Here is a 118005-nt window from a genome sequence, read left to right as displayed (position 1 = left end):
CAGGAAACATCACAACCTGTAGCAGAGTTGTCCAGCATGGAAACCATGCTCTTTTATCAATAGTGTGTGGTACTTTGGCATTTAAATTGTCAGCAGCCACTTTGACAGCTTTGGGAATAAAGTGCCAGGTGGGTGAGAGGGGATAGTGTGTCAGGTAAGTGAATGAATGCTTAGGATAGGCTAACATGCTGGGTCAGGGGTCAGGGTATCATCAGGTCCAATGGTGCTGGTGTTTTCCATCTAGCAGGGGCAGCTTTGGGGTGTGGTTCTGTGTGACTGTGCAGAATGGAGTTTATTGTTTCAACAATTTTGACTTGATCCAGCAAGTGAGGAATTACATTCAGTCTTCAAAGTGGAGGACACCATAAACGTCTCAAAGATATCAAATAAGCAATTTGCTAATGGGAGAGAAGATCTTGTTTCATTCTTTATCTTGGGGGTAACAAAGTATTTGACAACCTATAGGACTGAAGGCAAATCAGTCATCATAACCTGATAACCTACATCCAAGGAGTTTTTAAAAGGTTGCTTCAGAGATAGTGAAGACAAAGAAGAGAACAAAGAACAGTATAGCACAGTGACAGGTGCCTCGGCCCATCAAAACTGCACCAACACATAATGCCTTCCTAAACTAAAAACTTCTTATCTCTACTCTGTCCATATCCCTCTATTCTCTGCCTTTTCATATATCTATCAAGTTGCTTCTTAACATTGCTATTGTATCTGTCTCCACCACCTCATCTGGCAGCACATTATAGGCACTTACCAGCTTCTGTGTGAAAAACCTGCCTCTCACATCTCTTTTAAAAACCTATCCCCTTTTAAAGTCTGTGAGAAGATTTGTAGCTTGGATGCTCGTTGTAGTGGTTCTGTTCGCCTTTTACTTTAATCTCAAATAATTGGTGTTTCTGCCTTGGGAAGAAGACTCTGATTATCCATTCTATCCATGCCTCTCATAATTTTGTAAGTTTTTACCAGGTCACCCCTAATCCTTCAAAGTTCATGTGAAACAATCCAAGCTTGTCCAATCTCTCCTCATATCTAAGACCCTCCAAACCAAGCAACATCTTGATAAATTGTTTCTGTACTTTCTTCAAAGCCTTCACATCTTCTGATAGTATGGTGACCAGTACTGTCTACAATATTTCAAAGATCTATATGGCTGCAAAGTTTGCTAATTTTTATACTCTATATCATGACCAATGAAGGCAAGCATGCCATAAACCTTCTGGAGCACATTATCCACTTGCATGGAATTGTGGACCTGTATACCTAGATGCCTCTGTATGTTGAGGTTATTAACGTTCTGCCATTTACTGTGTATTTCCTTCCTGCATTAGATCTCCCAAAACACATCACCCTGCATCAGTCCAGATTAAACTCCATCTGCTATTTCTCCATACAAATCATTACCTGTTGTGTCTTCTGGCAATACCTCTTGAATCTTTGTGTCATCTGCAAACTTACTAATCAGACCACCTACATTCTCTTCCAAGTCTGGGATCCCAAAACTGATTGCTGCAGAACACCACTGGTCCAAATTTCCAAACTGAAAAACACCCTTCCTTGCCTACTCTATGTCCTCTATGACTAAGCTAGTGCTGTACCCATCTTACCAGCTTCCCACAGACCCCATATTACTTCATCTTTTTTATCAGCTTGCCATGAGGGACCTGTAATTTCCTGTCCTGCCTCCTTCAGCATTCTGGAATAGATCTCACCAGGTCATAGAGTCATACAGCATGGACTAAGTTTCCCAAAATAAACTTGCCTCAGTTATCTGGGTTTGGACCATATCCCCCTAAACCTCTCCTATTCTCCTAATTGTCCAAATGTCTTTTAAATGTTGTAACCATACCTGTATTAACCACTTCCCCTAGAAGTTCATTCTACATATGAACCACCCTCTGTGTGAAAAAGTTGCCCCCAGGTCTCTTTTAAATTGTTCTCCTCTCACCTTAAAAATATGCTCTCTAGTTCTGAACTCCTCTATTCTCAGGAAAGATCCATGCTATTCACCTTATCTATTTCTGTCCAGATTTTACAAACTACTATGAGATCACCCCTCAACCTCATATGCTCCAGTGAAAAAAAGTCCCAGCCAATCCAGCCTCTCCTTATAACTCAAACACTCCATTCCCAGCAGCATCCTTGTAAATCTTTTCTATACCCTGTCAAATTTAATAATATCCTTCCTATAGTAGGGTGACCAGAATTATAAACAGTGCTCCAATAGTGGCCTCACCAGCATCCTGTACAATCACAACATGATCATCTCATCTCCTACACTCAAGGTCTGAGCAATGAAGACAAGTGTGCTAAATGCTTCCTGTTCCACAGGGTCCAATTTTGTTTGTCATTTATACAAACAATTTCAATGAGAATTTATGAGACATCGTTAGTAAATTTGTGGATGACATCAGAATTGGTGGTATAGTGAATAGTGAAGAAGATTATTTAAGATTACAAAGAGATCTTGATCAAATGAGTCCTTCGGCTGAGGAGGGGCAGATGGGGTTCAATTTAGATAAATGCAAGGCATTAAATTTTAGTAAAACAAACAAAGGCAAGATTTATACAATTAATGGTTGGGGCCTGGGTAATATTGTAGAACAGAGGGACCTTGGGGTTCAGGTACATAATTCTTTGAGGCTTGCATCACATGTAGACAGGGAGGTTAAGGAGGTGTTCATCTTACCAAAATGTCAAAAGTCACATGACACCAGGTTATAGTCCAACAAGTTTATTTGAAATTATAAGCTTTTGAAGTGCTGCCCTTTCATCAGGTAAAGTGAAGAGAGCACTCAGGCACAGCCTTTACAATCAGAGTGATCGAAATATCATACAAATGGTGTGATTTCAAATAAACCTGTTTGGCTATAACCTGGTGTCGTGTGATTTTTGTTTGCCAAAGACATTTCATGGCCCCTTTCAGCCCTCCTAATTCCTTGTTTAAGTTCTTTCCTGCTATCTTTGTAGTCTTTGAGGGCTTCATCTGTCTTCAGTTTCCTAAACCTTATGTATGTTTCCTTTTTCTTTTTGACTAAGCTCTCAATTTCTCAGATCATCCAAGGTTCCCCAATCTTGCCATCCTTATTCATCACTTTCACAGGAACATGCTGGTCCTGAGCTCTAATCAACTAGCCTTTAAAAGATTCCCACATGACAGCTGGCCCCAATCTACATTCCCCAGTTCCTGTCTAATATTATGGTAGTTAGCCTTTCCCCAATTTAATGATGTCACCTGGGGATTATGCTTGCCCTTATGCTTAAGTAACTTAAAACTTCAACAATTTTAGTCACTGTTCCCGAAATGCTCCCTCACTGACATTGATAGAAATATTCCAAGAGGATTTCAGCAAATTGAAAAATTGCTTATGTTATGGTCTTGTTCAGGAAGGGGGGAGACAGAAACCAGGAACCTAAATGCTAGTTAGCCTAAAACTCTGTCATTGGGAAAATGCTAAGGCCTATTATGAAGGAAGAACTAGAAGGTAATATAGAAAAGCTAAATGCAATCACAGTCATCATGGTTCAGTGAAAGTGAAGTCATTTCAGCTAATTTGCTAGAATTCTTTGAGGATATAACAAACAGAATTGATAAAGGGGAATGGGTAGCTGTTATGTATTTGCATTTCCAGAAGATATTTGACAATTAACAAGATAGCGGCGTGCTGTATTTAGCATGAAGTATTAGCATGGATTGAGGATTGGTTAACACACAGATGATAGACTGCTGGAATTAATTAGATTTTCCAGGTTGGAAAGATGTAATTAATGGAGTGCCACAAGCATTAGTCCTCAGGCTTCAATTATTGACTATATATAATCATGACTTGAAGGGGCAGGGCACAATGTATTCAAATTTGCTGACGATACAAAAATAGGTAGGAAGCCATAATGTGATGAGAACGTGAGGAAACTGCAGGGGCATAGGGGTTGAGTGCATGTGCAAACTCTGGCAGATGGAGATTAAGGTGAGAAAAGTGTGTGATCATGTACTTTGCTAGGGAGAAAGTTTGGGAGAATGACAGGGGAAAATCAATGGTGAGTTGTTAGTTCAGTTTAATATTTACCCTGGAATTAGAGCAGGCTTTTAATCTTCTAACATTGCCTGAGTAAACATTCAGCTTAAATGAGTCAGTATCATTTGAAATCGCCATATTTAATGTGAATTTTCTTTTAAAGAGAGTTGCAGATGCAGTATAATTGCCCCAAGAAAATGTCAATTTCCTACTTAATTCCCATGGAGTCAACTGCATCAGTATTTCTGCATGGTGTCAGAATGCCACTTCATTCTGTCCTACAGAATGACTATCTGGCCTGCAGAATTTTTAGGCCTATATTTCTGTAGCTAAAACTGCTCTGATTGCCGTCGAGTCCCCCACTCTGTTTCGCACGTACAAAGGAACCTCGATTATCCGAATATCAATTATCCGAAAATCGGATTATCTGAAGAACTCTCGGTCCTGACAGAAGCAGTACATCAAAGACGTGTTTCCAACACTGATCGTGTCTTTTGTTCACAGTGATTAAACAGTCACCATCTCCAAATGACTAACCTCCTGCCTTCTCTCTTTCACCACACTTTCCCTGGAGATCTACAAGGGGTGAACCCTAAATCCCCCCATTCCCCAGAAAATCTCTCTAACATTGTTCTGTACAAGGCAAAGGTGGAACCTGTCAAAACGTTGAAGTAAAATGTTGTGTGTGTGTGTGTTGTATGTGCTATTTAGAGACTCACCCAAAAGGCAGTAGCAGCAGCAGCAGTCTCATTGTTGGTGTCCAGTCCGGCTACCCCGGAGAGGGGGCGGTGCTGGGGGAGGGCGGGCGCAGTGTTGGATGGGTTTGGGGGTGCGGGGGAGCGGAGTTGGACAGGGTTTGGGGAGGGAGGGGGCGGAGTTGGACGCGGTGTTGAGGGTTGGGGTCTCACGGGCTGTGTGCTACTGAAGTGTCCTGAACCGGTAGCAGACTTTAAAAACTCCGAGCCCCAGAGGAAATCCCCAGATAGCAAGAGACGTCTTCTAAATTATTGTTCATGATCGATCTATGGTTAACCATGCAAATGGTCCTTTCAGTTCACAAAATAATGCATTAAAATCTAAAACAAGATTGAGTCAGGGAAGATAACTCCACACTGTTCAATTGAATCTATCATTTCTCAGCATTCTGCAACGTTAGTTAGTATCATGGAAAGTTATTCATTTTCTGTGTGGATCTGTGAATTTCTGCTGTGAAATACCTTTTATTAGAAAACTGCAATATTGAATTTAATTATTAATAAATAATAATGCTTAGTTATTTATTTTGATTCAACGTTTTATTATTAAACACTATAGAAAGACAGTTGTGGTATACGTTAGATACACACAATGAACATTGGTAACATCTAAGCCTATGGAAACAAATCTATTTATTACTACTAATAAATCATCCCTGGTTGTCAGCTTTATCTTTACTAGTCAAACGGCAATAAAGAAAAGAATATGAAAATCAACAGCCTGAAAATTTCTTGCTACAATTTACACCAGTGTAGCTTCGTTAAAAAGGTTTTAGATCTGTCAGTGACCCTCAGTGGAAGATATACTAGTGATATTCATTTGCAAATTCATTCATGCAGACTTTAGTTTAACAATCTTGCAAAGAGTTGAACTAGCAAGTATTCTCTGATCAAACTTTAACTGTACTGTCTGGAGCAGACCAAGAGACAAGGTAAGGAGAAAGCACCACTTGGCTTTTTTATTCCTACAACAAATTACTACAATGCATATCCTTCCAATATCACTATTGTATTTGGACAAAAACATAAATATTCAAATCCCATCTGTGTCTTGAGTACAATAGGGCAAGACACAAAAGCTTTAAGTGAAGAATGCTTAACCTCACTGATTGAGACTACCAAAAACACACTAAAAGCGGTTCATAAGTGAACTCCTGGTTATGTGTGCCATCAATTATCATTTGTGCCATCTAGATTGGAATGTAATTGACTGCCAACTCATTCATCCTAGTTAAGACACCTCAGCAGAGCAACACTCTTTCTCAACCAATACTTCACAATGTTCTTTGATTAAAGGTGCTTCTAAATGCCTATTCTGGATTATGGCTACATAGTCCCCTTACATATCATATAATTGTGTTGCACAACATTAATCCTCAGCTTCCACTTTATACCTCTCAAGTTCCCATATTGAATATTTCACCTATTTCCCACTACTTTCCAGACTAATCACCATTCTTTCATCACTTTGCAGGACAAACTGGCACATGATTTTCACCAAAGCCAAAAATGTTGAGGACACTTCCTTCCCTCCAAACGTTGAACTCTCATCAACAATAAAGCAACAAAGCATGTAATGAGACACTCGACTTCTATAGTGAGAGAAGATCATATCAATGACATCTTACCATCACCTGCATTGTCATCCAGTCATCTAACCTCAGACATCTAAACCCTTCTTAGTTCAGTCACTTTTGTTGTCAGTTTGTCTTCTGATCCACCATAGCAGTGGATACTTCAGTAAATAGAAGATGATGGTGATGAGGAAAAAAAAAATTCTAGAGCATTTTTATGATGTTGCCATTCCTCAAAGCAGAAAATGGCATTAATTGGGGGACTGGTAGAGGAAATATGGATTGGAATCCCATCCGTTACACGATACACTTTATGTTACAACACATTTCTTGGTTGTTGTTGACCGGTGCCATGTGAAATGCTTCTCTCCAAAACGACTTTTGTGGCATGCCCATTCTGCATACCATTCCCAACATATTGGCTTTCAAAATGGCATTTCTAAAGTATTGAAAGGACATTCATGGTAGCATAAAGGCTGTGGCATCAGCTTATTTAAATGTCAAGGATAATGGTATTAAATGTGCTATATTTCAGCAATATGTGATCAATTTTGCTAAAATGTTTTCTTCTCGCTGAAATACACACTTTGTATCCATGGAACGCGTGAAGTAGGTGCTACGATGCTACATTAATTATCTAGAGTTTTGATTTTGTAGCTTCACATTTGAGTTTCATTTTGCTTCATTGCTCTCTGAAACTTCTTTCCCTTCTTCATTTAGGCACAGCAAATTATGCCAACAGATGCAGAACATTTGCTATTTTTCAAATGTAGCAAAACAAAATCTTCTATCCAATTACTTGTAAATGATAGCAGTTCTTTAAATTTCAGCTCTCACTCAATTTTGTGCCCTCCTCATGCAGACAGCTCAAAGCAAAACTATAGTAGAAGATTGTTACAGTATGACATCTCTTGAAGAGTTGTGCCAAGTATTGCTGAAGCTGTAGCCAACTCACCTTTCTGGGATCAGAGAATGAGCTTATCAATATTCTCTCTCTTAAAAACAAAGTGAAGTTTAATATGATATGCATTAAAAAAAAGTAACAGCCATGTATGAATGTAGCTTTTTATTATGCATAAAAATCTGTCATAAAAGCCTGGTTATAATTTACTAATGAAGAGCTAAAATAAGTATATAGAAGCAAAAAAAATGCAACATTTAATTGAACTGTTTTTGCAAGTGTATAATCATGAAACAGCAGAATGAATTGTAGCTTCTTTACATTGTGTAATTTAAATCTGCATATAGCTACTAAGAGAAATTTTGATTTCAATGAAATTAACATAAAGTTGTAACAATTATGAGCAACAGCTCGATCAACAAAATGACCAAAGTTATCATCTGCACTCCAGGTGCTTTACTCAAATTTAAACTGATCTGTACAGTAAGAGAGATAAATTCATCAAACAACCTTAAAATCAACAGCATGATAGAAAACAAAATTTAGCATATGGCCTGTCTGTTCAAATTGTACTGAAAATGTAATGATGCATCACTCCATGAATCTGTATACTGAAACTGCATGATGAAATATTATGATTGTGTCTACATTTGAAAATATCAAAGACTTAACGTGAGAAATAACCAAAATCAAAATTAATGCATCAGACATGAATATACCATCAAAAACTTAAACCAGTGTTACTTAAACCTTATTTTTTTCTTATTCATCTTCATCATAGCATCTATTTCTCTTGATTTGTTCTTCAACTGTAAGTAGAAGAGACCTGTTTTCTGAATGGCTGGTATTGGATAACGGTTCCATCACTTGTCCTGAGCTAAAAATACCATCAGGCATTGTACTGCTCATCACTGCATTTGGCTCAACCTCAGTATCCAAAAAGTCACAAAATAAAGTATAATCCTTTTGGCTACTAGCACACATAATCTCTGAAGCCTCTGTTTGACTGAGGCCAAGAAAGCTATCTTCTCCAGAACTTTGATCCACAGGTGAGAAATGATAATCATCATCATTTTGCTCACTGTTTGTTCCATTAAGAATTTCATCCAGAGATTTTCCCTCTTTCTTTTCAAGTTGCTTTAATGGGTTCAAATAGCTCTCTGCAAGTGCTTCATTGGTTAAATCAACAGTATCAGCATCTTGCTTAGACCCAGTTACCAATCGTTTACCAACAGAAAAGTGTGACAATGTTGTATCAATTTGACCGACTTGATCTGTGGAGATGTTCGCATTGAATTCTTCTGTTGAAATTTTGTCACACGGATATGTGAATTGATTAACCACGACCTGATCTGGAAGAAAATTGATTGTTGAAGATTCTTCAACTGGGCCATCAAATTGCAGAAAATCTATTTGTTGCACTCCCCTATTATTGTTGTTATTGGAATTTATGTCTTCAAGATAATTTTCACTTTCTTTACCAACGAAGGCCAAGGATTTTACTGTCTCTTCAGGCTCAACCAGATTTCCTTCAAAGTTTTCTGAATCCTTTGCTGTAACTTCATTATGTGCATCACTCATTCCATTTACACATACATCATTTGTATTGTTTCCATCATTCAGTTCCACCTCCACATTCTCTTTACTCTCTATTTCAAACTGTGCTTCAATATCTGCCTTCTCAACATTTTCAGTCTCAGTATGTTCATTATATAACGTGCTTTCTGTTTTTTCCACAGTTTTGATGTGTGGTTGCAATGTGTTGACTAATGATTCTTTAGGTTCCTCACACTCATTTACTTCAGAGTTCAATGCTTGCTGACTGGAACCTTCTGGAGGCCATTTTGGCTTTGTCACTTTCACCTCCTCTTCTACACTGAAAGTTTTCTTATTTTCTTCAATAGAAGGTGGCCAGTTGATATTTAACTTATTTCTGTCTGTTGTCTTCTTGATCTGACCAGGCAAAGTTTTCAATTGTTCCCCTGTATTCTTGCTCTGTCTCTCCACATCACTTGAATCATCCAGCTGATAAGCCTCGCTGCTAATGGTTTTTCTTTCCCTCATTTTAGTGCAATCTGCCATTGCCTTATTTGCTGGAGAATTCGTATTAACACAGAAGTTCATTTGGCTGTTATTTAGCTGGCCTCCTTTGCATGGTGTGTGTCCAAAACCTTCATCGTAGTTGCCTTTGGATTTGAAAAGCTGCTTAAAATGAGGTTTGCAGTACATTTGTCCATGGAGCGATGCATAATTTCCAAGACTTGTGAAAGTAAAAAGAACACAATTTAAGATTATCATTCTGAAGATATTTATTTCACTGCCACAGAGACCATCAATAAATAATCTTGGGCCTGATCTTCCTGTCCTAACCCCTCTCAGGCAGGCTTTAGAGAGGGCAATGGAACATATTTCTAAAATGTCCACACCACTCTGGTCAATATCAATTTTAAATCATGCAGGATAAGGGTGGAACGGTTTGGGGCATTGAAGGTCTAGATCACAAATGCAGCAGCAAATATTGTTGCTGGCTCTGTCATGGAGATGGACATATTCTCACCCCTGAAATTTTCATGGATCCAGGCTGTCTTTTGAAGTCAGAATTTTAAACCTGCGAGTTACTGTGGACCACAGCAGAAAAGTTTGATGTGTCATTTCAAAAGATGTTGCTAAATTAGCATACCATATATTATTATAACACGTGAAGTGACATATTTTAATACAATGATTGATGATAGGGCTTTTTAAAAACATGTCAGTGCCCATGAAATTGAACAGGATTCTAAAAGTGTAGAAATCTTCAGATACATGAGAATGCATTATTTCCCAGTTAAATGCAGTTTACCTGCATTGAACAATAGTGAAATTTGGATTTCAGCCATGGTAATTGCTTTGAGAAAGTGAGGACTGCAGATACTGGAAAGCCAGAGTCAAAAAGGTTATTGCTAGTCAGGCAGCATTCAAGGAGCAGGAGAGCCGACGTTTCAAGCATAAGCCAAAAATCAGCAGGCACTGTCAGCCATGAGATGGGATTGTGACATTGGAAGTTGGTCCAATTCCTGATTACTACCTCCAAGCTAAAAATTCAGCTTTTTATATCAAATAGTTGGCCTCGTCTGCTTGTCTGTAATTTTGCTATTACAACATGATACACATTACATATTCAAAAATGATAGAATTGTTCAATTACCACAGATTTCATTTAAGCAGATAAACTAGATTAAGTGTATTAAGCATGGCATTTATGTATGAAGCAGAAGTGAAAGCACTTCAATTAATATGGCTTTTCTTGTCTTCTTGTCCATTTAAAGAGAATGGTCAAATATTAATGTTCAATTTATAAACAAATACCATAAGAATATTTGTAGAATCATGAAAATTACATTTAACATATTACAAACCAAATAATATAACTGCATAAAATAATTTTTTTAAGAACTTGGCTAGAGATGAGAATTATCACCTACCTTAATTTATTGTTGCAGTGGTGGCAGCGGAAACAGGACTTATGAAAGATTTGCTTGTCGGCTGCCAGACTTTCCATGGGATATACTATCTTTCGACAAACTGTGCAGGTCTCCCTGGTAAGACCTTGTATTTTCTAAAACAACAAGTACATGTTACAGCAGCTCTCACTTCTTTTCTTTCTAATTCTGCATTTTTTCCGCTCAGGTAGATTACATCATATGTCCAATAATAAAATGTTGTTCTATTCATACAAAAGTATATTTATCCGTTCTAGTAAGCATCCACCAAATGAACTGTAAAATTTAGGTTGTATTCCTTTAACTAATTTACCTTAAATACAAAGTGTTATTTTACAAATTGAATGTTCCGATTTTATTAAAAGGATTCCAAATTTTATTATCAAACATATGATGATTCAAAATGGATTTTCTACTATATTTTACAAGCAAGAATTATTTGTTAACAATGTCTATGAAATAATCCTTCCTGTTAACATGGAGTATTCAAATTATAATAAGAATTCATAATTATAATGTTAGTTAAATAGAATTGTACTCAGGTTGATGACATAGTGATATCGAATTGCAAATAACGTGTTTCTGTTCTTATAAAAGTCACTTTATTATTCTGTGTCCCTATGAGTTACTAAGTAGAGTGAAAATGTGTGTAGTGCATTTAACACAGATTTTGATCAGCAAAGATCCCACATCCGTCAACCATTAATACTTCTGCAAATCTCTTAAACTTGAAAGGACGGCATAAAGTGGCATTTTCAAGTTGAAAGTCTGAGTCTAATGGGCATAAGGGTCAATGCTGGGTCCTCAGCTATTTTCACTCTACGTATATAAATTTGAGAGAACTGAAAAGAGTAAGAGTAATATATCTAAGGTTGCTAACAATACAAAGTTAGATGGAAAGTAAGCTCTGCAAGCTGATACAGAGAGATTGCAAAGGCATTTAGACAGGCCAAGTGAGTAGGCAACAAAATCACAGAATAGAACGTGGATGAGTGTGAGTTTACTCATTTTGGTTCTAAGAACAGGAAAGCAGAGTGCCCTTTGAAATTTGTTCATGTTAATTTTCAAAAGGAACAAGGAACATAAAAGTAGCATGCAGCTGCAGTAAATAATTATGAAGACAACTGCCATTTATTGTAAAGGTTTATTTTTGTTCATTCATAGCAATATGGTGCTAAGGCAGGATAATATGTGGCTTAGTAGAAACTTGCAATTGGTGCCCTTGTCCTTTGAGGTGATAGTGATTACATTTTGGAAGGTGCTGTCAAAGGAGTTTTGGTGAATTACTGCTGTGCATTTTGTAGATGGTCTACACTTAGGCCAGTATGTATTCATGGTGGAATGTGAAAACTGTTGGGGTGCCAGTTGCTTTGCCCTGGATGGTGTTGAACCTTTTGTCTGGTTTTGGAGTTGCACCAATCAGGCAAGGGGAGAGTATTCCATCACATTCATGAGTTGTAGCTCGCAGATGAGTATTAGGGAGGCAGGGGTGTGTTTTACTTGCCTTTGAATTCCTAGCTTTTGACCTTTTCTTGTAGTGACAGCATTTATATAAAGCTGATACAGTTCCATTTCTGATAAAGGGTAACCCCCAGGATACTGGAGAGTGAGGGATTCAGTGATAGTAATACCATTGAAGAGATGGTTAGATTCTCTCTTTTGGAGAGTGTCCTTGCCTGCCACTTATATGGGGCAAATCTTACTTGCATCTGGACACAGACTGCTTCAGCAACTGAGGAGTCCTGAGTAATGCTGAACATTGTGGAATTATCCGTGAACCTACTGACTTCTGACTGTATCATGGAGGGTAGCCCAGAAAAAAGAAACAGTAAAAAATTGTAATAATTGGAAATGAACATACAGAACTCCACCTTGAAGTATACAAGACGAAAAGACCAATAAGTGTCATTTACAAGTTTAACTTTTTTTTAAACCTTTGGGAGCTAATTGATGAAGCAAATGAAAATGGTTGGGCCTAGAACACTACTGTGAAAAACTCCTGTCATGAGATGATTTACCTCAAACCATCACATTTGTCCTAGATATTATTCCAACCACTGAAAACGATGATACACCAGTTTTGCTTTGGCTCCTCGATAGTATACTTTGTCAAGTATTGCCTTGATATTAAGGGCAGTAACTCTCACTTCAACTCTGCATTTATCTCTTTTGTTTATGTTTGGACCAAGACTGTAATGAGAGTAAGAACTGAGTGGCCCTGGCCATGGGAGGACATGAATAAAAAAAAAGTGTTGCTAGGTAGGACTTTGGTGAGATGACATTTGGAATACTATATGTAGTTTTGGTCTATAAATGTGAGTTTGAGAGAGAGTACAGCAAAGGTGTAATAGGTTCATCCCTGGGATGGAAAGGTTGACCGGTGATGAATGATTGTAAATAATAGGTGTATAAATACTGGAATTTAGAAGAATGAGGGCAATCCTTTTGAAATATATGAGATCCTGAAGCAAGTTGATTGGGTAATGGTTCAGAGATTATTCCAGCTGTTTAGGGAATCCAAAACACCACAACACAGTCTTAGGATAAGGAGCCCATAATGTAGAACCAAGGCAATGAGAATTTACCTCAGTCAAATGATGAATCTCTGAATTCTACACCCCAGGTGCTCCATTGTAGAATACATTTAAGGCTGAAATAGAATTTTGGTGTCTCAGGAACCAATAGAGATATAGAGGTGTAGAGCATGGAAACAGACCCTTCGGTCCAACTTGCACATACCAACCAGATATTCGAAGTTAATCTAGACCCTTTTGCCAGAATTTGGTCTATATCCCTCTTATGTGGGGAATCAGCAGGAGTCGAAGATCAGCCATAATCATAAAAAATGGCAGAGCAGTCTAAACAGATCGTATGATCTATTCCTTCTCCTATTTCTTGTGTTCTTGTGGGCATATATTATGTCTATTAATGCTGTGGTTCTGTTCGCCGAGCTGGAAGTTTTTGTTGCAAACATTTCGTCCCCTGTCTAGGTGACATCCTCAGTGCTTGGGAGCCTCCTATGAAGCGCTTCTGTGGTGTTTCCTCCGGCATTTATAGTGGCCTGTCCCTGCCGCTTCCGGTTGTCAGTTTCAGCTGTCCGCTGTACTGGCCGGTATACAGCGGACAGCTGAAACTGACAACCGGAAGCGGCAGGGACAGGCCACTATAAATGCCGGAGGAAACACCACAGAAGCGCTTCACAGGAGGCTCCCAAGCACTGAGGATGTCACCTAGACAGGGGACGAAATGTTTGCAACAAAAACTTCCAGCTCGGTGAACAGAACCACAGCAACGAGCACCCGAGCTACAAATCTTCTCACAAACTATGTCTATTAATATTGAAAAAGGCTGAGCTCATAAGAATTTCTGGTAGCAGTAAATTTTAATGATATTGACAGATAAAAAGCCATCTTCCTGTCAACCAGATTTCTGATACACCCGGGCATCTGAGCAAATTTGGGAAGGGCAAAACAGAAGCATAACTGTTCAAAGGATTGAACAGTCTCTTGGAAGTGGAAACAAATCAGACATTCCCCTTTCGTGTATCACATGGTCTTCTAGCACTTGACCAAGAAGCAAAGTTAGTCAGCAGTACTCATGTTAAACAGCTCACATCCTGTGATACAAACTAACACTCAATACTTTCTAGTCTTTCATCTAACAATTTATCTAATTTACAAGTCCTTGTTAATTGTAACTGTTGGATCTAGAGATTGCAACAGCTATTTAAACAATATATTTATACAGCAAAAGAATACAGCTTCTGATTGCAGACAGCACCAATCGACTACATCCAGACATTGGAATATTCTCCTCCAATGTTTATAGTTTGCTTTACCTTGACTTGGTAAGTAGGGAGAAAAACATACAGATGAAATTTCTGTGCCTTTTGTTCATTCATAAGAATGTACACTTCTTAAAAATGCTTCCTTATTCTCAAGAACCCATCATGGGGACATAAATGCTAACATGTAATTAGAATATCATTCTCTTCAATGTCCATCTATTTTTTCAAAGGATCCACAAAGTAAATTGATTAAGAAAGAATGAAAGCAAAATACTCTGGATGCTGTAAATCTGAAACAAACACAGAGAATGCCTGAGAAACTCAAAAGATCTGGCTGTATCTGTAGAGAGAGAAACAGAGCTAATGTTTCTGATATCACTCTTCTTTAAAACACAGTTATCAAGTAATGTTGCATCAGTCCAAAAGAAATATCATATAGTAACAAGAATAAGCTCCAACTGAGGGTGCTGGACTGTAAAGTCCAACACAAGGCTATCCTACCATTTACCTTGATCATGTGAAACTTGAGGAGACAATAGAGATATTAGGTGGTTTATCAACACTTGTGCCTTTGGTCAATGAATAGCCAATACCTTGGACCTAGGAGAAAGTTGACCTAGGAGCCATTCCTGATGAAGGGCTCCAGCCCAAAACATCGATTCTCCTGCTCCTCGGATGCTGGCTGATCTGCTGTGCTTTTCCAGCAACATATTCTCGACAATACCTTGGACCTGTCACTGTCTTACCCATAGGAGGAGTGGCTCAAGCTAAGAAGCCTGTCAGTGGTATGTGTCATTTTGATGACAAGCAAGGAGAACAATCTTCTTTATGAGTCCTGTATGCCTATCAAAGTCCACATCTCAGCCTCTGGACTAAAATCAGATGTTTTAGCCTCCACTGTCCCCACTCCTTCAAACCAAGCTCTGATGCCATTTCCAAAGGCTTACCAGCCGGGCCACTTCAAAATGGCCCCACTCCCATTTATTGTGTTGTTCACCAATGATCTCTGTTGGTGACTGCCTATTGACTCAGCAGTGGTAATTTGATTGGCCAGCAGATCTCTGAAGCAAAGCCTCCAGTTCCTGAGAGGGTGAATAATTCCCACCCCCAGTCTACTAAAGGTCCAGTTGAACTATAAATGACCATGTAGCAGCCAACCCCAGTTGGGCTTGCCACCAACCCGCTAGCTGGTAACATGGCACCTCATAAAAGACAGAGCCCTGTAAAACCGAGCCCTGGAAGACATAACAGATGCTGATCAGCTCAAGCCAAAATAAAAATTCTGTAAACTCCTCTCTATCTTTAACAAAATGAGCAAAATAGTTGTAATTATATTTTGTGATTTTATTCTTTCTTAATCTTTCTCAGCAACAAATTCAGCAATTCATAACCACAACATTTTGTCGAGCAATTGATCATTTTTGTCTTTATTAGTCCTCAAACCTGTTGTCATGTGGATTTTCATGGAGAATAGTTCTTAATTGATATGGAGAAATGTTAGCTGTCCAAATGAAGCTGGTGGGACAGGGATGGAGATAAAGGAGAGAGTTTGTGCCAAAGCATGCCACTGCATTATAGGAAAATAAGAATGCACGGAGAGACAGAGTTCTCCATTCATGAAGGAGGAATGTCCTCTTCTTGGACAGTGTCAGCAGGAACAGGCTACCTCATCATGCAGCAGAGGCACCTCCATCTTCAGCATAACTTTCCACTGCTTCCAATTCTTTGCCCTCACTTACCTGTTGTTCCTGTTCCTCTGTCGTTGAACTGTCGCTTCTTGGTCTTCACAGTCTTCAAGGTCTAAGAGGTTCAGGAATGGCCAGTATGAAGCCACTTGAGCCATTTATGTGTCCAATGAATGGTCAAATCCCAGACCCACACATACTTTTCTCACATTGTGAGGACATGCCAGTATGTGGGGACACCACCAAATAAATTCTAATAGTCAAAATAAAAACTTTGAGTGCGCCTCAGCACTGGTCACTACTCATCATCATTTGCTCTTAATTTGATGCCGTTAACCAAATACCACCCTAGGGACCCATCTTAAACTCCCTCCCCTCTAAATTTTGGTGAAAAGTTCAATTAATGACTTGGACGTATGAATCATGATATCCAGAAAGGCGAAAGTATGAAGTAAACCTATACTGTACTTCTACTCATAAAATACGAGAACCTCCTCAACATAGATAAGTCCTTTTACACAGAATCCATGCTGATGGATAACAAGTTTCATTTTCATTTGCTCATCTTTCCATCTGTCCTCATTCTTATCATTCCCATCTCACATAATTTCACTCTTGTTTTTCCTCCACCAATCTATTCACTGCTGAGAAGCACGAGAAATGGGAAGCTTTGAAATCTTTAGGCCGCAATGTAAAAGTCTACATCCTGTTCAGGCTCAGTCCGCTAACCAGAACCAACCTATTCTAGTCATCCATGTCTCTGTATTTTAAAAGGTCTATAGCCAATCACATCTTGTCATTAGAAATTCAGTTAAACCAAACATTGTCAGTTGAATGTACCAGTGGAAATAACACTAGTTATGATGAAAGATTATTAAACTGAAATACTGCCTGCATTTCTTTCTCAACAGATGCTGCCAGTCCTGTCGTTATTTCCAGCAGTTTCAGTAATTCAATAATTTTAGATTTCCATCACAATGAAATTGACTGTATGCTTATTGTGAGAAAAAAGGTGAAAGGAGGAAACCAGCAACAAGAGTTGGCCATTCAGACCATAGAATCTATCCTTCTGTCCCATTAGATCATGACCGATCAATATCTCAGCCTCAATTATTTGCCTTTGCTCCTCAGCCAGTGATACCATTTTATAACAAAAATCTATAAATTCAGACTAGAAAATTTCAAATGGCCCAATATCCATAGCTTTTTGGAGGATAGAGATTTCCATGCTCATTTCCGTAACGTTTTCTGACATCATTCCTAACTGAACTACCTCTAATTATATCACTCTGCCATCTTATTCTGAATTCCCTTAACATGAAAAATAATTTATCAATATTTACTGTAACAAACCTTCTTGTAAAATTTTAAAACTTTATTTGATCACTTCTTCATTTTCTAAATTTAAGACAAAACAAAGTTTTTGCAACTTGATTTCCTAATTTAACTTTTAAATCCCATTTCAGTTTTATGAATCTACCCTGTACTGTTTCCAAGGTTATACCTTTCTTGGAGTACAGTATTCAAAACTGATGACAGTACTGTCCATAGATTAAGACTTAGGTAAAAACAATGACTGCAGATGCTGAAAACCAGATTCTGGATTAGTGATGCTGGAAAAGCACAGCAGTGCAGGCAGCATCCAAGGAGCAATTTTCTATCTAAAATTCACAAAATTATACCTCAAAGAGAATTATTTGAGAAATATATTTTTTCCAATCTGATCTTGATTTAGGTATATAATATTTTCACTAAAAGCTATGTCTTGGATTTAAGAAGGAAGAAATATGAATACAGGATTTCAAATTGTACTAAAGATAGAAATTATGTGTACTCTAATGAGCAGAAAAGAATGGTCATAAATACGAAGGAAAACTATTTAACATAATAAAGTTTTATGTAATGCACTGTAGATGCAAGAGTAACACACGGATGTATAGGCTGAACAGGAAATACCAAGGGAAATTGATGAGCAAAGGGATCTGAGTGTAGATATGTAAATTGTTATTTTTCATGTTTTGAAAAATAATGATGAATAAAAGATAATGGAATGCTAGACTTAGCAAGAAGAGGCTTAAAGTACATAATGAAGAAACAATATCACAACAATATAGAACACTGGTGAGATCTCAATTGAAATTGTTTGTTCGGTTTGGGTTTGCTATTTTAGAAAGGGTAGACTGATCTTGGAGAAAAGTCAATTGATGATTCATCAGAATGGCACAAAGGAAGAAAGAACTGACTTATGATAAAATATCGGGTAAACATAGGTTATATTTTATGGAAATACGGGGATTAAGAGATGATCTGATTTAAGTGTTTCAAATAGTGATGATAATCAGTGAGTATGCAGGGAATGACTCTTTCAGAGTAAGTGAATGAGTGATTGGCTAGATCATGACCTCTCACCTTTTGGGACCTTGCTTCAAACGACAACATCTGTTGTCCACTGCTCACTCCATAGGTCCTTTGTGAAATTAGTGCAGGCAGCCTCAATCTAATTCCTTTAAGACATGAACCTACTGCATATTTAGCAAGGTTTCTTATGGACAGGCCAAGAATGATTAGATTGCAGAATGGGAAGAATATCAAACTGCATAACTCTTCTGAGTTCCGTAGAATTCAGTACACATAACTGATTTAACTGACAGCAAGTTCTGTTCCCCTACCTACCCTGAGTTGCTGGCCCTCATTGGGTTTTGGTGAAGCAACATCTTGATTTTAAAATTCTCATTCTTAATTTCAGATGTCTACCTCTAACCTCAACTCCCACTGACCAAAATGTCCTTCCCGTCCCATCTCCATACTTTCCTCCGACTCTTCAAGATATCTATATTTTTCTAATTCTATTTTCTTGTGCATCCCCATTTTTAATTGTCCCAGCGTTGGAGGCTGTAGCTTCAGTTGACTAGGACTAAAGCTCTGGATACTCGTGTTATGCCACTTTGCCTCTCAATTGCCCTGAGACCCTACTTAAAACCTTCAGTGGACATGATCCATATGGACTTCAGTAAGGCATTCAACAAGGTTCCTTGTGATAGACTGGTTAGCAAGGTTAGATCACATGGAATACAGGGAGAACTATCCATTTGGATACACAAGTGGCTCAAAAGTAGAAGACAGAGGGAGATGCTGGAGGGTTGTCTTTCAGACTGGAGGCTTGTGATCAGTGGTGTGACAGAAGGACTGGCGATGGGTCCACTGCTTTTATATAAATGACTTGGATGTGAACATAGAAGGTATAGTTAGTAAGTTTGCAGATGACACCAAAATTGGGGGTGTAGTGGTCAGCAAAAGTTACCTCACAGTACAACAGGATCTTGATCAGATGGGCCAAAGGGCTGAGGAATGGCAGATGGAGTTTAATTTAGGTAAATGTGAGGTGCTGCCTTTTGGAAAGGCAATTCAGGGCAGGTCTATACACTAATGGTAAGGTTCTGGGGAGTGCTGCTGAAAAAAAAGGGACTTTGGAGTGGAGGCTCACAGTTCCTTGAAAGTAGAGTCGCAGGTAGATAGATTACTGAAGAAGGCATTTGGTATGCTTTCATCTATTGGTCAGAGCATTGAGTATTGGAGTTGGGAGGTCATATTGAGACTGTGCAGGACATTGGTTAGGCCACTTTTGGAATATTATCTGCAGCTCTGGTGTCCCTCATATTGGAAGAATGTTGTAAAACTTGAAAGGGTTCAGAAAAGATTTACAAGAATGTTGCAAGGGTTGGAGGATTTGAGCTACAGGGAGAGGCTGAATAGGCTGGGGCTGTTTTCCCTGGAGTGTCAGAGGCTGAGGGGTGACCTTATAGAGGTTTACAAAATCATGAGGGGACAAGGTCTTTTCTCTGGGGTGGGGAAGTCCAGAACTAGAGGGCATAGGTTTAGGGTGAGAGGGGAAAATTTAGAAGGGACATAAGGGGCAACTTTTTAATACAGAGGGTGGTGCATGTATGGAATGAGCTGTCATAGGAAGTAGTGGAGGATGGTACAATTACAACATTTAAAAGGCATCTGGATGGGTATATGAAAAGGAAGGGTTTAGAGGGATTTGGACCAAGTGCTGGCAAATGGGAGTAGGTTAGGTTAGGATATCTGGTTGGCATGGATGAGTTGGACTGAAGGATCTGTTTTCATGCTGTAAATCTCTATGACTCTATTTCCTTGACCGGGCTATTTGACATCAGACCTAGTGTTGCCTTATGAGAGTTCTTGTCATACTTTATTTTATAGTGCTCCTGTGAAACACCTTCAGGTGTTTCAATACATTAAAGGTGCTATATAAATATATTATTGTTCAGTCTGAAGCACAGTTTTGTTGCAGTAGGACATATTTTACTTTGCACATCCATATTTGGTGCAGTGCAGTGGTTAGCACTGCTGTCTCACAGCGCCAGGGACTCGGCTTCGATTCCAGCCTTAGGCAATTATCTGTGTGGAGTTTGCACATTCTCCCTGTGTCTATGTGGGTTTCCTCCAGGTGCTCCTGTTTCCTCCCACAATCCAAACATGTGCAGGTTAAGTGGATTGGCCATGGTAAATTGCCCATAGTGAGTGGGGATGTGCAAGCAAGGTGCATTAGCCATGGGAAATGCAGGGCTACAGGGATAGGGTAAGGGGTGTGGGTCTGGTTGGTATGCTCTTCAGAGGGTCAGTGTGGACTTGATGGACCAAATGGCCTATTTCCACACTATATAGGGATATTATTATCTCACTTGAATATCTTAACTTTGACTCTAGTCTTTCCAGGTGAAAACTTTTCCACTCGCCGCATTGAAATCCCACACCTTGATCAGCACAAGAAAACTGTAAAGAACGTTTAGAAAATAATAAATTTCCTAGTCAGAAATCTTGATCAATGAGACATAATGAGAATTTGAACAATGCCAATTTAAAAACACCTATCCAGGAAAACGGCTTCTTTTTGTGAATACGCTTGTTGTGCAACAATGATACAAAATCCAAAGTGTAAAATCATGTTTAAAAGGGACCTTTTCATTTACTAAGGGAAAAAAAAACCAAAGGGATTGGTGAAAAAAGATAGTAACAACAGAAACATACTTGGCGCACTATCCTTGTTCCTATTTTAATTATCTACATTCTTTGTCAAGCTCCATTGCTGCTCCAGAGAGTTAAAGATCTTTTTCCTCACAGTCAAATATTTCCTTGGCTTTCTCCCTCTCTCTCCAGGACTATCTATTTGTGCATTCCTTGAATTTACGATATATATTGACTTTTCATTCATTACACCCATTGGTCTATGATGAATTCCGCTTTCAACAACTTCATTCCCATTCTCAACAACTCTGCCTTATTGCTCCATTTTGCTTTCAAAAGCCTACCAAATATTCATCTATAATCTTAGGTTCATCTCATCTAATTTGTCTCATTCCTTTCTCATTTCTGATCTGTTACTAGCTACCTGCTCTGAAAGCACACTGTAGTGTTCCCAACTGAGAGCAGTTTACTCATTTGGTCACACAGAACTTGAGTAGTGCTGAAAGAAGAACACATTTTCTTTTAAGTATTTTCATCTGGTACTCATAAGGACAATTCGTAAGAAATACCAAAGTAGTGGGAATAGAACACTTATAACGCACAAGAGAGCAATGATTATTTAGTAGGAATCTAACTGGTAAAGGCATTTTCATGAAGAATGCACTAGTTAATTATGACTGACATTTAACTGCCAAGCTTTGTTTAAATTTTAAATCAGGCATATTAATTCTATTGATTAAGGCACTGCCTGAGAAATAGACCTGAGAATGGTTAACACCAATTTTGTTGATTTGAAACAGGCAATGTATATGTACATGCTTTTTCTCTCTGCAAATAACATTATTAAGATATGTAGCTTTGGATACACACAAGTGTGCCACATAACAAGCCTGACTGATAATCCTAAAGTGGCTGTCTTTATTCTTTATACACTCAGGTTAGCCATATGTTATCAAATCATAGAATTACATCTAATTTCTTTTCGGTTTACACCTTTTCGGTTTGATGCCATTATCCTGTTAGTGACAAACACTACTTGTGTTGCTACTGAAGCAGTTTAAAATTGGGATTGTAGGACATATATTAAAAAGACTAGACATTCTCTTCTACTGTAGAAACATTAGTAATTGAGTTTGCTACTTGAAAATAATTTAGTTAGCCTTATGAGTAAAAATATTTATCCTGTAGCATTATTATCCCAATGTCAGTTCCTTAGAAATCACAATTATGTTTAGTTCAGTATTAGTGTCAATTTTCACATTCATCACAAGAAGACTGTGATGTGTGTAAAACAACAGAGCAAATCAGTGAAGAAAGATTAGTATTCATTTCATTATATTTTTGATCTGTATGATCTTGACTTAATTTAGTTGGTATTTTCATTCAATCCTCATGCTGTTCATGCAGATTACCGGTCAAAACCATATCTTCGTGAAGCACATCTTCTTGCCACCTTGACTCGTTGGTGTCTGAGATCTCATAACCAAGACTCCTGAAGACGCGTTCACTTTCCTGCCATGTTTTTTGAAAATTCTTCAGCAATTCTTCTGGTGTGTTATCAGCTGATATATCTAATATTTGTCCTGAAATTACATCTTCATAGGTTGGTGGTGCATGCCTGGAATCAATACCTGAAAATATTTCAGAGTGCTGAATTCTAGTTCTGGAGTCAATTGCTTCAGTTTCAAATCCGCCTGCATGTGCAAACAGCTTATTATCTGCATCAGGACACAGCATGGATTGTGTTGATGCTTTAACTCCTTCCTTGACTTTCTGAGAAATTTGAGATTTCTGCAAAACCTTTCCATCTCCCTGGGGATGTTCATGTTTTATAGGAATAGTAATTTGACCAGAGCTTTCAACTTGAGGCTTGACAGATTTCATATCAAATGTTAGGATTTCCTCAAATGCAGTTTTCTTCCCAAATAGATTATTTCCACTATCCGTTCCTAATCTTTCAGCTGGTTCCTTTTGAAAATAATTTATTTGTTCTGGTACTTCAAACTTATTAACAAGTTCTGAAAGATCTATTTTTGGCATCTGAACATTCTGCTTGCTAACAATGGATTCAGACTCCTCGGTGTCAGAGCCCAAACGTTCTGGAATGTCAATGGGATCCTTACGCATATACACTTTGTTTTCTTCTGACCTTCTAGCCTCCTCAAACATTTCTGTCATATCCTTAACTGTAATGGATGACACAGGAGATTCATGTTTAGCTAACATGTCTGTTACCGGTGTGTCAATCTTTAACTGTCGTCGAAGAGTTGCTGGTGATGGAATAATTTCTGACCTCTTTTCTGCCACCTGAACATGTGTAGACTGTGCAGACTGTGAAATTCCCTGTGACAGTTTTGCTGTAGTATCTTTAAGTTTGGCAAGCTGATCATAACGTTTGCCTCGTGGTGGAGAGGCTGATGATGTGGAAGATGTACGAATTCTGGATGTCTTCATTTCTGAGCTACGCATTGGGAGTGGAGATGTTGGTGTAGGTTCCTGTTGGACTGGGTATGGTGTACTGTACTGCTTCTGAGAAAGTGGTGGAGAGGCAACAGCTCTAAGAGGTGATTCCGTGCGCCTTGCAGTAGATTCAATAGTGATGTAAGAAGGGGATGGTGATGACATTCTTTTTGCTGGCGATTGGGCTCTCTGCTCTGCAAGTCCAATTTCAGACAACTGTTGTTTTCTACTTTCACATACTTGCTCTTCAGCATTGCTTTTCCCTTGCTTATCTAACTTACAGGAGCCAATGCTTATCTTGGAAATCTTCTGTGATGGTGCACTACCACTAAATGTTTCTTTTTCAGGTTTTAAAGCAGGCATTGAAATCAATGTTTTTTGCATTGATTCATCAAAATATGCAAGCCTTAGTAATGCTTTCTGTTTAATTTGTGTTAGCTCTTTCTTCAGTATTTGTAAATTACTTCCTTTGATAACCTTCATTGGAAATCCTTGGCCATCTGTCAGCCATTTAGGAACCTTTTCCAAAAAGGCTTGTATTGCATTTAAATCGATATTGTCATTCTCTTTTTCAAACTGAATAAGTTGGAACAAAATATTTTGCAATTCCTCACACTTTTTGTAACTATCACTAATTTCTACATAATGTCCAGCGTCATTTTTATCAATTTCCTTTTTATATATAGCAGTATTTCTACTTTTCCTACTTTCTTTATTTTCCTGTTTTATATCCTCCATGCGAGCAGGGACCAGCCCTTGCTTGCTATTTGCATTTTGTAGATAAGAACTTTGATGTTCTGTTGCCTGAAAAGAGCCCTGGTCAGCTTTCTGTTCAGTCAGATTTTTTGAAATTTGCATTTCTTTCCAATCATGATGTTTTTTCATATGCGCCTGTTTGTCCAAAGGCTTTTGATTAATTCCTACTAAGTCACTTTTCTGTTGGTCTTGTTCCCCTTGAAATTTTGGAAATGCCTCCTTCTGAGCCATAACATGATGCTTCTGCATCTTTTCACTCTTAATTTCTTGAGATATCTCCCTTTTGTCCTTCTTTTGCTGTGCTTGCTGAGTTTCTTTTAAATTTGCTCTATGTGATTGTTGTTTGTAATGCTGTATCACCTTATCTTTCACTTGATCTTGTGCCACATTTGTTGCAAAGGTTTGTGCAATAGTTGTCTCCTCAATTTTCTTATCCTTTTCTTCAGTTGTAGGTTGGTAATGTTCACCCATACGATTATATTGTTGAACAAAAATGTGATGCTGCTCTTGTTTAGCCATATCCACATAGTTATTTTGTTTTACATGAAACTGTTTAATGACAGTTTTCTCTTGACTTTTATTTGCTTCTGGTTTCAAAATTTGGTTTTGTTCCTTTTTGTAAGATAGTGCATTTTTTTTCTGTTCTTGAATTACTTGACTCTCTTTAGGTGGCTGAACAGTTTCAACCTTAAGTTTTGATGAAGTTGCTGAATGAGGTTTTAGGTGACTAGATTGTTCTTGTGTCTTTTTGTGTATCCCATTGTCTTGTTTAATTGTTTCCAATCCAATATCTTTCACAGAATCTTTAAATGCATTAAATATCTCTTCTTTATGACTGATTGCATTGTTAGAATATTTTAAGATATTGTGCAGTTGCTCTGAAGCTGCTACCACTGCTGACTGGGCTGGGGAATGAGAAGACAGTGTGTTTGCAGTGATCAGATCTTTTGCAGTCATGGTCTCTGATGTTTTTGGATAAATCGGGTATTTATCAACAGTAGTCATATTTTCTTTTTCCATTGCCTGGCTAGCTGGGGATGTCAGACGATCAACAACTGACATGATATTTGGTAAAACTGGAGACTTCACTGTGAGGCTATTTTCAGATTCTACTTTAGTTGGGCTTTTCAGTGCTCCTGTAGTGAGCCTACCCATGTTAATGGGCCAAGCCATTTTGGCTGCTTTACTCTTTTCCATTTCTTCCCTCTCTTTCCTATATTTTTCTTCTGCAATCATTAAAGGAGTTTTAAATTTCCTGGTATAGGGCTTGGGTTGTGGCTTTGTAGTGTCTGTTTTGATTGAAGGCTCTAGTGGCAAAAACACTTTGTTAAGAGGAGGAGCCAGTGCTTGTTTTTTCTGTGTTGGGTTTTGAGCAGGTTGTATTACTGATTGATGCAGTGGTGATTGTATAATTTGTGGACACGTTGAATGCTCATGTGGTTCGTGTTGTTTCTCTTGTGCGGGTTGATATTTCTGCTGTTGAATATCTTGTTTTGATAATAAAGCATCCTCAGTCATGGTTATATTTGGTTTTGAAACAAGATTTTTCTTAGGCTGCTCTTTTGCTTTGCTGTATTCAGTGTTTGGCATTTTCAGTGAAGGCTGCAATTTTGGTGCCTTATTAAAAGGTTTCCTTTGTTGGGAAGGTGACTGATGAAGGTATGGTGGTATTAAATTTAAATCAGACTGTGAGGGATATGGAGAAGGATGTCCTGCAGTGATCATTTCCTGGACCTTAGGTGTAATAGGACTTATAGGAGGAGGGGGTGGGGGAGGGGGTGGGGGTGGGGTAGGAAGAGGAGAAGGAGGGAGTTCAGTTTCATACATCTCTGGTTTTATCTGAACTAATGGTGGTGGTGGTGGTGGGAGAGGAGACATTTGACCATCTTCTTCGGCATGTGAAGGAGGAGGAGGAGGAGGGGGAGGAGGAGGAGGAAGTGAGAGTTCACCCTCAGACATTAGGAGAGCAGATGGAGATGGATGAGGAATTGAAAATTGAACCGCTGGCATTCTCTTTTTGTCCATTTTCACATGACTTACTTCTTTCTTCATAGTATTTTGAGCTTTAATATCCATCTTGTTTGTAGTCCCAGGTTTGACCTTAGGTAAAATTTCTTTATTTACTCTTTGACTATTGTCATCCATATTTTTAATTGACTGTTTGTTACTTTTAGTTTTCTGTTTACATTTTACATCATGTTCCATAATTGAATGAGACGTAGAAGACTGAGCTGTCTGATTGGATATTTGTGCAATGTGCTGAAGAACATTGGTGTTCTGAATGTGCTGAGAATTCACTTGCGCATGTAGTGTATTAACATCTAAACCAATCTCAGCAGTCGGTTTTTTAGTAAGCTCAGCAGTTCTTGGTGACTGCAAAGAACGTTGACCATCTGTTGTGATTGAAACCTGCTGTTTAGGCATTTGTCTGTCAACCGAAGCAAAGTTTTTTCTTACTTTGTGCACATTGTACTTATCATCTGTGGACTTAACTCTGGTTGCTTGTTCACCTTGTGCATTACTATATTTTGATGTCCTGTTGGTAATGTGCACATTGGATATTTTCTTTCTGTCTTCTTTAACAGCCTCATGGACATTATCCTGATATTGCTGATCAGGTGATAAAAGAGATTGAACTTCCTGTTGCACATTTCTTTTCACTAAATCATTAGCCTTCAGATTAACCTTTTTAATATCCTCATGATGTTCAACATTCAATTCTGTCCACATTGTTGTGTTGACATTTTTTGTAATGTCCATTTTTTTTTGTTCTTCATTTGCTAACAGAGATTTTACAGAGCCTTGTGCACCTTCTTTATGGCTAACACCCTTTGCAAAAGCTATCTGTTCTTGGCCTTCCTGATTGGTTTGAAAGTCATTTTGAATAGCTTCTGTTTCACTAGCCTGAGGTTGAACCTGCTGTACTGATGATTGCTGTAGGTTTTGGGTAGTCGCTTTTCCATCTCTTGTTTTGTACATCCAATGTGCCTCTTTCTTTTCAGAAGCTGTTTCCATAGAGGTTTGAAGATCAGTTTTCATTATGATTTTCGTTCCAGCCTGTTCCTTTTTGCTTTGTATTTTATCCAAACATTTGGAAGTACATTTGAGGTCATTATCTTGCTCAACTACTTCAATTCTGTTATTTATCGACTTTTCTAGAGAATCCAGAGTACCTTTAATGTCTCCTGGAATGATTTCAAATTTTTCAATAATTTTCTTTTGGGATTTTGCTTCTTCAAGAGACTTCAAAGTTGCAGATATATTACCACATACAACTTCTTCCTTTGCTACTTGATTGGGTTGATTTATGGCCTGATTGAGTGAATGCAAAGCTCCTCTCAAATCACCTCGTATAATTTCTTCCTTTTCTATATTGGTAAATACATTTTGTTCTTCTGCCATAAAAGTCAGCATTGTATTTTGGACGTCACCACATAAGATTTCTGATTCTGCAATTGTACGTTCAATTGGCATTTGTTGGTGCTTAAGCTTTTGTTTGGCACCTTCAACATCTCCATGTATTACTTCCTTAGATGTTTGTTCAGCCACAGCAGTTTCATCAGTCTCCTGCTGAAGTAATTTAAGATAGTCCATGGCTCCCGATTCAATACAAGTTGTATAAAACTGAACATTTCCTTTTTCAGTGTCAGTTACCTTAACTTTCTGTGAATTTTCACTGTTCTGAGAAGTAGCTATAAGTTTATGAAGTGCAGCTTGTATATCACCTTTTATGACTTCATCTTGCTGAATTTTCATGTCATCTGTTCTGTTGAGAAGAGAATAGATTGTCATCTTCACATTCCCCTTCTCACTCTCTTGAATCAGAATCCCCTTTTTTGCAGAACTGTCATAATTAAAAAGATTGGTGATAACTTGCTGAATATCACAACCAATTACATCTTCTTTCTCTATATTTGTATTTATTGGCTTCTTAAAAAGTTGTGCTCTTGTCAGATTAATGTTACCTTTCTCATTAGTATCTATAGTAATCCCCTTTTCTGTAGATTCTTTCTTGGAGAGCAGTTCCATCATTATTTTTTGAAGATCTCCTCTGACAATCTGTTCTTTTTGTATCTCTGGGGATGTTTGGTTTAGAAGTTGATATTTTGCCATTCTGATATCTCCGACCTCATCTGCTTCAATGAGGATTCCTTGGGATTGAACAAGTTTGCAGTCATAAAGTGACTTAAGTGTTTCTTTAATATTTTTTCCCACTATTTCAGGTCTTTCTACAGGATTTTCAGTGAATTGGTGTAAAGGTGTAGTTTCAAAAAGCCAGGTTGTTGTTTTAACATCCACCTGTGGAATTTCTTCAAGTATTTTCATGTTTGTATCATCATTTTCCTTTATGCTGTTTAATGGTTGTTTTTCAAAAAGCCATATGGCCTGTTTTACATCTCCTTTTTGTATATCTTCTCGTCCAACTGTCTCAATCCTTTCATATTCTGAATCTTCCCCTTTTATTTCATCAATGGTATGTGACTCAAAAAGCCAAGTAGCTGTCCTTACATTACCATGCTGTATTTCACTGACACTGACTGTTCTAACATATTTTTGATCAAGGTCTGACTCAAATAGTTGAGCATTGGATTTCACATCACCGCCTTGTACATCAGAGACTGTTTTGGCAATAACTTTCTCATGATCTGCAATTTTGTCCAGTGGCTGTGTTTCAAATCTCCAACGTGCAGAAGAAACATCACCTTTCTGAATATCTTCTTGTGTTACAGCTTTAATGACATATACTTCATCAGTTTCTTTAATTAAATCCAGTGGCTTGGTTTCAAACAACCATCTAGTGCCCCGCACATCTCCACTGATCACTTCCTCCTTCCGAACAGTCGTTACTTCATGATAACATCCTTCCTTATCTTTGATGGCATATAGAGGCTGAGTTTCAAACAGCATTGTGTAGTTTTTAACATCTCCTTTTTCTATTTGTTCCATGCTAACCTTTTTAAATTCGGTGTTCTCTGAAGAGTTGTCCTTAATCTGATCTAGTGAAAAGGTCTCAAAAATTAATCGCCCTTTATCAACATCCCCACCCTGAACATCTGTGATTGTACGAAGAATTGCTCGTTCCTCAATATTCTCTTTTATAGCATCTATTGGGTGATTTTCAAAAAGCCAAGTGCAATTAATCACATTACCTTTCTGAATATCATTTGCTGTGGTAAATCTAATGTTTTTCAACATCTCTTCTGAACTGGAATTTATCAGATCAAGAGACTTATTTTCAAAGATCCACTTCTTACGCGATACATCCCCTGATTGTATATCTATTTTAGTGACCCGCCTAAATTCTTCCTTCTCTCCGCCTATATTTCCCAGAGATTCAGTCTCAAACAGAAAACGGGCCATTTGCACATCACTTCCCTGGATGTCTTCCTGCTGAACTGTACGCATTGTTAGAACAGTTTCTGAATCATCTTTTATTGCATCTAAAGGCTGAGTTTCAAATAACCAAGTACAAGTTTTTACATCGCCTTTCTGAATCTCATCAACTTGGTTTTTAATATCTACTTTTTCATAAAGAGCATCCATTGGTTGTGTCTCAAACAGCCACCTGCAAGTCTGTACATCGCCCCTAATATCATCATGCTGCTTTGTTACAACTTCTTCATCTTCTACATTGCTAAAATATTTGATAGCATCAAGTGGTTGTGTTTCAAAGAGCCACTTAGCTGTCTTCACATCACCAGATTGTATTTCTTCTTTCGATATACCCCTAATGATTTGAAACTTTTGAAGGCTTTCATCAAATTGATCAATAGGGGTTGTCTCAAACATCCATCTACATGTTCGAACATCACCCCTCACAATTTCTTCTCTCCTCACAGTTTTAACCTCATGGTAGTGTCCAGCACTATCTTGAACTGCATATAGAGGAGTTGTTTCAAATAAAGTTCTATTTGACAATACAGCACCACTAATAACACCATCTACTTGGATCTTTTTAGATTCATCAATGTGACTTAAATTCATAGTTTCAAACAACTGTTTGTAATTGCTGACATCACCTTTGTTGATTTCTTCCAGATGAATTGTTTTTGTATATTCTTCCTTGTCCTCTCCAATCATCTCAAGTGGTTGGGTCTCAAAAATCCATGTTTGGTGCCTCACGTCCCCTTTTTCCTCTTCAGTAGCAATCACATGCTTAACCTTTCCAATATCTGGACTGCCCTTTAATGTGTCCATGGGAACAGTCTCAAATAAGTGTTTGGTTGAACGTACATCACCTCCTATTATTTCTTCCGTTTCTATAGGTCTTGCATTATCATTGTCTTTTAGAGAGTCAAATGGTTGGGTTTCAAACATCCAGCACTGTCTACTAACATCAGCACCTTGTATTTCTTCTTTAAGCTTGACTGAAGTGTCTGTTTCTAACTGTTCTTTAATGCTGTCAAGGGGATGCGTTTCAAATAACCATTTAGCTCTGTTCACACCACCATCATTAACTTCCTCCCTAGAGATACCACATACAACTTTTATACTTGAAACATCCTTATGAATCGTATCTAAAGGCTTTGTCTCAAATAGCCAGAGTGCAGTTTTTACATCTCCTCTTTCAATCTCCTCTCTTTTGACAGTTTGGATTTCTAGAACTTGACCAGACTGATCCCTAATAACATAGAGTGGCTGCGTTTCAAACAACTTTGTTGTTTTTTTCACATTTCCTTTAATTTCTTCAACTTCAGTTTTCAGATGCAGCAAGTTCATTTCATCGACTGAATCCAAGTGTCCAAGTGTATCTAGGGACTGAGTTTCAAATAAATATCTTGCAGTTTTGACATCGCCAGCAGTAATATCTTTTGCAGTAGAGATTTCTATTGCCTGTTCATCTTCTTGGTGAATCTTATTCATTGAATCAAGTGGTTGTGTTTCAAATAACCAAGTGGCAGTGCGGACATCTCCTCTTGCTAATTCAGGGATCTTACCAGTGTTTTCTGGTGATTCAGGAGAACTTACACCAAGTGTATCAATGGCTTGAGTCTCAAACATCCATGTTGTATATTTCACATCCCCTCCTGCTATCATTTCTTGTTGTGAAAGACACTTTGCATCACTTTGGTCAGGGGTTTCATCCTTGATAGAATCTAATGGTTGAGTCTCAAACATCCAGCGCATTGACTGTACCTCTCCTTTAAGGATCTCATCCCATTCTAAATACTCTCTCTCTGGGCTCATACATTTCTGGGGGCTATGACCAGTGTATTCAAAAACATACTTAGCTTGCTGTACATCCCCCATTATATCATTATCTTTTGATTTATTTGTCACTATTTCACTGATCTCTTGATTAAATTCCTTTTCCAGGTTCTTTCTCACTCCTGGATTGATATGTTTATACAAACGCTTTAGCTCATAAAGGTTTCTTTGCTTTGAATACACGTCCTTGGGAATGATTTGTTTTGTTGCAGAAAGGGGTGGTTCAGGAGACTGCAAAAAATAAGTTATCTCTGATGGTGCATTGAGTAAATCTGGTGGCGGAGGAGGGAATTCTTCCATGTTTTCACAATTACTAGAGCTGATAGAAACTGAAGCAGCTGTACTGTCTACTTTCCTTAATGATGTAACTTCAGAATTCTTGCCTGCTGTTGTGGAGATGTTGGAAGTAGAAAGAGCAGGAGGCCACTGCATCTCTTGGAAGTTATGCTCTGTCTTAATGGAAAAGTCAATAATCATATTGAACAACATATAGTTTTTATTGCTGTTTCCAAACATGCAGTTTAGAAGTCGACTTGGCACCAGCCTTCATGCAATGCAATATCAATCTGCCATCTTCGTGATATTCCACCAAGCACTCTATTTCAATCGAAATGCAATTTTAACAAAAATGAAAGACGGTTTTGTAATAATATTATCTTTCTTCAAATGCTTCTCTGCTGCAGATTTTAAAGATTGATTCCACTATTTGATGATAGGCATAATTAAGGAAGCCATGTGATGTGAAATTGGTTTCTTACCTTTGTTTTCTTCAAAACATTCTTAATTTCACCATTATGTCTCCTTTCCATCCCTAATTAGATGACTTAGTGAAACAAAAATATTTTATACAGGGGAAAAATAATGATATGGATTATAATATTGATAAAATGATAGGAAGAAATGAAAAGGGTAATGATATGCAGCAGAGAAAAGAAATATTAAAGAATTAGAAAGAAAACACAGCCGTAAAGTTAGAAAAAAAGTACTCTTTCAAATGAGACCTTGCATTTCAAATGCACATACCTTACATTTGTAAGTTTTATCAGTAAACAATGTTATTGGTCATTACTGTCAACGTGCACATATTCAATTACACAATAATAGATACCTTAATCTTTTTGGTAGTGTTAGTTGCCATTTGAGTGGGTTGGGCTGTTTTTTCAAATTGCTCTTTTAACATCTGAGTGGACATTTTTGGCTTTTCATCCTCAGTCACTCCATCCACTGTTCAAACATTAAAAGGAATATGTGAAATATATTCTTGGAAGATAAGAAGAAAGCAAAGTAATCTCCCACACTCCCAATTGACTCAGTGAATTTATTTTATGTGGTTTTTAAACAAAATCCTTCACAGACACCATTGCTGCTACTTGCAGCCTGCCAGAAGTGAAGTTTGAATAGGAAAATATTGGCAATTCAGTCCAGTTTTTCCATCAAGAAATATGAAAAATTAATATGACGTTCTCAGGTGCATGTTGCTGTAGGTATTTGCTAAGATTTCAGAATTGGAAGTTGTAATCCATTGTCTAGAGTAACATAGCCTCCACCATATACCTCTTTGCAGAGCATCAATGTTAACATTAGAGTCATTTTAAATCAGCATTCACTGTGTCATGCCAATGGAAACAATTTCTCCCTTAATTTACCTCTATCCAAACCCCTGACAATTTTGAATACTTTCAACCTTTCTCTGCTCAGAGGATAACAATCCCAGCTTCTCTAACCTCAGCCCAAAATCCAGTCCTTCAACAACTGCCATGTCAGACTACCATCCAAAGAGCGGAGGGAAGATCTAGCCTTAGGCAGTTTGTGTATATGTACTGTCATTTGACAGTGAAGAACTGTATTAATTAGCACCAAGTTTTGGCTGTCAATTTCTATTGAACTCTATATGAGTTTTAGTTGTGAATGGTTTATGATAGCTTGAAGCTCCAAGTAATTTAAGCTTAAGCATATGACATAAATAACCCATTGCTGTGGTACTCATGCATTTAATGCAATCATATGCACTTACCACTGAAATCATTGAAGTAATTTTCAAAGTTGCCCACTTTACTTGACAGATGAGTATTCTGCTCCATAACAGAAGCCTGCAGAAACATGTCAAGTTTACTGATATTGAATTGATCGGAAATAAAATGCAGTAAATCACATCAAATATGTAACAATTACACACTAGGCATTTTAAACTGTCACAAGCTAAAATCAATTCTCATTTTTAAAGTAACACTGTTATATAAAGTGAATTCACTGAATTTCTTAAGTTTTAGTTCTCAAATCTATAAAAGCCGCATTTACAAAAAGTATCACAGTTGCAGAAAACTGGATATAAAAATCAGAAAGCACTGGAAATACTCAGAAGATATGGCCGTTTCTGTAAACGGTGAAACTGAGTGAACATATGGTACACCTTAGCAGATCTGCACACATTAGGGAGAACAATAACATGTGGAAACCTGTTCAATTCAGCAGAAGACTTTATTCTGGCTCTTAAACTTAGCCACATCATTAACAACACACATCCGAGTTTTCAGCGCAGAGATAGTAAGCAGGATTGCATACCGAATCTGTTAAAGGAAATATTCCTTTTAGAAAGACCCTGGAAGTAGTCAGACTTGCTGAATTGTATATTGATTCCAGAGGTTTCAGCAACGATAGGAATGGACAGGAAATTACAGAAGGCTAACCCTCCAGAATTCTGACACTTCCTGGAGGTCTTACTGCTAGACCTGAGGGACTAAAAGAGGCGACGTTTTTCTAGGAAAAGATAAAGAGGCCAGCACACAAATCAAATGCACATGGGTTGAAATAGTCAAGGAAGTGAACAACAGGAGTTTCAACTTGAAGCAAGTGTCCCAAAAAAGTTCAAGGAGCACAGAATAGCATGAAAAGTGAGTGGTACAGCACTGTCAGGAGCCAACCACAAAGTCTGACATGCCAGGTGTGATTGGTAGGTCAGGATGGGGAGTTCTCAAGTGGCAGACACAATAGCCACTATTGCAAAATGCATTCGCCTAGAAGGATGCCTTATGCAAAGAGACAATGAGTTGTCATGAAAGTCCGAAAGCCCGTGAATGGTACAAGCCCTGCCCAATCCACAGGTCACTGTCTCTCCATTAAGTTCTATATTCTGTTCTCCTACAAGGAGAGAAAGCAGACAGCCATGAGTCTTAGAATTGACTTGTGTGGAGAAGAGAGGAAGACAGTTGCGCAAGGTGACTGTGAGGCATGTGAAAATAAGCAATAGATTCAGGTTAAGTGAGCATGTTGACTGCTCAGATGGTGATGTGAGAAGGTGCAGGTGAGACAGAGATAAAGGAAGGTGCAAGGTTGTGTGGCGCAGGAATATGTTGGGAAAACTACAATGTCAGGCTTTGCATCTGAAACTGTTATGCCACCTTTCCCATAATCCTTATGTTTTTGGACCCTTTGGGGAATTTTATCAAGGTTCAAGGGATTAAACCCTGCTGGCCACTCTTCCATTCATGCCTAAGTTTGGATTCTTTTTTCCATCAGTGGGAAATATCACTTTACTGCAGTCCCTTAGATACCAAAGTAGGACCTCTGGATAAAAACCAGAGATAAGGGCTAAGTTTCCCAGGAGTGCTCTCCATTCCTATGCTTGCTTCAACTTCAAAAATTATATCCAGTTGTGCCTTTCTGATTTATGCCAAAATCCTTTGAATTATAAATATTTGCATTGAAAGATTTGTCACACCATTCCATCAGCCCTCCCTATTTGGTGAGGAACATGAAATAGAACGCTAACATCATGCATCAGTTAAAACATTAGGCAAGCCTGCAGCACATCTCAGTGGATTTTTGACCAAATAGCCTACTTCTGCTCCTACATCCTATGGTTTAGTAACTCAGTTCTTTGGTCCATGTTTGCTGTCAGATTAACTGAGTGTGTCTCATACTCTGTTCTACCTAATTGTGTTTAAGTAATACTATATAACAAAGTGAAATTTTTGAACAACAACAATAGTTTTAGTTATAGAACTAATTCATCATATAATGTATTGAAGATAGATCCATGTGGAATAGAATTTAAATTTAAATAACATACAACTGTGATACTACATTATTACCGTTTCCATTTTGTAGGTTAAAAGCTGTTCAGTTGTTGATGGTAGATCATCTTCCTGATCAGTTTTTCGAGTGCTGCTGTTCACTTTAACTTTGCTCGTGCTTGTCACATCCTGAAATAAGTAGCGTAAGATGCAACATTGAAAAACATTGAGATATAATAGAGAAAAGAGATAAGACCTGGCATCTATGAAAACATTTGTATTCAAAATGTCAGTTGCAAAAGATCTGCTCAGCATTACAATCGCTGGCACAATCATGGCCTTTTATTACAGAAATGAAAATCAAATAATTTATTTTATACATTTTGGCCCTCATGTGCATAAAGTGTGCACATATGTGCAAACACAGTTCATGAAAGACATGATGAATGGCAGGTATTTTTTTTTCAAGACTAGGGGACATATTTTTAGGTGAAAGGAGAATGATTTTAAAAAGACATGGGGGCACTTTTTTTTACAGAGTGTGATTTGTGTGGAATGAACTTTCAGAGAATGAGTGGATAAGGGTACAGTTACAATGTTTAAAAGACATTTGGATAAGTACATGAGTAGGAAAGGTTTGGAGGGCTATGGGTCAAGCATAGACAGGTGGGACTAGTTTAGTTTGGGATTACAGTTGGCATGGACTGGTGGCCCAAAGAGTCTATTTCCACGCTGTATGACTGTGCAATATGCAAAGGGTTAATGGTTTTGAGTCAGTTTATATACAAGTAAATAATTCAACCTTTCAGATCTCCACGAACTGCACATTCACTGGACAGAAGAGGCTGATGATTCCAAGCCCAGGAGTAAAATAGAGTCCACAGTGTCCATTCGTAACAGATAGAAATAACATTTTAAACATGGCTTTTGGAATGAAATTGTCACTGTTTATGAGTGGCACAAATCTCTAATAAACCTATGAACTCCAGTTCTCAAGACAGACCTAATCGCGTGAGCCAACTGCTCTATGACTTTGCCAACGTAAGCATTTTATATTATATGGCTTTTAAAAACAGCAAATGCAACTTGGTTACAACGTCCATGCACCTCATATGGCGGATAGACTGGCTAACAGATAAGTCAGTGTTTCTGAAAATGTGGGTTGTCACCCCAATAGGCTTGCAGCAACAGTATTTGTGATCTCCCTCTCTTTAAGGTATCAATGGAAACTGTGAAAAGAAGATTCCAGTGGGACCAACCCAGACCTCTTGGATCATTGATACTGAACAACTAAGGGACAGAAGGTAAGCCCAAAGCAGCTTTTAACATTAGGAAGCCACTTCTAGAAGGAGGTGACAAATAGGCCTGGGATGTCTCTGCATCAACATTCAGTTCTGAAAAAGGTAACTGGATCTGAAACATTAACTTTGCATTCTTTCCATAGATGCTGCCAGACCTGCTGAGTTTCTCGAATAATTTTTTTTTGTTTCTGATTTCCAGCATCTGCAGTTTTTTTTGGTTTTTATGTCTCAACATCAATTTGGTGCAGGCAGAGGAAAACAACTATAACTCAGTGTCAAACCAGGACAGTGAAATCCAGGACGTCATGTAGCTGAGCTGGAAAGGCAGCATCTAGCTCTATGGTGCTTCTGATCCTGTCTGACCATAATCCATGCTCCTTAACCTGGGCTGATAACTCTACGAAGCAGACATCACAACTAGACCATAAAGCAGGGAGGATGGCAGCGGGATTGTGGCAGGGGAAGACTGGCTGTTTGCTGTGTGTGAAGAGGAAAAATTAAATAATTACTATTCATGGTGCACAAGGGACTGATTAAATGTGTGTGTGAGTGTGTGTGAAAGGAGAGGGTGGGGGAGAGGAAATTTGATTGTAGTTTGGAGGGAAGAGGGGCTTCAGTAAGTCTTCTATCACCAAGGAATATGGAGATATTGGTTGAAACCTATACAAGTATCTATTATGACATTTTTACCAAGCACTTTAAAAAACAGATTTTCATCTTTTAAATGATTTATTTATTATATGTTGATTTATAATAAGTGTATGTTAATGAATGTATATACTCATTTTACTATGTTCCTTCATCATGGTTTGATGTTTGTTGACACCTAGGGTCATACTAATATCTAAATTTTAATTTGATATATTAACTTAGGAAGCATTGATATAAGTATCATCGTCTTCTTCCAAATAATTGTTTAGAATAGTTCAACAATCTGAGAAAATATGTTATTCTCCAGCAATGCACAGTGTGCCAATTTGCATATATTTTCATTTCAGTTAACAGATTTCAGAAAATAATAGAAATCAAAATTTCACCTGTCTAGTTGAAAAGTAAACAACATGCAAAATTATTCCTGGGTTTTCACAGAACCATTCATTTTATCAATCTGGGGAACAAAAGCCACTTTAAACCCAAATCCATCATTTGCAGTTATTAATACAGGTTCCTAGGAGACACTTAAGACTCAATGTTTAACAATCACCCTCCTTTGGGGGGTTGTATAATGAGAATGAAAATCAGGAATGTCAACTAATGGAGTGCTAGAAGATCAGTAATTTTGGGCCAACACATGCATACTTAATCTGATCTGCATTTTGACATTATACATCTTGCCCTTATTTTAAATAAAAGATACCTCCATAAAGACGATATTAATTTCTGAAGGTAATAAATTGCATAGAACATTAAACGTTTCTCGCATTTCAAGAATTTGCTGCATCAACACCTAGGCCTTACACAATGAGATGATGGCAGATTTGCATATGCAGTTTGTAGATTATAATTAGAACATTTGCAGCACTGTTCACTCCACCACGTCCGTGTAGTTATCTGCAAGTTCCAATAAACTAATCCCACTTCTTTGCCTGTACTCCATGGCACTGCAATGTTTTTCTCTTCAGCAAATTATCAATCTACTTTTGAAAAGCAAAATGCACCTGCCACCTGCATATGTTCAAGCAGTACACTTTAGACCCAACCACTCACTGCGTAAGAAAAGATTTTTTTGATTTTGTCCTCAATTCTTTTGCCAGCCACCTTAAAATAGTTTTCATCACATCTCAAACCTTCAATCAAAGGGAAGGGTTCCTCTCTATCTAGACTCCTCATCATTTTGAGCATCTCTATCAAATCCTCATAACTGAAGTCTCTCATTCCTGGAACCAATATTCCTGTTTGTTTTCTAGGTCCAGGCTATTTCTTCACAAAATTCTAAGGCAATTAGTAAGGATGGAAAAATATTAAAGCTGTGGAAAAGATTCCCTGTAGAACAAACATGCTTGTTTTGGAAAAACAAGGTATCTTAGAAATGTGTCTATTTATACACAAACACAAGGAAGTTTATATGTTCTGAATTCACTTCTCCTAAATGTCTCCTACATCAGTATCATTGCTCAGATAGGCAACCAATTCCATTCTATCCCAAGTACGCCACTAGGTGGCATGGAAGGTCAGTCTGCATTTGCACTTCAGTTATTCCTCCCACTCACTGAAGCAATAACATGACCTTCACTTCATTTTCTTCCTAAAGGCACAGGATAGATTGTAAGGCTAACATGAATTAAAACTGTGAACATGCATCAGCTTCAAATTATCTAGTTTGTACTGCATTCAAACACCTATGCACATTGAAACTATTCTGGCCTAATCGCTCAAAGAAGAACAGAGTAGAAGTCTGATTTCTGGCATTCAACCAAAATGAACACAGCAATTGAATATGGATTTTCTGAACAATCCAGTGAAAATACTTTAACTTGCAGACTCAAAGTAAAACGGACCCTAAATTCTTTTCAAGTACCACTGTCAAATTTCCAATTAGAAAATTAAAAGCCATCTTGGAATAATATCGACAGTCATATGTTGTTCTATATGATTCATCTGATTCAAATAAGTATTTAGCAAAAATGCCCAACTTTTATTCATCATTTTTTGCCTTTCATTTCTCCAAGTATAATCATTTTGCCGAATAGGTCTTCTGGCTCCATGTTCAAAATGCTGCTCTCAGTTCTTGCCCTTATAAGCATCTAGTCTTCATCTTTTTTTAGTCCAGCTTAGTCAGGAGTGAAAAAAAAACTAGTAATCTTAGAGATCAGTGCCCACAAACCAGACTTGAGCTTTTTTTATTTATGGTAATTTGTCTGAGTCATGTACAAAGCGTAGCAATGGTTTCTATCTATATAACAAAGATCCTATGGTGAGATGAAGCACTGTAGAGAGAACTTTATTGTCAGCAATGCGGCTTAAAAGTAGTGTTTCAACCATCTTGCTGAATTTCCAGAGATCCCTGTGAAGCCAACTTCCCAATACACTCAGCAGCTTCCTCCTCAAAAAGAATGGCCAACAACAGGATTTAACATTTAACTTGCGTAATGGATACACATGTAAATGAAGTTAAGTTGGGGGAGGGGAGTGTAATTATAGCCCTTATAGCTCATCAGGCTGCCAGTTCAAAAGAGGGTTGTTCAGTCTATACATTATTACCACTGCACTGAGAGAACCCAAACAAAAAAAGCACAAGTGAAAATCGCTAATGATACAGTTGACAGAATTTCTTGTCAGTATGATCCTCAGATCTTGATCATATTGTCCTACTTCATCCCTTTTCTTTTCTTCCCAGTTACACAGATCTACCATTATGCAATTTTATTGTCACATTTCTCAACAGACTTTACATCTCCAGCAATTATTTCAACATTCAAAGCAGCAAACAAGATATGCATGAATATAATTAAAGGGAAACTTAACTATGAGGCCCTATGGAAAAGATCTGTTATGTTGAGAATATGTTGTCAGACAAAGGGATGCTATAAGGAAATAATAGTCAAAGCTAAGCTTATAACAACAGGGAGATAAGGCAAACTTAGTATGAAAACATATTGTAAATGAATAGAGGAATGAAGGACCAGCTCAGGAGGGACAGAAATTGGATGAACTACAGTATAAGAGAAACAGCAATATACCAAGAACACGGATATGTCAAAGATCTACAAAGAAAGATCAGATGTATGTGGAAATCAGGAAATTGATGGGGACACAATTGTGGTTAATTCAGGAGGTGAGAAGGTGAGCTTGTCTTTGAAGCAGTTGGTTCAAGTTAAGATTTTAATTTGGCTTTCTCCTTATTTCTTATTGCAATAATGTTTGATTTCACCTTTCTCAAATTCTCTAAAAACTTTTGCTATTGATTCCAGCAGGATTCTGAGTCTGCTGCTGCAGTCAGGTTTTTATTAAAAATCAAATTCTACACAAGTGCAGTAGAATGAAGTCTCTTGAGTACATTTCAGGATGGAATTCAGTTTTGTATTTGTATTAGTATTGCCTTCCACCATCTGTTAAAAAATAACTAACAGCTTCTAGCAATTTGAACACCTGGATCTGTGCAACCATCATGTATGAAACCTATTCTGAAGGAGAGACATATTTGATTTTTTGCAACAGTTGCTCCCAGACCTATCGAGCATTATCTGTACTTTCAGCATTTGATTCAGGTTCCCAACATCCATGATATTGTGTTTATTTTTATCCAAATATCTATCAATTTGACATGAATACACTTTTTTCCAAAAATTGTTTGTTGATCAATCAACTTATGTCACCAGATGTGGATATTCCAGAAGTTTTACATTGGCAGTTATATATCACAATCTGTTTATTTCCAGTAATACCAGAACAGTTTCAGAATCATAAAACTTAAAAGATCTTCAGTTGAGTTTTTTGAAGTAAAAAGAAAAAAAAACTGGAATCAATCTGCACAATAGCTATTCAGAGAAACCTGTCCAAGAACAAAGAGAGAACAGCCCTTCGGCTGAGCCGATGCAAATCTACTGTCTAAACCTGTCGCCCAATTCCTAATCATCTGTATCCCTCTGCTCTCTACCTACTCCTGCATCTGTCCAGACACATCTTAAAAGAATCTACCATGCCTGCCTCTACTACCTCTGCTGGCAACGCGTTCCGAGCGCCCACCACCCTCTGTGTGAAGTACTTGCTGCATGTGTCCCCCTTAACCTTTTCATCTCTCACCTTGAAAGCGTGACCTCTTGTTATTGAATCCCTCACCCTGGGAAAAAGCTTTTCTCTATCCACCCTGTCTATACCCTTCATGGTTTTGTAAACCTCAATCAGGTCCCCCCTCAATCTTTTTTTCTAATGAAAACAAACCTAACTGACTCAACCTCTCTTCATAGCTAGCACCTTCCATACCAGGCAACATCCTTGTAAACCTTCTCTGCACCCTCTCCAAAGCGTCCACATTCTTTTGGTAATGTGGCGACCAGAACTATACAGATATTCCAAATATGGCTGAACCAATGCCTTGTACAATTTTAACATGACTTGCCAGCTCTTATACTCAATACCCCGTCTATTGAAGGCAAGCATACCATATGCCTTCTTGACCACTCTATCCACCTAAGCAACAACCTTCAGGGTACAATGGACCTGCAGGTCTGGCCTAAGTCACAATGAAATAGCAAGTATCATCCAGCAATGATGACCATTTACTGATGGAGTAGATTAAATGATCAATGCTGAGCGGAAGAGGAGAGCTGACAATAATTTGGGCTGCCCTTAGTTTTCTTTTATGTTGCCAATTCAGATTGCCCAAATTATTGCTGGGCTCATACCTCAGTTCTTGAAATGTATGACCATATACTTTACATATACATATGCACACATGCACAATTACACACTATTCAAAACATTCCTCTCTCCTGCTCAGGAGTGAGTCAACACTTTTCAAAATATTATGCATTGATATAATGTCTATACAAGCTCAGGATATCCTAAAGAATACAAACACAAACTTATAAAGTGTTGTCACTGTTCTGTTCAGGAACTATTCTAACCAGTTTGTGCACAATAAATAAAATGGCCAGATGATCTGTTTTTGGTACAAAAGCAGAAAGTGCAGGAGCAACTCAGCTGACCTGGCAGCATCTGTCAATGGAATGACAGAGATAACATTTTGAGTAATGACCCTTTGTCAGAACTGAAATAGCTGGGAAAGGGTGGTAGTTATGCCTTTGATGGTGCGGAGGGGAGTGAATGGAGTGTATGGAGACAGTGCCCAGACTGAGAGAGAAAAAAAATGGGATAAGCAAAGAAATAGATTGCTGATGATAAGTGCAAGACTCGGTGTTGATTAAAAATGAGTTGATATATATCAGGAGAAAGGAAGAGATCACGCCACCTAATTGTTTGCAACCACTTGAAGGGACAGGCAGTGCATCAGTTTATTGGAAGATTGCATCGACCACAACGCAACACTTCCTTAGTGCTACACTAAAATATCATCTCGATTATCGTTTCTTGTCTCTGGTGTGAAGCTACAATTCACAGCCTCCTGTGACTCAAAAAATGGGTAATACAACCAGTCAAGACTGACACCTCATAAAAGAAAACACCAGATAGCTGATCTAAAGTGCAATATTTTGAGTAATTTTTAAAAACTCAAATTATTTTGATAATGTTGAAATATAACCTAACAGCACCTTTATCAGATGTTACCCGAAGTATGCAGCCCACATTGACACAACCAAGTTTTGTAAGTGTAGTAATTACCTGCACAGATTGCTGCTGGTAGTGAGCAACAGTACTATGTGATTCAAATTGTTTTTTCACACTTGATAGACCTCCAGGCAAGGCACGGGCTTCTTCTGCTGGATCCTGACAGAATGATGGGAAAGAAATATTACACTTTTGAAAATCCCTTTGGTAACAAATTTGCTTCTAAAGCCAGAGAATCTCAATATACTGTCATTGTGTGATTAGTTCATTTTACCAGTGGTCTTTATAAAATAATGTCAAGATATCAAAATATTTTGCATAAGAAGTTATTTTAGTTCACCCAAACTGTAATTTTTCATTACAGATTCAAGAGAATTTCTGCAGAGGTCCTATTCTCTAACTGTAAGGGAAAGTGGAAGAAGAGAATGAAAGACTGTTAAAGAAGAGAAATGTTAAAACATAAAAATACCAGGATTTGGTAATCTGTGCTAGATTAAATAGTTGGGCAATTTGCAAACATTCAGTTCACTTCAGCACTATTTATTTATTATCCAAAAGCATGCTGATTAAAACATTCATATTTGATGACTTCAGATTTTGATCAGCACTTTTAATATTATCCATATTACTGCATCTTTGCTGGAATTATAAAACCTGCTGGAGAAAAGTGATTACAAGAAAATTGCCCCAAAAATCTAAATCTTCTAAAATTTGATTTTGCAATAAAACATTGAAACATTACTTTAAAGAAACAACTGTCCCATCCCAGCACATCATAGTGTATGCAGAATATCAATGGCCTCCTGCTAAGCTCAGTAAATGCACCTTGTGCCAGTTAACTGTGGGTATCTTCTAAAGTTGGGTTTTTGAAGTAGAAGGGTGGGGAGGAGGAATGGGATTTGGGGGTGGGGGTAGAAGCAAAATTTGGAAGGAATGCGGCAAAATGTTTCGGGTGTGTTGAATTATCTTATCTTTTGATCTGAGAATACCTAGCACTGGCATACATTAAAAGAAATGCAGCAAAATATCTTAATCTTCTGCAGTTTCAAAACCCATCGTCTTACTATAGCAAATTTTCCATTCATAATGTCCTGTTGCAGTGCTGAATGTTCAGTCAGAACCAACAAGGTGAGGAACAGTATCTAATCTATGCCATCTTGACTGAAAGCAACAGAATTGACCTTTTCATCTTCACTGAGTAAAATTTAGACTTCTTGATGTTACCAGCCAATGTGATAGCCTGCTCCTGCTTCTGATTTTTGTTCTTAATGATTTAGAATCAACAAACTCTATCAGTACATCAGTTGAAATTGTATAAAATAACTTTACTATTCCCCATGAATTTCTTATATTTTAGTGTTTATGAAGAATTGCCAAAATTGACATTGATATTTATATCAGCATGTACAAAATTGCTAGGAAACAGATCATTTAAAATTGTGCATGTTCAGATGTCACCCTTTGCACAGATCTCTAGCAAGATCATCTAAACCTATGAAGTGAGATTGCAGGTACATAGATTTCAGGTGTTCTAATGGATATCAATGAATGACTCATGAATCACCACCAATTGTTATATAAACAAAAATTAGTTTCAAAATCTACCTTAATATTACAGAGATAGGAAAGGTTTTATTTACTTTTCTTATTTACCCTGTGCATTGCAGTCACCAGCTCCTTTGACATTTCCCAAGTTAATGAATAATAGCAAGCAGGTATTCAGACACAATTATATGTTTCTTAATATGCCACATACTTTCTTGGCAATCAAACCATCAGACTATAAATATGATATCCTTCTATTGTGTTTTTGAATTAATACTGGAAAATCAACCAATAGCCATAGTCGCTGGTAACAAGACAAGCACTAATAAAAGAATGGAATCATTATTAGGATCAAAGTCAGAATTTATTGGTCAATTACACGTTGACCACACTACAAAAGAAGTCAGCTAACGTAAGATTGGCACATCACGTAAAAGCTAACCATTTTCCACCATGCGGTTGTTTTGAAACATATCCATAACATTGATGTAAGTAAAAACATGTGGAATAGGAGGAGAAGTAGGCCATGTTGTTTTTCAAGCCCATCCATCATTCAACAAGATCATGGCTGATGTATTTGTGTTCTGAGTTCTACATTCCACCTATCCCCGATAATCTTTGTTCCCCTTGCCTAACAAGAATTTAATACCTTTGCCTTAAAGACATTTGATGGCCCCACCTCCATAGCCTTCTGATACAGTGTTCAAAAGTCATATAACCTTCAGAGAAAAAAATAAATCATTTCATTTCTATTCTAAAAGAGTGACCCATAATTTTAAAACAATGTCCCTAATTCTGGGCTTAGCCACACGAGTAAACATCTTTTCCATGTCCACTTTTTCAAGGCCATTGTTCTATACTTCAATCAAATCACTCCTCACTTTTCTAAACTTCTGTGAAAACAAGTCCAGACAGTCCAATCTTTTCTCTTAAGATAATCCAATCATTCCACCTGTCAATCTGGTAAACCTCCTTTGCATAGCCTATAATGCATTTATGCTGTTCCTTAAACAAGGAGACCAAAACCTCACATTTTATATGAGATGTAGTCTCACCAATGCCCTTTACAAATGAAGGATAACATCTTATAATTCATAGAATTCATAGAATCCCTTGCTGCAAAGCTGGTCCTTTTTTCTAAAAGTTTTTTCTTTTCTCAAGGATACTGTGTCCTTGGTTTTTCTTAGAGGGGTCATAAACCACTCAAGCTCCAAATTGACTGGTTTTGTACAGAAATGAAAGGCCTTTTTGTTTATATGTAATCGGATGAGACTTCAGGCCAAAGCTTTTATGTTTTTAGAAGTAACTGGTCTAAGTCAAGGAGGCATGACCAGCTCTCTAGCTGAGCAGTTTAGTTCAGAACTTTAGTTGGGGGTTCGGCAGTGGAGCTGTGTGGAAACAAGCTGCTAGACTCTCTCTCCTTCTGCCCTTCTAGCTTTGACCTGTAAGCTTTTGTTTCATTTTTTTACACTGCGTTTAAGGGGTTTGTTCACTGGGACTGTTGTATATATTAAGAACAGCATTATTAAGTCTAGCTTGGGATAGTCTGAATTATGTGAGTGTTCTATATTCTGTTCTTTGTGTTTCATTGTGTAAGTTTATGAATAACTTTTTGTCTGTTTTAAAACCTGGTAGTCAACCTAGCTAACTTACTCCAGGTAATTTTCACTGTATACTTACCGAAACAAATAGCAAAACTATGGTCTGGGCTGCCTGCTTAAGAATGTTTTGATGGTCTGAATTAGTCCATAACACCTTACAGTGTGAAAACAGGCCCTTCGGCCCAATAAGTCCACACTGACCCTCCAAAGAGTAACTGACTCAGACCCCTTCCCCTACCCTATATTTACCCCTGACTAATGCAGCTAACCTACACATCCCTGAACACTATGAGCAGGTTAGCATGGCCAATTCATCTAACCTGCACATCATTGGAATATGGAAGGAAAGCGGAGCACCCGGAGGAAACCCACGCAATTACATTAAATTCCTCTGACACTTCATTAGACTTGTTAATCACTTGCTGTATCCTGAATGCTAACATTTTTGTGACTCATGCACTAATACCTTTAGATTCCCACTGCACCTTAATTTCTGAGATCATTCACTATCTAAGTAATACTCTGTTTTTCACATTTTTCCTCACAAAACATCTATACACACTCTGTTTTCAGCCAGCCAATCTCTATCTATGCTAGTTTGTTATCCCTATTCCACAAGGTCCTACACCATGCAATAATGTTATATGTGGAATCTTGTCAAATGTCTCCTGGAAATCCAAATACAGTGCATCAACAGCTCCCTTTAATCCACAGTGCATGTTACTTCTTCAATAAATTGGTTAAACATGATTATTCTTTCATAAAATCACACTGACACTTCTGATTACCATGAGTTTTTCCAATTGCCCAGTCATAACTTTCTTAATGAGTAATTGTAACACCATCCTATTACAGACTGACCCATCGGTCAGATTTTCCCAGTCTCCAAACAACTTGGATGTTGATGAAACTGTTAGGAAAATAATGTGAGATTGGCAGTGACAAGCTTCCTACCAACAACAAAAATCCCATTTCTCAACCAATCATTAATGACAGTCTCAGCTTACCATTCAGTTAGCAGTGAAAGACCTATGTGCATGAATTAGGCATATTAACATTTTCATCATTATGTCATCTTGCCTCATTCATATGCAGTTTCCAATCCCCCACCTGCCACAGAAATGAAATGGTGAAATTTCCCAGCCTGAACACTAGAGGGGTAATCTGGCCATTCCAACTCACTGTTTGCTATTCCAGATCTTCACCAGTTGCCCACATCTCAGCACACAGTCCATAGGCAGTGACCATAAGCAGATCCCCTCCAGCAGAGCCTCCAGGTTCCCATCGGTAAAAAGAGGAGTCAATTACCCTCGGTCCAACATGTCCGGGGAAATAAAATGCATCATTCAGCCAACTTGACTGGGCGTATAGTTGGCCTTCAAAGATGGTACTAGCTCAAGCAATCCCAGAAGGGTCTGCAAATAGCCAATACTTACACCTGTGATGAGTGGGAGAACCCAACAAGTAGGCTTCTCCAGTGGGGTGGTGGAGGAATGGAGCATAAATAATGAGGCAAGTTCAGGAAAACAGACTGAGAAAACTTGCCAGGATTCACAGAAAGTAAAGATAAAGATCAAAATTAAACTTGATAGATTTTTGTAAGTGTCACCTCACAGTTTCCTGTTTTATGCCTCCATTCCTTCTTGAAGAGACAGGCTATATTTTATCCTTTCCATTTAAGTGGAACCTTTCCAGAATCTAACGAATGGTGGAAAATTAAGACCGATACATGTGCCACCTCATCAGCCACCTCTTTTCAGGCACTGGGATGGATTCATCAGGACCCAGAATCCCATCAACATACAACTCCATCAGTTTGCTCAGTAGTCCCTTAGTCATTATAATTTCATCAAGTTCCTTTCTTCCATCAACTTTCTGATTTACAGGAACGTGATGGTTATTGAATGTTCTACAATGAATACAGAAGTAAAACATATGTTTGTTACATCTGCTGTTTTATTATTAGCTGCAAATAACTCCCCAGTCTCACCCTCGAGAGGACCAATACTCAAGTTACTTACTCTTTTTCTTTTTAGATATCTATGGATCTTGCTAGCTGTTTCACATTTCTAGTTAGCTTCCTCTCATGCTTCAACTTATTTGCCCTGATTAACCATTTAGACATTGCCTGCTGTTGTTTATACTCTAACCAATCATCAAACCTGCCTCTCAACTTTGTGCTATTGTATAAATTTTTCTTAATTTTGATGCTTCCTTTAACTTCATTAGTAAACCTTGGACAATGGGTCTTTTGCTTGGATTATTATTTATAGCAGGAATATACTTTTCCTGAGTATTCTGAAATATCTCTCTAATTATCTGCTACTGCTTTTCTCCTGAACTATTTCCTAGTTTAATATCCCACTTCAGTTCAGCCTGCTCAGCTTTCCTACTCATATTGTCAATTTTTTAAAGTTTAAAATTGCTTGTCCTAGGCCTGTTCTTCTCCCTTTTCAAACTGAATATAAAATTTGATCATTTTATGATCACTGCTACCATAGGAGCCTTTACTCTGAGGTCATTAAACAATGCTGTCACATTACACAACATTGAGTCTAGCATACACTTCTCTCTAGTTTGTTCCAGAATATGCTAATCTAAGAAACAATGTTAAAGCATTCTATTGTGAACTCCTCCTGCTAATTTTAGGCTGTTTCGTGGCCCTAAATTGGCTTCTGGGCAGGGCACCCTTTCTATCCTAGATTTAATCAACAGAAATCAGGAAAGTGACCACATCTCCACTCCTTAATTTTCTACCTGTTATATCAGACCTTCCACTGCCACTCCCAATCCAGGAGATTTCAGTAAATTATATCTGTTGTCTTTGTGTCCAATTACAGGGAGTCCCAATTCACATGGTTTTGATAAAGACACTTACACTGCAGCTTTAATATCACTGTGGCATAAGAGCTTTCAATTAAATTTATCCTTAACTCACTTCACTGAGACGCCTTACAATGAATGAATGGCCTTCTGAAATTTCTAATTTCGATTTAAAGATTAGATTCCCTACAGTATGGAAACAGGCTATTTGGCCCAACAAGTTCACACCAACCCTCCAAAGAGTTACCCACTCAGACCCATTTCCCTCTAACTAATACACCTAACACAATGGGCAATTTTAACATGGTAAATTTACCTAGCCTACACATCTTTGGATTGGGAGGAAACCCACGCAGGCACAGGGAGAATGAGCAAACTCCAATCACCCGAGGCTGGAATTGAACCTGTGTCCCTGGCACTGTGAGGCAGCAGTACTAATCACTGAGCCACCATGCCACCTTTGGTTTTAAATGAGGACAAAATTATCTCAGAAGAAAGAGACCAATGTTCTAACTCACTATAACAAATAATAACCCCGATTTGATCAGAAAACCTTTAAGAATTGAGCAGTAAGCCTTTGTAATGTATTGGGATTCTAAATCTTTATGAATTACATTAAGACATTCAGATTGTGAATACTAGTCAGATTAATACTTAAGCATGTTTAATATAAAAAAAGAAATTGCTATCAGGATAGCCTTATGTCTTGATAGTGCAACCACCACTTTATTCAGGATCAGCATAGCCAAGTGTATATTTGCCTCAGCTCCTTTGGTCAGATTATCTGCTGAAAGCAGAACTTCAATTAACTCAACATAATTTCAGCAAAAGGTTGTAAAGATAATGAGAAGCTTGAAGATCTACATGATGGGATTGAAATTCACTCTGGAGAATCTATAAATTGGCCAATAGTGAATCGCTATCTGCTTTATACTCTGCATAATTTTCATTTCTTTTGAAGTAGATTATCTTGCATTCATCCATGTTGAATTCCTTCTACCTTAGTTTTGTCTCCTCATTTAATGGGTCTATTTCCCTTTGTGACTTCCTACCTACTTGCTTCTGTACAACTTAGTGTGGTTTTCAACTTTGCTTCATTTTCAAAATGGACATGCTATTACTTATACTATCACTCTATTTCTTAATTCAGGTCAAAATGTATGACGAAAGCTTTGCCCCTGTGCAGATTCCAGGAAAACATTTCACATTTCACCAATCAGAATTTTTTTTTTTGTTCTTTATTGTCTGGCTCCTTTCTTCCAGCCAGTCACTCAGAGTGTAAACCAGGGCTGTTAATTCACTACTATCTATTTTTCATTAATGCCTACAACTGGTTTAACCTCAATAATTTGTTTATGTAAAACATAAGTGTCACAATATTATGTGTAGCAGTGTATTGTCAAATATGTAATCTACTAGAAATAATCAGTTATAAGTATCTGCAGAAAACAGCCACTACAGGTATTCAAACTCCTCAAATATACCAAATGGTATCACCTTAAATTTTTCTACTTTTGAGTCATATTACACAACAGTATTTACAGAACTTCATTACAAGTTAAAACTCTTAGTAGAGGTTACAATGCAAACAACCCCTTTCACATAAACAATAAATAATCACCCTATATCATCAGTGAAATTCCCATAGAGGATTATGTAGAATTTAGAGTGGGTTCTATGATCATGTCCAACACACAAGGAAAGCACAAAAAGTTAGATTGTGGTATAAAAACAAGAAATGTTGAAAATACTCAGCAGGTTCAATAGCATCTGCGAGGAGCACAAAAATAGAATGGTCATTGATTTGAAACATTAACTCTGTTTCTGTCTCCACAGTTGCTGGAGGACCTCCTGAGCTCTTCCAACACATTCGGTTTTCATGTTACACTTACAACATGTACAATATCTTGCTGTTTGAGTGTGGTATACTTTTATCTTTCAGAAACTTCTGTGAAGACAATGAAAAACATATGTATTTACATGTAAAATCTGGATAGTATTTGTAAAATTGGTAAATGAAGTCTTTGATTCTATTACTTGCCCACAAATCCAAGAGGCAAAGCCAATGGAGATGCAAAAGAATTTCCATTAGTAAAGGTGTTCAAAACAACAACGCATTGCAAAATGTCTCAGTTCTAAGCCCCAAGCAAGCAAACAATGCATCTCTTCTAGGCTCTTATACAGGTCCTTCCATCACCCAGCATTTGTTCCATTTACGGTTTCTGGAATTCAAGCTGGCGATGCTTTTGCTCAAAATTATCTACTGATTGAAGAGTAAATATATCAGTCTTTGGACAATACAAGTTAAAAGTGGACATGGATATTGGCACTTACCACAGCTGATGCCCTGTTGCTTGTCTTCTTAGAAACAGCTGCTTGGTACATGGCCAATCTGTCCTTAAGTGAGACAGTCTCCTCGAAATCAAGAGGCACAATGTCAGCCTGGCTAGGCTCATCAGATGTCAAAGCAGCTGGAAATGAGAACACAACTGAATTTTAGGGCATCATATTAAAAGCTCATTAAAGGTGTTGAGCAAGGTCTATAATATGAATTATGAATTATAAAGTCATAAAGTTGTACAGCACAGAAACAGACCCTGCTGTCGAACTCATCCACATGAATTATTTTCATGACTGCACTACTTATTTCCCCAAGCTCCCTTACTTCCATGTCCTTCTCCACAGTAAATACTGATGCAAAATATTCATTTAGTACCTCACCCATCTCCTGTGGTTCCACATATAGATGCTCACAATGATTGTTAAGGGCCCCTACTCTCTGCCTAGTTACTCTTTTGCCCTTAATATACATGGAAAATCTCTTTGGATTCTCTTCAATTCTATTTGCCAAAGTTTCTCATGTTCCCTTTTTTGCCCTCCTGATTTCCTCTTAGGTACACACTAACTGCTCTTATAGTCCTCTAGCGATTCACTCAATCCCAACAGTCTATATCTGATATATGCCTCCTCCTTTTTCTTGACCAGAGCCTCAACTTTTCAAGTAATCCAGCATTTCCTACACCTACTAGCCTTGTCCTTCAGACTGTCTCTGAACATGAACATACTGTCTTTGAACTTTTGGTATCTCATCTTTAAAGGCATCCCACTTCCCAACTGTCCCGTTATCTGCAAATAGCCTCCCCCATCCATCTTTTGTAAGTTCCTGTCTAATACCATCAAAATTGGCCTTATTCCAATTTATAACTTGAACTTTTTGATCAGTTCTATCCATATCAGAATAGTAATCCTCACTTCCCCGCACTGCTCAGTTGGGGACAGAATAGAATGAGTTAAGAGAAATAAAGAGGTAAGTGACTCATTTTCATGACACAAGTTGCTTGATGATGGCCAAGTTATCCTAATGATTAACTTTCTAACTTAGCATTCTTTACACAGAGTATTATTTTGCAAGACACAATAAAAGTTCTCAAAACATAAAAGATTATGCTCTCAAAAAAGAAGGGGTTTCAGGCCTTCAATTAGAATTAGAAAATGGCTTGCAATTATTGAAATTCACTGGGAGTACGGCAACTTTAAACAGGAAAAAAAGCAGCTCAAAATTAGTTTTTTTTAAATCCATTCATGGGAGGTGAGCTTTTGTTGTCCATCTAGAGACCCTCAAGAAGTTGGTGACTGGCTACTTTCTTGAATGCAATCTTGTAACTTAACTGTGGCAATGAAATTGTTTGTTATATTCCCAAATAATTTTGTACCTGCTGCTGGTTTTAAAGCTTCTGTGCAAAGTAAATGTTCAAAACAATTTTTAAAAAATAATTTTAGCACACAAGAGCTGACCAAACTTTGTCACTCTAAATAGAGATAGTGTAAGTAGTTTTGTACCTTGTTTACCATGATAGTACCCAGATGTTTCCTTATATTCGCCAAGTAAAGTTGTTACTTCACAACAAATGCTATTTCAGTGTTAGAATTTGTCCTTTGCTACGGAATAAAATGGAAGTGATTTTCCTCTAGCAAGTTATTTGATACAAGACATGTTGCTAATCACAATATTCTATAGTGCAATTGAGGCCAGCAAGGCAGAATACTGGTGTGAAACACTTTTAAAGTATGTCCTTCGGGCTTATCTATTTGTAAAGATACATAGTTGAAACTTTCTGCCTGACAATGCCTTGACAAATCCTAACTGACTGACCAATCAACCAAACATGTGGTATAAATTGTTGCTTTCTTTGAGTTTGGTATCTTTGTCTACCCTGTTGAGTGCAAAACAAAAAGCTTCAACAACATGTCTCTGTCATCAGCCATACTCAAAATCTGTACTACAAAGCAACTATTAATAATTAAATATACGTGCATCTGCATAGGTGAGGAGGAGAAATCTTAGTGTGGCATTTCAGAGCACTCTCCAAAAAGGGCACTCAGATTCAGCACTTCACACGAACTTACAGGGCTTTACGACCAGATAGGTAAGAAGATATGAGAAGGAATTTTGTAATGATACAGTACCTATCTGTACCAAATGTTCTGTGGGTGGCTTATTGCAAAGTGATGCCATTTCACATCAAGTCTTCTCCTATGATCTTAGGCTTGTTCTTCAAATATTGAACATAGGAATGGCACACTATTGCGCCCCATCCATAAACACAGAATTGGAAACTTCAAGTCATTTTTGATGCCTTATACAAAATGTTGTGTGCAATAGTCTTGTATTTAAATACATGCGTATGAATGAATTAAAGAAGAAATATATTACAGATGGCACTTCCAGGAGGAGATTATCCTTAAGTAGCAAACATAGCTAGCCATACGAATCACTCACTACATTATTTCAAGGACAACATCCATTAATCATTTAATGGAATCCACTGCAACCAATCATTCACCTTCAATCCCCTTGGCCTGCAGGTCAACGGAAAATGCAACCCTTTAAATAGCAGTAGGAATATTTGTAAACTTCTGAAGATGTGCAAATGCTACCACAGGCAGCCAACTGTGCTTATTGGATGTTACCATGAATAGAGGGGAAAAATGTAATTGTTGAATTCCAAGCAGAACAGTTGTTCCACAAAAGCCATGGGAACATCTTCCATCTGTACCACAGTGCCCTGGCAGGTCTTTGATCCTCAAAACGGCAAACATTATTTTCATCATTGTGAGAAAGAGAGATCAGTCCACTGATAGACAAGACAAAATGGTCATGTGTCTATTACTCTGTTCCTAAATCAAGCTAACTAATATACATTTTTAATATTGGTTCTGATTCAAATGCTATATGTCAAAACAATGTTAAAATAGAACTGATCTGAAAAATGGAAATCCCATGTGCTTATTTGTTTAACAATTTCTTGTCTGATTCAAGTTAAGTTTGCTTTTGAGTATTGTGAATAAAGCACTATAGACTTATGTTTTCATCTTGGTGAAGGTGCAACTCCGGCTCAATACATGAGAGATTTTATTAACTTCAATAGCTTGAAAACAAGTGGCCTGATTGACAGAACATAGATCTAAATTAGCCACAAGAATGCACGCTATTGGATTTCTAATACATCACAGGGTTGACAGACAAGAAACCTATCTAGCAACCTCATTTTCAATCACAATTGCTACATGGTTCAAATCTTATATAAAGTAGGAAGCTGGTGTATAATTCATAAGAAGAAATAGGTATAGCCTCACATATTTTTCTATTTTCTCAGCAGTAGACGTAGACCTTGTAAAGTAGTTCCATCTTTAACTGATATCAGTTTATACAGTTATGTTGCAGTTTTTCTTTAATTGAAGAAACCGGAGTACCACTAACACGGCTTTTATTTTATTTCAACCGATCTGACTACATTAAATCAAAACAATTTTAACCCCAAAAGTGGAAATCTTAAGCACAAGTATTATGAAATATATAACTCTTAAATTATGTCTGTGAAGACTTAAGAAGAAACCATTAACAAACTGTCCGGACCAAGAAACATTTAGTAGAGGTAATTTTATGTTTCTGTAGAATACGATCTGAAAACAGAGGAATTTCTTGACTAATCCTCTGCCATGCTAGTTAGAGCAATTCCCAAATTATAGGTATTCCAAATATATACTGGAGGCTTGCAAGTTGACAAAGACTGCCATCAGATCACAGTATGCTCCATTTTAGAATTGTTGACCATCTTGTGTGTTACTATGAGTTATAACTAGCAAGCAATTACCAGCCTATCAGGTTAATGCTATTAGATCTGATACTTACACAGCAATCTCTTAAAATAAATTGTGTCATTTTTGTCACTGTTTAAAACATGGAGGTCACATATGCAAGCTATTAGTCAGACAAGTTAAAAAAGCATTAGCAAAAATACTCAATGAATTTTGAACTGATTGAGACAGTTATGGTTCTACAATAAACACATTTTATTATCAAGAATGCACATTTGTCATTATATATTAACTAAATAACTGTTATGTGGTAGACTTAATAATATTTCCTAACATGTTAGGAATGGAGCCAAGGATTCGTTTCACACGTGAAGATGGTTATAGGCCCAGAATGGCCAGAATTTTTCAGCCCATTGTATCACATGATAAACTGACTCTATGAAATTAAAGTTTAGAAAAGTGAGACTTGCCATTCTTTTCACATTAATCGTCAGCTTTCCAATTATTCACTCATTGAAAGATCTGGATAATTCATGCTTAGCAGCAACTTTACTTCATGACAGATCTTTCAATGGATAATTAATGACTGTTCCATTTAAGAAAGCAAGAATCAATCAAATCAATGTTCACTGATCACACCACTGTTATACTCAATATTTCAACAAAGAATATTTTTAAAAATATAAACTCCACTCAAAGTAAATGCACACCAAATAGTAATTAAACTCCGTATTGTCATTTTCTTAAAAGGTTGTCATTTATTTAGTAGGTGAAGAAGATTGATGTGTACTGTTTTTACTATTTTGCTGTCAGAAATGTTCGATAATAGGCATATACTAAATACTATGATACATTGTTTGATTTGAGCATTTCACAGGAGCTGAGTATTCATTAACCTTTTTATGTGAATGCAAAAATGATGAGAGCTAAAAATTATGGCATGCATAATTCGGAAGAAAACAATTTGTATACAGTTCCTCTTGGGATTTGATGTTATTTACAGCATTAAATTTCCATTAAAGGCCATGCTGACATTTGAGTTCCAAACTTGTAATTATTTCAACTGTTGTCTTTGTTAATATTTTTGCAGGAATGTTTCATGTAGCACATGAGCAAACACATTATGTAGAAACACAGAATGTTAGAAATGTGTAGCACAGATGGAGACCATTCAATCCATTGTGTTCAAACCAGCTGACAAGAAATCAGCTAAGCTAATCTCATTTTTCAAATCAGCTCACTCTTGTACGTATGGTAACTGATGTGTACATTTAATGAAAATGTTCCTCCGGTTGTGTTTCATCTGAATAAGGAATTAATGAGAAAGGAAAGTGAGGCCACCCAGGAGTGCGAGAAGTGTGTTGAGTTCATTAACTTACAAACTGCAGAGCAGCAAGATGCTGATTTGAGACATTGTCAGATATTCAACAGGCTGTCTAATAAAGCAACAATTTTTGTCTGATTACACATCTGAGAAGTAGTTTGTAGCATATTACACTGTTTAAAGATGTGATATAGATGGTTTCTTGCTGGGTTTGTCCTGAGGGATAGAAAAAATACACAACTGTATTGTTATGGTTCTGCTGGTTGAATGTAACTCATTCTCTATTTGTTATGTTGTGTAGGAGGAAGCAGATTCTCAAATGTTTGTAAGTCAGGAATTGCATCTCTGTTTATGTATAAACTATATCAAATCAAGCAAATAATTAAAAATTTCAAGAATTAGCTGAAAATTTGTTAATTTATTTATTCAGAATTTGCTTGCCTATTGGAAACATCTTGAATTAAAAGTCAAAAAAGTTGCCCTCTCCACACAATGCTCACACGAAAGAAATTATGTTACAAATGCACTCGAATGACTGACATTCTATTAAAGTTAGCAATTTGATCAAGGACTTCACTGCATTTCAAGAGCTACTAAAATGCAATTTAGAGAAAGAAAATATTTTTAAAGCAAATGTATAGAATTAGCTTGGTATTACTGTTGTAAACTCTATGCATATTACATATTTAAACAGAGAAAGAAAAGCTGGCAAAACTAATGAAAATCAATGTACTAAATATGAGATATTCTGTTTTAGTAGAAATCAGGATGTTTTGTACTTACCTTCCTAATTTGACGAATGTTCAGTTGGTATGATTTTGTAGGTCAACAAATTATGTGGACAAAAAGTATTTTAATCCTGTACCAGCAGTATTTCTGTTTTCTGTCCAGTAAAAGTGAAAATCCCTCTTATTGCAGCCTTCCTGGAGACCAGCTCCAGTCAAATCTGCCTCTACCTCCTCTCAGACTTGATGGTGACAGCTGATTTTATTTTAGCCACTTGTGAGGATAAATCCAGTTATTTTTAGGGGTTGAGGCCAATAGATGCTACATCTAGTCAATTGCCTGTGCTAAAATTCTATTTTGCAAGACAGACAGACTCACGCTGCCCTCTAAATGCCTTCAACACCTGTTACACCAATCAAATTGACTAGGACATAAAATAAGTTGAAGCCAATAGGTTAAGCACCTGCTATAATTATCAATACATCTTATTGCAGGAAAATGAGCATGCTGTATAATTCTATAATGCAGAGACTGAATGTTCCAGAGGACAATTTTTCTTAAATCATTTAGGAATGCCAACACTATTTCATGTTGTAATTTAGATCTACTTTCCATTCAACTGAGCCAATAATTGTTTTAAATAAATGAAAATACACTTTAAAAAATGGCTTAGAAATTTGAAGATACAAAACTGGTGCCTAGGCACTTGTTTTGTTGGGTGGGAAGCATTTATTCATTCTGAGCCAGAAGTGTACTACCAGTAATGTTGGTTTGAGCAGCTCTGAGCCAGAAGTGTACTACCAGAAATGTTGGTTTCGGCAGCTCCATAGGCATCCAGGGAACTGTGCAGAATTATGAAATGAATAAAATTTCAGACACTCCGTTGCTGTACAATCATTTGCCCTGGTTCCAGTCATACCATGATCAATTTAATCAGCAGCTTGTGGAAGTACAGGCAAGAAGAAGCTTTCAAGAATGATCATTGTTATTTGCTAGTTTGTCTTCTGAGGCTATTGGTCAGTTTCTGGGCGTTTTGTGGGTTGTTGCCTTCATTTGGAAACTTAATTTTGGTTGCTGATTTTTACACTGTTTCTAGTAGCCTGCTAAATAGCTTACTGCACTTATCAGTAGTTTGGTAGAGAAGTCTTTTGGGCTGACAGGGGGAGGGAGTAGCAAGGAAGACAGGAGACAGCGAGAGCACTTTCTAAATGACAGCCGAGCGGAGTCCATATTCAAATTGTACCTCAAACAGACTCGATATGATAGCACTCAGAGAGAAACTCAAGCAGGATATAGTGTGCAGGCAGGCTCAGTCTCCTGCAGCAACAATCTCATGTCAAGAATTATACATGACTTCCCCTGTGAGAAGGAGAATGTACTATGAAAGTCATGTGGTGCTTGAAGAATATGCCTGACATGATAGCATAGGTCTATGCAGAACATAAAATATGAAGTAGGGAGAACTGAGAGATGCAATATTAGTGAAAGTTGGACATATAAGTACAATGAATTACAATTTGACTGTAGGAATCTGAAGAGAAACAGGGGGAAGAAATCATTGCAGGAAGTTAGGGTGGAGCTCAAAGAGGTATGAGCAGAAAGTAAACATTATACCTTTGTGGATCTGTGATTTGGAGATGCTGGTGTTGGACTGGGATGGACAAAGTTAAAAAATCACACAACACCAGGTAATAGTCCAACAGGTTTATTTGGAAGCACTAGCTTTCGGAACGCCGCTCCTTCATCAGGTGGTTGTGGAGGTTAAGATCATGCTCACAGAATTTATAGCCAAAAGAGTCCAGTGTCATGGAGATGTGATACAGTAAGCAATCTTAGATTTAAACTTTCACCTTTTATAATGGGATATGCTGGTTTCTGTCCTTTGATATGCAAATCCCAGAATTTCTTTTAAATTACATTCTCAAGATAGCTCAGCTTTTTAAACAATAGATGTGAAGTCTATCTGTGTCCCAATGCTATGTTAGACTGGCAGACCCTCTGTATAGCTTTACAGAGTTTTACATAGATTCATGCAGTTTTTGAGCAAAATAAAATGTAATTCTGCGAAAACAAATTCAACCCATAAGTTTATATGTGCGCGCATGTAGGAGCGACAGATTGAGTGTGCATGTCAGTGTGTGTATAGGTGTGAGTGCTCGTGATAGAGTGTGTGTGTGTGTGTGTGTGTGTGTGTGTGTGTGTTTGTTTGTGTGTGTGTGTGTGTGTGTGTGTGTGTGTGTGTGTGTTGGGGTAAGTATGAGTGGATGCGTGTATTGGTATGAGTGAAGGAGTTTATGTGTGTGCTTGTAGGAGAAAGGTTGTGTGTGACGGAGGCTCCGTGTGTGTGTGTGTGTGTATATATTTGAGAGAGACAGAGAGACAGTGTATCATGCAGTGGAGTCACCTGTAGTGTGACATGAACCCAAAATCCCAGTTGAGGCCATTCCCATGGGTTGTTTACTGTATCACATCCCCATGAATTAGACTCCTTTGGCTATAATTTCTGTGAGCATGATCTTGACCTCCACAACCACCTGATGATGGACCAGTGCTCCTAAAGCTAGTGCTTCCAAATAAACCTGTTGGACTACAACCTGGCGTTGTGTGATTTTTAACTTTTTGGATCGGAGACACTTGAATGTATATTCAGTACTGCAGCAATTTTCTAGCACTGAGCACCTTCAGGTCTTGTTCCTAAAGGTGGCAATGTTGCTGCCTGGATGTCGTTTTGTCCCTTCCTGACCAGGATGACTGGCATCACAACCCTTCAGCCATAATCCAACCCCCGGCTCCCCCTCCACTCTCCCTGTCCATTTCCTCCAGGGCTTTCAATATGGCATCAGAGAACCTAGGTGTCAGATCTGGGCTTGTTGCAAAGATTTTCTCTCTCTTTCTCCCTACCAAAAAGTACACTTTCTCAAACAAAACAGAAATTACTGGAGAAACTCAGCAACTGGCAGCAACTGTGGGAAGAAAGCAGAGTTAACACTTCGAGTCTGGTGACTCTTCAGCATTCTATACTCTGCAAACATTTATTTCATCATATCGGGCATATTCTTAAGATGAAGAATCTCTGAACTCAAAACATTAACTCTGCTTTCTGCCCACTTTGCTGCGCGCCCAGCTGAGTTTGTCCAGCAATTTCTGTTTTTGTTTCAGAGCTCCAGCATCCACCATTATTTGTTTTATATTACTACATTTTCTCTCTAAGAGACACTGGTTACCTTTAAGTGACATCTGAGGTACCTGATTTCTGACTGCCCATAACCAGATCTGCACACAAAACCTAAATCTATTATGCTTGTATAACATATACAATATATTATCTGAACATTATCTCTGTTTCCCCAAGTTTGCTGGGCACATCTATGGGGAGTGTTTCCAGCACATTTTGTTTCTGATTTTCAGGCTGCACAATAGATTGCTTTTGTTGTCACTGTAATGACTATGCCTTCTAGTTTTGGACTCCCCTACCCCAGGGAAAATACCTTGTCTATTCAACCCATCCATACTCCTCATGATTTTATAACTCTCTATAAGGTCACCCCTCAGCCTCCGATGCTCCAGGGAATATAGCTCAAAATCTATTCAACCTCTCCCTATAGCTCAAACCCTCCAACTCTGGCAACATTCTTCTGAATCTTTTCTGAGCCCTTTCAAGTTTCACATATTTTTCCTATAGCAGTGAGACCAGAATTGCATGCAGTATTCCAATAGTGACCTCAGCAATGTCCTGTTCAGCCACAACATGACCTCCCGACTCCAATACTCAATGAACTGACCAATAAAGGAAAGCATACCAAAAGCCTTCTTCACTATCCTATCTACCTGCGACTCTACTTTCAAGGAACTGTGAACCTCCACTCCAAGGTCTCTTTGTTCAGCAACACTTTCCAGGACCTTGCCATTAAGTGTATAAGTCCTGCCATGATTTGCCTTTCCAAAATGCAGCACCTCACATTTATCTAAATGAAACTCCACCTGCTACTCCTCAGCCCTTTGGCCCATCTGGTCAAGATCCCTTTGCACTGTGAGGTAACCTTCTTCACTGACCCCTACACTTCCAATATTGGTGTCATCTGCAAACTTACTAACCATACCTCCTATGTTCACATCCAAATTATTTATATAAAAGACAAAAAGCAGTTGAAAAGCTTTATAAAATTGAATGCGTGCCTGGGACCACATGAACTGGCATGTGCAGCATTCCATGTTCAAATATCTAGACAATGTATTTTCTTTTCATTTATTCCCAAATTACAACTGTTAATCTAAATACTCAAACTCAAGTAGGCCATTTCAAACAAGTTATATCTGTTTTTCGTGTTACATTAGTTCAGAATCCTGGAAATTTGCCAATTTCAGAGAAGTTTTGTAATTATTTTGTGTAGCTGATTTAAAACCCTTTCCAGTATGAGTAAGGGCAACATATTGGTGTGAAACACTTTGCTACATGTTTATTCCTGTCTCTCATTACTCTGGACTCCATTTGACTGAAATAGCTAAAATTATATGCATCAAGTGACTGGTCTTACAAGCAACGACGACCCTGAAATGGATGACATAATATCCCAGTTAGTAATGTATCCCATTACAGATTGTGCAATGACCGTAAATCCTATCACTGTGACTATCTTTTTGCAGCATCCAAAAACAATATATAAAAGACACAAGAACTCTAAGGTCTGATTCTTACCTGGTTTTGTATTACTATCCGTGTAGTTTATAATCCCCATCTAGGAGAAATCAACAATGTTTTCACAATGGTTCATATTTGATTAGCTACTCTGGCTCATCACATTATTGAAATTCTCCCAAGATATCTTACTTTGCATTTGAGTTAGTAGACAACTGCACAGTTACTCCGAATTTAAAACAACTAGAAGTGGAAAGAAAATAAGTCCTCAGTACAAAAGGCCGGATCTGGGAGGCCACTGTTCCTCCAATTCCCTTCCTGCACACATTGCCAGCATATACATTACATGGAAATTGCCTTTAGGATAATGGAACTTATGTTTTAGTTTCAAACATAGTGCAAGAATAAGCATAGACGGATCATATAGCAAAATCTACTATATCAAAAGAAGCCTTACCAACGAGAGAAAGAGAACTTGAGCAGAATAAACAGCAAGGAATGCATTCTGTTCTGTAGTTTCCTCAAAGAGATTTGAACTGTACAAACCTTTTAAAGAAGTTCTGCTATTACCTCAAAAGAGAGCAGAAACCAAACAGCTGTGAATTACAAAATGAACTGCATATAATGCGAGTTGTTAAAGGTACTAATCTGGACAAATAGTGCAGTAGGAGGCTAAAGTTCATACTTATTTACAAGTCATCTGAATTTTAAGATTAAATTACAGTCTTAAAGTCATTTTTTCTGGCATTTGTTTAAAATATGTAGATTTTCAATTTCGTGTAGTGGTTTAATAGATTTTAATCAACAGCAGCTACTAGGAAAAGCAACAAGAATTCTCTGACTCTCATACATTAGCTACAGCTTCATACAGAAGACATTTACGTTACATTATTGAGATATATTATATGCAATACATGAAACCACAGTATGCAAGAACTTGCATACATTTGAGATAGTAAAATCTAACTTTACTGGCAGAGCCAGAATATGAGCCAATGGTTTTCAAGTGAGGATATCTCGAAATATTGGCCCTCAAGGAAACCCCTTAACTGAATCTCCAAAGAATAGTATCAGCTGTGAAAAACAAAAAAATATGAAAAGCATTTTGCTTGAATTACATAATAGACCAGGCCCCACTGGGTCTGAAAGCTATGGATTTCATAGATTACTTTAAAGAAGAGTTTGCAAATGTATGAATAGGATGTGTGCTGATCACAAAAAAAATCTCTTAGAATTAAAGTATTTCTCCAAGTTCAAGGCACTAGTACAGTTAATTAATACAAGACTAGTGGCTTGCAATCAACAAGTATTAATTAGAGTGAGACAGTAAGTGAAACAATCCAAAATAAATCATCAGTGCTAAGGCTTTCTTGGAACGGTAGAATTACGAGGTTGACTTGAAGTCTTGAAGAAAAGGAAATAAAGGGCTTAGTTAGAAAAATGACAGTATTTAATTTTATTTTATTGTTAATTAGTTAACTTAAGAACATCACTGAGAAAATTCTAGCCAGTTACACTGCTAATTGCCTGGACTGAAAGTAGAAATGTGTCTGCCTGTATTAATAGTGTGACCCACAAGTATTTTACAAATGGAGGCAGTAAACAGGTCAACTGTTCTGTTGAGGTTAGTGCCTGCTCAGCAGCTTTCCTCGTGTTACTAATAGTCAATGAATGACAAGACACTAGGAGGCTTAGAAGAGCAGATTGATCTTGGAGAGCTTGTCCACAGATGCTTGAATGTCAGAAGACAGGCTAATAAGGTTGTTAAGAAGGAGCATGGGATGCTTGCCTTTAACAGTCATGGCATTGATTATAAGAACAGGGCAGTCATGTTGGACCTGTGCAGAACTTTAATAGGCCACAGTTGGAGCACTGTGTGCACTTCTAGTCGCAATACCGTAGCAAGGATATGATTGCACTAGAGGCCGTGTAAAGGGGATTCCCCAGAAATTTGGAGTGAACTACTGCAGATGCTGCAATCTATACTGAAAACACAAATGCTGGAGATCACAGCAGGTCAGACAGCATCCATGGAAAGAAAGCAAGTTAATGTTTCGAGTCTAGTTGACTCTTCATCAGAGTTGAAGTGAAGTGTGGAGGAGACAGCATCTATGCCATAGTTTGGGAGGGGGATGTGGGGGTAATGGGTATAGGGTCCATCAGCAACCTATGCCCACTACACCCATATCTCTGTCCCCAAAACTATAGCATAAGCGCTGTCCCCTCCCCACTTCACTTCAGCTCTGATGAAGAGTCAGCTCGACTAGACATGGATGCTGACTGACCCACTGGTATCTCCAGCATTTGCTGTTTCCACCAGGATATTCCCTGGGATGGAGCATTTCTGCTATGATGAGAGGCTGGATAAAGTCAGATTGTTTCGTTTGGAGCACAGAAAGTTGAAGGGTTACCTAGTAGAGCTGTGAGGAGCATGGACAAAGTGAATAGAAAATAGCCATCCCTTTAGTGAAAGAGTCATTAAAAAGGTGGCATAATTTTAAAGTGAAAGGCAGGAGGTTTGGATGGGACTTCAGGAAAAATGTTTTCACCCAGAGTGTAATAGGGGTCTGGAATGTAGTGCCTGGGAGGTAATTGAAGTGAGAAACCTGACAACCTTTAAAAAGTATTTGGATGAATGCTTGAAGTGTCAAAACATTCAAGGCCTAGTGCATTAAGTGAGACTAGATAAGGTAAATGTACATTTTTTGTGGTATAGATTTGATGGGCTGAAGAGCCTCTTCTATACTGTGTAGTATACTATTCTGTGTTACAGGGGCCCAGTGCTGAAGGTGCAGGGAGTAGAAGAGGGTGCCACCATGCTGAGGTTCTCTTGAAGAATGCACATTATTTTATGATGGGCCATTGAGGTAGTGCAAAACTATGCTGCCTGCACTGAAAGTCCTGTTCACATATCACCCTCGTACTTACTGGCCGAGTTAGACCCAGGTCCCCATACCCCCACCTTTATAGCCTCGGTCAACCCTACAAGCCTCCAAGATTTTGATACATCTAATTCTGACCTCTTAACTAATTATCAGCAATGTGTTAAACTGTCTAGTCCTTAAGCTCCAGAATCCTTTTCTTTAACTTTAACTCTCTACAACTTCATTCTTTTAAAGCACTGCTTAAAGCATATCTCTTCTCACTTCTTCTGATCATGCCATACATGGCTCAGTTATAATTTTGACTTATAACACTACAGTGAAATACCTTTGGACATTTCATTGCATTACTGAAGCTATAATAAATATATGTTGCTTTTGATGTTGATGACCATGCTGATCTGTGACCTAAATCCATATATCCTGTATTCCTTAAAAACCTTGGTTAAAAATCTATCAATCTCAGCTTTAAAATTGGCAATTGATCCCTGCATCATTCACCATCTGTGGAAAAGAGTTTCAAACTTGTACTATCCTTTGCATGAAAAAGTGTTTCCTAATTTTATTACTAAAAGGCTTGCCTTTTGGATTTTGACTATGCCAAAAGCCCCAAGGCTTGGATGTCATCTTAAAGTGAGAAACTTCAAAACGGGACATTTTCAGAATCAGGAAACCATTTCCTTGAATATAACTGTCATTGCCATGTTCTCCTTTTTGGGATGGAGTTCTCTTCCAGAGATGTTTATGAGGTACTCATGGAGGTAAGAGTGTTCTAACACTGCCTTATTAGAAGACCTATCTTGACTCGCTGACACTTTAAACCAGTTGTATTAAAGGCTATTATCCCTTTTATCCTCATATCACTTCCATGCCCCTTCATATCCCTATGCCAGCTTCATACCCCCTCATATTCCCAGTATCTTCTCCATGTCACCTTGTATCGCATAGCTATCACTATGCCCTACATGTCACTGCCATCGTTATTCACCCATATTAACCATGAAAGGACCAAGGAAGGACCACAGAAGCTATTTGGAAATGGAAAACATGATATAACTATGATACTGAAAAGAAAAGTCTTTCATGAAATGCATTCAAGGCTTTTAAATCCCTCAAATGGCAACATATTGTAAAAACAAATAATATTCTCTTCTCAAAACAATAAAAAAATTAATCCCTTGGGTGACTCAAACTGTTCAGCAAAATATGAACTAAGCCCCTTAGCTGTGAGCAGCTGTTATGAACCTTTTGAAAATCTGAACAGCATTTATAATGGACTCAGGCATAAAATAAACCCATGGTTATCAATAATATTCAATTAAAACTGCAAACAAAGTTAATATTTTTCTTTTCAAGCTACACAAACTGGCCTGTCAATCAATACATTCCAAACAGTGTCTCTCATTTACCATGCCAACCAAATGATGTCGCCGCTATAAATGTAACTTTTTAGAGCTAAATTTAAGCAACATTAGATCATGACAGCTAAAGTGACCTTACCTGTTCTTTAAGAATGTTTATATATCCTGCCTCAATTTGTTGCTGCCACATTACCTTGAAATAGTCAAAATGGTGTCTGTTTGAACTCAGGCCTAATTTTAGATCACCCTACAGAGTTGAAATCTCTTATCTAGATGACCCATCCCTTTTCTCTTCTCACTGTTACAAAAATAAGTTCTCTCAAAAATGGAAATGGAACATCCACATTTGGAGTCTGTCCACTATCTTAAAAGGCCTCTGGAGTCATCCAGATTCCATGAAATTTAAACACCTAAAATGCCCAAAAGATGGAAATAGTTTCTCGCAATCCAACTTGTCTGTTCCACTTAATCCATAATATCTTGACAATTTCAATTCAAGTCAGTGCTTAACCTTTTAAATTCAAGGGAACATAAACCTAGTCTATGTAATCCCAACATACCCTACCTCAAGTGGGCTATCGTGAACTTGCCAGAATAGTCTACTCTAACCAAGATTTTGCAATCAATTTATATATAATTTATCATTATCAATGGAAAAACAAAGAGTATATGTACATTTGCAGGTCTACTGAAAATGCAAAATAGCCAAAGTATAATAGAGCTGAAAAAATCTATACACAAACTGTCAGTGTACTATTGTATAAAGACATACTTCTTGAACTAAAGCTAAAACATTAAGCTTTTGAACAACTTGTTTTTAGCAATATAGCAATTGCATATCAAGATTCAATACTTCAATTTTCCCTGTATCTAATTTCTATATGCCCACTGTCAGATCTTATTAAACACTTTTATACTCCATGTATTTACAGGAGTATTGCCCAACAATTAATTCCAAAGGTGCATGTCCCCAACAAAAAGCAAAAGAATAATTCATTCTGAAACACACGTTAGAGGCAGAACTTTACGCCCTCTGGATGACAATAATGGAAGTGTGGAGGCATTTAAAATAGTGAAAAGCTATTTGCAGTTCAATAACTATTTCTGCAATGCAATCTCACCAGCAGGGATATTTACAAGCATCAGGCAGGATTGCAGATGGACTGGCCACTCCAAAGACAAGGAAAGCAATTGGTTAATGGCTATTCACAAGGCCGTCGATATTGTTCTGATGACAGAATTACTTTATCATATATGGAAACTACTAGAATCACAGAGGCAACCTCCTTTTAGCAAAACATTTGGTGGTGGTGATACATCAAAGCCCAAGATCTATGACACCCCCCCAAAAAAAACCCTTCATTCAGTAGAACTCATAGTTCATAGAAAGCTGAAGGAACTGCGGATACTGTAAATCAGAAACAAAGACAGAAGTTCTGGAAAAGCTCAGCAGGTCTGGCAGCAGTTCTGAAGAGAAATCAGAGCTGACTTTTCAAGTTCGGTGACCCTTCCTCAGAACTGGTTGAGGAAGGGTCACTGGACCCAAAACATTTACTCTGATTTCTCTGCCCAGATGCTGCCAGACCTGATCAGTTTTGCCAGCAACTTTTATTTTTGTTTCTTTATAGAAAGCTGTCTGAAGGCATATTGGATTTGAGGTGCCCTGGGGTCTCCTGCCTGTGTCAGCAATGCCCAACTTTCCTAGAACTGCTACAGAGGCTCTCAACTTTCAGATTGAGTCAGAACGAGAGAGATTAATGATGTGCATTGATAATTCATTCAAAAAGGTCAAAAGGAACTAAAAAATGTCTGAGGTTAAACATAATCCTGTATTTTCCCTCCAGTTAGAACGCTGCAAGATGGATCAACATCTTGGCCCTGATTTGGGAAATGTAATGATGATGATACCATCTAAATTTGCTGCCATAATGATAGTGGGAGATTGGTGGATGGACTGATGTGTTTTCCATGGAATTATATTCATGGAGGTCAGGAAGATCAAGCCTGTTTGCCAATTCTGTTTAAAGTATAGAGACTGGAAACAGCGGGATAATTTAGACTTATTTTAACTGGGGGTAGATTACTTGCCCTTTCCCTTCCCCTCAGGAGATTAAGTATTTACAGTCAAGGTTAGCATAATTTTATCTGGAAATTGGCTTGTCTAATGTGAACAATAAACCCAGTATGTTACTGACAAACCCAATGGAAATTAGTACTCAACGTTTATTTTCTGGTCTCTCTGACTGATGGATAACAAAATAATATTCTGACAGGCCATATATCAGACAAAATTATGAACACAGTTTGTTTAGTAAAATCTTTGCAAAGCAAGAGCAAATATAATTCATTTCAAAAGATTTAACACTTGAGATACTTGGGAAAAACAATGAAAGTTAAGGAAGCCTTAGTGGTCTTTTGCATGAGACAAAAATAATTCTTCTTAAAAGAAGAACTCTTAAATTACTTCAGTTACATCTACCAAAGTGTCAGTATTTTAAGAAAAAAGAACTAGTGAAATGTGTGAAGATATTACTCGACACGAAACGTTAACTTTGATTTCTCTCCACAGATGCTGCCAGATCTGCTGAGCTTTTCCAGCAATTTCTGTTTTTGGTTTTGATTTACAGCATCCACAGTTCTTTTGGTTTTTATTTTGTTAATTTATATATCTTATCGGCAGTAATCCATAGCTCCAGACCTGTATGCAGTTCACTAAGGATTTGCATTGTTACAATCAGGCAAGGAGGTTTGGTTGACTCATCTCTTTCCATTTAAACCCCCTCCTTTGTTGGTTACAATAAATATTTTATTTCTTTTTAACATGCAGCTATATCACACATCAATTAAAATGTGGTTAATTAGATCAAAATAAAGGAGTCAATTACTAAGAGTGAAAAAAGGAGGAATTTTATTATCTGCCAACCCCAAGATAAAAAATTAGAAAAACATGAAATTAAACTCAAACGCCATCACAGTTAATAAGTTTAAAGAGACTGCATCTGGTACAGACTGGAAGAATAAAGGTTACACAGCTTAGAGGTCCTCAGAGACCTTAGTGTTTGATTTTTTTTCTCTCACCTCAGCAGAGGCAACATTTGTGGATATCTTGGAGTTCTTGGTGAATGGAAGTTTTCTCAATTTGCTTTCTCACCAGACACTGTTTTTGAGACACTGAGAGAAACAAGGAGGGACATAGAGGAAGTTTTCCTGATCTTGCTTTCCTTCTCTCTTCAGTCAGCTCAAATCAGCAACTGGAACATGTCTTGTTTGTGTGTTGTGATCAAGGGTGTGTACATTATGTTCTCAGTTACAGCATTTGAATTATTTTAACAAGAGAGACATATGGATTTGGATTACTGCTGTAAAGTTTTCTTTTCAAAAGATCATTCTGGAATAGTCACCTGAATGCAGCAGTTCCCAGAAGATATGTGAATGCAAACAACGGCATGCAAGAACCCTAAAAGTGTAATGGAATAAGATGTTTACATTTTTGGAGGTATAAGAGCAAATGTAAACAAATTAAGCCAATAATTTTGTTCTAAGTTCAGTTTAGAAAACAGCAGAGTTTTAGTTCAGAAGAATGAAGAGTAGAGTTCAGATGTGAGTTTTAGTTTCTCTCCTATCAGAGTCTGTCCCAGCAGGAGTCAGTTTTCAGAGCAAAGCAGTCACTGCAATAGCTTGTGCAGGCTTCCTAAGCAAGGAGTGTTTGGATTAGAAATCTGCAGCTTACTAGACGAGGAAAGTTTAGTCCACCAAAACTGTTAAATGCTTTTAGATTTAGATTCCGATTCCCTACAGTGTGGAAACAGGCCCTTTGGCCCGGCAAGTCCACACCGACCCTCCGGTGAGTAACCCACCTAGACCCATTTCCCTCTGACTAATGCACCTAACACTATGGGCAATTTAGCATGGCCAATTCACCTGACCTACACATCTTTGGACTGTGGGAAGAAACCAGAGCACACCCACGCAGACACAGGGAGAATGTGCAAACTCCACATAGACATTTGCCCAAGGCTGGAATTGAACCTGGGACCCTAGTGCTGTGAGGCAGCAGTGCTAACCACTGCGCCATCAAACATAGAGAGGAATTATAAAACAGTCTTTACTGTTCAGGAAAGAGAAACTGGAAAGACTCAGTTAAGTAGAAACTGGAAAGACAGAATCTTCACAGGTCCATAAAGATATTGGCAATGGTGAATTGGTTGGAAAAAAAACTAAAAGATTGAAAAATGAGATTCTTGTGCCAAGTAAACACTTGCACTCAAGGTTTTAACAGCAAGAGGGGAATCTCACTGGTTAGTAGCAAGAGGTCTATTTGTATGCATTTATATCTCATTTCTACTTATTCTTGCCTTATTTATATGTAATTTGCCATTCCCCATACAGCAGGAAAATGAAACCAAATCATCAGGCTATCAATAATCTGTTCAATAATGATAATTGTGGATGCATGGATAACATTGCAGTCTTGTTCAGTATCAGGCTAAAGGTTATTCACTGGGGTCATTAGCCATTGCCTACTTGGGGTATCCCTTATCACCTATGCACCAGCCTTGGAGATTGTACAGGAGAGCTAACATTCACTGAATGTAACTATCAATGACAGTTCTCTCAATATGGCGCATCTGAAAGAATTGCTGACTCTGATCACATAAGAGCAGGACATTGAGTAAGTGAAATCCATTCTTGTGCAGGAATCTGGCTGGACGATGCTAGGTAGTCTGGGCACCATATGCAACTATTCGATGGCAGAGTTATTGAGGGATCCGGTGATGAATGAAGAAGAAGCCAGCGAGGTACTGAGATGAAGCAGAAAGAGCCAAAGTAATCTGATAGCAGCTAGATTTTGGGCGAATGACTTTGTATAAACATGTGTGTGCAATCATAAGCCAATCATAATGCAGAGATGTTCATGCTCTCTAGGAAATACTTGTTTTACATCTTTAAAACATTTACCATTAATCATAAGTTAATTTGTTCCTGTTGCCCTAATCACCTCCTGTTCAGCAACCTGGCTATGGCAGGTGGTGACATTTGAATTCAACAAAGAAGTTGGCAATTAAAAGTTGGACTTAATGGCCAGGTTTTTTTTTAAAAATCTGGTTCATTAATGTCCTTTAGACTAGGAAATCTGTCACTTTTACCTGATCTGACGGACGTGTGCTTCCAGACCCGCAGCAATATCATTGACTCTTAACTGCCCTCTAAAATGGCTTAGCAAGCCACTCAGTTTAATACAATTATGAGAAAATCTCAAAAAAGGGAATGAAATCAAACCGCCCATCGAGCACAGACCTAGGCACTAGAAACAACAATGGCAAACTTAGCCCTGTCAACACATCAAAGTTGTACCTACTAACACCTGGGAGCTCAGGCCAAAATTCAGAGTAGTCTACATTCTCGTCAAATAATAGCCTGACTTTATCATACTCACTGAATCATGTTTTATCAACAACGTCCTGGGTATCAGCACCCTTGGGTATGTCTAAGGCCACCAGCAAGACAGACTCACCAGGAGCAGCAGCACAGTGGTATTAGGTCAGAAGAGGTTGTGCTGAAATTCATTGATTAGGTCAAACCCAGACAAGTAAACCTCCTTCTGAGAACCACCCAGCACCTCACTTAACTGATGAATTAGTACTCTGCCATGTTAAAGATTTAGAGGAAACAATGAGGATGGCAAGGGCACAGAATGTTCTCTGACTGGGAACATAAATGCCCACCACCTAGAGTGGCAAAATAGTATCAATACTGACTGTCCTGGCCAAGTTGTAATGGATTTGGAAGCTAGACTGATTCCATGGTGGTGGAGAAAGTGAGGACTGCAGATGCTGGAGATCAGAGCTGAAAATGTGTTGCTGGAAAAGCGCAGCAGGTCAGGCAGCATCCAAGGAGCAGGAGAATCGACGTTTCGGGCATAAGCCCTTCTTCAGGAATGAGGAAAGTGTGTCCAGCAGGCTAAGATAAAAGGTAGGGAGGAGGGACTTGGGGGAGGGACGTTGGAAATGCGATAGGTGGAAGGAGGTCAAGGTGACGGTGATAGGCCGGAGTGGGGTGGGGGCGGAGAGGTCAGGAAGAAGATTGCAGGTTAGGAAGACGGTGCTGAGTTCAAGGGATTTGACTGAGACAAGGTGGGGGGAGGGGAAATGAGGAAACTGGAGAAATCTGAGTTTATCCCCTGTGGTTGGAGGGTTCCTAGGTGGAAGATGAGGCGCTCTTCCTCCAACCGTCGTGTTGCTATGGTCTGGCGATGGAGGAGTCCAAGGACCTGCATGTCCTTGGTGGAATGGGAGAGGGAGTTGAAGTGTTGAGCCACGGGGTGGTTGGGTTGGTTGGTCCGGGTGTCCCAGAGGTGTTCTCTGGAACGTTCCGCAAGTAGGCGGCCTGTCTCCCCAATATAGAGGAGGCCACATCGGGTGCAGCGGATGCAATAAATGATGCGTGTGGAGGTGCAGTTGAATTTGTGGTGGAAATAGAAGGATCCCTTGGGGCCTTGGAGGGAAGTAACGGGGGAGGTGTGGACGCAAGTTTCCGCTACAGCGTATCATCTGCCTTCATTTCCGCCACCTCCAAATGGACCCCACCACCAGGGATATATTTCCCTCCCCTCCCCTATCAGCGTTCCGAAAAGACCACTCCCTCCGTGACTCCCTCGTCAGGTCCACACCCCCCACCAACCCAACCTCCACTCCCGGCACCTTCCCCTGCAACCGCAAGAAATGCAAAACTTGCGCCCATACCTCCCCCTTTACTTCCCTCAAAGGCCCCAAGGGATCCTTCCATATCCACCACAAATTCACCTGCACCTCCACACACATCATTTATTGCATCCGCTGCACCCATGTGGCCTCCTCTACATTGGGGAGACAGGCCGCCTACTTGCGGAACATTTCAAAGAACACCTCTGGGACATCAGGACCAACCAACCCAACCAACTGCATTATGAATACCCTCCATTGCACTGTGTGCACTATCACTGTGCTGAAATAGATCTAGTAACTCAAGTAGTTTATTGCAGACTACTGAGAGAGCTGCTTTTAGTTGCTGCAGATCTGACTAATTTCTTACTCACGGCTTCATGAATAATGTTCACAAAATGTATCAAGTTCATTACTGCCTCCAAACTGTCACTATAGTCTTGGACTAAAAATGGACAAAAGAGCTGAACTCAAGAGGGGAGGCAAAAGCGTTTGCTTTTGACAGCATATGACTGAGTATGAAATCAAGGAATGCGAGCAAAAGTGTAGTCTATGGGACTCAGAGGAAATCTCTCTGCTAGTTGGAGTTGGCTCTCGTTGTTGGAAGTCAGTATTCTCAGCCCCAGGTCATTGCTGCTAGAGTTCCTCAGGGTAGCATCCAACGTGCAATAAACCCGGCTGCTTCATCAGCGACCTTCCACCCATAAGGTAAGAATAAGGATCTTTGCAGATGATTGCACAATATTCAACACCATTTGAAACTCCTCAGGCAGCGATGTATCTATTTTCATATTCAGTAAGACCTAGACAACATGCAGGCTTTGGCTGATAAGTGGCAAATAACATTTGCGCCATGCAAGTAGTGAGTCAATGACCATCTAGAACAAGAGAGAATCATTCCTTGATATTTATTGGCATTCAATGGCGTTACCACTGCTGAATCCCTCATTATAAAATTCCTAAGCGTTGTTAGTGGTTAGAAATTGAACTGGACCAGCCATATAAATACTGTAGTTATGACAGTAGGTCAGAGGCTTGGATTTCTGCAGCAAGTAACTCACCTCCTGTCTCCCCAATGCCTATTTACATGTACAAGGCACAGAACAGGAGTTTGATAGAATATTTCCTGTATTTTCCTGTATGGGAATTCCAACAACATTTCAGAAACTTGACACAATCCAAGACAAAGCAGCCACTTTCATTACTACTAAATGCACAAACATTCATTCCCTCCCCAGTCACTGCCCTATGTATAACTGCAATATGTACCATCTAAAAGATATATTGCAGAAATTTTCTGAAGCTTCTCTGACAGCAGCTTTCAAACCACAACCTCTGCCACCCATGAGGACATGGGCAACACATTCATGAGAAGAGCATCACCTGCAAATGTCTCTCCATGGTACATACTGTCTTGACTTGGAACGACATTGCTGTTCACTCATTAATGCTGAATCAAAATTTTGGACTTCCTTTCCTAAAAGCACAAGGGTCTCTCTCTCTCAGCAGCCCAAGCACCGCAGCAGTTCAATAGGTAGATCATCTGCTCTCTGGCATTTGTGGATGGACAATAAATGGTGTCCTAGCTGAGGACCCCCACACCCCATGAAGAATATTTTAAAAATTACATGTGCTATATAACTCATACTCTGTACTTTATACTCAGATAGGTCTGCCAACTTGGGAAATCTTTCCACTCAAGCTAACCACCTCAGTATTAAAAATTCAACCTATTGTATCGTCAGGGCTTAAACAACTTGTTTTCATTTCCTCTAAAATGTCCTTGAAACATACATCACGAGCTGATTAGACTTCTGTTTGCAGACTTAAATCAATATTTCATAAATAATTAATTACTGTTTCCAAATAATTTTACGCCCTTTACGCCAATGTTAATTATTTAATGTGTGCATAAAAAATTCACCTTTCCATGTATTTGGTTTTACAATTATTTTCATTTACACTCATCTGCCATTTTACTCCATTTATTGAGATGATGCATAGCTCTTTGATGCTTACCAAACCCATAAGCATGAATGATAGGTTAAAAAGCCAGACAGGAGCAGCAAGAAGGCTGATGCATTTGTGTTTTAGCCCTAGAGTTTCCACTGATCATCTGCTGAAGTTAAAGCCAGTGATTGGGATAAACCAATGCAAGTTCAGTGTTATTGCATTTAGCATACAAGGGACATAAACTGAGTACTTCAATCTAAAATGTCAAAAATGAAGGGGGATAAGATCTCTATTCCACACTATCCAAAGATGGTTTCTTTCAAAAGGCTAGCTCAGTACAAACATTTTGCACCCAAAATAATTAGGTTTCTTTCTCTCTTTAGATGGTTTCTGAAAATACATTGGACTTAAAAATTGAAGCAGCGCTTTATACATACACAAGCAGAATAAATGATTTTTATTTTAGATTTGGAGGATTATGACTGGAATATAATATGAATCATGGTGTTCTTAGCAACTACATTTGACTGGAGATTCCATTCTAGTATGCAGTTTGTTCAATAAAATGAAGTCCTATGTCCTGTAATTGGAGATCACATTAAGCATTTTCATTGTGGCTAATCATAATCATTTATTTGTCCCAATCTCTGTGTGATGGGAGAGCAAATAGGGAAAACATTGTACTTTCACTTCCTCACAGAATAAGATAATGATTAGCAGGGCAGGCATTTTAAATTAACCTATCCAGTCACGTTATGACACACCTCTGGAGCAGATGGGACTTATAACTTCTGGTCCTAAACCACCCCTTTACCAAAAGAGCCCTGACTGAAGGGCACAATATCTTTAAGATAGTGCTGTGATATGTGCCATGATACATGCTGATTTTGATATGGAGAGACAATTATGTGGACACTGGTTTGTTGTTATGTAGGCATGTATCCCATAAAGAGATCTTGATCTTCATCTTGCCATTGCAATAATTAAAAGTAAAAGTCAGGTATCTTCTGCCATGAGGATTTACAAAATGTAAGTGAAAATTCTTATCAATTTTTCATGCTAAATAAGAAACAGCAGTTTATCTTTCTAAATCATAATGATCAGAATGATAAGCTGTCTAACCCAGTGAGAAGCTCAGGGGCAAGGCAAATTAGGGTAGAAGATAATTTGCTGGACGACTGAAGAAACAACTTTGAACCTTGGAGAAAAAAGAGGTTTAAAAGAACCACTTGAGGGAACTATGAACAACATAAATAACGAAACATGAAAAAAACCTTGTTTTCTCATGACTGGCAAGGGTTAAATAACTGACACACGCACAGTCCGAAAATCTAGCATGCTATAGATGATTTTGTTGTAATGGGACATTTTCAGTGTTAAGGCACTTACCCTCATTGGTGTTTGTTTCCTTGCTGTCCAGGGACATTGTTTCCTCCAGTTCTCCCGTAACCTTACAATCCAGATTACTTAAAAAGCTGTCTGAAGGGTTTGGAGACTGCTGCTTTGAAGCTGAAGAGAGTGAACGTCCACCTCTCAGTTCCTATAAAATTGTAAAGACAAAAGCTGTCACTCTAACAGCTATTTGGAAACATCTGTGGTTTTCCTCTTACACTTATCATTGAGTTTGACACCATATAGCAGTTCTCAGTAAAACCGGCAGACAGAAAAGCAGAGAGCATAACACATTTGTTTCAGAATGCAAATGTCTTACAGACAAGTTCCTTAGTACATGTTCTGCTGATCAGTTACAGGTTTTTATAAAGCAGGAAGAATGACATCATTGAATAAACAATAGGTAATGAGTGCAGTATAGAAAGCAAAAGCCATTATTTAATTTATCATTCATGGTAAGCTAATTTAATTAATTCAAAACTACAATTCTTAATTCATTGTCAGGGACTCTTTCAGAGAGTACTTTACTCAGCTCTTCAAAAAGTGCAATTTTAAATTTTAACTTTGTGTCATGTCAGATATAGAGCTTGCAAATAAACACAAAAGCGCGCATTGTACAGTTTGAACTGAAGTATTGGAGCAGCCTGTTCCCAGCTGATCTATTAACTTACCCTGTTTAACCTGAAAAACCAGCACAGAGTAATTAAAGGAAAATTATGTCCAACAACATGGATTGAGTTTTGTTGTGAGGGTAGATTCAGTGCAGTTGGTGTGTTTTAATAGGACCCGAAATGATGTTTGATAAAGTGCCACATAACAGGCTTGTCAGCTAAGTTGAAGCCCATGAGGAGAAAGCACAGTAGTAACACATTCACAAAGTTGTCTGAGTTGAAAGTTGTAGTGAATGGCTGTTTCTCAGATGGAGGGAGTAGGCACACTGCTTTTCATCATCTCTTTCAATTACTTTGACTTGGGTTTATAAAGACTGATTTCAAAATTTGCTGAGAACCTAAAACTTGGAGGTACTGTGAACTGTGAAGAGGATGGTGATAGACTTCAAGAGGACAAAGATAGGTTGGTGAAATGGGCAGATGCATGGAAGATACACCTTGCTGGGAAGAACAAGGGAGAGCTGATATGAGTATAATTCTGTTCTGGCTTGGAGAACAAAAGCAAACAAGTTATGTGGAAACTTTATGAAACTTTGGTTCAGCCTCACCTGAAATATTGTGTTTAATTCTGACAAGATAAGAAGATCCAGCAATACTGCTGGTAAGATTTTCATGAAAAGCACTGAGGAATTCAGTTATATCAATAGATTGGAGTACTCTATCTTTAGAGAATAGAGAATTAACAGAAGATTTCATAGGAGTGTTTAAAAATTATGGGGGAGGTCTAGACAGAGTCAATTGGAAAAACCATTCGCATTTGGCCAAGGAAGCAGAGGACACAGTTTAAAAATGATTGGCAAAAGAACTGAAGGAAAAGTTTAAATTACTCAAGTATTTGCCTGACTGAATGGCAGAAGCAAATTTAGACATTGTGTTCAAAAGGAAATTAGACAAGTACCTGACAGGAGGAAAGCACTTTGAGGGTGACAGGAAGCTGGCTCATTTTTGATAGACAGTTTAGCCTCTTCTGTGCTTTAACTATCTATGGGCTTAATTTACATTGGAGCAGGGTGCCACTTCACCAACTCACCTGAAATCAGTTAACATCAATACAGATCATGTTAAATGAACTAAATGAGTGCAAACCATAAAGACAGAATTAGATTGACGAATTCCAAAGCCCACAATGTAAAAGAAATCAAAGTGTAGCTAAGATTGTGAATACAGTCAATTGTGTTTAAGCTACATATGTAATGTTTAATGTACTGTAGTTTAATATTCCATGTCAAACCATAATGCCTGTATTGCACATCAGAAGTGAAACTTTTTCTCCCTATTCTACTTGCTACATGTTCTCTCATGGGAGTTTCCTTATTTGGAATCCCGTCTACGTTGTACAATATGAAGGTAGAAATGCAGAGTAAGCCAGTAGCAATACTGGCCTGATGTAGGTGAAATTCTGGATCAACAACAATTTTCTGAGGATGAAGATAAGGCTGATGATCAGAACATCTACTAGCAGGGTTGTCCAAGACAGCATGAAAGAGTAAAAATTGCAGAACTCAAGATGCCAGAGATAACCTCTTGATCACGCCATGCAGGATTAATGAGCTAGGTTTGGACTTCACTTAATTGATTTGATTATGTTGCTTATCTGGTAAAACAGTCCCTGTTTAGAACAAAGATATGTGGCCCTAATTATTGCTGTAAACTTTGATGTTTTGTATTTCTGAATAAATGTTGCATTATCCATGTGAGTGTGTGCACGATGTGTTCATGTGATCCTACATCCAAGTATCCATGCATAACCTGGTCTCCGTGACCATTAGGAAAAAAGCAGTAGGTAATGAAACAATGCGCTAACGTTGCATAGCATTAAGATAAAATAGTTCTTAATGCATCCATCAGGATATGACATCTGAGAGATGGTTAGTGAAGTCCTTCATTATTGCCACTAGGTTGAGTGAAATCCCGAGGAATCTCCTTATGGTTCTTCCATCACTGGTAAGGCATCAATGGTTCAGACTGTGCATATATTGTTAAATTGCCTTGAAATGCTTGTTGAACCTTTGAGTGGTGTTGCTTTGTGCAGCTTTTCACAAAAACCAGTACAACAGTATGACAGAAATTGGTATCTGTCCATTGTACTCCTTCCAACCCCTTGATAATGTGATACACAGAATGGAACCTTCCTTCCAGAGATGTGAGGAAACACCCAATGTACATGTAAGTGTGGAATGATATGACAGGAGGGCAGGCATATCACAATGTCTACACATTGCAGTTAGCCTCATTGAAGTACAGAATCTTGACCACAATCATCACCATCACATTTCAAGGATCTGTGACATCGGAGGCTATCTGCAGTCAAGGAGTCAGTTGATTTTAAAAATAAGCAATACGAGGCAATTGCAACTTCTTTATCCTGGGGATATCTGAAGAGCACCTCAACTCTCATTTGAGTGCAACTCAATCAGGACCAGCAAAAATTATATTGCAGATCATAAGACAATAAGTTATAGAAACAGAATTATGCCAATTGGTCCATTGAGTCTGCTCCACCATTCAATCATGGCTAAAGAGCATACTCCTGCCTTCTCCCCACAATTCTTAATCTCTTTACTAATCAAGAACTTATCCATATCTGTCTTCAATACACTCAACGACTTGGCATCCTCAGCCCAGTGCAGTTCCACAGATTAATCAGCCTCTGGCTGTAGAAATCTCTCCACATCTCTGTTCTAAAGGCTTATCTCTTCACTCTGAGGCAGTGCCCTTGGGTCCTAGTCTCTCCCACTAGTGAAAACATCTTCTCAATGTCCAATCTATCTGTGCCTCTCAGTATTCTGTAAGTTTTAATTAAATTCCTTCCCCCCCACACCCATCCTTGTAAAACCATCAAGTACAGAACCAGAGTCCTCAACAACTCCTCATACGGCAAGCCTTTCAACCCTGGGATCATTCTTGTGAACCTCCCAAGGCAGCACTACGTTCCTTTGACAGTGTGCCCAAAACTTCTCACAATATTCCAAAAGCAGTCTGATCAGAGTCTTATACAGAGTTAGCAATTCATCTCTGCTCTTGTATTCTTGCCATCTTGAAATAAATGCTACAGGTGACATTTTGATCAACAGAAATTTAGCTATGTCGAGAGACTTGATAAGCTTGATTTGTTTTCTTTAGAGCAGAAAAGGTTGAGGTGGGACCTGATTGAGGTATGTAGCATTAGGAGGGGCAGGGACAGGGTGAATAGGAAACAGCTGTTCCTCCTCGTCAAAGTGTCAATCATGAGGAGTCATAATTTTAAGGTGAATAGCAAGACATTTAGAAGTGATTTGCACAATTTTTTTTCAAACAGAGAATGGTGGCAGTCTGGAATGCACTGCCTGGGAGGTCATAGGGGCAGAATATCTCACAACCTTTAATAACTATGTTGATGAATACCTGAAACATCATAGCATTCAAAGCCTTAGGCCAAGAGAGGCTAGGAATACTGCAGTGAGTAACTCACCTCCTGACTCCCCAAAGCCTGCCCACTATTTATAAGGCACAGGTCAGGAGTGTGATGGAATATTCCACACTTGCCTGGATGGGTGCAGCTACAACAAAGCTCAAGAAACTTCACACCATCCAGGACAAAGCTTGATTGACACAAGATGCACTCCTTCCACCACCGCCACTCAATATCAGCAGTGTATACTATCTTAAAGATGCAATGTAGAAATTCACCAAAGATCCTTTGACAGCACCTTTCAAATCCACAATTACTTCCATCTAGAAGAACAGGGGCAGTATATACATGGAAACATCACCTGCAATTTCCCCTTCATGCCACTCACCATCCTGACCTAGAAATATATTGTCATTCCTTAATCAGCACGAGATCAAAATCCTTGAATTCCTTCCCTAAGGGAATTGTCAGTCACCTACAGTATCTGCGGTGGTTCAAGAAGGCAGCTCACCACCACCTTCTCAAAGGCAACTAGGGATCAGCAATAATTGTTGGCTAGCCAGCAATGCCTATGTCATGAAAAAGTGCTGGAAAGTGGGATTAGCGAAGCTGAGTGTGACAATGACTAAAGGTGATGGGTTATTTATATTTATGTAGATCTTGTGTCATCTTGTAACTTCAGTCTATTTCCTCTTTCCCATCCCTCAAATTATGTCTAAGTGGAGGCGTGACTGCAGCAGCTGGTGTGGAAGAAGCCTACATGGAGGTTTATCCGGTTGACTTCAAGGTCTTGGGTGGTTTTCGTTGATGCCTTTGGGGAAAGAGGCCAGGACTGATTGGCCACATACAGGCTCCCCCATATCTACTTGTACTGCTGCACTCTTTGAAATCACTTGTAGGGGGAAGTAGGTAGAGGGACCAGGCAGCTGAAAAACCTGCCTGATGCTCCTATGTCTGTGCATGTAGTCTGACCAAGTCATGAATGGCCAAGAACAGGGGTTGAGTGGTGCCGAGTCTTTGGCAGTCCCTAAAGTGTCAGAGCCTGAGGTGTTTCTTCCTTGACCAGCTGTGTGCTATCCAATTTTTACCTCAGACTTAATTTGAGATAGAATACCACTGAGATGAAAGTATCTGAGCTGGTGAAGTGTGCAGGGGAAAGCATTGCTGGTGCATCCTCTGAGGCTTCTGTGACTTCCTGCTCAGAGATATAGATGGAGCTAAGGATCTCCAGCATTGACCAACCCTTTCCTGATTTTTGCAGGATACTGCTCTTGACTGCTTAAGACAAGTGAGTGAATTAGTTTCAGAGGGGTGAAAATGTGTGCAGATTAAAAATGAAATAGCACTGGTAGTAAATGGGAAGCAGCACATCTGAATGAAGTGTACTGAGTTGGTTGTCCACTGGTGTTTATATTTCTCAGCTTGAGCAGTTTTTTTTCTTTTCTGGCCAAATCCAGAAATTTCTCCTCCTAATGAGTGGAAAGCCTAATGTCCAGCACTCTTGCTACTCCATATCCCTCACTCCCAACTCCAACAGTCTTAGGACATGGACAGTACAGCACAGGAACAGACCCTTTGGCTCACCATGTCTGTGCCAATCATGATGCCATTCTAAACAAATCCCATCTGCCTGCATATGGTCTGTCTAAATATCCCTCTTAAACATTGCTGTCATATCTGCTCCTACTACCTCCCATGGCAACACATTCCAGACATCTACCATCCTCTGTGTGAAAATCTTGCACACCTCCTTTAAACATCCCCCCTCTCACCTTAAACCGATGCCTCCCAGTATTTGACATTTCCATTCTGGGAAAAAGACCCCAACTATCCAACGTATCCATGCCTCTTACGACGTTATGTATTTCTCATTAGATCATCCTCAGCCTCTGATGCTTGAGTAAAAAGAATCCAGGTTTGTCCAAATTCTCCTTATAGCTAATACACTCCAATTCAAGCAACATCATGGTAATACTCTTTTCACCCTCTGCAAGGCTTTCTCATCTTTCCTATAGTATGGTGACTAGAACTGCATAAAATACTCCAAATGTAGCCCAACTGAAGTTTTATACAGCTGAAAAATGAGTGGCAACTTTTATACTCAATATCCCAACCAATGAAGGCAAGCATGCCATATGCCTTCTTTACCATCTTATCCACTAGCGGTGCCACTTTCAAGGAATTATGAACTTGTACCCCAAGAGCCCACTGTGAGTCAATGCTCCTATGGGCCTCCCATTTACTGTATACATTCCTCTGGCACTTGACCTTCAAAAATGCATCAGGGTAAAAACAATGACTGCAGATGCTGGAAACCAGACTCTAGGTTAGAGTGGTGCTGGAAAAACACAGCAGTTCAGGCAGCATCCGAGGAGTAGTAAAATCGACGTTTCGGGCAAAAGCCCTTCATCAGGAATACAGGCAGAGAGCCTGAAGGGTGGAGAGATAAGTGAGAGAAGGGTGGGGGTGGGGAGAAAGCATAGAGTATAATATGTGAGTGGGGGAGGGGATGAAGGTGATAGGTTGGGGGGAGGGTGGAGTGGATAGGTGGAAAAGAAGATAAGCAGGTAGGACAAGTCATGGGGACAGTGCTGAGCTGGAAGTTCGGAACTGGGGTGAGGGGGGGGAAGGGGAAATGAGGAAACTGTTGAAGTCCACATTGATGCCCTGGGATTGAAGTGTTCCGAGGTGGAAGATGAGGCGTTCTTCCTCCAGATGTCTGGTGGTGAGGGAGCAGCGGTGAAAGAGGCCCAGGACCTCCATTTTCTCAGCAGAATGGGAGGGGGAGTTGAAATGTTGGACCACAGGGCAGTGTGGTTGATTGGTGTGGGTGTCCCAGAGATGTTTCCTAAAGCGCTCTGCTAGGAGGCGTCCAGTCTCCCCAATGTAGAGGAGACCGCATCAGGAGCAACGGGCATGATAAATGATATTGGTGGATGTGCAGGTAAAACTTTGATGGATGTGGAAGGCTCCTTTAGGGCCTTGGATGGAGGTGAGGGAGGAGGTGTGGGCGCAGGTTTTGCAATTCCTGCAGTGGCAGGGGAACATGCCAGGATGGGAGGGTGGGTTGTAGGGGGGCGTGGACCTGACCAGGTAGTCACGGAGGGAATGGTCCTTGCGGAAGGCGGAAAGGGGTGGGGAAGGAAATATATCCCTGGTAGTGGGGTCCATTTGGAGGTGGCGGAAATGTCGGCGGGTGATTTGGTTTATGCGAAGGTTGGTAGGGTGGATTAAGCTCCATCTGCCATTTCTCTGCTCAACAGTGAACCAAGCCTCTCAATCAGGTTGGCTCTCTGATGGGGAAAATTTTGTGAAACAAAAAAAATGCATGCTTACTGATATTAAAACCATACTGTTCCCAATAAATTATTCTTTAGTTCCCCTTGCCTCACAAAATCTGCCCTTATACGCTTCAAGTGCTATACTTCCATTAAGCTCATGATTAAGCTAAAGTGCAACTTACAACAGTAATCAGTGTCACTGTCACAAAAATATCTCATAGGGAATAAAATGAAGTTCCAATTACATCAAAGTCATTTCATATTAAAGAGATAAGATCACATGTAACAACGGATTTCACGTGCACTGCACCGTGAATTAAATAGTCCAGGCCAATTAATAATTCAGTAAGTTAATTGCTTGTCCTAAACACCAATCAAAAAAGTTTCATCATAAAAAGAAACAATAGCTTCTCTTTTTTTTTCAAACTTCTTCCCTACTCCAATTAGTTGCGCTTCCATTAAAATTTTGTTTGCAACTGAGGAAAAGGTGACTTTTTTTTGTCACTAAATCATGTATTGAGCATCCCTTTTCAATAGGATGCTCCTGTGATACCACTTATTGGTAGCATCTTGGAGCAGCTCAGATTTCAGACCATTCCAAGTATTCTGATACTGCCTGATCCTGGCTACCATTCCACTGCATCAGGATAGTAGTGAGGGGGACCCAAAAGGGAGGTTCAATGTGGATGAGAAAATAAATTATAAGTAATTTTGCTGACATTTGGTTGAGCATCATCACATGAATAAATGCAACAGAAGAAATATTCTTCTTTCTGTCATTGTTCAAGACTAAATTTGTTCAATTTCAATTGCATGAACATTTGTAACAAAAATGAAAAAGTTTCATTTTCTTGGACTTCACATTTTTGCTTCTGTTTTTCGAGTTTACGGAGACATAACTATAATCAGAAACAAAGCTTCGTTTTGTTTTCATGATTGCAACAATGTTTCTAAACCCAACCACTGAAAGAACTTTCTAAATAAGGAAATTACGAAAACTCTTCGTACATGTGCAGTGACAAATTAAGGTGATGCGAAACTTGCACAGGATGCAGCACAAGTCCAGTATGAGACCCCACGTTAATACTGTAGGTTTAGTATTGGTGTGAAGTATAAAGTATGCCCTCAAATGCTTTGCTCAACACCACATAACTTTCTCTCTGACTGACACACTCTAAATTCTTCCTGTAACACAGGGTTCTGCATCAGATTTTGTCACTCCAAATCTAAATATTCTCTACATTTTAGGCCAGGCAATAGAAGTGGCAACGCTCATCTGCTGAATGTCAGCACCTTTCATGGAGCTAAACATCGTCTATCATCAGATCAAATCATTTCCCAATGGGACATATTCTGTGGCTGGCTCCTGGTTCCAACCATTAAGTTTACCAGGTGTACGTTTGCCACAGAATCTGCAATAATATACAGTGCAACTGAAAAGCCAAGAGGAATTTCACTGCGTCTTTGGCTGCCTCCATTGTCTGATTCATTGTCTTGGGCCAGCAGGAGCAAGGTAACTTGTACTCAGCAGAGGAGCCAAATAATGAAGTTTTAAATTACCTATCATAAGGTTGCCAACTACGTACTTGGTTCTTAAATTACCAATATAATGGAATATGCATTGCCATAAATGAGCTTCAATTTTAGCATCAACGCTCTCAGGTCATTTGTTTAAAATTATACCCTTCAGTGGCAGTCATTGGCAACCTCAGCCACTAAGGTATCAAGTAATCAAGTCAATGCCAAAACATTTGCAGAGTGCAGCAAATGTCATGTGTTCAAACCTTTGAGAATAGGAATAGATTTAGCAATACTACAATGATGCTAAAGTTATAACATGACATACACTTAGAGGTGCCTGCAATGAGTGATCATATAGTTTTAGATCTAATAGATATGTTACATCTAAATACCATATGCTTTTGTACAATTGGTCTCCCTCGAGTCAACTTGCCAGCAGCAAAGGCCCTTAATGGTCAATTAACAGCCAATTAATTTATCACAAGTCTGATTACTTGCCTTCCAGGCAGATGGAAGATGTAGCTAGTTTTCCAATTGGGAAATGAGGGCAGCCAGCCTACTATGTTTTGAGGGAGCACATTTATCACAAATTTCAGCCAATCAGGCCCAGGGATGGCAGTGGGGAGAAAGCCAAATCATTGCCCTTGCCTCTGATCCCCCTCTTCCTGAGACCCCCAATTGGCAAGACTCTAAAAATTACAATTACCTTCTCACCTTTGTCACCATCAGTGACAATATCGGGTGAGGCAATAATTCAACATTAAGGCTTGTGATTTACCAAGAAGCTCAAATAAAGCAGATTGGAGCTCAATCTGCCAGGTTTTCTTGTTGGTTTGGAAAAGAAGTCAATCATTACTGAATATAACCACCCTAAAAGTAAGCGACAAAGTAGAAAATCTCAGTCCAAAGTTTAACTATGCATGAAATAAACTATTAATTGTCGACAAAACCATTTCAATCAATTTGGACATGATGTAAATACAGGGCCAGAAATGAAATTCAAGTATATTGGACCAATAATCTGTGGATGGTCAGGAAGGAGAGATCAGATTCAGAGTGTAACACAGTCTGAGTGAATACATAGTTCAGGGAGTTTACAGGCAGTGTTGGAATTCAGTGCAGAAGGAAAGAGGTGGTTCATAGTTTGTAAAGTCTTTTTAACAGGATAATTTAAAGCCCAGGATCAGGAGCTCAGCACAAGAGGAGTTAAATCAGAGGAAAGCTAAATTCATTGATTGGTAATAGCTGAAACAAAAACAGAAATTACTGGAGAAATTCACTAGATCTGGCAGTATGTGTGGAAAGAAACCAGAGTTAATGTTTCAGGTCCAGTGACCCTTCTTCAGAATTTTCTGAGGAAGGATCACTAGACCCCAAAACATTAACTCTTAGTTCTCTCCATATTCACAACCAAACCTACTGAGTTTCTCCAGCAATATCTGTTTTGTTTCAGATTTCCAGCCCCCACAGTGCTTTGTTTTTTCTTTCAGTTGGTAATAGCTATGAATTTGACTCTCCATTGTAGGTTACTTTCAGACTGAAGGTAACTAAAGGAAATATTTACAGATTACAAACTAAAAGACCAACCCTCCAAATAGAATTCCACCCAGAACATTCCCCCCCCATCTTATCTCTGTTAATCCTACATTTTCCATGGATAATCCAGCTCACTACATATCCCTAGACACCATGGGCAATTTAGCATAGACTCTACACTGATGACTGCATTGTTGATGATTCCCACGAGGAGGTTGAGCAGTTCATCAACTTGACCAACGCATTCCACCCCGACCTTAAACTCACCTGGACCATCTCAGACACCTCCCTCCCCTTCCCAGACCTCTCTGTCTCCATCCACACGGACCAACTCAACACTGACATTTTTTACAAACCCACCAACTCCCACAGCTACCTGGATTACACCTCCTCCCACCCTACCTCTTGCAAAAATGCTATCCCATATTCCCAATTCCTCCGCTTCCATTGTATCTGCTCCCAGGAGGACCGGTTCCACCACAGAACACACCAGATGACCTCCTTCTTTCAAGACAGTAATTTACCATCTCACGCAGTTGAAGATGTCCTCCAACACATCTCATCCATGTCCTGCACCTCCACCCTCAAACCCCACCCCGCCAACTGCAACAAGGTCAGAACCCCCCGGTCCTCACCCTCCACCGGACCAACCTCCGCATAAACCGCATCATCCACTGACATTTCCACCACCTACAAACGGACCTCACCACCAGGGATGTATTTCCCTACCCAACCCTAACCCAACCCCATCTACTTTCCACAAAGATTGTTCCTTCTGTGACTACCTGGTCAGGTCCATGCCCCGCAACAACCCACCCTCCCTTCCTGGCATCCTCCCTTGCCACAGCAGGAATTGCAAAATCTGCACTCACACCTCCCCCCTCACCTCCATCCAAGGCCCCAAAGGAGCCTTCCACATCCATCAAAGTTTCACCTGCACTTCCACAAATGTCATTTATTGTATCCATTGCTCCCGATGTGGTCTCCTCTACATTGGGGAGACTGGACACCTTCTCGCAGACTGCTTTAGGGAACATCTCTGGGACACCTGCACCAATCAACCCATGGCTGAACATTTCAACTCCTCCTCCTGCTCTGCCGAGGACATGCAGGTCCTGGGCCTCCTCCATCACCATTCCCTCACTGCCCGACACATGGAAGAAGAACGCCTCATCTTCCATCTTGGAACGCTTCAACCCCAGGGCATCAATGTGGACTTCACCAATTTCCTCATTTCTCCTCCCCCCTTACTCCAGTTCCAACCTTCCAGCTTAGCACCGTCCTCATGACCTGTCCTACCTGATAATCTTCCTTCCCACCTATCCGCTCCACCCTCCTCTCCGACCTATCACCTTCATCACCACCTCTATCCACTCATTGCACTCTTAGCTACTTTCTTCCCCCCCCCCCCCTCCAATTTATCTCTCCATCCCAGAGGCTCCCAGCCTCATTCCTGATGAAGGTTTCCTGCCCAAAACATCAATTTTCCTGCTCTTCAGGTGCTGCCTGACCTGCTGTGCTTTTCCAGTACCACTCTAGTCTTGATGGCAATTTAGCATAACCAATCCACCTAACCTCTCTTGCAGGTTTTTGAAATGCCTTGCCAAAGAGATCTCTGGAGGTGGAGTCCTTGTGTATATTCAAGACTTAGATAGGTAAATTCTTGGACAGTACGGAAATCACAAGTTTTGGGAAAGGGGCAGGAAAGTGGATATGAAGAATCTGAGATCAGCCATCATCCTATTAAATAGTGGAGCATGACTGCCATGGTTTCCAATTTTTCTGTTTTGCTGTAGACTTAATAGAGCTCAATACCCATGAGTATAGGCTGCGCAACCTCACCATTTCCTTCAATAAGATGCACAATAACATGCCAGTAGTCCATACTTACCTTCAAGTTAGCACACAAATTTGGATCACAATGTTTACATGAAAAAAACAATTCTGGGTAATCCAAGATGGAGGACGGGAAAAATTTCTGGCTGTAACAGCTGCTCCTTTATTGAGGTATTTTAGGTGTTGGAGGTGATTACCTCGAATCCCAGGAGTAGCAATTACTGTTTTGTATGCTGTTGCATTGTTTTGGAACTTTGGAAAAAAAAGACAAAACAACAGCAGTTTTAAAAGGGAGAAGAACAGACAAAGGAAGCACATGGGAGGTCAGTGCAGGAGAAAGAGAGAAAGAAATCCACACTGCTAACTGACAAAGCAGTGAACCTGCACAGTTACTGTCTTTGCTGTTTGAATTCATGTATCGCTGGACATCGGAGTGCATCTGGAAAAATTAACAAACAGTGGAATTCACAACTGATCTTGGAGGAACTGTTCGGGCAAAGTTCACAGCACAGAAACAGATAAGTGAATTGTTTTTAAGTGGGACCTACAGAAAGTCTGCAGTGATGAGTAGAATGGATTCTTTCTTGATTATATGTTTTGAGATATGTCTCTTGATTAAACTTAAAATATAAGCCATAACTATTCATTTAACCTGGGGCAGTGTTTTGTAGAGGAATAAGACGGTGTTATTTTCTGGGTCTGTCGACTGTGAAGGAGCAAAAATGGCCTTTAGGAGAGTGATATGCACTTCTTATCAGATGTGGGAGTTTAAAGAGAGTTTTAGGGGTTACTGCGGATTATGTCTGCAACAAATACTGTTGGATGCGAATCTTAGCAGATCAAATGGATTGGTTGGAGAGACAGTTAGAAGCAATGAGGAATTTGCAACAGCAACAGAATGTGATGGATAGCAGTTAGAGTAAGGGGGGAAAGTCTCAGATACAGTCAAATAGATGGGTTAACTCCAGGAAAGGTAAGAGAGGTAGGCAGCTAGTGCAGGAGCCTTCTGTGGCTATAACCCATTTCAAACAAGTATGCTGTTTTGGAAAATGTCAGGGGAGATGGATTCTCAGAGGAATGTAGCATGAACAGGTAAGTTTCTCGTACTGAGATGGGCTCTAATGCAATGAGAGGTACGTTGGGTTCCAAGAGATCAATTCTGGTATAGGACTCTCTAGTCCGAGGTACAGACAGATGTTTTTGTGGCCAGCAGCGAAAAATCAGAATTGTGTGTTGCTTCCCTGGAGCCAGGATCAAGGATGTCTCAGAGAAGGTGCAGGGAAAAGATTGACATTCTGATGGGAGATTACAGAGAGTTAGGCAGGAATTTAAAAAGGAGGTCCTCGAGAGTAGTAATATCTGGATTACTCCCAGTGCTACGAGCTAGTGAGGTCAGGAAAAGGAAGATAGAGTAGATGAATGCATGGCTGAGGAGCTGGTGTATAGAAGAAGGATTCACATTTTTGGACTATTGGAATCTCTTTTGGGGTAGAAGTGAACTGTACAAGAAGGACAGTTTGCACATAAATTAGAAGGGGACTAATTTACTGGGAGGGAAATTTGCTCGAGCTGCTCGGGAGGATTTAAACTAGTAAGGTGGAGGTTGGGACCCAGAGAGATAGTGAGGAACGAGATCAATCTGAGATGGGTACAGAAGCGAGTCAAATGGTCAGAGCAGGCAGGGACAAGGTACGACTAATAAGTTAAACTGCATTTATTTCAATGCAAGGGACCTAACAGGGAAGGCAGATGAACTCAGGGCATGGTTAGGAACATGGGACTGGGATAGCATAGCAATGACAGAAACATGGCTCAAGGATGGGCAGAACAGGCAGCTTAATGTTCCAGGATACAAATGCAATAGGAAGGATAGAAAGGGAGGCAAGAGAGGAGGGGGAGTGGCATATTTGATTAGGGATAGCATTACAGCTGTGCTGAGGGAGGATATTCCTGGAAATACATCCAGGGAAGTTATTTGGGTGGAACTGAGAAATAAGAAAGGGATGATCGGCTTATTGGGAATGTATTATAGGCCCCTTAATAGTCAGAGGGAAATTGAGAAACAAACTTGTAAGAATGATAGGGTGGTTTTGGTAGGGGATTTTAATTTTCTGAACATAGACTGGGACTGCCATAGTGTTAAGGGTTTAGAAGGAGAGGAATTTGTTAAGTGTGCACGAGAAAACTTTCTGATTCAGTATGTGGATGTACCTACTAGAGAATACTTGACCTACTCTTGGGAAATAAGGCAGGGCAGGTGACTGAGGTGTCAGTGGGGGAGCACTTCGGGACCGGCGATCATAATTCTATTAGATTTAAAATAGTGATGGAAAAGAATAGACCACATCTAAAAGTTGAAGTTCTAAATTGGAAAAAGGCAAACTTTGACAGTATTAGGCAAGAACTTTCGAAAGCTGATTGGAAGCAGATGTTCACAGGTAAAGGGACGGATGGAAAATGGGAAGCCTTCAGAAATGAGATAACGAGAATCCAGAGAAAGCATATTCCTGTCAGGGTGAAAGGAAAGGCTGGTAGGTACAGGGAATGCTGGATGACTAAAGAAATTGAGGTTTGGTTAAGAAAAAGAAGGAAGCATATGTAATGTATTGACAGGATAGATCGAGTGAATCCTTAGAAGAGTATAAAGGCAGTAGGAGCATACTTAAGAGGGAAATCAGGAGGGCAAAAAGGGGACATGAGATAGCTTTGGCAAATAGAATTAAGGACGATCCAAAGAGTTTTTACAAATACATTAAGACAAAAGAGTAACAAGGCAGAGAATAGGGCCCCTCAAAGATCAGCAAGGCGGCCTTTGTGTGGAGCCGCAGGAGATGGGGCAGATACTAAATGAGTAATTTGCATCAGTACTTACTGGGGAAAAGGATATGGTAAATATAGAAAGTAGCAAAATAGATGGTGACACCTTGAAAAATGTCCATATTACAGAGGAGGAAGTGTTGGATGTCTTGAAACGCATAAAGGTGGATAAATCCCCAGGACCTGATCAGGTGTACCCGAGAACTCTGTGGGAAGCTAGACAAGTGATTGCTGGGCCTCTTGTTGAGATATTTGTATCATCGATAGTCACAGGTGAGGTGCTGGAAAACTGAAGGTTGGTTAACATGGTGTCACTGTTTAAGAAAGGTGATAAGGACAAGCCAGGGAACTAAAGACCAGTGAGCCTGACATCAATGGTGGGCAAGTTGTTGGAGGGAATCCTGTGGGACTGGATGTACATGTATTTGGAAAGTCAAGGACTGATTAGGGATAGTCAACATGGCTTTATGCATGGGAAATCATGTCTCACAAACTTGATTGAGTTTTTTGAAGAAGTAACAAAGAGGATTGATGAGGGCAGAGCAGTAGGTGTGATCTATATGGACTTCAGTAAGTGTTCGACAAGGTTCCCCATGGGAGACTGGTTAGCAAGGTTAGATCTCATGGAATTCAGGGAGAACTAGCCATTTAGATACAGAACTGGCTAAAGGGTAGAAGTGGTCGTGGAGGGTTGTTTTTCAGACTGGAGATCTGTGACCAGTGGAGTGCCACAAGGATCGGTGCTGGCTCCTCTACTTTTTGTCACTTACATAAACGATTTGGATGCGAGCATAAGAGGTACAGTTAGTAAGTTTGCAGATGACACCAAAATTGGAGGTGTAGTGGACAGCAAAGAAGGTTTCCTCAGATTACAACAGGATCTTGATCAGCTGGGCCAATGGGCTGAGAAGTGGCAGATGGAGTTTACTTCAGATAAATGTGTGGTGCTGCATTTTGGGAAAGCAAATCTTAGCAGGACTTATACATTTAATGGTAAGGTCCTAGGGAGTGTTGCTGAACAAAGAGACCTTGGAATGCAGGCTCATAGCTCCTTGAAAGTGGAGTAACAGGTAGATAGGATAGTGAAGGCGGCATTTGGTATGCTTTTTTGTCATTGGTCAGAGTATTGAGTACAGGAGTTGGGAGGTCATGTTGCGGCTGTACAAGACATTGGTTAGGCCGCTGTTGGAATATTGCATGCAATTCTGGTCTCCTTCCTATCGGAAAGATGGTTGTGAAACTTGAAAGGGTTCAGAAAAGATTTACAAGGATATTGCTAGGGATGGAGGGTTTGAGCTATGGGGAGTGGCTGAACAGGCTGGGGTTGTTCTCCCTGAAGGGTCGGAGGCTGAGGCGTGACCTTATAGAGGTTTGCAAAATTATGAGGGGCATGGATAGGATAAATAGACAAAGTCTTTTCCCTGAGGTCGGGGAGTCCAGAACTAGAGGGCATAGGTTTAGGGTGAGAGGGGAAAGATATAAAAGGGACCTAAGGGGCAACTATTTCACACAGAGGGTGATATGTGTATGGAATGAGCTGCCAGAGGAAGTGGTGGAGGCTGGTACAATTGCAACATTTAAAAGGCACTTGGATGGGTATATGAATAGGAAGTGTTTGGTGGGATATGGGCCGGGTGCTGGCAAGTGGGACTAGATTGGGTTGGCATATCTGGTCGGCATGGACGGGTTGGACTGAAGGGTCTGTTTCCATGCTGTACATCTCTATGACTCTACTCTATGATATTGAGCATTAATGCAACTACAAAATCCAGTAATATGAGAAAGTACAAAATGGCCACATCTACATAGTAACAGATTCCCAGTCGTCAGAGGGCAGCAATATACAATGATGCAGCTCTGATTATTTCAGTACTTCATTTTCCTTGTTTCTTTTTCCCAATTTACTTGCCTATTTTTGTCATTATTACAAGTTATATTTTCTTCCCCTATTTGCACCCTTTCTGGTAAAGGTTCGACTCATTTTGTCAGCCAGACCTTATTTACATTTAGTGGATAAGAAGCCCATGCATTTCCAACAGCTCATTGGGTGCAAGCAGATGCATGGATGCTGGCAACCTATCTGAGGAGATAAACCAATAAGTTGGAAAGCAGAATATCAAACCTTTCGCAGGAGTGGAAAAAGTAGCTGGGTAAAAATATTGTATTGCTGGTGGAATAAGATCTTTTATTCATCTGGAAGACAGATATATCAAAAGGCATACTGTTTGTTGAAATGACCTCCAGCCTTTGACAAATGCTGGTTAGAATGCATTCATTGTTTGGTGAGTGAGGCTTACACAAAGCTCAAAGTTACTCAGCCAAATAGCATCAGCTTCGTATATGTGTCATAGGATCCTAATGTTCAAACAATAATGTGACACCCATCTGTTTTCACTGACACCCTTAGCCACTCATTTCAAGGCCTGGGCCTAAATAGGAGCAGTTGTGAAGAGACAAGGTGTTTATTTTGTAATTGTCATCCTAATCGCGCAAAATTAGGGAGAGGAAACACAAAACACCCCCAGTAGGTCCTAAATAAAAAGCAAAAACACTGTGGATGCTGTAAATCAGAAATAAAAATGGACGTTGCTGGAAAAGCTCAGCAAGTCTGGCAGCATCTGTGAAGATAAATCAGAGTTATATATAGACCTTAAGACCTACTGGGAAGATAAATCAGAGTTAACATTTTGAATCCGGTGAGTAAGGGTCACCAGACCTGAAATGTTAACTCTGATTTATCTGCCCAGAACATCCTAAGGTCAATAAATAATTATTACAGGGAGAAGGAGAAATATAATTTGAACACAATTGTGCAAAGCGATTTTTCAACACAATTGAAGTTTTATAGCTTTTTTTGAAATTTTAAGTCCAAATTAAAATAACATTGAAATGTAGCAGCCCTCTGAGAATAATCATTTGGTCTAGGGCCATAAATGTTACACAACAGTATGCCCAGGTTTTCTATTTCTACATGAAAATAATATATTGCTGCCTTGTGCTCCCTACTGGTCCAAAGTGATGTAATGATTTATAAATGTGTTGACCTTGGAGAGTTTATGAAATCATGACCCAGTTTAAAATTATTCTTGTAAAACTCTTTTTAAAAAACCAAACACAAGCATAGTCCTTCGAAACGCACGCTCTATATTAAAAGTTACTCATTGATATTCAAATATGTTTTAAAGAATGCATTTTTTTCACTGTATTAACATATAACATTAAGTTTATTGAGGGATTTATTGCTTGAAGTTTCCTTTTCAAGTTTCATTGTTCTTCCATTTCAGTGTTTCTTTTTAGCTCTGTTGCATTGCTCATTGTTTAAATTCATATGTAACACATGACTACTTGAAATTTATTTATCAGTATATTTCAGAGGAAAATCTAAAATATCATGCTTCATCAGAAGAGCAAGGCACAGATGTCTTCCCTTAGTGTCATTTTAAATAGAGTGATCTGGTCTCAATTATTTTTGTTTTGATTACAGTTTGTGCAAATGAGAAAAACACGGGATGGATTTTATTAGTGGTGCAGCACTCTCAACACCAGAACTAGAAATGCATGCAACTTTCCCTCTCTTACGTTGTCCCATTTCCGAAATGATTACAATTAAAATTTAAAGTCGAAAGTGTGTGTGGGAGACGCATGAATACACAGCTGGAAAAGCTTGTCAGTAGTGAAACCTGCCATTGGCTGACAATGCTGCAGTTACTCGTAGGCTATAAAACAGCCTCCTGGTTAAACAATGAGGTTTTGCAGTCACAACCTTCCTGTCCAACTCCATTGCCATTAACGTAAGAACACAAAGATAGCATGGGTGTTCTTTTAATTGAAATGGTCTGGATGATCTCAAAGCTTTGTAAAGACTATGTTCGCCAACATCCTAAAACGGACACACATTTGGGCAGTACTGACTCCACCCCTTAAACCCATCAACTTTCTTACTTTCATGGACATTTCTCATTGCACACAGAAGGCTAGGCCCCTCCTACTCCCATATTCCCAAGGCCACCCTCTGTCTTCCCTTGGAGTCCTCATCCACTCTTCTATGGTCCTAACACCACTCTGCAACCTCTCCTCCACCCCCAACTCCACAACTCCCTTAACCACTGATTAAACCTTGCCAGTCCAAAATGTCCACGAATACTGCCAACCTCACGTTCTCTCCTTTGTAGCATAGCAAGGAAAACCTTTGCCCTCAAGCACAACTTCAGAAAGCTGCCTGATGTGTGTCACCTTCAAATGAGCATGAACCAGATGAACAAAGAATTTCATGCACTGCTGACTTTATCTTTAAGATAGGACAGAAATCTTTTTAAAAGTTTTATGTAAAAGAGTAATGATAGTATGCAAAAACATTGTAAGTATGAACTCTCCATGGAATGCTGCAAATGAGTTACTCTCTGCAGCATAACACACTGTGTTCTTATAGAGCTCTTGATGGTTCCATGAGGTCTCCAGTGAGATACCCCCAACTCTGTACCCCTGTAAAACTATGCAGGTTTGGACTATAGCTAAACAGTACTTCCAGAACTTTCTTCAAGAATGGCACTTTGGATGTAAAATCTAGTTGCAGGATTATCTCCATCAATCCATCGGCTGATTCACAGCACAGCCACTTAATGACCATTAGGTTATTTATTACCTTGAGAAAGGACTTCTCTCCTTATCTGGCAAGAGAGGCTTGTCTGAAAATCAAATGATCCATCTTAAAACCAGTTCCAAAGAAAGCATGTTATTATGGAGCTCAGACATTAAACAAAATCTGAGAACTCATCAAATCCAGCCTAGTAGGCCACAGCAAGAGGGCATGGGTGGTTAAGATGGATAGGGTGGAGGGTGTGTGTGAAAAAATGTGTATGAAAAGATCTTGGTATGGACCTTATCACAAGAAAAATCCTAGTTCTTAAATGGTCATTAATTGGCCACCTAAGTGTCTCAAATGGCCCAACGTTGGAAGGGTTTCTTGACACCACTCTGCCTGTTGATGACATTGCAGCAAGTGAGGGAGTGGGTCGATGCTGGGAGCAGCACCATGGCATCCAAGGTTGTAGCCCTCACAATTATTATTCTCCTCCTGGGGACATAAAGTATCGCGTCTCTTCTGTCACATCCAATTTTTTAAAAAGTCATTCACAGGATGAGGGTGTCACTGGCATGGCCAGCATTTATTGTCAATCCCTAATTGCCCAGAGGGCAGTTAAAAGTCAACAACATTGCTGTGAGTCTGGAGTCACATGCAGGCCAGGTCTGGATAGCAGTCCAAGGACATTAGTGATCCAGATGGGTTTTTCCCAACAATCAGCATTAGACTTTTAATTCCAGATTTGTATTGAACTCAAATTCTACCATCTGCCATGGCCAGATTCAAACCCAGCTCCACAAACATTACCGGGGTCTCTGATTAATAGTCCAGTGATAATACCACTGCACCATTGCCTCCCCTGTGCAAAGAGCACAAACTGTATAGCATTAAACAATAAAAGGTAAACAAGAAAATACTGTAATTCCAAAATAAAATTAATAAAGGTTGGAAATAATGTGTAGTCTACATTTGAAATGCTAATGAAACCGTTGCGTACTTACAGTTTGTTCTGTTCTTATTTCATAATTACAAGAATGCAAGCATGAGTGGTTTACAACCATGGTTGAGATGAAAGCATTTAAATTCCTCGAGGCTATGCCTACTTAGTTACATTATTATACCTGGACAATTTTAAGAGGATTGGTTCATTGTACTTTAGTTAATTTGCGAATCTTCTTGATGCAGTCATTATGACACTATGTTGTTCATGATGATGAAATGCAGCAAAAAATATACTTATTTAAAATTAACAACTTAATGCATAACTTAGCAGCATAAATAAGAAAACAACCATATTTTACAGTATTTACAAACTGTAGTCGTCTCTTTAGATTATGTTAAAGCCTAAGTGTTTTTGTGGGTGTAACTACACTGCATTTTTTTAACGAATTGTTATCATTCTTTAAATAACTAAAACAAATGCAACTTGTCAATGAAACTAACAATGTAAAGAAATCAATAACTTTTTATTTGAACATACATGTTTATGGATATTTAACATGAAAGAACATCAATATTGGCACCAAAGAAGAATTCTATAATTTTTTTCAATTGGTTGATTAAACTCAATTACTGTCTAAATGACAGAATTTTTGAGTGTTTTAATATTTTATGGAAAACCCATAATAAATATTGGCCAATGTCTTGTATTTTAATTGGACTCTAAAGTTAGCATTTACTGCAAATGCAAAATATGGCTGACAATTTTCCCAAATCTGCTACAAATTGGACAGAGTTGAGATATACACAAATCAATATTTCCTCAGAAAGATTTTCAAGTTTCATCAGAAATATTGCTCCTTTTCATTTTTATAGTGACCACACTTCCTTCCTTCTGCTGGTTGGGCTGGTAGGCATTATTATCCTGTTCATAACGTGCAGACAATGCAGTTTTGGAAAGGTGTCCCTCACCCTGTTTGGACATTACTCAGCTGTGGGCCTTGCACACCTGGACTTCAAAGTTTATCAATAAAGTCAGAGGCAAAGTTTAGTCACAACTTGTGCATGTGTATGCTCCCCAGAAATTGTATGCATAGATTCCTGGAAAATAGGCATAATACCAATGGTCTGAAATAGATCGATTGTTATTCCCCAGCATTATGATGTTCCGCCCTTTAAATAGAGAGAAATAAATGTATCTCCTCCTTCATACTTCAGCCATTTTATTATTGGACCACATACTGCTTTTAAAATTGTTCATACATTACATTTACCACAGCTTAATATATGTTGTAATGCTAGCTTGCTATTTTTTAGAAATTGTCAGCTTAAACATGTGTTATTTGTTATTAAATGTCCTGATGACCTATATGAAAAAGATATTTAACTCTCTTGATTATTAATAATTTGATTGGTTTAAGTTAACAATTTCTGGAAAGATTGATTGTATATTATCTCAACTCTGTCCAAAACCAAGCCAGGTTTATGTCAAAGATCAAGTGGGACCATAGTAACTGGGAAAAAAGAATAACCCTTGTCTCCAACCAACCAAACAGTGAACTGACAATCACTGTGAGTGTAACATCAAGGAATCATTAAGAACTGTTGAAAAATCCCAGATAGATTTTATATTGGTCATACAGAACTATGTTCCTCTGACTCGCTTATTTCCCCCTTTCACTGATGTAGTGAAATCGTATAGGGGCTTGAGCAAGGTGGGCAAATAGTGTGATTTGTGGCAGAATCATATGAGAAATCCAGCAAAGACCTATCTTGACATCAGGAACAATTTGTTGCATCTGTTGTATCTTTGCTAGGCAGCAGGGTTATCAGTTAAGGGGTATTTTAGCTAGATATATGATTTATTAACACCACAACTCACCTTATTCATAGTCAGCTTCCTATCTTACCAAAATCCTATAAGCAAGCCAGACACTGAGAACATAGAGGTCAGAATGGATACCTGGCACTATTAGCCAGTCATTGGTTGCAAGGAGCCTCCATGTTGAAGACCATCACCTCAGGGCATTCTACATGGGCACCAGTCACAGACACCCCATGGACTCAGATATTGGCATCAGACATGTCAGTCTCTAAGAACCATCATAGCACATCTCCGATCCTTTTATTATACTCTTCTGCACTTTAACACTGCACCTCAAGCTGCACCAGCAGTTATCATCACACATCTGCCAGAAGGACACTGTGTGTTCAGGGACATGCACCCAGTTCTGGACCAGGCTGCACCTCCAGGCCCTGCTCACCCATCACAGTGCTTGCTCATTCTGAGCCTACCTGGATGCTCACACATCACTACCTTGCATTGCCTTACTGATTTTCATTTTGCCCCCTCAGCCAGAGACACTAGGCTCATATTACTTCTGTTCTGTCTTGTTATTTAGCACAAATACAAGGGCAGGAAGCTTGTCATGGTTGTCAGCAGGCTTCAGTCAAGTCAAGAGATATATCCTTCAGTTTTGACAGTCCCAGCACCATATTCCAATGGCAATATCTGAAACTAGTCCAGAATCTTGGAAATCATAGTCAGCCAGTCAGGGTTGTCAGAGCCAGGTAAGAGGTAAGGAGCTATAGGTCAGAAGTTCACCATTCATCTTTACTCTTTCTGTCCTAGTCTAAGCTGTTTTCCTTTAGAAATGAGAGAGAGAGAGAGAGAGACATGTAAAACATTAGATGAAAGTGTATGGCACAGCCATAACATTTGGTCTAGGAAGGGAGGGGTGTCATTCCTGATGAAGGGCTTTTGCCCAAAATGTTGATTTTCCTGCTTCTTGGATGCTGCCTGACCTGCTGTGCTTTTCCAGCACCACTCTAATCTTGACTCTGATCTCCATCATCTGCAGTACTCACGTTCGCCTAGGAGGGGAGGTTGTCCTGAGTGAGTGAATATGCAGCAAAGGGGGTAGGCAGGGTTAGTGCTGTCTGGGATTGGTTGAACCCAGTGAGTGAGAGAGAATGTTGCAGGCGTTGGTGAAAGTGGCAGAGGTTAGTGGGGTAGGGCGGGGGTGGGTAGCAGCAATAGAGTGAGCTTGAAGTATTGGAGTGAAGATGGTGGTACTTATGCTGACAGAGTGGAGAAGATCAATAATTATATTCCTATATTGCTGAGCATTTCTATAGACAATCGAGACTGCAATTATCCAGGTCACAACCTTGCATTCTTCTGGGATGGTCTGGTTTTATTGCCTCCATTGGTGGACCTGGAAGAAGAGACATCCTGTCTATACACCATTCTATTTAGCACAATCCCAGATCCATGCCTGCAAAGACAGGCACAGATTTCGCCTTGTCTGCCATGTCCAGGGCAAATTTTAGGAGCTGTGTAGTCTGGGTGCACAACCTGTATTTAAGATTAGCATTGGTGCTAGGAATGCCAGTCAATTCCAGGACATTTGGTGAATGGCAAGTTGTTTTGACAATAGCGTGTGGTAAGCTGGGGCTAGAATTAAATGAGTGGGATACCATAGGGGCAGGAGAAGTAGATAATGTATTGAGTTTAATAGGATATGGTGAGAAAACCCATTAGGCTCAAAGTTAAATAAAATAAAATTGTCTTCCCTGCATAAAGAGATTATGTGTACTCAAAGTCATGTGTTTTACTTACAGTTTCTATTACATTCATGGAGAACTTATTGTGGCTTGCTTGCTAACAATAGGGATAATTGGTGACTTAAATGGTGGCACAGTGACTCAGTGGTTAGCGCTGCTTCTTCACAGTGCTAGGGACCTGGGTTCAATGCCTGCCTTGGGCAACTGTCTATGTGGCATTTGCACATTTGTTTTGAGTCTGTGTGGGTTTCCACCCACATTTCAAAAGATGTACATTTAGAAATTTTATGTTAATCCATTACATAAAAGCAAAATATCTATTGCCACTTTCTTTTTAAATCTTCCTATTTAAATCAAGGAATTAGAAAATAAGACAGTTAATATATTTGCCATAATTTATCAGAATTTTGTTCAACCCTGATCCTTTTCATTATCATTTAGCAAAGAAGCACAATGACTCCTATCAGAGGAAGTTTGCCATTCCAGAACAAGGAAATAATGTTTCTTTATTTTTGTGTGTCTGTTGGGAGTGTGGGGTAGAGGGGAAACTTAGTGCTACACTTTATGAGCTTAGCTGAGACAACTTGTAATTATATGGCACTTTTAATGGAGTAAAGCTCCACAAAGCTCTTTGAAATTAACAGAATCTAACAAATTTTGATCTAAAGTTTATGAAGGAGTAATAATGACATGTAGTTAGATAGTAGTAGGTTTTAATAGTGTCTGGCATCAGGTACTTATTCTTTACATTTTAGTTCTTAGTTTATTTTGTTCAGGTTTTTAAAATTTTTTGTGTAAATGTCAATGCATGCACAAAGCAGGAGATATACATGAATCACCAAAAATGCAGTTTAGGAAAAGGAAAAATGGATTAGTAAGCAAGAACTAGAAGACATTCTCTCTACCCTTCTCTCTCTTATCAAGCTAAACTATCAGTGCTTAGTGAAAACACAACCTGAAACAACAACTATACATTGAGAGCTCAGGGATGTCTGCAAATGTTGCAAGTGCTGAGGAAACAGGATAGTGACTAAACATTTGGGACTCCTCACCTCATCATGACATAATTTATTAATTTATTAAAGAACAATAGTTAATCTTTTATTTAACAAATTTAATTTCTTTTTCAAGGACTTTAAGTAAAAATGAATGCTGAGCTTGAGACCGCCAATAGAGGAGATGGACTAAAGGTCAACTGAAGGACTCGAAGACTCTGTGCTGAACAATCCCTCCTACCTTTCATTTAAGCTTATAACCTGTCTCTATGTTTGTATCATGTTTCCTTACTTTCCCTGGGTTTAATATAATTAAAACTCTATTCTCTTTCATTCAAGCAAACTTTGGAACTGGCTCTCCTTCACTTTTGATCTGGTTAACAAAGTTTAAATGTAGCTATGTGCCAAAAATGAAGTAAAAATATTTTCTGTAATCAACCAAAAGGCGGTGAAATATAAAGGTGTCAATTCTGCCTCCTCACCTCATCATGACACAATTTATTAAAGAACAATAGTTAATCTTTTATTTATCAAATTTAATTTATTTTTCAAGGACTTTAAGTAAAAATGAATGCTGAGCTTGAGACTGCCAATAGAGGAGATGGACTAAAGGTAGAGTCAGAGGATTGGGGGTTTTAGAGTAGTTTGTATAAGTGGAGGAGGTACTGAAATAGGGAGGGAGTATGGACAGCATTTCTGGTGTGCTGACACATACAGAGCATGGAGAATGAGAGATAGACTTATTTGGAAATGACAGATGAAGTGATGAATTTTCAGTAGCGAACTGCCTTAGGGATTACAGAGGTGAGTAATCAGGAGACAGAAGTAGCTCAGGTTCAAAAACAGCATTGTGGTTGGAAAACAGTCTGGTTCAGCCTGAGACTATGGCATAGTATTGAGAAGTGGGATAAAATTGGTGGCAAGATTTTGTAATGGGGTCAATAGGCAATGGCTCCAGTAACTGGAGGTGGTGGTATATCATTCAAAATTGGATATCAGGCAGGCTGTTTCATAATGCTGAGAGTAAAAACAGGAGGAACACTGGTATACTGCTGAATGTGCTCCATATACATTTGGAAATCTTCATTTAATGTCATCAAGAAGAAGCAAATGGAGCAAACCAAGAATAAATATTTCTGAGACTCCAGAACTAACAAATACAGAGGAGGGTAGAGAAACCACTGGTGAGCATTCTCCACCCATTCTACTAGTCACAGTAATCAACATATTACTTGTAAGGTCACAACATCTCCTTCTATTGAAAATGGGACTCCTGATAAAATTACTCATATTCAAGTGAGTGCATGGAACTCAATCAATCAGAACTATGCTACACAAACATTTGAGCTAATATCAAGTTCACACAGCCCTGATTTAAAGAAATGCTGTGTTAATATAAAATCAATTATAAATAAAAGTACACATTTACAATTAAGTGAATGCTGCTCTTTAGAAGAGACTACCCTGTCCTATTTTGCTGTCAGCTGTTGTTCTGTTTTAAAGGGCAATGAGCAAAGCAGTTTCCTTAAATTAACTTGCAGTTTTTACCATTTGTTATTTAGACAGCATGTTAACAGCATTAAATTTGTGTTGCCATTCTTTGCACAAAGCCCAATAAGCTTTTCACCAAGAGAAGGTTTCTCAATCAATTGATGTAGAATTGATGCAAGACAAAAACCTTTAACGAAAAGTGTCCTTTTTCAGCAATCCTCAATCTCTGAACCACTGAAAACCGTTATTACTACGGGAGTATAGTCTCTAATTTCTTGATTTATACCATGTTGAACATTAGTACTGGAGTTTGGTGTTTTATAAACAACTCCCACCAATGTTTGCTTCTCTTTGCAGTTTCTTAGTTCCACCCAAACTGATTTGACATCTTGATCCTTTGAACGAAGATCCTCTTTCACAATGTGCTGAACTCTCAACTAGGAGTGCTACTCAAACTCCCTTTTTTGCTATCCTTCCTAAATGTTATATCATTATTGACAATCATCACTAATGAGTAGGATTGTGCATTGAGGAAATTCCGTGTCAAAGGTCATGGGTTCTGTGGGTCTTTGCATGACTGATGAGCCTGATCCAAGAGTACATCTCTGACCACTCATTTGATAGATATGTTCAGGAGGTGTAATTGGAGCTTGAAATCACGAGCATTCCTTTCTCAGGTTCTTTTCCTTACTTTCTCTTGCCAAAGAATTGTATCATTTCAAACAAGAGCTTGCTCCAAATCAGTTTCTTTTGGATGAGTATCTACTATACATTGATATTTATCTTCAAATCAAATCATAGAATCCCTACCATGTGGAAAAAGGCCATTTGACTAACTGAGTCTGCATCGACCCTCTGAAAAGCATGCCACCCTGACTTACCCCCATAACCCTGCATTTCCTATTGCTAACTCACTTAGCGTGCATATCCCTGCACACTACAAACAATTTAGCGTGCCTATTTCACCTAATCAGCACATCTTTGCACATTTATGTTGCATCTCTTGAGGGAAGCCTTCAAGGAGTCTTTGAAATGTTTTCTTTGTCCTGCTCTCTTTCAAATCCCTTTCTGGAACCGGATGAAGAAGATTTGCTTCGGCAGTTGGAACTCAGGCATTCTAAGCACATGGCCAAATATCCTTGGATATTCCATTCCCAATTTCAGTTATCCTGTAGCCACACCTTGGGAATGGAGGTCAAACGACATACCTCAATTTGTGATCACCAGCCTTTTTGCAAATACTTGGATGCATTTAGATTGGCTTTACACTAAAGGTATTCACAGTTGGAGGCAAAGGCAACAACATCTGTATTTACAGTTGTCAGGCTGCTAGTCTTCAAAGTCCCAGGCTAGCATTGAGAATGTTCAGTTGCAAACTGTTATCCTCTAAACTTTTGCTTCCATGATAAACAAAGTTTGCATCTCAAGGATAGCTAATCAACTTTTCTGGCTAGTTATCAGGCGCATGTAATTGACCTTGTCATGGAGATAGGCTTTAAGAGGGAACGAGTTTCTAAGCTATCTCTGAAAACTCACTGACATAAGCAATCTGCCAGGACCTGGAGATAAGAAAGCAACAAGAGGTCAAATACTTTAGGGGTCATCATGCAGGAATTCAGATAGGAGTTCAGATTCTGATTAAAAAGATCAGATTTGTATGGATTTGGAATGAGACTGAAATAAATTCCTAGCTTGTGCTAGAGAAGGAATCATCAAGAAAGCTTTCACTGTAAAATGCAATGAAATACATCCACTAGTATATCTTTAGCAGAAAACCTCTCCATATTATGCATGTCTCATTACCGAGTTAATGTTTTCAAGTCTTCTCTTCCATTAAGCTCTTAAACATAGTGTAAAGTATATGCTTTTAAGTTATCGTGTATGATACCATGTGGGTTAATGAATAATGACCCATTGTAATTTTCTAAGTGAAAATACAATTTTTTTCTCTTATGTTGCCAGCTTTTTTTACTTTATTTTCTTGTGGGGTGTGGGTCATAGAAAATTGCCAAGTAGGACTTGACTTATTCATCTGCTGACACTTTTACTTAAGTTTAATAAACACAGAAGTGTTACTTTCTGTATATCATCTGCTTAACTATTCAGTATCTCAAATGGTAAAATAGTGAGTTAGCATCCAAGAATGATTACAAGTTCAGTTACAACCGAAGCAAGTTGAAAATAAAGCCTACAACCAGACAGAAAATGAGTCAGCATGGTTGTACAACCAACTGCAGTTCTTTTGGTAGAAACAAAAGGTATGTGCAAACAAAAATGGGAGAGGTCTACCAGCAATTATTTGCAAGTTAGCAATCATTAAAGTTAGGTGCTTTGTGTTCCAAAGGACATGAGGTGTACATTTCATAACACAACTGCTGTGTGTGGAACATTTGAAGTATGTTATCTGATATTTCCATTATATTTCCTGCCTCAGGCGACTGACTGTGTGGAGTTTGCACATTCTCCCCGTGTCTGCGTGGGTTTCCTCCGGGTGCTCCAGTTTCCTCCCACAGTCCAAAGATGTGCAGGGTCAGGTGAATTGGCCATAATAAATTGCCCATAGTGTTAGTTTAGGGGTATGGGTGGGTTGCGCTTCGGTGGGTCGGTGTGGACTTGTTGGGCCAAAGGGCCTGTTTCCACACTGTAATGTAATCTAATCTAATTATAAGCAATGCTTTCTTACTTTCCTACAGAAACACTGATATATTTCCTCACTGTGTCGAACAAATGGATTTGCCTGTTTAAAAGCTTAACCAATAAAATTTCATTACATGTATTGGTTGTCAAATATCATCTTACACTTGAAGACAGTGGCTAAACAAATCTAAAGCAAAACCTGCCACTGAACATTTTGGGCAGTTATATCGCTTTTTGATTAATTGTGTGCTGCAAAATACATCTATTGAATTGATCTTAACCCTATCCACCTGCCGGAAGAGAAATGAAACCACCCAGATCACTTACTGGCTCTGGAGTCACCAGGAACTGACCTACTGTGATTTTCTACCACTCTTCAGAGCCAGCAGTAATGTGACAAGGCCTGGGCTAGAGAGGTTAATTTAACACAAGAATGTTAGGATCTGATAATGTTCTTACTAGGCAATTTTTACTAGGCTGCCTGAGAGGTAGTCACAATCAGCCTCCTGGCATACCAATAGATTAAGACATTGAATTGAAGCCAGATGTGACCCAAGAGTAAATGCACTTTTTAAATAAACTTTAATTGTGGGGCCAGAGACCCAGTATTTAGCGGGTGGTCTGGCCCATACAAATTTACAGCTCAATGGGTGGAGCGTTGGTTTATGTCATTTAAATGAGGCCCACGAGTTAAAATATCTCTTTTTTTGTTGCAGTCAGTGAGTTTTGAATTGACAAAAAACTCACTCATCAAAAACTGGTTTGAACTGAAAACCAAGCAAGTGTCATCCACTTGTATAAAATTTTATTATATTGCAATAATTGAATAGAATTTGTGCTTTTACTGGTAAATTTCCTCCTCTTTATGGAGAGATTGTATAAAATTAAAATTACTAATGCTGTTGACCTTAGCATTGCTAATGCAATTCATATATGCTACCGTAGGAATTGGGTGATTAAGTGCAGGAAGTGGATTCTGATTTTCCTCCTGGGAGGCTGTGAGCTGAGATGCAATGTAAGTCACACACATTCACTCATTTTTTCCACAAGGTTCTGCTATTCAACAACAATAAAAGTCAGCACACATTGCTCATAAAACAGTAATGGTCTACACAAAGCCAAGAATAATAAACTTTAAAGACTGTGAAAATAGTTGCTCTCCGTCTTTCTCACAAAAAGGATTTTGCCAGCTATTTTCAAATGGTTTCATTTTACATTTCTCGTAAGAGTCATGCATCACACTTACAAAAGTTAGCTTAGTTTATCATCAATTTACATTGTGACAACCACAGTTGCAACGCTGAAATAAAATTCCAGCTTGAGCACTGATAGACAGAAAATTACACTTGGACGTTTGTCAGTTTCAAATCATCCTCTGTAACATTAGCAAAATCATTTACTTCTGTCCATTGCATTTTCTTGAAGGTAAATGTAGGAGTAGGGAAATAACTTTTTATACATGTGTATGCTGGGGGTGGTGGGGGGAGGTTTAAAAGGAAATAAAACAAAGACATGAAAAACGTTTTTAAAATTGCGTTACAATTACTTACTTCAATTCAACGTTGAAGTGTATAAGAGTAATGCTGTAGAGCATTTATTCAAATTTTAGCTGCCCATTGCCAACCCAACTCTCAAATATTAGAAAGGTTGCTTATCAATTTTATTTTTATTATATATTCTGTCCTAGAAATCTAGCCTGGACATTGTATCTTGTAGTGTTTGACTTCTGCACTTATATTATTGCGATGCCAAGTTTTTATCCAAGATTTTTACCTTCATTGAAATCACATTGTTGCAATACAAATTCTGATGAGAAGTGAGCATTTGATAAATAACACATGTTTTTAGATATCAGACTTTAATAAATTTACATGTGTTTTCCATTGTCTATTTTTCTACTGCAGCATGAAACTGTTGAAATAAATTGCATGTGGGGCCTTGAGGCCAGAGAAACTAAACAATAGTTGCTTGGCCTACACTGCATTCCTGTGTAAGAGTCATATGGTATATGGATAAAACCTTATAATAAAGATCATTGTCTGTCTTTGTCTCTTCTGCCATGATTCCGCTAAATGTGGTGCCTATTTCAGGTAGGAGGAACACACAGCCGACAGTAGAATCTAATCTGTATATGCTGTGTGATCAGTTGACAGCAAGTAAACTTGTAATATAAACACATAAAAAAAGAAATAAAGAGAAAGCGTCATTTGATCTGTCAAGAATATTTAATCCATGAGCATGCACTATTTACTCTATGATGATTTTAAAATACTTAATTTTCTGAATGTTGGATTTTCAAAATTTCTCTCTGCTCTTCACAAGCCTTCAAACAAAACTCAACAGCTGCTATATCTCTAACTTAGATTATTCAGCTTTCATCCTTGACATTTCTATGATTCAAGACATTTCAAAATCATCATTGGACATTTAATAATTTCTGTACTTAGTTGTTCTTATTGCTGACATTCCAAATTAGATATGTGTTCTGTTATAATGTCTATTTCATCAACACAAATTGGCTGTAAAGCAATCGACAAATAGGGGAAGACCATTTCTCAATGTAATCTTGTACAACGTGTGTTGGCAATAACGCGATTGTATTGCCATCACTCTAAATGCGATTCTTATTGCGCGATTGTTATATAGGATGACATCGCACAAGAACGCCACCATCGCGTTATAGAAGAACAGCCTGTACTATTAAATATTAAAGTTAAATGTCAAATTACCTCCTCATTCCATAATCCAGCAATTTTGAAATATTTGTCTTTGCTTCAAAAAAATTTCCTTGGTCTCTCTTTAACACTATCTCAATATAATTTCCCAGCTGCATATTTAATTACTGATTACTGTTTGTTTCCCCTTTGAATGTGTGGCTCAAAGATTGGTGTGGCAAAAATCTGTTTCATTAATTAGGCACTGGCACAAGAACTGGGGGAAGAGGGACAACTTTAATTTGAACCTTGCTGGTACAAGTATCTTCATCTATCATATAGCTAGTGCTGAGAAGTTTTCAAACTATATAGTAGGGTGAATGCAGGGGTTCATTTCATCGACAATTTGGAAAATTAAAGGGAAAAGATAAGATGATAGTGGAGAATAATGATTTTGGTAATGATAACCAGAGGGTGACAGGAAGGGACAGAGTGGACAAACATAACCTTTCACAAGCAAATAAGATCAAAACAGGCAAAAACAATAAAAAGTCAGAAATAAATATTCTGTACTTAATGCTTCTAGAAGTCACAAGAAAATGGTTGAATTGAAAATACAAATGGAAATACATGAATACGACATAATAGCCATTATGGAGATGTGGCAATAGAGGTTGATCCTAAATAGTCAGTGATATTTGACAGCTTAAAGAATGGGAGTAAAGGAAATGGAGGTTAATCTGCTAATAAAGAATGATATCAGTGCAATAGTAATAAATTACCTTAGTTCAGAAGATGAAGATTTTGGACTGATGTTTCCCAGCCCTTGAATGATGTGGGCAATGACAAGTCAGCTGAGAAAATGTGGCAAGACAATTAAAAGGAGAATCTCTACTTCAAGAAAAAAGTGTTCACTTTTTCACCTGCAAAATGAGAATCTCACTATTCAGTGCTGAGAGGCCTATTTGCATTAATTTACATGCAGATAGTATGGGAAAGTATTTAATTGGGGGAGGGGTATTACAATGCTATTAAACAGGAACTGTGAAGTATAAATTGGGAACAGATATTCTCAGGGAAATGCATGACAGAAACATGGAGGCCATTTAGGGAGCACTTGCTGCGAGTGCTGGATAGGTTTATCCCACTGAAGCAAGGAAGGAATGGAAGGGTGAAGGAACCTTGGGTGGCAAGAGATGTGGAAAATCTAGTCAAGAGGTAGAAGGAAGCTTACTTAAGGTTGAGGAGGCAAGGATCAGACAGGGTTCTAGAGGATTACAAATTAGCCAGGAAGGAACTGAGGAATGGACTTAGGAGAGCTAGAAGGGAGCATGAAAAAGCCTTGGCAGATGAGATTAAGAAAAATCCCAAGGCATTCTACACTTATGTGAGGAACCAGAGGATGGTCAGAGTGAGGGTAGGGTCAATCAGGGATAGTGGAGGGAACTTGTGCCTGGAGTTGCAAGACTTAGAGGAGGTCCTTAATGAATAATTTGCTTCAGTATTCACTCATGAGAGGGACTTTGTCGTTTGTAATGGAAACATGAAACAGGCTGAAATGCTTGATCAGGTTGATGTTAAGAAGGAGGATGTGCTGGAAATTTTGAAAAACATGAGGATAGCTAAGTCGCCTGGGCCAGATGGGATATACCCAATGTTACTAAGGAAAGGGAGGGAAGTGATTGCTGTACCTTTGTCAATGAACTTTGCATCCTTGCTGTCTACTGGAGTATTACCAGTTGATTGAAAGGTGGCAAATGTTCAAGAAAGGGAATAGGGATAACCTTGGGAATTACGGACCAGTCAGTCTTATGTTGGTGGTATGCAAATTATTGGAGAGGATTCTGAGAGACAGGATTTATGATTAGTTGGAAATGCATAGTTTGCTTAGAGATAGTCGGTGTGTCTTTGTGAGGGGCAGGTCATGCCTCACCAGCCTTATTCTTTGAGGATGTGACAAAACACAATGATGAAGGTAGAGCAGTGGACATGGTGTATATGGATTTGATCAAGGCATTTGGTAAGGTTCCCCATGGTAAGCTGATTCAGAAATTAAGGAGGCATGGGATATGGGAAATGTGGCTGTCTGGATACAGAATTGGCTGGCCATTGAAGACAGAAGATGGTGATAGATCAAAAGTATTCAGCCTGGAGCTCAGTGACAAGTGGTGTTCCACAAGGATCTGTTTGGGGACCTCCACTCTTTGTGATTTTTTAAAGATGATTTGGATGAGGAAGTAGAAGGGTGGGTTAGTAAGTTTGCCGATGACACAAAGGTTCGTGGAGTAGTGGATAATGTGGAGAGCTGTTGTATGATGCAATGGGACATTGACAGGTGGCACAGCTTGGATGAGAAGTGGTAGATGGAGTTCAACCTGGGAAAGTGTGAAGTGATTTATTTTGGAAGGTTGAATTTGAATGTAGATAATAGGGCTAATGGCAGTATTCTTGGCAGTGTGCAGGAACAGAAGGATCTTAGGGTCCACCTCCATAGATGTCTCAAAGTTGCCAACCAAGTTGATAAGGTTGCTAAGAAGGCTTATGACTTTCATTAGGAGGGAAACTCAAGTTTATGCTATAAGGCCCTGGTTAGACCACACATGTTGCCTCATTTTAGGAAGGATGTGGAAACTCTAGAAAGGGTGCAGAGGAGATTTACCAGGTTGCTGCCTGGACAGGAGGGCATGTATTAAGAAGAAGGGTTGAGGAGCTATGACTTGGCTAATTGGAGCAAAGAAGGATGAGAAGTGACTTAATAGAGGTGTACAAGATGATGAGAGGCATAGATAAAGTGGATAGCCAGAGACTTTTTCCTGGGCGGAAATGGCTATCACGATGGGTATAATGTTAACGTGATTGGAGGACGGTTAGGGGAGATATCAGAGGTAGGTACTTTACACAGAGAGTGTTGGGTGCGTGGAATGCACTGCGAGCATTGGTCGCAGAATCAGATACATTCAGGACAGTTAAGCAACTCTTGAGACGGCACATGAATGAGACTAAAACGAAGTGTGTGTAAGTTAGGTTGATCTTAGAATAGAATAAAATGTAGGCACAACATCAAGGACTGAAGGGCCTGTACTGTGCTATACTGTTCTATCTCATTTTCATCTAATCTTGTCTCATTTTCTACAATTTCCTATTCTGCCATCTGACAGACAGTAACTAGATGATGATATTTCATGATGTAGAAATCAGAGCAAGTATCCAGTGGCTCCCACTTGCCACTTATTCATCTTGTCTCACAGAATCTCTGCCCTGCCTTGTCTTGCCTTGTATTATTTGAATGTATGCCAGGCAGAGTCATGGATGTCAGTAATGATCAGTCAAGGAGGTGAACATACTGTTGTTGGGCACTGTGCTTTGTTAATGTCACAATAACACCATGTTCCAGCAGCTCACAGAGGAAACATGTATTGGCTATTCTTTAACCAAATGGCATGTCTTAAAGTCAAATAAGAGTAGTTGTCGGTTCATTTGAGGAATGGTCATCAGTCAAGAGGTGTCACCACATTCGTTCAAGGTCAGTCCAGGGGTTTGGACATATGTACACATTTGAAAGACTGTGTCAGGGTATTCATGTTACTACATTCAAGGGAACATGCCATGGTCAATGACTCCACTGTGCAACCAGTCAGGGGATTCATATGTCAGTTGGGGAACTATACAGGTATCAGTCAGGAGTCCAGTCATTAATCAGTTGGGGCTGTTCTTCTAAGTCAGTCAGTGAGATGGGACTTGGTCAGCACTGGGGTCTGTTCACTGAAAGTTAAAGCAGGTCATTTTCTGTATTAAGAAAGTTGCGCAAGTTTGTTGTGGGCGTTGGAGGCAGTATAATGGCATGCAGAGAGGACAATACTTGTGAAGGGCGGTAACTCAAATTATAAGTTTGGGAGAAGGACTGTGGTGCAGAGATAATTGTCTGTACCTCTGAGCCAGGAGCCTTGTGTTCAAGTCTTACCTGTTCAAGAGGTATGTAGTAATATCTCTGAACAGATTAGAAAATATCTATAAGATTAAGAGACAATTGTGCAGTCTAGGACATGGATTACCATGGATGGGAGTGGGGTGGGGGAGAACATTGACAGTCACCATCATCCTGGCTTTGGCTATGTTTAAACAGTGCAACATGAAGATTGACAACGCTAAGCTATAGTCTAGATTAGAGTGTTGCTAGAAAAGTACAGCAGGTCAGGCAGCATCCAAGGAGCAGGAAAATTGATGTTTCGGGCAAAAGCCCTTTATCAGGAAAGCCCTTCCTGATCTAGACTCTGGTTTCCAGCATCTGCAGTCCTTGTTTTCACCAAGGCTAGGCTATAGGCCCAGAACTCAGGGGGTAATGCTCGGAGATTATGAGTTAAATAAAATAATTCATGGGGAAGATCACACACAAAATGGCGATGGAGAGGGCCAGGCAAACGGAACACAAAGGTTGGGAGGATTGTCTTAATTGACAGTATGAACCATGAAGAATTACTTATGTTGTCTTTCATCCATGGAATGGCAAAGTAGGTGCTTTTTGTTGGGGGTGGGGTGGGGGGAGCTGTTTTCTTGATAAGGAGAGGCTGAGCAGTTTGGGCCTTTACTAATTAGAGTTCAGTAGAATAAGCGATGGTCTTATTCAAATATATCTGAGGAAGTTTCACGGAATAGATGTTGAGAGTATGTTTGTCCTCATAGGGAAATCCAAAACTAGAGGTTTCCCACTTAAGACAGACACAAGGAGAATACTTTTCATCAGAGAGCTGTCAGTGTTTGGAATTCTCTTCTCCAGAGACCAATAGAGGTCATTGAATATATTCAAGATTGAGGGGAACAGATTTTTGATTAACAATGGAACAAATGGTTATGGGGAATAAGCAGGAAAGTGGTGTTATGACTACAATTAAATGTTCTGTTCAACTTTCATATATTTCTGCCCCTTGTTCAAGCACCTGAAATTATTTTGTTAAAACATTGCTAAGCAAATGCAAACTTGTGACACAAAAGAGTTAATCAAATCTGAATTAACAATTTCCACGGGGAATCTATGCTACATTGTATGAGAGCAAAGTCTTCCATCTTATTTGTTAATTTTATGTTCATACTTTACAAAATAAAAGTACATTTACATCATTCATTCATTCCAATATTTTGAAACAATATTCAGAACTACCACTCTTTTTTTTTTAAATTCCCTTTTAAATAAACCATTAAAGGCAGTGTCTGAGTGGCAATAATAAGGTTTTAAGAGATGTGACATTAACATAGCACAGTGCCCAACAACAGTATGTTCACTTCCTTGACTGATCAATACTGACATCCGTGTATTTTGTTCTGTTGTTTTTATGAACAGAGGTTGAGATGGAGGTATAGATAATAAAGATAATAATGTTTCAAGATAATAAAGTACATTGCTTGTGAGGTTGTGGATGCTTTTTTCAAAGTTGGAACAACAGAAGCAGCCTGAATGGATAAGTCAAATTCCCACAGAACCAGGATTTTTTAGTTTAGCTGTTGAGGTTGTAAAAGCTCTTACATCCCCTGCTCTCTCTCTCTCTCTCTCTCTCTCTCTCTTTGCTACAGCAATAAGCTTGAACGCTCTTCCTACTGCTAGAGTTGCACGTGAGACAACTTATGTTACTGAATTTGTCTTTGCCAAGGGTGTGCTTATGGGGTGTTACCATACTAGAACAGTTAGTGAGTAGCTTATTAATTTGTTAACTATTTTGACAGAGTTACAGTTCAGCCAATCCTTTTCTTTTATTTTGTCTGCATTTTAACAATAGTGTATGAATAAAGTACATTTTATTTCAAGCCCAATAGTTCGACAAATCAAATGGTATTTGGAATGCAACACAAGGTACTTGTCTTTAAAGTAAGAAAATGTAGAGTTTATGCTGTTTCCTTGATGGGGTTTGGTCTGGTCCATAACGCTAAGAATACATTTTTCAGGAACATAGGAACTTGAGTAAGCCATTCAGCTCCTCCGGCCTGTTCTGCCATTCAGTGAGATCAAGGCTGAACTGTGGCCCAACTCCATATACCTGCTTTTGGCCCATATCTCTTAATACTTTGCTTAACAAAAATTTACCACCACAGATTTAAATTAACAAGTGATCTAGCGTCAACTGTCTTTTGTGGAAGAGAGTTCCAAACATTTATTGCCCTTTGTGTGTAGAAGAGTTTCCTAACATCTCTTCTGAATGGTCTGGCACTAATTCTCAGATTATAGCCCCTATTCTAGAATCCCCAACCAGTGGAAATGGTTTACTTTTATCTAGCCTGTCTTTTCTTTTATTATTTTGAAGACTTTGATCAGATCACCCCTTAGCCTTCTCAATTTTAGAGAAAACAGACATAACTTGTAGAATCTGTCTTCATAATCCCTGAAGTCCAGTCAACCTCCAAGGTTAACATATCCTTCCTTAGGTATGGTGCCCACATATGCTCACGGTACTCCAAGTGAAGTCTAACTTGGTTTTGTATAACAGCAAATTTCTGCATCCTTGTAATCTAGTCCTCTGGATAAAGGCCAGCAGTCCATATTCCAAATAAGACCTATTGTTGAGTTATAAAAAAACTGAAATTGTTTCAACTTTTATCAAATTAATTACAAAATATCAGAATAAACTTTATTCAATTAGGTCACATATTAGGATCTCAGGTATGCATATCTCAAAATTGCACATTCATTTTACTGATCTCTTTGTAACATGGTTGGAATTGCACCACAACCTTCTTTATTACTTTTATTCCCTTCACTTTTTTTCTGCATTTTTTTTGTGCAAGTTTTAACTCAGGCTAAGTACAGACATGTGAGCACTGGCAGCTTTCCTGTAATTGGGCTGCGGACGTTTTTCACATGTAAGCCTACACAAAATGTGATAGTTATCAGAAGGCATATTCCAACTGATTTTACCTGGTTTTCATATATGAGGAATGTTTCCAACAAAATGCAATGGTTATGATTGGCAACCTTACTTGTTCCCCACCACCATCCCCAAATTGTTCAAAGCCTACACAGTATTGAACCTGGAATCTCCCTGTTCTCTTGTGATTCAGTAACGTGTCAGACATCTCATTTTTCCATCTACAGCATCTACACAGCATACATGTGTAGTTTTGTGCTTGTTGCTGCAAGTTAAATTATGTAAAAGGCCATTATCACCTGTTAGTAATACCTGTTTTGTACAGGCTTGATATTTGGATGAAGTTAGTGTTTCTGGTGTTTGCTGGTTGTTATGTTTTCTGACTATCTCTTTCCATAAATCTGTTAATCTGGTGATTCATAGTGACAATAAAAGTTTTTGAAATATTTACATTTATAGCTATTAGCTAATTTTGCATAAATTATTGACAATTGATATTTCATTCAGTTGAAATGCAATGAAATCTGCTGCTACAAACTGCAAGATTAGGCTGCTTTGGGCATAGTTGCAATTTAAAGATAATTGTTTAATTCAAAGCCAAATTCAATTTTCTGGATATGCCAACCCAAATGAGTTGAATTATTTTAAAGCAACAAATAGACAAAGGAAAATATCAATCAACTGGATGTAATTGTGCAAAAGCATCAGATGGCAATCTTTTATAAGGATGTTTTAAAAATCAGTTTTAAAGATTCTAATTGCCTGAAATAATTTATATTATTGCCTTCATGTTTAAAATAAACTGAGGCAAAATGACAAATATTGTCTGTAATTTTCCGTAATTAGATGGTACAGTACAAAGAATATGTTACCTTTTTGCTCTTTGGTGTGTCTGACCTCTCAAACAGCATTTTCAGGTCATCTAGGGGAATGGCAAATTTCTCAATCCTTCGAGCAGCTTGTAGATCTTCCTTAACAACTTCATTTTGGGTTGATTCTATTTCTTGTGCAGATTTTGGTGAAATTGAGATGTTCTTTCTCTGTGTTTCCTCCAGCATTCTGGTTTCTGACTCAATTTCCATATTTTGTAGAAATTATACTCTCAGCAGGTAAGCTATCGTGTCTGAACACAGGATGTCTTCGGTAATGTTACCAGTGAAATTCCAACTCTGGTACTTATATTACAATTGCTGATATCCTTGGAATGGCAGACTGGTGACTAAACTGTTGTTGAGGGCTGCTGTAAAAGCTCTTGAGTATTGTCTGAAAGCTTGGTATCGAACGAAGTGTCCAGAAGGAACTTCAAATTACTGGAAACAGACTGAGGTAAAAATTCATACGATTTTCGAAAGACATTCCTTGAGGGCGATGCAATTAAATCACAAGACTCCCACTTCTTCTTTGAAAGGTTCAGTGAACCCTCCTTTGTTTGGAATTCTGCCAAGTTGGTTTCCTACAAGTCAGAAAATGTCAAAATTGAAACATATGGAAGAGAATCGAAGCATCATAAGGAAAGTATGTGTTTACGAAATAAATCTCATTTGTGGCTAAACCTCAGCTGTGCAAAAGCATGAATTTGTTTAAACTGAACAGCCCTTTCATGTGAAAACTCAAGCTCAAAAACATTTTCCTGATTTTGCTTCAAGCAGCAAGAATACAGCTGACCTTCAACAAACACTGCCGAACTTGCAGTGAAAATTCCCAGCTAACAGGAAACCAGATCAGGAAGAGAGTGAATTCCCAGCACTTCCTTGAATGGAATAATGCCACGTAACAGTTTTACTTAGAAACTCTCTTTTTGTTAAGTAAATGCTCAGAAGAAAATGAACACCCTGCCATCAGCCTTCTAAAGATAACACTTAATATGTAACCCACAAGCTCCTTTGCCAATTTGGTACCTTTTTTCTTGCCGTGTCTCAAAAAAACTGCAACTTTTTAGAAATTACAATAAAAGCAGGGCTTTACTGTCTTGAATATCACATTACAGAGAAAAGTCTGAAACTGTATACACTGTGCCATAATGCATTTAATATAATACATGTAACCTGAATAATAGTGATTGGAGGTGGTATGCCCTTTCACCTGGAGCTTTATAAACCTATAAAAATAGCAAAAGGTACAATCTGATTACAAACATTTGGGGCGGTCATTCTGACAAATAACCAACTGCATGTGAGCAGAAACTAATAACTTACTCTTGTTATTTAATTCAATGTCATTGAGTGAATGTTTTCCACACACGACTGCTCCCCATTGTGTCAACTCCATAATTGACCTTGTGTGGGCAAGAGTTGCAGTAGCATTTGTTTTGCATTAAAATATAACTTCAGATTACTATCTGCATTATTTTTAAACATGTACTTTACTATATATTTTAAATATTCAGTTGTGGAGTTAAATGCCTGATTTAAAACATATATTATTGAGTAATAAAATCATCACTCTTTTCAACAAAATGCAATATAAAACTCTGCCTCTATTTACTGAAGCAAAATAGTTCTTCATACATAATCCTAATATTAAAGACGTTACATCAGAAAATTATTTAATTTTTCAAATGAATTAGATCTGCATTAAAATAAATGTAAATCCATTATGAAGTTACAGTGAAACAATTCTTCTACTGCTTTTCTTACCATAGATTTTCTTTTTGAAGTTAAAGCAGTATCATTTGCAGCAACAACAGTTTAGAATCTAATAAAATTTAAAAAGTAAAGATCGCACTCAGTTCTCAGGACTCATTAAACTAATGAACACCCAGCATGATGGTCTGACACACATCTGACAACAGATAGCTGAGGATACAAAATCTCCAATATCCCGCTCAGGACAATGCATTATTTAAGAGACCTCAAAGGAAAGCAAGGAGCCAATGGCTGCACAGATCAGTTACTCCTACGTACTCAGTTTACAACACAGTCCTTTAAACCATAACTTATTTCTCAAGTCACTAAAAATATGTGATAAATTTGGTCTGGAACATGTTGCTTTGTTATACAATACAACTTAACTCATCAGTAACCATATT

General features: G+C 38.7%; 1 protein-coding gene across 2 annotated transcripts; it reads right to left on the bottom strand.

Moving 5' to 3' along the window:
- Nucleotides 1-9380: 9380 nt before the first annotated feature.
- xirp2b (xin actin binding repeat containing 2b) lies at nucleotides 9381-117744 on the bottom strand. Of its 2 annotated transcripts, XM_087989111.1 has the most exons (11): nucleotides 117614-117744; nucleotides 115850-116430; nucleotides 76206-76356; nucleotides 51469-51605; nucleotides 43220-43324; nucleotides 35715-35825; nucleotides 33638-33713; nucleotides 32732-32847; nucleotides 22611-32076; nucleotides 10720-10853; nucleotides 9381-9515 (listed from the first exon to the last, which is right to left on the bottom strand). In XM_087989111.1, exons 2-10 carry the CDS (start codon nucleotides 116057-116059, stop codon nucleotides 10759-10761), a joined length of 10467 nt encoding a protein of 3488 aa, XP_087845237.1. In that variant the 5' UTR covers nucleotides 116060-116430; nucleotides 117614-117744; the 3' UTR covers nucleotides 9381-9515; nucleotides 10720-10758. The 2 variants fall into 2 exon arrangements, with proteins under 2 accessions (XP_087845237.1, XP_087845238.1); XM_087989112.1 differs by lacking the exons at nucleotides 76206-76356; nucleotides 115850-116430; nucleotides 117614-117744 and adding an exon at nucleotides 57341-57501.
- Nucleotides 117745-118005: the final 261 nt, after the last annotated feature.

This window comes from Chiloscyllium plagiosum, unplaced genomic scaffold, assembly GCF_037043375.1.
Source record: "Chiloscyllium plagiosum isolate Xiang-an unplaced genomic scaffold, Cpla_swu_hap1 HiC_scaffold_7, whole genome shotgun sequence".
Lineage (NCBI taxonomy): Eukaryota > Metazoa > Chordata > Chondrichthyes > Orectolobiformes > Hemiscylliidae > Chiloscyllium > Chiloscyllium plagiosum.
This window is presented reverse-complemented; position numbering and strand designations above follow the sequence as displayed.

Excerpts from the sequence above, each read along its gene's own strand:
- xirp2b (XM_087989111.1), bottom strand. The coding sequence starts at position 116,059 with ATGGAAATTGAGTCAGAAACCAGAATGCTGGAGGAAACACAGAGAAAG. Across the intron at positions 35,826-43,219 it reads ACCAGCAGCAATCTGTGCAG|GATGTGACAAGCACGAGCAA; the intron begins GTAATTACTACA and ends TACTTATTTCAG. Across the intron at positions 32,077-32,731 it reads ACACTACCAAAAAGATTAAG|ACAGAGCATAACTTCCAAGA; the intron begins GTATCTATTATT and ends TTTTCCATTAAG.